This window comes from Suricata suricatta, chromosome 3 (assembly GCF_006229205.1).
Source record: "Suricata suricatta isolate VVHF042 chromosome 3, meerkat_22Aug2017_6uvM2_HiC, whole genome shotgun sequence".
Classification (NCBI taxonomy): Eukaryota; Metazoa; Chordata; class Mammalia; order Carnivora; family Herpestidae; genus Suricata; species Suricata suricatta.
The window spans coordinates 55,816,285-55,960,463 of NC_043702.1; the positions used below are offsets into that span (position 1 = coordinate 55,816,285).

Genomic DNA, 144,179 nt, shown 5'->3' on the forward strand with positions numbered 1-144,179 from the left:
TCAGCCCATCTTATGAGTTACTTTAGTTATTGGATCACATTCCTTAGGACTGGAAATCTGACTGGACTGGAAGTTCAGAGCTGACATGTAGGTTGTGGAGGAATTGGGAGTTATACATTGGGTCTCTTCGAGTTGCTGTGATAAAGAGAAAAGTACAAACTTGCTTAGTCGTTTTTGCCCAATACCTGGAGGTAGCCAGGAAATTCTCTCTTCAGCTGGAGAAGCAGTGAGCCCGTTGTGAGGCACACTAGACCAGCTCTTCCCCATACTCACCCAAATGAGGCCAGGAACGCCATCTTCCCTTCTGCCCTACACACCTATACTATTTAGATTTTAGAAGAAATGTGAGTGACAAATGCCTGCCAGCATGGCTTGGATAGTCTTTAGTTTCCACATGCACTATAAAATCATAAACCTTTGAAGGAATAAAAAAATAAAGGTCTAATCCATCATGAAATGTCTCTGAATACAGCTGAGCTATAAAGGGAATTAACGTTAAACAGTGCTGAGTATTGTTGTAGGACTCTTATAAAAGTTATAAAGTGGCTTTCCATGTCTATTACTCAAAAACAGATTATATTAACAAAAAGGAAATAATAAAAGCGGTAAATTAAACTGAAAAATAACTTTTATAGTTAACTTTGGTGTAGAAATTTTACCTTCTACTTTTTTAGACTTACATTATAATGAACATTTACTTAGGAGAAATATTTCTATAACATTATAGGAAAATAACCAATGGGAAATTGTAATTAAATGGATCATTCATTTGAGTATGAATCAAAATATAATTGCTTTTAAAGAACCAAATGGTGGATAAATCTTATTGTAGTAGAAGGACCATCATGTATAGAATGTTGAGCTCTAGATTAAATAATTATTAAAGTTCAATTTGAACTACAGAACCAGAGATACCTCAGGCCATTATAAAAAAGTCTTTTGTTTCCTTTTTTAAGAATACACTAAAAGTAGCATCTTAAGTTGCTAAGTCCTGTCTTTCTGGAATATAACCAATACCAGAATAGTATTGTTGCATAAATTTGCAGTCCTAATTGAACATTTTACTTTGGTATTAAACAGGGTATTATTTTAGTATTTAACTTCACCTCTGTTCTGTGTATTTTGGGGGTCTTTTGTTATTGTTCTGTGTATTTTTAACAGCAAAATTAAATACACTCTTTCTGATTTGTTTTGTTTTTAATCAGGCTCACTTGGGATGGCCTTTGGGAGACCATGATACTGGCTGGCCCTTGGTGCCCTTTGGCATCGCTTTTCATAAAATCAGGAGGCAAAATACTGAAATTATCAGTAAAGCAAACCGTTATTCTCCAGTTTTTAAAGTCTGTCACCAACACATGACCCAAAAGCAAGAACAGAATTTCTAGAGTCCATTAGTTTATGACTTCTGTGTCCTGTACATATTACTGACGTTTCTTGCCTAGACTCCACTTGCAGACACAGAAAAATGACTATATCATAAGAAAGAGCACGTCATTGACCAATGGCTAGAAATCGCAGAAGTATGTTTCTGTTGCCATCCTGGCCTATTGAGTGGCTCAGGTTCTGGAATCAGGTGTGCTTTCAATAATTGCTGGCATTATCCGTAGGTGAGTCCATTAAATGGAGCTCTCTCATTAACAGACATGAATGCTGGGGTCTGAAGTATGTTGAATACTTTTATTGATCAACTTGAAGAGAACATGTTAATACAGGAATTTCATCTGTCATGGAGTTGACTAATTGAATATAGGATGTGCTCTAATAGGATAGGAGCTTTATTTTCCTTCACCTTTTCCACAGGAGAATGAAGAGGTTTAAAAAGATCAACAAGAACATTTTTTCCCTTCTAGAACAGGCATGCTTTTAGCTAGTTGTCCTTAGCTGTTGCAAGTTTATTCTTTGTATTCACCAGTTTTATTTTCTATATTCCAGACGATTCATAGAGATTAGCCACAGTTTATTTAACAAAAGACACACACAAAACAATAGTGTTTTTGTTCTTTTTTTTTTTTTTTCAGAAAGAATTCACTTGCTTACTTTTCTTAAAAACATCTTTCCCATTTCATTGAGGCAGATTTGGAAGTCAAACCAGAAACTTCAGGCTCTACTACGATGGAAAGCACTTCGTTGGGGAGAAGCGCTTTGAGTCCATCCACGATCTGGTGACTGATGGATTGATTACTCTCTATATTGAAACCAAGGCAGCAGAATACATTGCCAAGATGACGATAAACCCAATTTATGAGCACATAGGATACACAACTTTAAACAGAGAGCCAGCATACCAAAAACATATGCCAGTCCTGAAAGAGACACATGATGAGAGAGATTCTACAGGCCAGGATGGGGTGTCAGAGAAAAGGGTAAGCTACCATGAAAGCACACTTTCTCTTCTTCTGTCTGGGGTCCGTATAAAAAAGCCATGATTGCCAGAAGAGATTGACTTCTCCACAGAGCTTTGAAAAAGATGTGCGTTTCCCTCCTGTGTGGTTTCTGTGGTGCTGATCTCTGGATATATCTGATTCTTGTTCAGTTATGTCAGGTGTATATTTGTGCTCCATATTCTTTCCTATTTTATCAATTTCATGGTTTTTAAAACTATGTTGAAATAAGTGTCCCCTCATAACAAACAGCCCAGGGCTTTGGGTCAAGAGCATGACTATGGTCAAGAAGAGAGAGCTATATTACATGAGAAATGGAAGGGGCCACATAATCTATCAAAACTACATTTTTATTCCCTTTATAAATAGTTCTGTTCTTTAGCAAAGTGATATATAGCCATACTTTAAAGTTCATAGAATTAAAATTCAGTCTGTCAATAACTCTTACTGTTTGGGGTATCAGTCAGTCTTGAGTAACAGGAGTGTTTGTCTCCTTAGGGACTCTTGAGGATTAATTGAATCCAAAAGATTTATCTTAATTACAAAAGACAAGTTAAGTTTTTCATTTGTCATATTTTAGTTGTAATATGTTTAAAGTTAACATCAGAAGTTTCAATTCCTTGGCATTACTGTTTACTTTGGAAAATGATCCCTGGCTGCCTCTTTATCCCTAAGAAAAAGAGTGAAAGAATTTCCTGATGTGTTACATTGTGTGTGGGGGATTTAGTTGGGAGAATTTTATGTATTCTAGTGGAATTGTGTTATTCACTCTTACACTTTTGAGACTTTGCAGGTGCCATATTAAAGAAATGGCAGTATTATATAGTGATTTGAGCTTGGATTGTGTCACCAAATAGATCTGTGCACAAATTCTCCCATTTTACCAGTTGTGTGAACTTACTTCATGTCACTGAATTTCTCTGTGCTTTGATGTTCTCAGTTGTAAAGTTATAATCAAGTTGTTGTGAGGATTGATGGAAGGAGATAGTATGTGCAAAATAATCCAACGGTGGTTGGCACATAGTAAGCACTCGTGAGTTTGGCAGTAATGTTACTGTAACAGCCATATTACCTCAAGGTGGTGTCCTAAAACACTTGCAGTTATCTTGAAGTATTTAGGCACAGAATGGAAATGTAAAATGTTCATTGTCTAGCCTAAATTGTAGTTCCTGGCAAATCTAACTCAAAGTAGCATTTTGCAGCTACAGAGAAACCAACATTTTAAATTACAGACTGTAGAGAATTTGTAGAAAAAGGTTTTTTTCATATATTCATGTTTGTTAGGGAACCCTAATCTTTTTTGGAAGTAACCAGAATTTAGAATCCTAATTGCTTGCTGTATTTAATATTGTTCTTTTCACTCTCTAATTCCCATTTTCTCACTTTTGGTTATTTTCTATTCATGGTATTTTTCAGTAATGCTTGTATTTACATATCTCTGATACTGAAAATACATTTTATGCAGATGTGATAGAATATTCTATGTCAACATGTATGACTGTGTTTAAAATGTGTCCATGTGAGTTTTTTAGAGTTGATCGGCCTAATGATAACCTTTGCTAACGTGTTCTGGATATACTTTTCAAAATTAAGAGACTTGATCTAACGACACTTAGCTATTTCCTACTGGGCTAGTCATTTAGCCTCATAGGGTCTTGGCTGTCCTTCCTACAAAGTGAAAATAGTATTCGCAGAGGAAAGAGACTGAGGTAGATGATGCCTGGGGGACCCTTGTAGCTCTTGGATTTGTGATTCCCCATGTATATTGGCAGCAGCACCTGTCACGTTGCCTGGGGTGTCTGCTGCCGATGCCCAATGATGGCCACGTGGGGTGAGGTGGCTGGCACTGGACACTATTTCTCTCCAGCGGTACATAGTTGAGGATCATTAAAAAAAATTTCTCTCTGCTTTAAACTGCATGCATCTTAAATCTAGTTGGCTTAAATCTACTCACTCAAAAATAGATTTATTTTATTTATAGGTGTCATCCAACAGGACAGGGATGATGACCTGTTCAAGAGCTTGAAACATTGATTCCCTGTCACAGTTGATGACATTTGTAAGTAAAGACAATCATGTTTAATTGATTTAAAATATCTCTTGACACAAGTATGATTTAATAAGTATTTTACTGGATCCTGAATAGCTAAAGTCCCTCTTGTCCGCAAGGGGCTTACTTTTCCTTCAGAGGCGAAAAGTGTTGATTTTGCAAGAGTTAGTGTGCTGTTGTGGAAAGGTTACTGGCATTGGAGTTACGAGCTAGGTTCCAGTTCTACTCCAGGAATTGAGTTCATGTGTCGCTATGGACAGATGGCTTCACTTCTCTGAGACTCTATTTCCCCGCCTTTAACAAAGAGGGCTTTGGACTAAATGATCCCCAAGATGTGGTTCTTGTTAATAGTCTGTGATCCTTCCCTTGAGGTGGTGTACAAGATAGAGAACACAGTACTAGAAACAGCGCTCAAGTCCGGTCTTGAAGGGCTAGATCTGTTTTTAGCTTATCTACCAACTAATTGCGTGACTTTGGGACGATCCCCCAGCCTGTCTGGACTTTAGATTCTTCATAGATAAGGGTTCTTCTCTAAAACAGTAATTTTACAAGATTTCAATAAATGCTTGCTGCAAAAAGGGCTCTGTGCTAAAATAGATTTGATGAAAAAAAATGTCTTTAACTTACCTATTTCTTTCTTATAGGCTTCTCAGTTTTGCTAATGACCTAATATATATTATGGCTCTCCAAGAGTGTTCCCAGACTTAAACCAAATCACCTCACCACTCTTCAGAAAATCATTCAGGAAAATAGTATTTCATGAAATCCACTTGGGGAAATTCTGAATCAGATATCTCTTAAGGTCTTTCCTTGTTCTAAAAGGGTGAGAATTCCATGCATATTCTTTTTTTTTTTTCAGGCCTTAAGGTGAGCATCTGAGCTTTGTAGCAGGTTTTCAGAAGCGTTTGATGGCCATAGGGTTCTTTGCCACAGGAAGTGAACCCTGAAGGTCCTTAGCTGTCCCTAGGAAATCGCGTGGCTTGTTGGGAGGGAGGAGATTTTTTTTCCCAAGTGACATCTATGTCATTTTGTCATTAACTCTTCAGTTGCTTCTCCAACTTAAGGATCAATCAGAAACTTAAATTTCTTTTCAAAAAATATTAAGAGAAATCTAATCATGAAGTGGTAGCCTGTTGAAAAGCCAGAGTTCCTTCTCTCCTAAAATGGCTTAACTGTAGTATCCACACTGGCCATGAGCCCAGCTTTTATTAGCTGCTTTTTCAAAATTTATCTTGGAACTGTATTTGAATACTTTCTTCTTCCAAGTAGTAAATATAATATGTTTGCTTCAACAGATATTGGACCAATGGCTGAAGGCAACAATTTTTATGATAATTTTTACTTATTAATAATGTAATTTTAAATTCTCCGAAGCCATGCTTTAAAAAATGTCTCATAACTGTTAATAATATAAACTGCCAAGTAAAATACTTTAATTTGCATTTCAGAAACTGTGCTATGAGTCAGAACTCCAAATCAAGCCAGAACCTCATTACTTTAGAATCTAGTCTTCTAAGCCCCAAACGTGTCTCACATGTAAGAGTGACCTGTGATGGCAAGGGGTGCCGAATCCATTTGTTGGTTTTATGAAACTTCACCAAGCCAAACACCTATACGTATCTGTGTGTATATATGTGTTTTTTCCTTCCACTGGAAGTTTGGAATGACTGCAATGCTTGGCATACTGTCATATTAATTTATTCTTAAGGAATTTCTTTTACATTTAAATTCCACTTTTTAAAGACTTCTTTGGGAATCACCAGATTGCATATGTATTGAAAAGCCTGTGAAAGTTGAAGTTGAAATGTAATCAAAGCCCTGCCAAAAATCTACTAGAACTACTGGACTTTTTTTGTACCACCATAAAATGACAGTAGTCTTTGTCCCTGGAAATGGCAAAAGGGGCCCAAGGAGTCTGGTCTGCTAATTGTCTTATTCTCCCACAAAGCAGCTCCTCTAAATGTTTTTACTTTGCATAAAAAATATGTCTGTAGCACATTATTTGTATCCTTATAATCTCCATGTAGAAATCAGGAAAGCCATACTTAAAATCAATCATTATAAAAGTAACGGTATCAGGGGTAGCATGAAGCAATCTACAGAAAACTGTTCTTTGATTTTGTACTTTCCCACCTTTTAAAGCCTGTCTTTTTCAGGGCGCCTGGGTGGCTCAGTTGGATAGGCATCTGACTTCAGCTCAGGTCATGATCTCACAGTTCATGGGTTTGACCCTGTGTCGGGCTCTGTGCTGACAACTCAGAGCCTGGATCCTGCTTTCAATTCTGTGTCTGTCTGTCTGTCTCTCTCTCTCTCTCTCTCTGTCTGTCTCTATCTCTCTATGCCCCTCTCCTGCTCATATTCTCTCTCTCAAAAATAAATATTAAAAAAAATTAAAGCCTATATTTTTCTTCTACTTCCTTATTCTTCCCCAAATTATGCTCCTTTTGTTCATGTCCTTCCTATCCATCCCTCTCTCCCCTAGTCAAATTTACGTGCTCACACTTCCATTGTGGTTTATTCAATCAAAGTTAGGATCATTTGTTCCAGAGGAGAACAGGCACTCGGAGAACTGCCAGATGTGTCCAGGGTCACCTATTTGTATGAAGAAGTCAATTTAGTCATTTATGAGAAAGATATAGTTGCCCTAGAGAACTTCTAATAGTGGGTTTATCACCTCTAAGTATCCTTCCTAAGAGTCAAGTAAAGTTAAAATCCTACATAGTCAATATATAGGTATATATTAGTCTGTGTGGTTTTGAGCAATCCCTAAATCTCCCTGGGTCTCAATTTGCCTCGGTCCCTAAAGTGAGGACTATGGATTCCATTATACTGGTGGCTATGAAAATTCATGAAATTTTGTAAAGTGGCCTTCCTCGTGTATGTAATGCGTTATAGACTTTGGGATCAATGTGATCATCAACCAGATGCCCATTCATGGGTCTGAGTACTGTTTCCCCAGTTTTGCTGGGAACAGCATGTTTAGGTTTCTCTTCAGGATCCATCTTTTCATTACTTGAAGTGCCCTCCTCGCTCACAGGATAACATCAAACCGCTCCAAATTGCTTCATCCAACAGTGGGGTTTCTCCTTCAGAACTACTATGATGCCTCTAATTGTGACTAATCAAGAACCATGTCTTTGCCCAATAATGTGCTAAGGATTTTTAAGGTCAAAATATCTTATTTTTCTGTGGTATTTGCATTTTAGTATTGACCAGTATTTTAACTCTACTTTCCCTGAATGTAAGGTAAGTCTTCTGCTTCTCTGCCTGTCGGTGAACTTTTATTGAAGGAGCATCTCTCAAATTTCCCCAAACTTCTGATTATTCTCTTGCCTGCAGCTAGGCAAACCCTCTCCTTCCTTTGCCTCCACATCTTCACACTTCACTTTCTAGATAGTCTTCTATGAGCTATCTATATACATAGGTTTGTGTTTTTACTCGAGTTATTTTGGAACATAAATAAGTAACGAGCACTGCAGAAATATCATCCCCATTTCTTTTGCAATTTCCATGAACACCAACTCCTCTCCTATGCAAATTAATTGCATTTAAGTCAACATTTATTGCATGCCTCCTGTTTGTAAGGAAACAGGCTGGACTCTGGAAGGGATAAAAGATATACCAGATAAAAACCCTGCCTTAGGTGTTAATGTTTTCATTGTTTCTACCTCAATTAATTAGCAGTTAGCAAGAGGCAACTTGCCTATGTCATCTGAGTCGTATTTCAGTTCAGTAAGTATTAAGTTGAGTTTACTCTGGTGTGAGTTTGCTTCTCTAATAGCCCAGCAGATCACAGAAAACACTTTTGTAGACAAGAACTGGTTTTTCAGAATCACGGATCAAAAATTAAGAGGACATTCTGGCATCCGACTCCAGTTTCAAGGCTTTAATCCCCGGTATTGTTTCACTTCTCATTCAGGCACCCTGGATTTTATATCAACGGTTGTTGACTAACCAAATGAACAAATTAGTATATTTTATGAATTCACCCAATTCTGAGAAAGAGAAGTATAGTAATTCAAGTTGATTAGATAATTTATATTCTTTTTCCTTTAAGCACTCAGAATCCTTAGGATGTCCCTGTGGGGCAGGGACGACCATTTCTTATTCCATAGATAAAGCAGCCGAGGTACAGAAAAATCATCTTTGTGACAGGAAATAGTTTGTGAATTGTGGTGGCTGGATGCGCCTCTGCAGGGTTTTGTGCAGAGAAGCCAAGATGGTAGAGAAGTGGCATCTCCCCAAACTCATAGTTGTATCAGTCAAGTGTTGGGACAGGGTAGACCCCACCAGAGAATCTCCTGATGATTGAAGAAAACTCAGATGGGGCCCAGGACATTTTTTCCGTGGATCTCATCTGTTCCTCCATCTTATCACCCACAGAAAGGATTAGTAATTAAAAGCCATTAGGGAAAACCAGATGGAAAGATGAAAACGGAAGTAAACATCAATTCCTCAGCTCCAAAAACCAGGCCAACAGAAGAGACCAAATTGTAATTTACCAAGCCAGCTGCAGTTTTGGAAGATCTCTATATGAGCCAATCAAACAAATAAAATAACTCTTAAATTACTGGCTTGAGGGTTGGGAAAGGAAGCTGTTAGAAATTCTTTCACAGTTGCTATTTCAGAATCTTCAGCATTTTGGTGAGGAAATCATCATTGGTGGCCTCTGCATTTAACTTTGTGAAACAGGAACCAGCTCTGGTAGCTTTAGGAGTAATAGCATTTTGGGGTACAAAGTGAGTTGAGACTATCAAGCAATAATCTGGCTTCCCCATGTTGCCCACAGAATTGTAAAATAAAACTTTCCAGTTTCAAGAAATCCTTTTTAAACATTTTTTTAATGTTTATTTATTTTTGAGAGAGAAAGAGAAAGGTACAGAGAGAGGGAGAGGTACAGAGAGAGAGAGGGAGATACAGAATCCGTCAGCACAGAACCCAGTGCGGGGCTGGAACCCACTAACTGTGAATTCATGACCTGAGCCGAAGTCGGACACGCAACCAACTAAGCACCCAGGTGTCCCTAGTTTCAATAAATCCTTACATTAGATCTCATCCTAAATGATTTGGATCTGTGATTTTCATCTTCGGCCTTTTGCTCCATCCTATTTCCCTTTATGATTAGAGTACTGTTTCTTTCCTAATATTTAGACCTCTCAGAGGCTGGTAAATCATGCCCTGAGCCTTTCTTTACCCAAGTTGTGAGACCTTAATTGTTCTAAATGGCCTCATAAGATAGTCATGAACTCTTCTTGGGTCTCCTTTGAGTTACTACACCCGGCCAAAAATGCTCAAACCTGGGCATTATATTGCAAAAATGTCTTTCAGTAAGAAATTCTAGACTATAATGGCAACTGGTCATGCCCTTGTTTATGTGACTCCTTTTAAGTGTACTGCTACATGATTTCATTGTTTTGGTCAGCAACTCTATTATCTCTGTTTCCTCACGTTCTAAAACCATCCAGTGAAAATTCACTAAATGCTGTAGGTTTGTTGATGACTTAACAACTTAAACATTGTTTTTGGTAGGTTTATTTCAGTTTTTGGAAACTTTTTAATTTTTGTTTTTATTTTTCAAATTTTAATTCCAAAATAGTGAACATACAGTGTTATGTTCATTTCAGGCGTACAGTATAGTGATTCAGTAACTGTGTACATCGCTCGGTGTACTCTCAGTCCCCATCAGCTGGTTCACCCACCCCACCACCCCCACCCTCCTCTCCCCTCCGGTAAACATCTGTTTATTCTATACAGTTAAAAGATAGTTTCTCTATAGGTTTTTTGTTTATCTGGGTTTTTTTCTTTGTTCATTTGTTTTTTTCATTCCACACATTAGTGAAATCATATGGTGTTTATCTTTCTCTGACTGACTTGTTTCATTTGCATTATGCCCCCTAACTCCATCCACATCATTGCAATTAGCAAGATTTCACTCTTTTTTATGGCTGAATAATATTCCTCTGTGTGTGTGTGTGTGTGTGTGTGTGTGTGTGTGTGTGTACGTACGTACGTACACACACACCACATTCTCTTTATCCTTTCCTTTATCAATGGACACTTGAGCTGCTTCCATAATTTGGCTCTTGTAAATAATGCTGCAGTGAACATAGGGGTGCATATATCTTTTTGAATTAGTATTTTTGTGTTCTTTGGGTAAATATACAGTAGTGTGACTACTGGCTCATAGAGTAATTGTATTTTTAACTTTTTGTGGAACTTCCACACTGTTTTTCACAGTGGCTGCAGCAGTGTGCATTCCTACCAACAGTGCATGAGAGTTATTTTTGATAATTTCTAGGTTACTCCAGTTTGTACTTATAGCATTGTTTTTAAAAAAAAAAAATGCATCTTTAGTGTAAAGTCTCTCTCCAAAAGCAGAAGCTTTTATGTGAACTACAGATTATATAGCACCATCTAAGAGACTGACACCTTTCTTTCTTTCACCCACTCAGCAGAAGGGGATCCCTATCATGGGTGTAGTTTGCTCAATAACTTTAGAATGACTTTGGGTTGCTGCTTAAGTTCATAGTGAGGAAAAAAAACTGTATAGTTCCCCTATCCCTTGAGAAAGTTCTGTTTTTCCTTGTAATGGGGAAACTCTGCAAATGAGCAAGCCCATCTCTCTCTATAGGCTCATCTTCCAAGAATTTTTTATAAGTCAACTTTATTGAAGTATAATTTATATACAGTAAAATCACACAGTTACGTGTATAGTTTGATGAGCTTTGACAAATACAAATGGCCTGTGTAACCACCACCACAGTCAAATACAGAACATCCCATTATTTCCAGGAAGTTCCTTCCCTTGGTGTCTCTTTGTAGCCAATTGCACTGCCATCCCTGGTCCTAGTGCAACCACTGATTCAGGCTCTATCAGGACAAGAACTTTTTTTTAAATGGTAATATAACAGGTGGCATTCTTTTTAATGTTTTAGTTTTCCACATGCATAGCACTTTTTACCTTCATTTTCTTCCTATTTGTTACTTTTTAAAAGTTTATTTATTGGAGAGAGCGAAAGAATCCCAAGCAGGCTCTGCCCTATCAGTGTGGAGCCCAGTGTGGGGCTTGATCCCATGAACTGTGAGATCATGACTTGAGCCAAAATCAGGAGTTGGATGCTTAACTGGCTAAGCTACCCAGGCACCCTTTACCTACCTTTCTTATCTTGATTTTAGATGTAAAATTTCTCAAGTGAGAACACAGTGAGAGAAGATTCTTAGGGAGGAAGATCTCTGCTCTGTTGGGATCTTGGCCCTGAGCAGAAGCACTCAGCCAGTTCTTTCACCACTGCCGTCTCTTGGCCATTCCTCTCCGGAATAGTCCCATGGCAGATGCTAGTCCCGGTACCAGTTGATGGCAAGTACAGTGTCCCTACCTCTCTGAATGGGAGTTGTACCACATGGTACCAACTATCACAATGAGAGAAACTACCATTTCTGCTTCCTCTTTGCAGTTTGCTCAGATGGGAAAAGGCATTCTTTGTGGCGGTAGCATGATTTCAGAATTCCCTGCAGAATTCCGCTGAAGCTTTTTCTTCACTTTTATTGAGCATTTATTTAGATGTCTCTCCCTATGATCCTTGAAAGCTTACAAGTACAACCGACTCAAGAATCCTGAAGACTGGAGTTCTGCTCTTCCCGTTCCCAGGTGAAGAGTGACCGTCTCCTGTCTGACAAGCTCCAGTGTGCGGACTGTGGGTTGGATAACCTTCCTGGAGAAGTGATTTTAAGTTTTCTCCTGTCTCCCTCAGATAAAACTCTGGGAATAAGAGTGAATGAGGGGAATGTTAATCAATGCAGAGCCTTGACTACACTCTAGCTTCTTAATAATTTGCATATGAATTTTAGTAATTGGTTTCAATGCAGTTTGACTAGAGTGGGCTCTCCCATGATCTAGAACTTTCTCTAAGCAAGCAGGTCTCAGGAGCTCAGCAACCTTGTGACCCTCTATTAGAACTCTGCATAGTTTGTTGGCCACCTTTTTGAGGTCTGCCACTTCTTAAGGCTGGGAGGACTGGGTATAGTGGCAGAGAGAGAAGAGCACTGGAGTGTGAATAGAAGTAGAGAAGAATTGTAGAAATGTTTGTACACTGACTAGTTTACCATGTTATGCCTGTGTATGTATATGTGGTATTTGTGAACAAGTCCTCAATCATGTGACCTGAGACTGTTCTTAAATTTAAAAAAGGAATCCTGTGTTGATATATATAATTAATGAATTTAAGAGAGTTTTCTTCCCTACTCTTAAGGAAATGCATGTTCTTTATAAAAATCTGAAATACAGGAACTAAAAAAGAGAGGATTATTCAGATTTCCTTCAAGCCTTCCTTTGCACAGATTATTTTAAATTTTTGTATTTTTATTGTATGAATAATCCTTGTGCATTTCCTACAAAAAGAAAAAATATTTAAAAACTAGCATTAAAATCACACCAAATCCCGCTATTGATGGATAACATAACCATCAATTTTCTGTTTATTCTTCTAGGGTGTGTGTGTGTGTGTGAGAGAGAGATAGTGAAAAGGAGAGAGAGAGAGAAAACATGTTTCTTCTATATAAACTACTTTGTAATTTGCTTTACTGTTAGGTTATGAAAAATCTTTCCAAGTGAATATATTTCTGCTCTATTGTTTTAAGTGTCTACATAATATTCCATTTTTTTTAATGTTTAGTTTTTAGAGAGAGAGAGAGAGAGAGAGGTAGAGAGCAAGTTGGGGAGGGACAAAGAAAGAGGGAGACAAAATCCCAAGCAGGCTGCATGCTGCCAGTGCAGAGTCCGACGTGAGATTTAAACTCACAAACCGCGAGACCATGACCTGAGCCGAAATCAAGAGTCGGACGCTCAACCGACTAAACCACCCAGGCGCCCCTCCGTAACATTCCATTGTGTTTATATACAGTAATTATTTAGCCAATCCCTTAATATATTTTTCATTCACTCATTTTATGAATTTTTCTTGAGTACAGCTCCTTTGGGCTTCTGTGTCCAATACCAATCAAGACAACTTTGGATCTTCTCATTAAGCTGATTTTCTGTCTTATACCCCAAGAATATTAAAAAGAAACTTGAAGATTATCCTCACGATTTAAATGATGATATGTTTGTTCAGAGAGGAATATTCTTTTTGCCAGGAAACTTTGTTGTTAAGTGATTGGTAACCAGTGGGTTTTTTTTTCTTGCATGCTATGTTTTTATAATAATAAATCTTCCTTAAGTAATCATTAGTCTTTATCTTTAAAATGGAGAAGACTTTCATGGGAGAGAAGCATATTTCTGTACTTGTTGAATATAGAGAGTTCTACCTTGGCTTCTTGTGTAATCACAGCCATGCTTGTCTACCCCTTAGAGTTACCTGGTTCTAAACTAATGAAGCATTTTGAGGGGAAGGGTTTCCCTAACTTAAATCTGTAGTGTGCATGGGAAGATGGGGAAGTGGGATTAGCTAAAACCATTATTTAAGTCACAAAGAACTATTTTGATATCTTGTGGACGTAACATTCTACTACCACTTATTTCAATGTGAAGAGTGAATTCCCTTCATCTCCTTATAGATCAAGCCCCCCAAAATGCCTTTGCTTAAGTAGTGAATGTGACAAATACTTTTATTTGAAAATCGTGTTTATTGTTACTGAGCGGGGGTGATTTTTTCATATATATTTTGAAATTCATAGTGATATATTATAAAGAAGTGTTTGTAATATTTCATTTTTGGGTTCATACAGAAGATATTCTAAATTTTTAAGCTACATTTATTTTCTAAGACAGAATTTAAATGGTAATGGATCTTTAGCATTTGATCTGGTATTAAGACTCATAAAAGAATTTCTGTAGCCATGAATGCTAGTGTTTGATCATAGCTTGGAGCAGTCCACAGCGCCTGGTTCAAATGTCCTCTTTATGCTGTTTCTTTATTTAATTTCTTATTTTTTGAGATTTGTTTTCCAGAAAGATCTACTTTTGTTCCTCAAACAAAAACTTTTCAAAGGGAGCTTTGATTATCATGTTATCTCCCATTTATCCAGACATTCTGACACATTCAAAACAACTTTTTTATTGGACATCCCCTTGGGACAGGGTATCTGTGTATCTTCTAACTTTAATGATGTCACTTTAAGCACATCATTAACTTCTTGAGGACTGAGTTGAAGAACTCGGCTTCAGCTTCAGAGATAATAGTCAAGTCCCTTCTAGCTGTCATGATTCACTACTCTTCTTAACCCTCAACAGATCTTTCAGACTTGAGATTCTGTACTTCTGAGAACTTACTATGTTAAGAAGACAAGCTGAAAACATGCACATTTCATATAGGTTTGACTCTGATCTAACTAGGACTGTAAGTCATTGAGCCAGTGACATAATTTCCTTTGGCCTCAGGGAATTGCAGGTCTGTTGTAGCTCCCCAGTAAATATGTCTAAGGGCTGTAAAACTAAAACTAATAATAAAAATAACTAATGTGTATTGAGGCTTTGTACGTCATAAAGTGTGCGGAGCGCTTCACCAGATTATCTGCTTTAGTCTTACAGCAATCCTTTTGAAGGGAGGTGTTTTAACAACATGGGTATCTGGGGATGATAGGTTTATGGGGAGTTATCAAGGGATTCTGGGGGCATGTTTTAACAGTGTGTGCTTTATTTTTAAGAATGAAAGCACAACCAGATCCTTCCACCAAATGTCCTTTGGTGTCATCATAGTGATGGAACTTTAGACGGTGTTCATATTTGAACTAAGTAGATCACTGTATTTTGAGTAATTGGATTACTCAAAGAGGAAGAAATTAGGGACACCTAGGTGCCTCAGTCGATTAAGCATCCAACTTTGGCTCAGGTCATGATCTTGCAGTTCGTGAGTTCAAGTCTCATGTCAGGCTCTGTGTTGACCACTTGGAGCCTAGAGCCTGCTTCATATTGGGTCTCCCTCTCTCTCTGCCCCTCCCCTGCTCATGCTGGCTCACTCACTCTCTCTCTCTCTCAAAAATAAATGAAAACATTAAAAAATATTTTTTTAAAACAGGAAGAAATTAAAACACCTCGGAACCTGCCAAAGGTAGTTGAAGCTCGGTTTAGATGGCGCTTCACCACTGAGGCATGTTATGCTAGAACTGTAGTACTTAGTTAGGTGCAGGTTTTGTTTTGTTTGTTTGATTGGTTAGTTGTTTTTAAAGAAACTCTTATCAATGGTAAAAGACTAAAAAGCTTCCAATTTACGGAATAAGAAACCTATAACTACTGAGTTTTTAAATATAAAAATGAAACAAAATATTCTTTATATTGTAGCTTACTTCTCTGATGGCTGCTTGTGTCAAATGCTACCCTCCTTTCTTTACCACAAAAATGTACAAATCCAAATAGTCTTGTTCCTTTCATAGAAACGACAACAAAAATAAGTAAGAAAGGATTTTATGCTTATGTGATAGTGTAAATTATACATAAATGTGCAAAGCTGTCACTTCAACATGTGAATTTTAAATCACAGTATACTTAATAGAATGAGAACTGTATAAATTTCTTTAGAGTTTTTATTATTGGTCTGTATTAAATGACTAACATAGCTCATTTATATATTAATTAAATATACTTGCAACTAAGGTTTATGAAAAACATATTGTATTTATTATATTTAAGAAAAGTCTGTACACTTACATTTTCAACAGTTGACTAAAAGTCACATTGACATCTTCAGGTTTTCATCATTTCAGTGTTCAAAGTACTTATTAGCATTTCCTTGTCAAAGTTGAAGCTTACCTAGCTCTTTGTAACTGACAAAAGACCTTTGAGTTGACAGTCACCTCCTAAATAAATAAGATTGTGAAGGCAGTTGAAGTGTTTTTCCAATCAGTACTGTAGAGACTGTATGTAAAACTTACTGTAGAGAGTTTATTATAATGTAGAAGCAAAAAAAAAAAAAAAAAGAAAGAAGGAAAAACAAACAAAACCCAAAACCCTCTCGTCTTTTTAACACAGTTTGACAATCTGTCATTTTCTGTCTTCTCTCAGAAGCACAGAAATCAGTAACAATGAATAAGGATTAGCATTTGTAACTATAAAAACAAAGATATTATTGCTAATGATAATGCTTTTGAGAAATAAAGTAATGAAGAAAGTGAAAAAAACTTTAATATAAAATAAACTTTAGGGAACTTCTAAAATATACAGTCATAAATCGTTTTTTTTTTAAGTTTTTATTTTTTTATTTGAGAGAGAATAAGCGGGGGAGGGGCAGAAAGAGAGAAGAGAACACAGGGTCCAAAGCAGGCTCTGTGCTAACAGCAGAGAGCCCGACATGGGGCTCAAACCCACGAACTGTGAGATCATGACCTGAACCAAAGTCAGATGCTCAACTGACCAAGCCACCCAGGTGCCCCAAAGTCATAAACAGTTTTTGTTTAAAAAGTCAAATTAGCCATGGGAATTTACCCCAAAACCCAAGAGCACACGTTACACACTGTACAGTAGCCAATTTGACAATAAATTATATTAAGAAATAACAATAAGTCGAATTAGATCAAAGTTCTCATCAATGAAACTTTACATACAATACAAATGGCCACAGAAATTTTATTCAGTAAATTCAGTGTGGAGCTCAGACACCTATTAATATATGTGTGTTTCTGTAGGAGAGTGAGAAAGAGAGCAACTGTGCATGCGTGGAGTGTATTTTGCATCATTTTGCACAGTACCGATTACAGCTAATGGATTAGATGAGTGGTTCTCAAACATTTTGGACTGAGGAACTCTTTACACTTTGAACATTGTCCAAACCCTAAAGAGTTTTTATTTATATGGATCATATCTATTGATATTTGCTATATTGGAAATTAAAACAGATTTTTCAAAATGCTGCTAATTCATTTTAAAAAATAAGCCCATTACATATTAATGGTGTTATTATTAAGGTAATCATATTTTGTTTAACAAACTTAAAGACTTTGGCATTTTTTGAAGAAGAAGAGTGGCATTTTTTGCATTTCTGTTAATCTCCTTAGTATCTTAATATTGGAGCGCCCGGGTGGCTCAGTCGATTAAGCATCTGACTTCGGCTCAGGTCATGATCTCCCAACTTATGAGTTCCAGCCCCGGGTCCAGCTCTGTGCTGACAGCTCAGAGCTTGGAGCCTGCTTTGGATGCTGTGTCTCCCCCTCTCTCTGTTCCTACCCCACTTGCACTCTGTCTGTCTCTCTCAAATACAGATGAACACTAAAACAAAAATTTTTTAAAAGTCTTAGTATTTAGGAAACATAAATGTTTCTGTGTTGAATCTGTGGTGATCTGTTATTTCAGTTGAAGCATATGAAGAGAATCTGAGCTCATATCAATAATATGCATTTGGAAAAGAAAGGAGTATTTAAATAGCCTTTTCAGATATTTGTGAATATTTGTTTTGATATCTCACCAAAACTAGATAAATGGTAATTTTTTAATTGAAGTATAGTTAGCATACAATAATATTCACTTTAAGTGTGCAACATAGTGCTTCAACATTTATGTACATTACAAAATGATCACTATGAGAAGTCTAGCCACCATCCGTCACTATTCAGTTAATGCTGTATTATTGACTTTATTCCCTATGTTTACTTTGACTTATTTTATAACTGGAAGTTTATATCACTTAATTTCCCTCACCTGTTTTGTCCATCTCTCCCACCATCCCCCACCCTGTGACAATCACCAGTTTGCTCTCTGTATTTATAAATCTGTTTCTATTTTTTGTGTACTTATTTTGTTTGTTTGTTTTAAGATTCCAGGTATAACTGAAATCATATGGTATTTGTCTCTCTCTGTCTGACTTATTTCATTTAGCATAATACTCTCTAGGCCCATGCATGTTGTTGCAAATAGCAGGATTTCATTCTTTTTTGTGGCTGAATAATACTCCATTGTGGGTGTATATTTTTAAGTGCCTCTGTGTGTGTACACATCTGAGTACATAGACATGTATATATATACACACACACATATATATGTATTTATACAGGTATAGATATAGATATATTGTACATAAATGTGTGTGTGTGTGTGTGTGTGTGTACCTAGATAAGTAGTAGTTTTGTAAAGGTTAACTTGCAGTGGTATTATTTGAACCTTCACAATAAGCATTTCTTATTCTATTACACTAAAATCCATTGTTCTGTTTTGAACTCTAAATGGATCTTTCTACTGTGTATACTTCTGTAGTATCATGCATTAGTCATTTGGGAAATACAGGTTCACTGAGTTATATAGGTCTTCTAAACATTGACACATTTCTTTATACAATATCAAAAAATCACATTTGTTAATATCATCTTTGACCTCATCAGAAAAGCCATTTAAGTGTTGGGAGGTGGTAATATGTTCAAGATGGCAGATACAAAATTTCCACACTTCTTATTTTCACTTGACAGTTTGAATTTTATCATTGACAGTTGTTTTCTTTAAGGTGGATGGTTCATTTTGTTCATTTTTGAGAAAATGCCAAGTCTACATAACTAATATTTATGTTAATCATTCTTCCAAGTGAAAAATGCATTCTGTGGAAAAAGCAGCTAGCTCAGTTTGCAACTCAAAACAATACTGTTCCTCAAGAAAACCATCCCTAAAAGAGACTCACCTATCCTTTACATCATTTTATGTGAAACGGACTCTTTATTTTTTGGAGAGCTTTTTAAAATGTGGAGGTGTAAAACTCTAAATGTAATCTACAGCAGAAACCACAGAAGAGACAGAGTTGGGGGGAGGAAAAGTCTAAATATGTGACCCACAATAACTAATTTAATATGCTATTGTTTATTAAAACCAGTACCGTTGGTATAAAATACTGCATTAAATGCTATTCATAGTATCTCAGAGAGTCAGTTCTTTTAAAAATGGAAACAACAAGAAAACATTATTCAACTGATGACATGGTTTGATATTTCTAACAGTGAAAAATGTAACAAAAGCATCCAAAGGCAAAAAATCTACAGCTGATCCCGCAGGAGGAGGTATTTTTAGGCAAGTTATTTTTTTAACATCATACTTCTTATTTTAATGTCTTCCTTATTAAGACATGCATTTGAAAATAGTTTTGTCGTACAGTTTTAGAGCAAGTTGTGGGTTTGAGTTATTGGGAAGAAAATAATCAAACTTTAAACTAGGTTTACTAATGGTAGATACTGTCCAAATTCCCTTTTCTTTCTACCATCATTACCAAAAGGTTTTATTAAGCCATAAATTTTCATCGCACTTTGCTCCATCCCTCCAATACTAGTCGTTTTGGTCCTGCATATAATTTAGACCACAGCACTCTGGCCGTCTTTAGAGTTGAGAACTGCAGTCTGGTTTATGTCCCGAGCATCCTTTATGTTTCAGCTGCACCTGTTCTCCTCACACAACCTGTGTTCTTCATGCAGTCTCATTCTTTAGTCAGCTATGTTGCTAAGATACCTGTGTTGTCACGAATTTCCTAACATGTTTTCAGTTCACATTTGCATACGTTTTGGCTGTCAAATGAGGAAACAGTATTTAAATTGCCCTTCTTTGCACCCCAGGCCAATAGTCCCTTTTTTTAAAGCACAAGATCTTTTAAGGAATGATCAGTAAAAGAAAGTAGCCTTATTTTTGGTATCAAATATATTCTGACAGCATCATTCAGACAGGCATCCATTTAAGGGTCTGAAGAATTCAGTGAGGCTTCCAAATGTGCCATGAACTTTGTGTGCTCATTCAACATTTCTTTCTTTATGGTCAGTCTTTCAGCATTTAGCACCTACTGTGTTCCAGGCACTGTTAGTGGTCAGACTGAGGGCCGATGATGGAAGTAGTTATCAGTACAATCACCCAGCACCCAGTCCCAGGGAGCTCTCTCCATGCCAGGTGCTGAGAATGCATGCTTCCACTCACTCCGTGCATTCCGCTGCGTGACCTCATCTCTTCCTCCCAACAAAGCTAAGGCGCTGTCGTCATTTCAGTTTTACACCGAAGAAACTGAAACTACCCCTAAGATCCCATAATGATAGTAAGTGGAGCTGAGACCTTTTACAGACAGTCTTTACCCAAGAGCCAAGCTTTTAACTTTTTAATTGTAGATAACACTGAATTTCAGTTAAAATTTGTTTTAACTCTTACTTTTGTATATATATTTTCTAATATTTATTTTGAGGGGGTTAGCAGGGAAAAGGGGGCAGAGAGAGAAGGAGAGACAGAGAATCGCAAGCAGGCTCCACACTGTTCGCAAGGAGCCCAACGTAGGGCTCGAACTCACAAACTGTGAGTTCGAAACCAAGAGCGGAAACCAAGAGTCGGATGCTTAACTGACTGAGCCACCCGGGCCCCTCTGTTTAACTTTTTTAGGCAGATAGAGGAGGAAGGTGTGTAAGTAGCAACTCCCTGCCTGCTGTTAACAATCAGAGGACTGTATGAGGTGGTCAGCAAACTGCCTTGTGGTTTGGATGTTAGAGGCCGCTGAAGGGACCTCAGGTTGGGAGAAGAAAGAGATCTGGGTGGAGAGCCATGCAGAAGTCAGTCACCTGAGAGATTCTCTCTTGAGAGGAGAAGAAGCTTGGAAGGAGGACAGCGACCGATCTCATGAGTGTGTTACTTTTCTTAGAAAATGTGGTTATCGGGATTAAAGCAGGATGGAATAACTCCATTACCCCTCCAGTACTTACCCCAATTATAATTGATTCATTAAATATATATTTATTTGTTTAATATCAGGTCCTTGTGAAAATAGCTAGGGCTCTATTCTCTGGTACTCACCAGTTTCACTAATGCCTAGAATATAGTATATATTCAAGAAAATATTTATTTATTTATATATTTTTAAGTAGGCTTCATGCCCAGCATAGAGCCCGACACAGGGCTTGACCTCACGACCCTGAAACGAAGACCTGAGGTGATACCAAGATCGGATGCTTAGCCAGCTGAGCCACCAGGCGCCCCTCAATAAAATTTTTTGAATGAAAACTATTTAGGAGAACTGTGTATTGTACAGATACACTTTGACAATTTCTGTATTTTCTTTTATTGAATTAGTGGGCTGTATGAAGTATTTATACTTTCTTGGGCCACGTGTATAAAACTCCAAATTCTTAGTTTTTTATACTATATTATAGTTTTAAAGATAAAATATATCTAATTATGTAATTCCTGCATTAGTCAGTTTGTGGAATCTCTGTGATAAGACCTAGTTAATTGTTTACCCATGAGATTGGAATGGCTTTCCACCTTGTAAATTATGTATGTCTGTTTGGTGAATTTTAATGGAAAGTTTAATTACCTCTTTCTAAAGACAGCTTAATTAGTTGCTCAGGAGACTGACTCCTCTGTCAATCCATTGGTTTGGAGGATACTTTTGTTGATTTATTTTTATTTAAGGAACACGAAAAGCCAATGCAAAAACAAGAATAAAAATAAAAAACAAAAAAAAGACAAGCTGCTCCATAACTCTTGGTGCAGGCTTGGTAGATATTTGACAAAGGTTCTGCATACACCTAATTAAAAGCAACAGATCATTTACTAACCGCCAACAAAATAATGAAGTAAGCGTTTAAATTGCCAGAAATTAATCACCAAGGCTGACCTTACTTCTCCGTAAACCATTTGTCAGGCTTAGAACTGAACTGGGGGTGGTCATGTTCACCTGTGCATATTTCTGCTTGCAGTTGGTTCTGGGTCTTTGTAACCGTGGCCTTTCCTAAGGTGACAGTCCGTCTCATCCATGTTAAGTGATCCTCTGCCCGGTCCCAGGGACGCAGAGCGGAGTAGGGAGAAAGGGAGTGTGAAGTCAGGAGTCCTGGGGCTCCATTGTGGCTCCTTTGCTTACCGATCACCTGCAAATACTTTAACGTCACAGAGTTTTCTTTCTGAAAAACAGGACTGTCAGAATGCCGTGCAGTAGTGTGTGTGGCAAAACCCTTTGTAGAATCTAAAGCTCTGTGTAAGTGCTCCTGAGCTGGGGGCAGTGTAAGAGCCTGACTTGGATTTTTTTTAACCAAAATATGCAGAAGAATACAGTAATGAAAGTTCCTGTAAAGTAAGACTAGAAGGGGATAGTTCGGCCCCAGTTACCTCACAGAGTACTTTGTGCCGTCACACGGCTGCAGAACCAGGCCCGCTGCTGGAAGGGCTCGCCCTCCGTCACCCGGGCCTGCTCTCCTGGAATGAGTGTGCGCTTCCTGCCACGAGGCAGAGTGTGCTGAACGTCCTCCTAGAACATCACTTTTACTCAGTAGTAATTGATTGAAAACATTTTTTATATTAAACATTTTTGTGTGGGCGCACTATGGGGGAGCTTAGAGAGCCACCCCTGGGTCCCTGCACATTGCTGGTTACTGTTGGTTGCTCTTGGGGACGCTTTGGTGGAAAAGGTGGTAAAGCTCTAGCCTAAGCTAGCTGGAGAGCCTTAAATAACATTTGACCTTATCAACTGAAGATCTTTGCTTAAATTATCTCCCATTATCCTATCCTTTGTAGAGGAGGAAAGCGGCGGGTGGATCCCTCCCAGTACAGTAAATGTCACTGGAAGATAGATGTTAAGTTACTGCTTTTAATCTTTTCTTCTTCCTGCGCACAGGAAGTTGATTGTAATCTGACTTTCTGTGTCTTATTGACTAATGTACAGATCATTTCTGGGCCTGGTGCAGATGCTTCAAATTACTCTTAAGATGTTGAAATGTGTGTGTGTGTGTGTATATATATATATATACACACGTATATATGTATATACATACATACATACATATATGTATATGAATCTATCTTTTATAAGTAAGGGGTAGTTAACGTTCTCTCTTAATTTCATTAGGATCTTTTGAACTAACACAACCTTCAGAAAATATACTATGGACACGATATAAAAAGTTGATTTTAGAAAGTGCCCAGATGCAGGCTATTTTTACTTTTTAACATAATTATCTTGATGTAAAACATGCCACACGACAGTGTCATTACAAGAAAACACAAGTTAGTGTCTAACAGTGCGGTTATAAATTATGCTCATGCTTATACTTCTTTTCAAAGTAATTGGTATGAAAGTTAAATTTTTTGCCTTCAGGCCACCATTGCCAATTTCAAACAATAGAAACAGGTTTTCAAAATAGGTATGCTTGAACTTCACAAATATACTTTATACCATGAGTCAACATTTATCTGTATTGAGGCTTAAAAAGACATTTTTCTTTTTATTTTAGGGACATCTCACAAGTTGGGAAGACAGGTGGTGGGGTAGGGGGAGAGAGAAAGAGAGAGAGAATCTTAAGCAGCCTCTACGCTCAGTACCAAGCCCAATGTGGGGCTTGGTCTCATGACCTTGGAATCATGACCTGAGCCAATATCAAGAGAGTCAGGTGCTAAACGGACTGAGCCATCTAGGCACCCAAAGGCTTAAAAACAATATTACAACAAATTACAATTAGAATATTTTAATCAAACTACACCTATAGGAAATATGCTTTTATAACTAAAGTTGAAATAAATTGGTAACAGGTTTTTGTTAAAATAAGCAAAACACACAGACTTCATCTCAGCCTAATCCATAGCAGTCACTGGAGGAATGAGAAAGCTAAAAATATCATGACCTACCTTTTATGATGACACACTGGCTTGCCTCTGTTAAATTGGTGATTGCAGAATGTTCACTGGACTGTACTAGCTTGTAATAACCTCACGTGGCAGTTTAAAATCTGAAAATGCTCCTAATAATATCAGTGTGAGTTGGTATTTTAGTTGTGTTTTCCAAATATATATTCTAACTAAAAGCTTTCCGAAAAAGTGATATGTCCAGGATTCCAGAGGTTTATAGTAGATATAAAACGCCTAATTGTTCATAAAGGGTTAGAGTCCCTCTAATTTCATCTCCTCTGTTACAGAACAATAATAGTATTTCTTTAAGTATAGCAGGTAATACATACCAAAAATATGAGTAAAACAAAAATCAAAATGTCAATGATACATTTCCTATTAGCCCCTCAGGTTTATTGAGGGGGAACATTTTCCCATGGGGGCCAATACCTGCTTTTGATTAGGAAGAACCAAGAAAGACTGTTGTTATGATCATTCCCATCCAACCAATCATTGGCAGTGGCTGAATATTGGAGAGTGTTAGACTAGAATGCTTCCTCGTGTAATTTTATGTATATTACACTTACATATTTCTTTGTAGTTCCATAACTAAGGACAGGAAACATCTTCCCATTTGTTTTGTCTTCCCAAAGCACCTATCATATAAGTTGTCATCAGTATATCGGTGCTGTAATCTAATATCCTTTAAGAACTTGTGCATAAAATATTCATAAAGTATGTTTTACATTATGGGGTATGTTTTTGTAGAATTGGTTGGAGAATATATTTATAAAGGAAAAAAAAAGAACTTGTAAATGAAAAAGTAAGACTGTCTTAGGAACTGATTTTAAAACTCACCCTTTATTTCTGAACAGAAATATGCAAAACCATCAAAAAAAGACACTGGCTCAGTTGGTTGAACATCTGACTCTTGATTTCGCCTCAGGTCATGATTCCACCTGGGGTTGTGGGATTGAGCCCTGTGTCTGGCTCAGCACTGAGTATAGAGCCTGCTTAAGATTCTCTCTGTTTCTCCCTCTGCTCGCTAGTTTACTGCCTCTTTTTCTCTCTCAAACAGAGAGACCTGGAAAAAGACTCAAAGAGGTAGAAGTTGCTTAGGTCCATCAAAGCACTGATTTGAAGCGGGGTGGGGGGGGGAGGCACTAGTTAGACATTTAGTGTTCCTGTGTCAGTTAGCAGGGCCATCTTAGTTGTAGAGGGTTCAACAAATGGCTTAACTCTCTGCATTCAGCACTCCGTTCATCTAACCCACTCCACTTGTTCTGATTTCTTTCTCATCAGCATCCTAATTATGTTTTGTTTCCAGTATAGGTATGTTACCAGAAAAGAGAATGTTGGTCACCTACTCTATGATAATTATATCTCATACTTACTATAGACTACTGTCATTCTGCTTTTATCTATCAGTTTTTTGAACCTGATATTTTAATATCCCTCTTGAGAAATATATATGTGATCACCTTGAGTTTCTGAGCCTATAAGACTAGGTACCAAACAAAAGCCTGTATTCAGCCAGGGCTGCCTTGTGGGGACTCATTGGAGATGGTTAACCTGGTGTTTCCCCATAGACACACACAGGTCTTTATCCCCTGTGTTCTGAGTGAGTATGAACCTTCTGTTTCCCTTTGGCTTTCTGTTACAAATATAGAGAACACCATGGAGCCCATTTAGTTGAGGACCTAGAAAGGTTCAGTGAGTTGGCTGGTATCAGTCAGAGCCGGGCTTGGAACCCGGGCTGTGCGCCTCTCCACCCCCTCTCGGGGCCCAGTGCTCTTCATGCAGAGTGAGAACACTCCCTCAGAACTGTTGCTTGGAACATTTGATCATTTCTGTTGTTTCCAAGGAATGCAAGGCTGCACTTTTTTTTGCTTGCATTATGTTTTCAAATGTCTTGTTTAAAATTACTGTATATGAGTCAGTCAGGGAGCCTGTTAGAGTGTACAGAGTTTGGGGATGTCAGTGTTAGTACAGTGTAATTTAAATTTATTAGACACTGAAATGAATGCATTGATGTGCTTTATTATCTGTTTAGCTGAATATTATGTTAATGCTAGAAGAGCTATGTAGTGAAGACTGAGGTAGGAATTACGATGTGCCTGATGCCAGCAGCATAAAAATTTAACACCCTAGAAGAATGTAAGAGTTTCCTGTGCAACGTAAAAAGTTATTTATCCCAACAGAACTTAAGAAATTTATAGAGTTCTGTATAGATGTCTTTACCGTTTGACCTAAAATGCATTTGAAAATTTTGATTAAGTGATGAATACAGTAGATACTGTACATTCAAATATAAGCAGTATGAAAATGCCTAGTGATCTGAAGAGTACTAGAATTTAAATGATACAGAAATTTATTTATATATAGCCTTTCAGAATTGCATGTTAACAATAGATGATATGGGAAGCAAGACATTCTAGAGGAAAGACACAGAATTTGAAGTCACATAGACCTGGTTCAAATCGTGTGCCCGTCACATTTTTAGTGACCCTGGGCAAGGTACTTAACCTTTCAAAGCTTCTGTTCCATCATATCCAAGTAAGAATTATATACCCTATTAATTGGGTTTTTTTTCATGTTTACTTATTTTGGGAGAGAAAGCATGTGTGTGCAGGGGAGGGACAGAGAGAGATGGAGAGAGAGAGGATCTTAAGCAGGTTCCACACCCACCATGGAACCCGACATGGGGCTTGATCTCACGACCCCGAGATCATGACCTGAGCTGAAATCATGAGTCAGATGCTCAACCAACTGAGCCACCCACATGCCCCTACCTCATTGATTGTTTTAACAACTACATCACCATGTAAACGATTTCCTAGTGTAGTGCCATGCAGTTGTCAGTGAGTAAATGTAAGGTGACATTGTTGCTAAGAACCTCGGCATATATTCCACTCGTGTCTCTAATGGAGAGAAATTAGATTATGAGTTATAATTCAGGAGAAAGGTATGAATAATCTGTGTATCTAGGGTGAGCTTTGCTTGGATCCATCAGTCTTCCTGATATAACTTGATATTGGAAGTTTTAGGAAAGCTGCTTTTGTTTTGTTTTTTATTGTAGTTACAATGTGATAGTTTCAGGTACACAACATAGTGATTCTACAGGTCTTTACATCGTGCTGTACTCAACACAGGTGTGGCTACTGTCCATCACCGTGCAACTGTGTAACACCACCACTGATTATATTCCCTCTGCTGTGCCTTTCATCCCTGGATGTAGTCCTTCCGTAACTGGACGCCTGTATCTCCTACTTCCTTCACAGTTCTCTGTATTTATGGTCTGTTTTTGCTTTTGTTTGTTTTGTTTTGTTTTTTAGATTCTACATGTAAGGGAAATCATTTTACCTGACTCATTTTACCTAGTATAATACCTTCTAGGTCCATTCATGTTGTTGCAAATGGCAAGATCTCATTCTTCTTTATGGCTGAGTAATCCTTCTGTGTGTGTGTGTGTGTGTGTGTGTGTGAGTGTGAGAGAGAGAGAGAGAGAGAGAGAGACAGAGAGAGAGAGAGAGAGAGAGAGAGACATCTTTGTCCATTCATCTATGGCTGACATTTGGGTTGCTTCCACATCTTGGGTATTGTAAATAATTCTACAGTAAATATAGGGGTGCATGTGTCTTTTTAAATTAGATGTTTTCATCTTTGGGGGTAAATACCCAGTAGTGGAATTTCTGGATCATATGGTATTTATATTTTTAACTTTTTGAGGAACCTTCATACTGTTTCTCAGGGGGGCTACACCAGTTTACATTGCCACCAACAGAGCATGAAGATTCCTTTTCCTCCACATCCTCACCAACATTTGTTATTTCTTTTCTTTTTGATTCTAGTCATTCTGACAGATGCAAGGTGGTATCTCATTATGGTTTTAATTTGCATTTCCCTTATGATTAGTGATATTGAACCTCTTTTCATGTGTCTATCTTCTTTGCAAAAATGTCTATTTAGGTCCTCTACCCATTTTTAATCAGATTATTTGGCTTTTGGCTGTTGAGTTGTATCCGTTCTTTGTATATTTTAGATGCTAACCCGTCATTGGGTGTGTCAGTTGCCAATATCTTCTCCCATTCAGTACGTTGCGTTTTTATTGTTTTTAAAATTTTTTTATGTTTTTTATATATTTTTGAGAGACAGAGAGAGATCGCGTGAGCAGGAGAGGGTCAGAGAGAGAGGGAGATACAGAATCTGAAGCAGGCTGCAGGCTCTGAGCTAGCTGCCAGCACAGAACCTGATGCGGGGCTCCAACCCACAAACTGTGAGATCATGACCTGAGCTGAAGCCTGACGCTTAACCGACTGAGCCACCCAGGCGCCCCACCTTTTCATTGTTAATGGTTTCCTTTGCTGTGCAATGGCTTTTTATTTTGGTATAGTCCCAGTAGTTTATTTTTGTTTTTGTTTACCTTGTCTGAGGAGACATATCTATAAAAACATTGTTAATGTGGATGTCAAAGAGATTATTGCCTATGTTTTAGGAGTTTTGTGGTTTCAGACCTCACATTTAAACATTTATTTATGTATTTTGACGGGGCGCCTGGGTGGCTCAGTCGGCTAAGCCTCCGACTTCGGCTCAGGTCAGATGTCAAGATGTCACGTTTGTGGGTTCGAGCCCCACATCAGGCTCTGTGCTGACAGCTCAGAGCCTGGAGCCTGCTTCTGGTTCTGTATCTACTCTCTCTGCCCCTCCCGGACCCTCATGCTCTGTCTCTCGCTGTATCAAAAATAAATAAAACATTAAAAAATTTTAAATAAATAAACATTTATTTATTTTGAGAGAGTGTGTGCACGCATGTGAGCTGGGGAGGAGCAGAGAAAGAGAGAGAGAGAGAGAGAGAGAGAGAGAGAGAGAAGCCCAAGCAGGCTCCATGCTGCCAGCGTAGAAGCATAGAGCCAGACATGGGGGCTCAAACTCATGAACCATGAAATCAAGACCTGAGCCAAAATCAAGAGTCAGACACTTAACTGACTGAGTCACTCAGGTGCCCCGAGATCTCATATTTAGATCTTTAATCCATTTTGAGTTTACTTTTGTGTGTGGTGTGAGAAAGGGGTCCAGTTTCATTCTTTTACATGTGGCTGTCCAGTTTTCCCAGCACCATTTATTGAAGAGACTGTTTTTTCACCAGTGTATATTCTTGTCTCCTTTGTCATAGATTAATGGACGATTTAATCATGGGTTTATTTCCAGGCTCTCCATTCTGTTCCGCTGATTTGTGTGTCTGTGTCTGTTTTTGTGCCAGTCCTGTACTCTCTTGATCGCTACAGATTTGTAATATACCTTGGGATCTAGGACTGTAATATTGCAGCGTTGTTCTTTCACAACATTGCTTTGGCTATTCGGGGTCGTTTGCAGTTCCATACAGATTATAGGACTGTTTGTTCTAGTTCTGAGAAAAATGCTGTTGGTATTTTGATAGGGATTGAACTGAATCTGTAGATTGCTTTGGGAACATGGATATTTTAACAATATTCTTCCAGTTCGTGAGCACGGAATAGTGTTCCATTGTATCGTCCTCAGTTTCTTTCATCAGTGTTCTATAGTTTGCAGAGTGTAGGTCTTTCACCTCCTTGGTTAAGTTTCTTCCTAATTATTTTATTCCTTTTGGTACGATTGTAAATGGTATTGTTTTCTTAATTTCTCTTTCTGCTACTTAGTTGTTGGTATATGGAAGGAAACAACTGATTTCTGTATATTGATTTTGTATCATGTGACTTTACAGAATTTTTTTATTACTTCTGATAGCTTTTTGGTGGAGTCTTTAGGGTTTTCTGTGTATAGTATCATGTCATCTGCAAATAGTGAGTTTAACTTCATCTTTATCAATTGGATGCCTTTTATTTCTTTTCCTTGCCTGCTGTGGCTAGGACTTCCACTTCAGTGTTGAATAAAAGGGGAAAGAGTGGATATCCTTGTCTTGTTCTTGATCTTAGGAGACCTCAGTTTTTCACCATTGAGTATAATGTTAGCTGTGAGTTTTATATCCTTTATTATGTGTAGAGATATGTTCCTCTAAACCGATTTTGTTGAGGTTTTTATCATGAGTAGATGTTGTACTCTGTCAGATGCTTTTTCTACATCTGTTAAGATGACCATATTTTTATCCTTCATTTTGTAAGCATGATGTATCATGCTGATTGATTTGTGAATATATAACTATCCTCACATCCCTAGAATAAATCCCAATTGATTGTGGTGACTGATCCTTTTAATGTATTGTATAATGTGGTTTGCTAATATTTTGTTGAGGACTCTTGCTTTCACGTTCAGGGATATTTTATATTGGGGATATTGGCCTATTTTGTGTGTGTGTGTGTGTGTGTGTGTGTGTGTGTGTGTGTGTTGCTTTTATCAGGTTTTGATATCAGAGTAATGCTGGCCTCATAGAATGTATCTGGAAACATTCCTCTCTCTTTTGTTTTTTGGAATAGTTTATGGAGAGTAGATGCTAGTTCTTCTTTAAATGTTTGGTAGAATTTACCCACGAATCCATCTGATCCTGGACTTTTGTTTGTTGGGAGCTTTTTGATTACTTGTTCTCTTTTCATTACTAGTAAACGGTGTGTTCCGATTTTCTATTTTTGCATGATTCAGTTTTGTTTGTATGTTTCTAGGAATTTATTTCTTCTAGGTTGTCCCAACTGGTTGGTATATAATTTTTCATAGTATCCTTTTAGAATCCTTTGTATTTCTGTGATGTTCTTTGTTACCTCTCCTCTTTCATTTCTAATTTTACTTATTTGGGTCTTCTCCTTTTTATTCTTGATGAATCTGCGTAAAGGTTTATCAGTTTTGTTTATCTTTTCAAAGAACCAGCTCTTCCTTTCACTGATCTTTTTTGTTGTGTTTTAGGCTCTATTTCATTTATTTCTACTCTGATCCTCATTATTGCCTTCCTTCTATTAACTGTGGGCTTTGTTCTTTCTTTTTCTACTTCCTTTAGGTATAAGATTAGATTTTTATATTGGAATTTTTTCTTGTTTCTTAAGGTAGGACTGTAACAGAATAAATTTCCCTCTTTGAACTGCTTTCACTGTGTCCCAAAGATTTTGGATCATTGTGTTTTATTTTCATTTGTTTCCATGTATTTTGTATTTCTTCACTGACCTGTTGTTCTTTAAGTAACATGTTGTTTAGCCTCCACATTTTTATGGGATTTTCAGTTTTTTTACTTGTAAGTGATTTGTAGTTTCACAGCTTTATAGTCAGAAAAGATGCATGATATGATTTCAGTCTTCTTCAATTTACTGAGACTTGTTTTTATAGCCTGACATATGATCTGTTTTGGAGAATGTGCCATGTGCACTTGGAAAGAATATTATTCTATTGTTTTTGGATAGAATGTTCTGTGTATATCTGTTAAGTCTCTGTGGTCTAATGTGTTCTTCAAATATGCTATTTCCTTTTTGATTTTATACCTGGATGATCTATCCATTGAGATAACTAGGGTGTTAAAGTCCTGTACTATTATTGTACCGTAGTCAATTTCCCCCTTTATGTCTGTTAATATTTGCTTTATGTATTTAGGTGCTCCAATGTTGGGTGCATAGATGTTTACAATTGTTATATCCTCTTGTTGGATTGATCTCTTTATCATTAGTTAAAGCCCTTCTTTGTCTTGCTACAGTCTTTATTTTAAAGTATCCTTTGTCTGAATTTTGCTACTTTAGCTTTATTTTTTCACTTTTGTTTGCATGATATTTTTCCTTCACTTTCAGTCTGTATGTGTGTTTGGGTCTGAAGTGAGTCTTTTATAGGCAGCCTATAGATGAGGCTTGTTTGTTTGTTTGTTTTTTATCTCACCACCCTGTGTCTTTAAAAAATTATTTTTAATGTTTATTCATTTTTGAGAGACAGACAGAGACAAAGCACATGTGGGGGAGAGAGAAAGAGAGACACAGAATCTGAAGCCAGCTCCAGGCTCTGAGCTGTCAGCACAGAAGTCGACAGGGGGCTTGAACTCACGAACCGCAAAACCTGATCTGAAGTTAGACACTTAACCAACTGAGCCACCTAGGTGCCCCCACCCTGTGTCTTTTAATTGGAGCATTTAGACCATTTACATTTAAAGTATTAATAGCTAAATATACATTTTCCTCTCAGTCATTGCTTTCTGGTTGTTTTTGTAGCTCTTCTTGCTTTTTTCTTCTCCCCTTGCTCTCTTTCCTTTTGATTAATGCTTGTCTTTACTGTTATTCTCACCTTTCTTTTTCTTATTTTTTGCGTAGCTATGACAGGTTTGGGGTTTGGGGTTACCGTAAGGTTCATGTTTAACTTCCTCAGTATATATTAGTTTATATTAAGTTGATAGTCTTTAAGTTTAAGCACAACACATTCTTTAAAACTTCTATTCTTTCTCTGCCACATTATATGTATATCTATTCCTATTTTACATCTTCTCATTTATACTTTTTTTATAATTATCTCCTTTTCTTTTCTACTTTAAGAACTTCCCTTAACATTTCTTGTAAGGCCAATTTAGTGGTGATAAGCTCCTTTAACTTTTGTTTGTGTGAGAAACTCTGTCACTCTCCTTCTGTTGTGAATGATAATCTTGCTGGGTGGAATATAAGGGTTGTAGCCTTTTTTTTTTCAGTTCTTTGAATATATCATGCCACCCCCTTCTGCCTTACACAGTTTCACCTGAAAAACCATATGATAGCTTTATGGTGTTCTCTTATATGTAACTATTTACTTCTCTCTTACTGCTTTTAAAATTCTCTCTTTCCCTGTCTTCTTTAACATTTAAATTATTATTTGTCATGGTGTGGACTTCCTTGGATTCATCTTATCTGGAATTGTCTTTGCTTCTTGAACCTGGATGTCTGTGTCCTTCCCCGGGTTAGGGAAGTTTCCAGTTATCATTTTCAGTTATCCAGTTATCCAGTTTTCTGCCCCTTTCTCTCTTCCTTCTGGGACCTCTGTAATGTGAATGTTTGTTCAGTTAATGTTGTCTAAGAGATCCCTTAATCTATCCTCATTTTTAAAATTCTCTTTTTCTTTTTACGATTCAGCTTGTGTGCTTTCACTGTTCCAGATTGCTGATCTGTTCATCTGCTAACCTGCTGGTGATTTCCTCTAGTGTATTTTTCATTTCAGTTATTGTATTCTTCAACTCTGATTGGTTCTTTTTAATATTTTCTTTCTCTTGTTGAAGTTCTCACTGAGTTCTTCTACCCTTTTCTTCTCATTTTGCTGGACTTGTTTCTGTAAATTAGGTAGAACACCTACTTCTAAACTCATAGGAATGGTTTTGTGTATGGTCACCCCCTGTGTATACTGTGTGTGCCTGTGACGGGCTGGCTGGAGCTCCAATGGGGTTGGGGGTCCCAGGGTACTGCATACCGGTGGGATGGCTAGAACTGAAGAGGGCATGGGTGGGGGCAGTCCCAGAGCTGTCAGTACAGAGAGCTACCTGACAGGACAGCTGAAGCTGAAGTGGGTGTAAGCCAGGGGGTCCTGGGGCTCCCTGCACAGAGGACACCCTGGTATGACACCTTATGTTGAAGTGAGCATAGGCCAGGACTCTTCTGGGGCTCTTTGTGCGAAGGGTACCCTAGCAGGACAGCTCAAGCTGAAGTGGGTGCAGTTGGGGGTGTCCTGGGGTGCTCAGTACTAAGGGCACGCTGGCAGGGCAGTTAAAGCTAAAGGAGGCGGGAGCCAGCAGGTGCCAGAGGGTTCTGCACTGGGATTGCTTGAGCAGGTCATCCGGAGCTGACGTGGTGCCGGCATGGTGCACTCCAGGGTGCCTTATGCTTGTGTCGCCTTGGTAAGACAGCTGCAGCTGCAGTGAATGCTGACCAGGGCTGTCCTGGTGTACCCCAGGTTGGACCCTGAGCGCGCAGTGTGGGCTGTGTGAGATGTGGCAAGTCAGCTGCACTCCTGTCTGTGCTGCAAGGTGGAGGGGGAATGTAAACGGTGGCATTCGCCAGCCCCTGCTACTCCGAGAGGTCCGTCAGCTCCCCTGCCATTTAGCGGAGTCCTGGGGCTAGATCTTTGCCACTGTAGTTGTGTTTTCTTAAACTCCAACCTGCTCACAGTCCCTAGTACTGTCCCTTCCCCTGCAGTTCACAGCTTCAGAAGTAGTGGTTTCCAGCGTTTCTGTCTGTCTGTCTTGCCATTCTCTATGTGGTCTTTGTTGTGCAGAAGCTGGTCGGTCAGTCCTCCATCCTTCAGGAGGAATCACTCTATATAAGTGTAGATGTGGCATGTCCGTGGATGAAGATATACGTGTAGCTGTGGCATGTCCATGGATGAGGTGCCTTCAGGGTCTTCCTGTGTCACCCTCCTGGACCCCCAAAATCAAAGCTGTGTTCTTAGTATCTGAATGTTACCATTTTATAGAAATTATAGAATTTTGCTAAACCTGAACCAGGTTTACCAAATAGTTAATCCAGTTCCTTTTCACCTCTCCAAGCCTCTGGGCCATGCCAGCTAGAACATTCCTTTAGGGTGCCTTTCTGATGGAATGCTGACTTGACTTAGTTAACTAGAACATTGTGTTCACGGGTCTGTGGTATCATGATGATGTTACAGAGGAGGTGGCTGGCTGTGTGAGGTCCCTCCAGTTTCTTAGAGAACATTCTTTTTTTTAAAGGTCAACTATTATTTTTAATGTTTTTTATTTTTGTTTTTGAGAGACAGAGAGAGACAGTGCAAGCAGGGGAGGGTCAGAGAGAGGGAGACACAGAATCCAAAGCAGGCTCCAGGCTCTGAGTTAGCTGCCAGCACAGAGCTCAACATGGGGCTCGAACCCACAAACCATGAGTTCATCACCTAAGCCGAAGCCAGACGCTTGACCGACTGAGCCACCCAGGCGCTCCTAGAGAACATTCTTTTTCCCCCTCATCCCTCCAGCTTTCTTTTTTTCCATAATATTTTATTGTCAAATTGTTTTCCATACAACACCCAGTGCTCTTCCCCACAAGTGCCCTCCACCATCACCACCACCTCTTTTCCCCCTCCCCCTTTCCCTTCAACCCTCAGTTCATTTTCAGCATTCAATAGTCTCTCAAGTTTTGCATCCCTCTCTCTCCCCAACTCTCTTTCCCTCTTCCCCTCCCCCTGGTCCTCCGTTAGGTTTCTCCTGTTCGACCTATGAGTGCAAACATATGGTTTCTGTCCTTCTCCGCTTGGCTTATTTCACTTAGCATGACACCCTCGAGGTTCATCCACTTTCCTACAAATGGCCATATGTCATTCTTTCTCATTGCCATGTAGTACTCCATCGTGTATATATACCACATTCTTAATGAGTTCTGATGTTCAGTAATTACAGATACATTCCTTGGCATAAGTCTTGGTCCCATATTAAAAACTAAGTGTTTGTGGAAAAAGAAGTATAATCCGTCATTTGTACCTTAGTGCGAATAAGTTAATAAGACTCTTCCCTGTAAGCAGGTTTTGAGGTGGGAAGGTGGAGAGAACAAGGCAGGCTCAGAGTTTGAGCCTGGGGGTTGAGATCGCCAAGACAGGATAAGAAAGGATTGCAGAACGCTGATGCTTACGATGGATCCTTGAAGCATCTGGTTACAGTTAGACCTAAAGTTCACAGTGCTTAGGTCAGTGGCCTTGGCCCTCTTATGTGTGTGTCAGAGTCCCAGTGAACTAACCCTGATCTTGGAAATAAAAGTCCCTAGATACAGAGAAAGGAGGGAAGCTTCTATTTATTGATTACTGCCTGTACCAGGAATAATGCAAAACACTTCCCATATATTATTTCACATAATTCTATAATATAAGCACTTTTAATCAGTTTTACACATGAAGAAACAAAGACTCAAAGAAATAATTTGACCAGGATATGCCACAGCCAGGAAATCTAGAGCCCCTAGATTCTCTTGTACTACACTTGGTGAAAACGAGGGGCTAGTTTAGCACAAATACCATATTATTACTAGACAGACAACAGTGTAGTGGGTGAGTGGAGGAAATTTATTTGAATAATAGCAAATATGTTCCCTTCCACGTTCACCTATTTCCCACTTCTGTTCTTTTTCCTCACAGCTGCCTCCTGCTACCCACACACCCCCTTCTCCGTGTTACGGGCAGAGGTAGAAACAGAGAGGGTGTGGGATCTGCCTGTTGTGTGTCTTTTTCCAGGCTAGTGTCCCTCATTCAGGTGAACGTACAAAAGTGGTATCAGTGTCCAGGATGACCAGAGTTAGGTCTAAGGCAGGCCAAAGAGTCGCAGTCAAAATGAAAAGCTAAATACTGCCGCTGTTTCCAGCAAGAATGGCCTTGTGGGAAACGTGCCCTCCCAGTTTAGATCCCCACCCAGTTAAGCCACTTTATGGAACCAGAATGTGAGGGGGCTGTGTCCCTAACACCTTGGATTTATCTCCTCCTCTTACAAGCTAGCAGAAAGAGCTTCCAGCCTTTGGAGACATAACAAACTTTTGATTTCCTGACTATGACTGTGAGTATTTCCTTATCTATAAAATATTCATTATATAACCTACCCCTGGGATTGTTGTGAACAGTAAATAGGACAGTATGAAATATGAAGCAGTGTTCCCGACTTCTTTTCCAAATGCTGCTAATCTTTTCCTTTTACACTTTCCACTCTGCTTCCCCCCCATTCCTGCTCCCTCAGCTAATATGCATTTATATCCATTTTAAAAGACAGGATTGGGGGTGCCTGGGTGGCTCAGCTGGATAAGTGTCCGACTTTTGATTTTAGTCATTATCCCGGGGTCACGGGGTTGAGCCCTGCCTTAGGCTTCATGCTATGGGTGGAGCCTGCTTGAGATTCTCTCTTCTCCCTCTCCCTCTTTCAAAAAAAGAAAAAGAAAAAAGATTAGGACTAGAAATTGGGAGATTTGATAAAGACCATAATCCATACGAAGGGTCAGGAGTTTCCAGGCATGTCTGTATGGTATAAACCAAAAGTTGACTGATCTACCAACTCTTTGAGGACTAGAACCTGTGTCTCATATGACACAGCATAATCTGTGGCTAATATTTGGCAGGACACCCCTATAATACCAACATTTAATGAGTCCTAACTAGCTGCAGACAGTCTTTTCCTCTTTTCTGTCCTCTCTTTTAAACTGCCCAGTTTCGGTATGTAAATGAGGCAAGCAAGGCGCTAAGCAAGTCTCCCAAGGTCAGGATTCAAACTTTGGTGTTTCTGATTTCAAATTCTTTTTTTTTTCTCCCCTAATACACTGCTTCAAATAGCTGCCTTCGTTTGTTTTTGGTTTTGTTTTTTTAACCAAGTATTTGATAGACCTTTATTTGTACAAGCTACTGTGCTAAATTCAGGGTTTATACTAAGATGTAGAAGACCCAGTCTATATGAACGCACAGGAACTGTGGTAGGAGGTAGAATGTGATACATTGTGTAATTGAGGACCCAGCGAAGGGCCCTGAGGTTCATGGAGGGTAAAATCACATCTAATTGGTGATCATCACAGGCTCCATGAAGGAGGGGTGTCCAGATGGCGCCTTGCAGGTTGCATTGCCTATTGCGTGTACTGTGCAGTGAACTTGAGATCTGGGCATCTTAGCTGCTATTACTTTTTCTTACCATCCATTGTTACTCATTACTTATTCTTACCGTCTACTGCTGCTCTTTGAAATCGAAAGGAGAAAGTAACTGGAGAAACCACCTTGAAGAGAGTCCGCGAGGAAAACAACTACCCTCAGACTTCAAAACCTCCTCTCACTTTCTCATTTGGGTGGATGGATGTAACATAATGTTTAAGAGCCCACCTCTTACCTGTCAACTACTGGAGGCCTCAGTTCTTCCAGCTGTGAAGTGAGGATGCATCATAGGCATCTTCTGTGGATTTAATGGGATTCTATATGTAAAGTGCTTAGCTTTGCTAGGTGCCCAGAACACAGATACTTACTGATGAGTAAGTATCTCATTGAGAGCAAAATTAATGGAGAAGTTGCTTGATAGCAAGTTATGGAAGGCATCTTAGTGACCAGATCCCTAGCCCTTTGAGGGTAGCTAAGAACTTCATCCTGAGCTGTTGTTTTCTATCTCCTTATTGCCCTGGGTAGCTGCCCAAATTGCAGTTAATCCAGTATGTCTCAATGAAATACAAAAATTATTCAGGAAGAACAGTATGACTGTGCAGAGGCCGCAAGGAGACTTCGCCTGTCAATGACCAAATGCTCACTTCTGCCCAGCCAAGAGTTTTCTTTACCATTAGTCTTTTTATGCTGTGGTTGAACTCTAGTTACTATAGCTGAAGGACTGGGGATGGTCTATAATCAAGAACCTTGATCAGAAATACTCAGGGAAGTTAAAAAAAAAAAAAACTACTTTCGGTTACATGGGTGATTATTTTCTTTAACTTAGTAATGTAAACATGAAGTGTTAAAACACTGTAGAGAAAAAAAATACTGTTAAATTTACTTTGAAATCTGTTTTTCTAGTGTCTCCTGAGAGTCAGATAAACTTCGTCTTACATTGTACATGACTAAAGAGTTGGTTGGTGTTTATATTTTTAGTTATCACATGACAAACTAGGTCTAAGCTGAATTAGGTTAGGCAAGGAAAATTCTTTACATTGTATTTTCTTTTAGAACAGCATTTTTTTGATCTTATATTAATCACATAAGGATATAAATTTGTGGAAATGAAACATCTATAGGTATAAATATTAACTTCTGCCTTTTATTTACCTAGAAAAAATTTTTAAACTTTTTTTCTTTAAGTATATATATATATTTTTAGTAATGTCTGCACCTAACATGGGGCTCAAACTCACAGCCCTGAGAACAAGAGTCACATGCTCTTCCAACTGAGCCAGCCAGATGCCCTAGAATTTTTTTTTAGGAGTAAGACATTTAAAAAAAATTTTATTTATTTATTTATTTTGAGAGAGAGAGAGGGAAGGACAGAATCCCAAGCAGGCTCCATGCTGTCAGCGCATGGAGCCTGTCATGGAGCTCGATCTCACAAACTGAGATCATGATCTGAACCAAAATCAAGAGTCCAGATGCTTAATTAACTGACTGAGCCACCCAGGTGCCCCAAGAGTACGACATTTTTAAAGAAGGAACTATGGAGTCAAGTAAATTAAAAAAAAAAATTTGGGTATGTTTAGAAAATTGGTCATTCAATATTTCTAATCTCTAGCATGGTTTAATGACAACTTCATGCCCTAATTAAACCAGAATCCACATTGGGCATATGCCCTGTATAGATTATGAAATCTGAGATAAATGTGCTAAGCAAATGGACTGAATGCATTTAAATATGGTTTGTGATTCTTTAAGTACTGTGTAACAATTTGAATCATAACGGGTTAAACTTCATTACTGTAATGTGAGGAAACAAACGGGAGATGTCTAGGGAACCAGAATGGGAACATTTGGGCTTCTTATATCAGCTTTGCAAAATGTATAGGTATTGCTCTTAAGTGGAGCTGGGTTTGAGTCCCTTACCCAGCACCCCTCCCACTGCATATCAGCAAACAAGCATCCCAGGGTCCTAGAAGCACAGTCACATCTGGGACCTGTGTACGTGAGAAATTATTCCCAGCTGTCTCCCGCTATGGTCTGGTCTCAAGCTCTGTGAATTAAGAATGTTGAGACTAATAATTAAAATAAAGATTGGATCCATTTAAGTATAGTTTCACAACAGAACTCCTCCTTGTGGGGACCTTGCAGGGAGACTAACCCAACCACTCCAGGGTGTTACCAGAGTTCTGTGCATGCTCTTTGTTCTACATGAAAAGAATATGCTATCTAGTTAAACTCCTTTTCTTTTTCATCGAAATACTTACCAGCTTTTGCCCATCTTGAATAAAATTGGGTTTTGTTAACTAACTTCAGTCCATATGCACAAAGGAGGATATAGATTAACCTTTCGTAATTTGCCAGGCAGGAATGGTAAATTTTTGGGGGGCTGTATGTCAGTCTTCCTTTGCTTTTAATAGGTAAACGAAATATTCCATTTTGTGATCACGCATGACTCATTCATTGCTCATTGTCTTCCCACTGATTTTTTTTCCTGCCTTGAGCCAGCAAGAAAACCTTACATGAGAGGAGGGAGGAAAAGAGACAGAGTTGAGGAATATAATACTTAAATACTGTTGCTTGATTTTCATTGGTTATCTCCTTTCTTACGGTGGCCAGTCTGATTCAGCCTTCCTTGTCAAATCCCTTCCGTCCCCACCCTCCCTGCTAGGGGCTTCACAGGGTGTCTGTTGCTAGAAGCTGACTACAGGCAGTATGTAGGCATCTTTCATTCAGAATGGACAGCAATATAGTGAATAGAGGAGGAAGCTTTTAGAAATGTATCATTTGTCAAAACTGCATGGCTTTTAAAAAGGGATAGAGAGATGCTGAATGTTTTGTATGTTAGCATCGACTCTTTATTTCTGTTCAGACTCTTAAGTTTTCAGAAGCTTAAATATAGAGCCCTTTAAAAAAAAAAGAGGGGGGAAGAAAGAAGAATTTTTCTGGTTAGTCGACCTCTTTTTAAGAAGTGCTTCATCATCCTCCTCCACCTCTCCGCGATGTTTCTCTGCAGCTCTCTGTAGATTAGGGTTCTGTGCTGGCTGGCAGAATGCTCATTTGTTAGCTGAATAGAGTTCATCGACAGACCTAGATCAATATAGGTTTTATTTCTTTCCTGTGAATTCCAAAATGCCATCCAAAGAGTCTTGGTCGGGTAGGAAAACTAATAAAGCTGCAGTTCACAAATCAAAACAAGAGGGCCGTCAGCAAGATTTATTGATAGCAGCCTTGGGAATGAAACTGGGTTCTCAAAAGTCGTCTGTGACAATCTGGCAACCTCTGAAACTCTTTGCTTATTCGCAGTTGACATCACTTGTTAGAAGAGCAACTCTGAAAGAAAACGAGCAAATTCCAAAATATGAAAAGGTTCACAATTTCAAGGTAAGAATATTTGTTTTTAACCTTTTCTTAGAAGAAAGGAAATGCACATTGCTTGATCTATGCACTATTAAAGGAATATCTTTTGATGTCTTTTTCAAACTACCATGACTGGGCTAAAATATTCTTGCTATTTAAGGAATGAAGATGTTTTAAGCATGATTTTATTTCAGGAATAGCTGACTAAAGCTAATCGAATCCAACTCCATTTTCTCGAATGCTGATTTAGTATTCTGTTTAATCAGTGTACACTCAGTGGTAAAGTCTTGACTGACATTTAAAAGGTCTCATTCAGTACTGATTTCGGCATTATTTTTATGATGCAAATCTGTCTAACTACCTTTGTCAGATACTTAGTGAGAGGATTAGATCTTATCTCCGTCCGGTTCTGGTGAAAAGCTTTGGCTAGAAGAGGCATGTGTTGTTGCATCTGGATGGAGCAGATGGTCTGCATTTCCCACGGTTTCTGTCTTTTCTCCTCTGTTAATGACTGACCATGACCAGAGGAGGTGGCTGCCATCACACCGTTCCTGCTCACACGGGCAGCTCCTCTTGACTGTCTGAATATTGCTTTCCCCTCGTGTGTGTTTTTAATTGTGTTAAAGTATTTTACTAACTATACTTGAATCATCTTTCGTCAAGCTGGTATGTATGTTGATTCAAGTTGCCTGCGTGTACAGCATGATGGCAGGCCTTGAACTTCCGGCGTTTGCAGCCTGGCTGAAGAAACCTAGCGTGAGGCTGTGCACGAGAACACCCAGGGACACTCCCCGGGTGGACACACCAGCAGTGCTACAGTAACTTCAAGTACTTACACAACTTTACGAAGAAGTTTTCGGTTTTCAGTTTAGACAGAATGTCAGTCGTTTTCATATCAGAGGGTATATGGTTTCAAAAGATGATAGGCTGAGAAACTCTGATCTACCATTTATTAATTTATCCAACATTTATTCAGCAGATATATTCATTCAGAATGTACCAGGCTCTGTAGTAGAAAATTGCATTTCAGATTCGTAATTCGTCCTGATTTTTAACACTAGCATTATTTTATTCCACTGCTAAATACCAAGCCCCCAGTATGCTTCACTTTTTTAGTGAGGAATAGATTCTTATGATCTTCAGATCATTTGTTGAAGATAAAGGGTAAAGTCTAAAATGTTTGGGCTGTATAAAGATTGCTAATCTTTCAAGGTAAACCCAATACCATTTTCTTCTCCCTCTTTAAACAGTTTATTTGGGAACTTAACTAGTATCTTTGATGTTGAAAGAAATTGAGACCATTCAGTATGTGAATCTAGTCTCAAGTACATTTTCCATGTATGAACCTAAATAGCACATGCAAGTTACTAGGCCTCGGCCTCTTCTTGCATGACAAACTGGTCTTAAAGGGTTTTGATGAAGAGAATGACCTCAGGTAAATTCTTTTGCAGATGTAAAGTTGTATGCATGTTAGGTAAAAATAGCCGTTGAAGTCCCTAGGCAAGAAACTATGCATTCTGTTCAGAAATGGCTGAGACTTTAAAATGTGTCTCCAAAGATGCCCCCTCTGGTGTATTCAGCAGGAACAGACTGACCTATGAAGCCATTTTAGTGCTAAGTCAAGTTCATTGATTAAAAGCAAATAGTAAATCTATTCAGGGATTTGCATAAACAAGCACATTCTCTATTTGGTTGTATCTTCCAATAATTTCTCAATTTTAATTTAACACATGGCTTTAATGAGCAAATTTTGAGCAGCCAAAAAGTGCTGGCTCTGGGACCAACTGTGCCCCTTAGACTTGTTACCCAGACTGTTCTCTAAAGATACTTCTGTTTTGGGGGGGGTGCGGGGGGAAGGCACATTAAAAAGAAGTCTGCTTCTTTCACCAGAGCTGAAAAATTAAAATCAAGTGGGCTGACTTTTTTGTAAAAAAACAAAAACTATGTTCAGGAAAGAGCTCATATTAGTGAAGCTGTGTTACATATTTTTTATAGTTGCTAATAAGGTCAGAAGTCTCACAATTTGATTACTCTTTGTTTTTTAAAAAATGTTTCTGTGGAATGGCTTTATAAAAAGGAGAAAAGAAAGGTGGGAGGGGTAGTTGTACTTGACTTCTGAGAGCATCCCCGAAAGAATTCAGACCCTGTTGGCAGGAGCACTTCTCTCCCACACAAATGTTCGCTTAGAAGGTCAGTGCTTGTGATGGGTAAGTATACGGCGTTCAGACATTTACGATGAGAAGAACTCTGAACATTTATACGGTGATAATCGTCCACACGGCCTTGCCGTTGACGGTTTTCTGTGTTGGTGAAAGTGCATTCTGCTAACCACAGCCCACTCTCCAGAGCCTCATTTCAATGTGCTTTTCTTTTTTGCTTCTTGAACTGCCTTGTTATATAACCTCGCTCTGTGGCGTTGAACAGCTGCCAAATCTCATTTCAGAAGGTGACGCCAAGAATGCCTTCTACCTTTGGTGAGAGCACTCACCAAGGTGAGAGGCCAGAAAAATCAACCGGGCCCAACTCCAGACAGGTGTTGTGGTTTTTTGTTTTTTTTTAGTTTGTTTCTTTTTGTGTTTTTCCCTATTAAAACAACAAAGCAGGAAGGCTTCCCATTTACTGTTATGTAACGTGGCCTTTTAAATTTTTTCTATTGTTATTTATAAGGATTTGATAAAGAATCACCAGTAACATAGCTGTCCCTCTTAGAGAGGTCGCCATTTAAAAAATAAGTCTACCACATCCTTCAAACTGATTCCTCTATAATTTGTCCACATTGAGGGAAAATCATTTTAACCCTTTCCTGGGTAAACCTCTCATTTTAAGAACTGCCCCTCTCCTCACACAAGAGAGAGTCAGAGAGAGAAAACGAACAAGTGTTAATTTCTCGAGCAAACTTAAAACCAAAAACTAAACCAAACATTCTCTGACATCAGAAGTAAAACCCAGGCACTTCACCAGCAGTGATTGCAACCTTACATCCTGCATCTGAGGCTCTCCGGAGACCATGATACCTGAGACCCAGCCCTGGCCCTCTGGAGCTGGCTTATCATTTGTAGGACCTTGGGCACCCGCCTTATCCTTAAGCCACGCCGCTTCTAATTCAGAAAAATTGAATTTCTGGTATGCGTTGGGCACATGGTAGCTACTGTTTTTGTTATTACAACTGACCCCTATGGATATTTTTTCTAAGCCTTTTTCTTGCCCAGGTACAGAGGTCACGATACAGTTAAGAACGCCGGCATGACTGTGGGGCTAACGAAAGCTCTTCATTCTTCGCTCCCAGGCAGAGTTAGATGTTATGTAAGAGCAGTTGCATTATCATGCACCACAGAGTACAGTGAAATCCTCTGTGGGTCTCTTCCTCCCTCCGGATTTAACTATTTGGGGCTTCATTTGGTATAATTCAAATAGCTCTCTAAAATAAAACTCCCATGTAATGAAAACAAGCACAGAAACCTGGCTACTTAGGCAAATGAAATAATTAAAAGAACATTAAGAATTACAGTGAGAGGACACTTTAAAAATAGGAATTTAGTCCTTTTTTTCAAGGTAGCCTTGAAACGGCAACTGGTTCGCTTTGGAGTCTCAGATAACTTGCCTTCTGCATAGAAATGAAAGATGTGACATGTTAATGATTTACCATTGCCGGGATAATATGCAAGCAATGAATCCTGAAATGTGAATTGATACTATAATTAATAAGAGTATAGCATGTACCTTATACTATTTAATAAAATCACTGATTCAAGACCTCCCGGGTTCAAAGCAGTAATAGGGAAGCTGCCAATCCTGGTGAACAGACTAGATGTTCTGCTGTTTGACAAACTGAAGGATTGAAATGGCCAGCTCTCCTGCTCTCCTGGGAGTGGTCTCTCCTTCCCTCTGAAGGACACACACAGGTCCAAGCCCTGTGGTCTTCATTTGATACCCATTTGGGAATACATGCAAAATGAACCAGCAAATAAAAATAGAGTTAGTATGAAACATGGAATTAAACTGCACAGTGTAGGGGTGCCTGGGTGGCTCAGTCGGTTAAGCATCCGACTTCAGCTTAGATCATGATCTCACTGTTCGTGGGTTCGAGCCCCGCGTCGGGCTCTGTGCTGACAGCTAGCTCAGAGCCTGGGGCCTGTCTTTGGATTCTGTGTCTCCCTCTCTCTCTGACCCTCCCCTGCTCACACGGTCTCTCTCTCTCTCTCTCAAAAATAAAAATAAGCATTAAAAAATAAATAAATAAACTGCACGATGTAGTTCTTTTATAGCTCTTGAAATTCTCTTTGGGTGCCTGGCTCACTCAGACCGTGGAACTTGTGACTCTTGATCTCGGGGTTGTGAGTTCAAGCCCCACGTTGGGTGTAGAGATTACTTAAAAATAAAAACAAATGTTTAAAATTCTCTTAAATTATATCAAGAAACATTAAATTTGTTAATATAATTACTTTGTTTTCCACTATTAAAACTTTATTAAGGCTCCTAGGAGGACATTTTAATATGTTGATTTTTAAAAAGAATTAAAATAACCTATATATGAAGGAATATATTTTTTTAAGTGTTTATTTCTTTATTTTGAGAGGGAGAGAGAGAATCCCAAGTAGACTCCACAGTGTCAGGGCAGAGCCTGTCTTGGGGCTCCACCCCTCAACCCCGAGATCATGACCTGAACTGAGATCAAGAGTCGGATCCTAACCGGAGCCACCCTAGCACCCCACGGATGGATTTTTTTTAAAACCTGTTACATTAATAGTCAGTGAACTACATGGTCAAGAACTATGGCTGTCGTTGTATTCTCCCCTCCAGCGCCACCGCCACCACTTCTTCACTCCCCTCCACTCCTCCTCCTCCTGTCCTTCCCCTCCAGAAACATCTGCTGAATGACTAACCGAGCACATCGTGTAGCAGGAGGGACCCTTGTGGTGGTGGCGATTGTTGTTATGTTGAAATCACTTCTCATGCCACAGGAAACTTCAACATAAAAATAGGTTCTTCTAATGATTTTAAGGCCTATATTCTTACAATCTTTTAGTCAAATTCATGTGAGTTTTTTTAATGCAATAAAACTCACAATATCATGTTGTCTTCTATTTGGAGAATCTGTGTTCACATTTTAAGTGCTCAGAAATTTGAATACCATTTTGAATTATAAAAGCCTTATTATAAAAGAAATTAAATGCAATGTGATTCATGGAAAAGGCAGCCTGGAATGTCTCCTTATTAAACATCATTGCTCCACCTGTAGGTATGACATGGAGTGTCTGACATTTTCGTATATGTGCTGCCGAAGCAAGCACATGACAAACATTTTAAAGGAATACATGTTTTCCTCCAGATAGAAGATTGGATTGAATTACGTATATATATATATTTCTAGGTTATACAAATATATTTATATGTATCTGTAAACACACACAGGCAAAATTCCCAGTCCTTAATGTGGGTCACTTGCAAGAGTAGATAAAAATAACCAAGCTCACTGCAGAGTGAGGGTTCTGTCTCCCTAGGGCAGTCATGGAGGGAAAGTGGGAAACCGGACGAGACCATCGGTTTCAGTTACTGTTTGGTATATACTTATCAGATGCTGCAGAAGCCAGAAATAACATACTACTCTGCTCCTTATTTCTGTCCCTGATGGTGGTGAGGACCGCAGAGACTCCTGTATTTCCAGGCTTCTGCATCGCCCCTCAGCACGGTAACCCCCTCGGCCTCAGCCCCGTCTTTCTTTCTCCCAGTTTGTAATGGTGTCTAAGGAGCGGATTATGTTATGATGGCCTCAAGCACAAAGCCAGAGCCTAAGGTCATTGGGAAGGTTACTGACTGCCATTAAATAATCCAAAAAGAAACATTTCACAAGTTTTGCACGTGGTTGCTTATACTTCTTCATAATCATTTTATGAGGCTAGGGTATTTAAAATGTTATATTTCACCTTTTATGTGCTGGAAGAGTTAATATTGCTGAAATATCCATACTACCCAAAGTGATCTTCAGAGCCAATGCAATTCCTATCATAATCCCAAGGGCATTCTTTACAGAAATAGAAAAAAATCCTAAGATTCACATGGAACCACAAAAGATCAAAGCAATATTGAGAAAGAACAAAGCTGGAGGAATCAGTACTTTCTGATTTCAAAATATATTACAAAGCTACAGTAATCAAAACAGTATGGTACTGGCATAAAAACAGACATACAGGGGGGCCTGGGTGGTTCAGTCAGTTAAGTGTCCAACTTCAACTCAGGTCATGATCACGCAGTTCATGGGTTCAAGCCCCGCGTCGGGCTCTGTGCTGACAGCTAGCTCAGAGCCTGGAGCCTGTCTTCAGCTTCTGTGTGTCTTCCTCTCTCTCTCTCTCTCTCGGTCTCTCAAAAAAAAAAAAAAAAAAAAAAAAAAAAGGTCTTACAGACCAATGAAATAAAGCAGAAAGCCCTGAAATAAATCCATGTGTCTTCAGTCAACTGATCTTCTACAAGGGTGTCAAGTACACTAAGTAAGGATAGGATAGTCTCTTCAATAAGTTATGTTGGAAAAACTGGATGTCTATATGCAAAAAAGAAAAAATTGCTCCCTTATTTCACACCATATACAACAGACAACTCAAAGTGGATTAAAGACTTAAGACTTAGAACCATAAAACTACTAGTAGAAAATGTGGGGGGAAAAAGCTTCTTGACATTGGTGTGGGCAGTGATTTTTTGGATAGGACACTAAAAGCACAGGCAACAAAACTAAAACTAGACAAATGGGATTGTATTAAACTAAAGCTTCTGCAGAGCAAAGGAAATAATGCGGTGAAAATGCACCTATGGAATGGGAGAAAATATTTGCAAATCATATATCTGATAAGAGATTAGTATCCAAAATATATAAGGAACTCCTACAACTCAATAGCAAAAAGCAAGCCTATTTATGGGGCGCCTGGGTGGCTCAGTCAGTTGAGCGTCTGGCTTCACCTCAGGCCATGATCTCACGGTTTGTGGGTTCAAGCCCCGCATCGGGCTCTGTGCTGACAGCTAGCTCAGAGCCTGGAGCCTGCTTCAGATTCTGTACTTCCCTCTCTCTCTGGCCCTCTCCTGCTTGTGCTGTCTCTCTCTGTCTCTCAAAAATAAATAAAAAACATTAAAAAAAAAAAAGCAAGCCTATTTAAAAACAGGCACAGGACCCGAATAGTTATTTCTCAAAAGGTGCACAAATGGCCAACAGGTATGTGGAAGGATGCTCAACATCATGAACCATCAGGGAGATGCAAATCAAAACCACAGTGAGATGTCACCTCACACCTGTTAGAGTGGCTGTTATCAAAAAGACAAAGGATGGCCAGTGTTGGTGAGGATGTGGAGAACCTTGTACATGGTTTATGAATGTAAATTGGTGTAGCCATTATGAAAAACAGTATGTCCAACTTCACTTTAAGCATCTTGAGAGAGAGCCTGGCTCTCTCCCAAAACCAGTTCTGATCCTTATTACTAACCAATATCCTAATGTAAGATCCTCCAACAAACTACATCTAACACTGTACTGATTATTTCAGGGTGTTTGTCCATCTTAACTGAATTAACGTTTTAGAAATTTGGTATCTCTATGTAAGTCAAAACCCCAATGAGATGAGCTATCACCTCACACTGGTCAGAATGGCTAGAATCAGTAAGACAAAACACAACAAGTATTGGTGAGGACGTGGACAAAAAGGACCCTCCTGCACTGGAGGTGGCATGTAAACTGTTGCAACCACTTTGGTAAGAAGTATGGCATTTCCTCAAAAGATTAAAAACAGAACTATCATACAATAAAGTATATCTACTTCTAGGTGTTTATCCCAAGAAAATGAAAACACTAATTCAGAAAGGCATATTCACCCCTAAGTTCACTGCAGCATTATTTATAATAGCAAAGATACAGAAGCAGCCTCAATGTGTATCGGTAGATGAATGGCTAAAGAAGATGTGGAGTGGTGTGCGCATGTGTGTGTGTGTACATGCGTGTGTGTGTGTGTGTGTGTGTGTGTAAAATAAAATATTAGCCATAAAAAAATGAAATCTTGCCATTGGCAACAACCTGGATGGATCTAGAGGTTAATTAATGAATTAATTATTATGCTAAGTCAGTCATAGAAAGTCTGTCAGGCAGAGAAACACATACTTTATGATTTCGTTATATGTGGAATCTCAAATCAAAACAGCACTTTTTCATGGCACCTGGGAAGCAGTGGCTGCTTCAGGGTGAAGCTGAACATCTCTTTCCCAGTAACCAGCTCCTGGAAACTCATTGAAATAGATGACAAACACACACTTCATGCATTTTATGAGAAGCAAACGACCATGGAAGTTGCTTCTGATGCTCTGGGTGAACATTGGAAGGGTCACATGATCCAGAGCAGTGGTGGCAACGACAAACAAGACTTCCCCGTGAAGCAGGGTGTCGTGATCCGTGGCCATATCTGCCTGCTGCTGAGGAAGGGCATGCCTGCTACAGACCACGGAGGACTGGAGAAAGTGCCAGTCTGCTGGGGGTTGCCTTGTGGATGTCCATCTCCGTGTTCTCAACTTGATCATTGTTAAAGACAGACAGAGAAAGATATTCCCGGACTCACTGATACTACTGTGCCTCATCACCGGGGGACCAAAATGGGTAGCAGAGTCGACAGGCTCCTCGGTCTCCCTAAAGAAGAGGATGTCCACCAGTGTGTGGTGAGAAAACCCTCAACAAAGAAGGTAAGAAACCTAGGACCCGAGCACCCAGGATTCAGCACTGTTACTCCACGTGCCCTCCAACGCAAACGCTGACCTACTGCCCTGAAGTCTGAAGAAACAGCAGGCTAAACAAACAAGGAAAAGGCTGCAGAATATGCTAAACTCTTGGTCAAGAAAATGAAGGAAGCCAAGGAAAAATGCCAGGAATAAATTTCCAAGAGACAGAGGCTGTCCTGAGAGCTTGTACTTCTACATCTGAGACTCATCAAAAATGAGATTTTCTAAAATTAACAAATAAGATCAGACATCAAAAAAATAAATAAGTCAAAACAAATGAACAAACAACTGAAACAAATGTTTAGATACAGAGAATAAACTAATGATTGCTATAGGATAGAGGAGTGGGGAGATGAACAAAATAGATAAAGGTAGATAAAAGGTGTGGCTTTCCAGCTATAAAATAAATAAGACACGGGTATGAAGGGTGCAGCATAGGAAATCTTGCCAATAATATTGTCACAATTTTATATAGTGGTAGGTGGCAACTAGACTTACTGTGGTGACCATTGTGTAATATATACAAATATCGAATCACTAGGTTATATACCTAAAACTAATACAACATTGTATGCCAGTTATTTTTCAATGGAAAAAATGGCATTCTAAAATTTATCTCAAAGTAGAGAATCAGCCCAGAATGTGACTCTCATTGCAATAACAATAAAAAGATGTAAACCCATAGGAAGAACAGACAATGATGATGGTGATGATGATGATGATGATGATGTCACCTCTGCCAAAATTCTGTTCTCTTAATACTTTCTGTCTCCACATAATAATCTTACTTTCAAGGATCAGTTTTCCCCACGTTTGAGTCACATTGGTACGTTACAGGCAACTCTTTGCAGTCACTTGTACCATACTTCTCCCCTTCCAGAGTTAACAGGATTGAGTCTTAATTGTATTCTGCTTATTTTATTTTTTTAATGTTTATTTATATATGAAGGAGAGAGACGGAGTGTGAGTGGGTAGGGACAGAGAGAGAGGGAGACACAGAATCCAAAGCAGACTCCAGGCTCCAAGCTGTCAGCACGGAGCCCGACACGAGGCTCGAACCCTCAAACCATGAGATCATGACCTGAGCCAAAATCGGACACCCAGCTGAGCCACCCAGGCGCCCCTATTCTGCTTATTTTATAATCCAGTAGGATACAGATGTAATATTTTATGTCTCTAATTTTTAAACCTTGTTTAACTGATAAATTATACTGTCATTCTTCATCTTTGTGACCTCCTCTGTCAACATTCCTCAGAGGAAAGTCTTCCTTAGGAGCGAGGCTACGTGGCCTTAGTAAGATGTCCAAGCGTATGTCTGAAGAACGCATGTGTCATGACATCTTACTGACTATATTGTCAAGTTCCCTGTATCGCGGTACACGGACTGTCGTCATTAGGCAGCATTCAGTGTTTTTAGGCAATAGGACATAATACAAAAATATCCCTGCTTTCGTCAAAGAGACCAAAGGACAGAGAGAAAAGATACATGTAAAAGTGGAATAGAAGTCTAGGAGAGATTATTTTAAGTGAAGAGAGTACATGAAAATATTGATTTTTCTTTCTTAAATATTTTATTAGTACTACTAGTATCGGAGAAACGACTACAGGTTATTTTTCTAACAAACATCATGCCAGTAGTATTTTGTTTGGTTTTTAGGTTTCTTAACCCCTCTTCTCAAATTATCTTAAGATTCTTCTGGGTGCAAAGTAGGAAAGCTAGAAAGCAAAGGGGAAATAACCGAGTGGTCTTACACTGAAACATCATCAACTGCTCATTTTAAAAATCTTATGTTCTTTGAGGAGGAAAAATAGAGCTGGGTGAATTTTTTTTAAGTATTATGCAGACATAAAAATTAACACAAAAAATATATTTATTTTTTGGTCATGGGTTTCCAAGGATTCTTGTCATATTAGGTGATATCCTGCAGTCTGCTGTGCTAGAAATGACATGTTTTGGCTAGTTGTGCACATGGATTTGCCCAAATCAGGCTAAAATGTTATGTTCACTCCTTTCTCTTTTCTAGAACTCCCTGTTTAGAGCCACACCCAGTCCGCTCCGTGTGGCTCTGCCGGACAAACTTGCGCGGTGCCCCCGTAGAGAAAAGGTCCACCGCTAGGAAGCAGGAGAGTTTGTTTTGATGGTTGCTGGTACAGCTCATTACTCCACAATTATGGTCTTTTTAAAAATCTATTCAGAAGCCATGATTGCTATTTACCATTTGATGGAACAACCATTGGGGACTTTCTGTTGCAAGTGTCAGAAAACGCAGCTCCCGCGTGTTAAGGCAAAAAGGGGATTCACTGGTTCAGATGGTGGGAAAGGTCTGGCGGTGGTCGGGATCGGCTGACTGAGGGGCTTGAGATGGCGCCGGAGTCCTGCCTCCCAGCCCCGTAATCATCTGCAGCCTTCCTCTTGTGACGCGATGGCCTGCAGAGGCTCCAGCTCTAAGTATTGTCAGACTCTGGTCAGCTCACAACGAGACTGAACAGAAAAGTCTGGATCTGGCAGACATTTGCCCGAGTATCTTGTATGCCGAGCTCTGAACCAGTAACTCTAGGCAGGAGAGTAGAATGTGTTGATTGGCTTAGATCGAAGTCACGTACTCTCCTGGAGCTGAGGTCAGTTCATACTATTCATACGGGTTGAGAACTGTTATGCAAAGAGAAGACATTTATTCTGTGCCGCTAAAAAAAAAAAAATAAGAAACGGCCTCATCAACACTAAATTACAAAATGCGGTCACTAGTTCTACGACCCTAGTATACAACCTGCTGAATACAACAGTGTCAGTGTAACTAACGCTTTGCTGGGAGAGACATATTCCTAGAGCGTGATGACAGAAGAATCCTGAGGGAGTTTAGCCTCTATAAGGGACATTGAGAATTACTGATAAAGTTAATTTTGCAGGTATAGAAACTGAAGCCCAGAGAAGTCCCAGGTTCAAGCTCATAGGAAGGATCAGTTTTAGAACTAAGCGTACAACCTGAACTTCCACTTTGGGCCGTGATGGAGGAACTGGATTTACCATCCCACCGTAAACAACTAACAGACCAGGAAAAACATCGAAGACGACAGTCAGATATTGAGTAGAGGTACAGTACTGTGACACCTGACAAAAGGAACACAATATGAGAACACAGTAAGGGTATTCTCATTTATTGCTTGGAAGCAGTTTCTTGCCCACAGCACATGGAGGGAGAATCTGAAGAGCGCCCAGTGGTCCAGCTGAGTTGAAGACATAGAGATTGGAGTTTGGTTAGGCAAAAGAGCAGCTGAAATCTTTGGGGCACTGTACCTGGAGGGACAGAGCTCTGGGGATCCGCATTGGGGTACTGATTTACACGTGTGAAAGGAGAATATTTTAAAAAAGAAACAAAACAAACAAGAAGCAATAGGCTGAACAGTTACTAAAATTCACTCAGGGCTGCGAAGAGTTTTGCCATACAGTGGGAGTAGAAAAACGTGATAATACATGAGATACTGTCTAAAAGTCCTCAAAGCATCACCATCTTAGTAGCATGACTAAATTAGCAGTAGACTAGAGACCGCAGTGAGGAAAGAAAGTGAAGCTATTTAAAATAATACAAGTGGAATCCCTAAAATTAAAAATATATTTTAAATGGGGGCACCTGGCTGGTTCAGTCAATGAAGCATGTGACTCTTGATATCAGGGTTGATATCAGGGTTGAGAGTTCAAGCCCCCACATTGGGTGTAGAAATTACTTATATATATATGTGACATAAAATATATTATTTATATATATATTATGTACATATATATGCATAAAAATACATTAGATAGAATTAATGCCATATTAGGCATCAAAGAAGAAAAAATTAGTGAACGAGAATCCATAGCAGTAGAAAATATCCAATAATGAAGGGACAGAAAGAATTTTTTTATATAAGAAAGAGTACTCTTTTTAAGTTTATTTATTGAGAGAGAGAGAGAGAGTAGGGGAGGGGCAGAGAGAGAGGGAAGGAATCCCAAACACTCTCCACACTGTCACTGCGGAGTCCCATGCAGGGCTCGAACTCATGAACCATGAGACCATGACCTGAGCAGACGCTGGACACTTAACCACTGAGCCACCCAGGTGCTCCCAGAAAAAATTAAAAAAAAAAAAAAATTAACATATCATCAGTGACCATATCACATCTAACTTCAAAGTATAATTGGAATCAGTAGGAACAGTGGTGAAGGGGCCAGGGAACAGTACAATTACTTGAAGATATAATGATCAAACTTTTTGTACTTTTGATGAAAACCCAAGAAGTACAAGTGAACTACAAATAGAAAAAATATATATGAAGAAGACCCCATGGCACATCATAATCAAATTGCTAAAAAACAGTGCTAAAGAGAAAATCGTATGAGCTGCTGGAGAGGAGAAAAACTAGGTTGAGTGGTACCCGACCTCAGCTTGTTCATCCCTCCCATGTGAGATCAAAATGTGTAGGGGAGGGGAATCTCTGGGGTCTAGAAATTAAACATGTATTCAGTTTCTCTCGAATTTTATTTTCACATTCCAGCTTCATAATGTGTTTATAATTTTATGGCTTTATAGGATCTTAAATGTATACACTCATACAGAGAAATACAAAGTACATTTTTTTTAAAAAAAAGAGAAATGACTTTTACACTGTTGATTAACACCTTTAAAAGTCATTTCAGTGTAAGGAAATATGTCAACAGAAGAAACAAATTATTTTCCTTTGTCACCGGTACTCTTACCTATTTTACAAAGTTTTTAAAAGGCAGAAGGGGAGATGGGGAGGAAAATACATTTTACATATAGATAAAAAATTAATGACAACAGAGTTCTCCTCAGAAACCATGCAAAACCCTTCATCTTCAAAGTCTTCAACAACTAAAAAAAATATACAGGCTTTTATATCCAACAAAAAATACCTTTTAAAAATGAAGACAAAATAAAGATACTTGTTTTTTTTAAACAAAGAAAAGCTGAGTAAATTCATCATGGGGAAACCTATACCGCAGTAATATTAAAGGAAGTTCTTCAGACAAAAAGGAAAATAATACCAGATGGAAGTTGAGATCAATACAAAAAAATAAAGAATGCCAAAAATGGTGAACATGTGGGCAAGTGTAAAAGATGTTTTCTTCTTTCAGGGTCTTTAAGATAATTGATTAAAGCAAAAGGAAAAATAGTCACATTACGTAGTTCATACAAGTGAACGACAACACTCGCATAATGTACATTCAGGTGAGGAGAGTGGAACATAAGATGCAGACTTTAAACAAAATCATATTTATAGTTTCCTTGAATGGAAATGACCCAAAGACTCCACTACAAGGCAGATACGGTCAGATTGGATAAAAAAGCAAAATCCAACTGTATGCTATCGACAGAGACCCACTTACGTATAAAGACCCAGAAGGGTCAAAAGAAAAAGATGACCAGGCAGACAGTAATTCAAAGAAAATTAGAGTGGCAATATTTATATTGAATATAGTGGTTTTCAGAACAAAGAATATTGGGAGTAGAGAGGGTAAAATTCATCAAGAGGACATAATTTAAAATTTATATTCACCTGATAACAGATTCAAAATACATCAACAACTAAAAAGTGAGATAGACAAATCCACAATTGTAGATTGTGGACTTCTCAATGGTAGAAACCTCTTTCTCAATGATAAAATATAGAATAGAAAATTAATAATGAGATAGAAGGCTTGAAAAACAGTATCAATTTGGCCTAATTGATATTTTTACACATATCTACTCAGCAACAGAATGCATATACTATTCAAATGAACATGAAAGATTCACCAAGATAGACAATATTCTGCCCCATAAAACAGGTGTCAATAAATGTAAATGGATTAAAATCACACAAAGCATATCCTTTTGCCACAACAGAATTAAATTCAAAATAACAGATACCTGAAAAACTTCCCACATATTTAGAAATTAAACACCTCATTGATAAATAACTCATGAGTTAATAAATCAAAAGAGACATTAGAAAAATATAGCAAATCAAAATTTGTGGAATATAGCTAAAATAGTGCTTATGGTGAAATCTATACCACTCAATGCTTACTTTAGGAAACAAAGTCTTAATGAATTAAGCTTTTACCTAAAACTAGAAAAAGACCCAATTAAACCAACTAATAGAAGGAAAGAAATATTACCGGTAAGAGCAGTAATCAATGAAATAGAAGAAAAACAATGAAGAAAATTTCAATCTCTTTCACTAGAGTTTTAAAAGGGATTTAACTATAATTTAATAATTTTTGTGCATTTTATTCTACCCTTTTTCCTGGTGTATTATAGGAATACTTCCATTCATAATATATGTTAACAGTAAACTTCAGTTGACAGTCTTAACAACTAAGCCAAAGAGAAGTTGAAACTTGGTTACGTGGAAGAATCTTGGCTTCAAGGAATTGTGGATCATAAGATAATGTGGATTGCTCTGAGGCTTCTTTGTCTCTTGGTATATGGTTTACCGATCTATAGTGTGTGTAGAGAGATTATCTGTCACTCAGCTATGGATTGTAAGTGATTTTTATTGTACAACCAGTGCTTTTATTTTCCTATCATACCTTCATAATATATTAACACTTCAGGAGATTGATTTTTTGAAGTATTGATTCACTGTGTTGATTTTTACTACTGATATTTGAATGCAAACCTATTCATCCACGTGATGAAACTCAACTTTGAAAGTGAAGTGTTTTAGGTTATGGCATTTGACAGTTTTAAACTTTAACCATCATTCAGTTTAGAGGTAAAGTTCATTAAAGCTCCTATGGAAAAAAAAAAAAAAGGAAAAAAATTGCTTCTAAAACTTAAAGAGAAAAGTCTACATTAAAATCACAGGTTTTCTAATACTTTAAACACTCATTTTGAAACAAAGTTTTAAAATTACTGGTTATATTTATTTTTATGTTATTATACAGTCTATACCTTCTAACCTAATAAAAGTAAATAAATAAATGGAATGCCTTGACAGCTTGGATGTCTCTACTGCCTGATTCCTAGGTTTCAAATTGATGGCTCTGTGTAAGGAGCCACTTTGGCAGCTAAGAACAGAACACAGATACAAGACATGCATGTAATGCTCTAGCATTAATATGGTTGTGTGTGATTCTAAGTAAGTTCCCTTGTCCACATCACAATTAACTCAGCTGTGGTTTTAGAGGTATTTCCCCCTCACAGAGATAGTGTTTATTTGGGAGGTGGGGAAGAGACTGGTGGATCATTAAGGAAGCCATAAAGAAATCTAAATCTCCTGGAGAAGGCCTGCATAGAATTGGGGGGAAATAGATTATATGAGTTGAATTGATAAGAATCTGTTACTATTTTGGGGTGCCTAGGTGGCTCAGTAAATTAAGCATCTGACTTCAGCTCAGGTCATGTTCTAACAGTTTGTGAGTTTGAGCTCTGCACTGGGCTCTGTGCTGACAGCTCGGAGCCGGGAACCTGCTTCAGATTCTGTGTCTCCCTCTCTTTCTGCCTCATGCCTGCTTGCCCTCTCTCAAAAATGAATAAACATTAAAAAAAGAAATTGTTATTGTTCTGTACATTTAAGGTGCCATTTTATACACCAATCAATAAAAACCATTTTTATTTTATAATATTTTACATGAGGAAGAAACTCCTATTATAACATTATTATATTGCCCTACTTGAAAAGTGAGAGCAGATTACTGTAGTCTAACAGTATAGTACTGTTTTTCCTACTCTTATCATGTTCAAGGAACATCACTTATTTGTGGTCTGGCCAATGTATGCCTAGCAGACTTGTCTCTCCCTCAGTTTTGAACAGTGTTTTTTCACTCTTGAAACATTAGGTCACTGATTTGCTGTCATTTGTCATCCTCTCCAAAATGACGTTTCTGACGGTGTTAAGTGTTGTGCGGTTAGGTGTATGCCGCTCAGTCAGCTAGCTGCAGAAGCCGTTAGCACGCGCGCCCCTTCCCCAGCGTCCAGTGTCCCCGTGCAGTGTCCCCGTCCTGACTGCCCTCCTTCCACCATGCCTGCTGTGGCACACTGCCCTACACATCCATCCCATCAGGACGAGAATAACACGCATGGCCATCATGAGGTCAGTCCCCAGACCTCACTGTTACAGACCTGCCCTTGAGAAGTTGAGGCCACGAGTAGCTCTGACTAGATTTCATTAGGTGATAAGGTGTTGCCTTGATCCTACAGATACTCCTGTTTCACGTGCCTGCTCCCCCGTGTTGTTCTGCAGGGAACCCCTAGACAACTTTATAGATTTGTTGCTAATGATCATGGCCCACGTTACGCATTCTCTGCTTATGACTCAACAATATAAATCAAATACTTCAACCAAAGGGGCAAAATTAGGACTAAAATTCTAAATTTCAATCATTTTAGATCAAAATTAAGACATCTTGGGGAGACTAAAATTGGTTGCTTCAAAGAGTATGTTCTGGTTGCCCTGAAGATAAAAATGGGGAAGGGGCAGGGGGAGTAAAAGCCTTTCCTGCCCAGCTGCCTGTCTACCTACGTTGCTTTTCGTTTTGATTTTGATCATCTGTTCTCTCCTTTCATCAGCCAGTACAGGCTGCACAGCTGACTCACCAGAGCCTCCCCAAATGTCAGCCCCCTTCCCCCAAAGCAAAATTTCATTTCCCCAAATGTCTTTATCGCCTCCAATGGTTTACATTTGCAGCAGGCTTTGCAGGCACAGTCCTCGACTATTTGCGCTCAGGCTTATTTCTAGAGGGAGTGTTAGGATTTGGAAGGGGTGATGAAGGTAGGCTGAAATTTTCTTTCTCTTCCCATAGCATAGGTTTCTTTTCCTCTCTTTCCATTACTGACCTTCAAACTGGATGCGAGTGTCAGAAACCTGACCAGAACACGTGCCGGATTTCTTACAGAAGCTGGGGTTTGGGCAGTGTAACAGGAGGCCCAGGGGAGAATAACTTCAGTCTTTACCTAGGCCAGTGCCCAGGAACCACACGACCCTTGGCCTATGCTGCGTGGGCCCCTCAGTAACCCACCCACCTCCCTTCCTGTCTGTCCTTTTCAGCCTGGTCCTGACCTGTGCCTTCTCTGTGACAGACTTTTGGGATCTGTTAACTAACTGGTCTTTCATCTGTTTCTAAATGATGTCAGTGATGTTAACATAAAGGGAGTTGTTCACAGGTGAAAAGCAATATCAGATGTCATGGCAATAAAGTTGTGGTTTTTTCAGTTGCAGAAGAGAAAAGGGCCTTAAAACTAGTTGCAGTGCCCTTTGTTCATGAAGTATAATTCATGCCGTGTACCCTGTCACTTTCATTTGTCAAGATGTACCGGAGGTTTAGAGGTGGCCTAGAAAAAAATCTGTGGCCAATTTACAAGGTTGTTTTTCTCCGGACCATCCTTGACCTCCTTGATCATGTTATACGCTGCGGCTGATTGCTCTCTTGGGTCATTTTACCAAAACAGCCTCCCCAAAGGAACCTTTTTCTTTTCTTTTGTTTTTTAAATTAATAAGTGGTATGTTCAAATACCTCTAAGAAAGAAATAGTGCTGGTCAGTTTCCCACCTTATAAAGCCAGTGTGTGTTATTAAGGTCACAGAATAAACAGTAGAAACAGATTGCAAGAAACACTAAATGAAGATGAGTGGATGTCATAGAATAAAGTAAGATGCTGCTAATACCTCATTTAAGACCACGTCCATCAGACTCAACTGTAAGAAACAGACAGGAAACCGTAAGTTTGTGTTTTTCTTATAAAAGGCTTTTCAGGGGCCCCTGGGTGGCTCAGTTGCTTTAAGCATCCGACTCTTGGTTTCAGCTCAGGTCATGTTCTCATGGTTTGTGAAATTTAGCCCCATGTCCTGGCTTAGGTGCGCGAGCTCGCTCGCTCCCTCTCTCTCTCTCTCAAAGGAAATAAGCTAAAAAAAAATAAAACATAAAATAAAAGCCCTTCAAAAGGAATATAGAACTTTGCTATCCAGTGCCAGCAAAGTTCTCGGTCAGGTTATTACCTTCGCAGCTAAGAATCAGTGAGCGGGAAAAGGCACGAGGGGGCAAGAAGGAGCCGACACAACAGCCTTGGAGAAGAAGAAGAAACAGAAAAACTAAAACAAACTTTTGAAAGTGTAAGAATCTGGAGCCATTTAGAATTAAAATCGTACGAAAATGTCACTGAATGATCATCTGCTAGTTGTTTCTATTGTGAAGATGTCAGTAATTCGGGTTCCCCAGATGCTGACCAGCTGCTGGTCCCTAAGCGGCATCTGCTATATCACTGGGCCTTCCCGGCGAGAGGTGCTTTCTGTCACAGTGAGGGCCTGTAGGCCGAACCCCAGAACCCCTTGAGAACTGCCCAGCCCTCTTTTCTCCCACATTCTGCCCCAGTGCTTTCTTAGTGTCCTAAGCAGGAAAAACAAAAATCCCCAAGGTGCAACTTTTGATCTTTTAATGATTATATTTTGAATGCCCTTTACATTCTGACTCAGTCATTTTTAAGGCATTAATCAGAACACAACCATATTTAGTAAACACAGTTGTCTGCAGGTGTCAGAGCCCTAGGGCCTTGCCTGCAGGGACATCCCGTTTCCATTGTGCTGGACGGAACAGCTCTTCCTTCATACCACTCGCTCTAAGTTGTGAAACTGGTGCAATTAAGATATTTTTTTTTCTTAAAGATAGGTTTAAAAATTATGATTTCAGTTAAGTATCACTGATTATGTAAAACTGCATGTAAAGCAAAACGTTTAGACAAACCACATTCACCCTTGTAAAACTATTTCTCACTTTTTCTTTAATGTGCTTGTCATTTACTGTGTGACACTAGTGTCCTCCAGGAAAGAAACTTGCTTCTCAGAACTTCTGGCTAATTCCAGTTCCTATCCTCCCTTCCACCAAACTCATTTGCTCAGTAACTGAACTTCTGTCCTAACGCAAACACTATAGGCTGTGATCTCCCTTAGCCTTCTGGCCGCCAGGCCCCATCTCCCCTTCACGGCCCTCCCTCCGCTACCCTCCTTACCCTTTCCCAGCTCCACAAATGGGAAAAATAATTTTCCTCTTATTCAAAGCTAATTCCTCTGCCCTGGATCCTACTTCCATCTGACATGTTCAAGAACCATACTCCATGAGTTACCTCCTCTTTTCCAGAAGTCTTCAATCTGCCATTGCCCTCCCCCTCTCATTTCCAAACCTGCTCTGCTTTTGTTTCCCTCTGTTAATGCCCTCTCCCCCTCCCCTGTGCCTCTGATTCACTTGGTTACCAAGGCCTGTTGATTCCGCCTCCCACATAAGTCCTTTACCCCTTTCTCCATTACCGCTGCCTGGGTTCCAGCTCACACCATCTGTTTCTGGTCTACGGCCTTACGCAGCCTCCCACCTGATTTCTGCCAGCCTTGCCATCTCACTGTGTCACTCACCTTCAGAACCTTCAGGGGCCCTGCATCGCTGACTGGGCAAAGTATGAATCTGTAGGCATGGAAGAGCCTCTGTCTGCCTCTCTGGACTCCTGCCATGCAGTCACACACACCCCCTCCTCCGTACCCAGGCCAAACTTCCTTATAATTCTCTAAACATCCCATTGTTTGGTTCAAGCAGGGTGCCTTTGATTTCCTTGGAACACCTTGCATTTCTTTAAATTTATTTTTTTTTTGTTTATTTTTGAGAGAGATAGCACAAGTGAGAGAGGACAGAGAGAGAGAGACAGACAGACAGACAGAATCTGAAGCAGGCTCCAGGCTCCCAGCTGTCAGCTCAGAGCCCGACTTGGGACTTGAACCCATGACCCATGAACCACGAGATCATGACCTGAGCTGAAGGTGGACACTTAACCGACGGAGCCACCCAGGAGCCCCCGGAACACCTTTCCTGACGCACCTCCTCCAACACGCACACCCCAGTCCTGCCCTGCAGGTCACCCAGCATGTGAAGCCTAAGCAGTGTCCCTTCCCCAGCTCCCCCTCGCACTTTCTCTGGAGCATTTTCATGCTGGGAAACCTCTGGTGGAGGTGGGAGAAACCTCTAGTGAATTCCTTGAGCCAATATCCTTTTTATCTTTGTATATGTCATCACTTTATAAATGTTCATGAATGAATAAAAATGACTGTTTTGATGGCCTCTAAGGGGAATAAAGACAAAAAGGCTGCAATGTTCAGTTTTTACAGATGCAGTCCTTTGTCGTGGAGTCCTAGAAGTCACAAAACAAAATTTAAGAAGTACGACTTTTAGATATAAATATTCAAAAGGGAGTCCAGTGCAACGCTGTTACACAAATAGAAGTTTAGGAAGCCTCTGGTGCTTCGGTGTTCTTTCTAGAACCATTTCCTGGAGAGCTGTATAAGCCACCTTCCAGGAGGTGCAAACAAAAAGAACACACCACCACCAGCCCCACATGGCCCAGGATGCCTTTGTAAAACACCATCCAAGAAGGAAATGTCTAAATAATAATTTCCTAAAGATTGCTTTCTGAGACATACATGTGGTCCTTCAGAGAGCCAGCCTGCTCGGACGGTTCAAACCCTGCCTTCAGTAGGTCTAATATGAAGAATGTCCCAGGATTTTCCAGATACCACTCTCACTGCTGCTTTTGCGAAGGCGAGGAAGAGAATTGGTTCCGCCATAACCTCTCAATGTTCCGTGCTGTTTGCCATGAGCCTGATTTCAAGTTATTTCCCACCTTCTACTGTTTCGCTCTCCCAAATAGAACTTTAAGATCCCGTATCGTGAGTTGACTGGCATGTACAGGACTGGGACTTACTCTCTCTTCTAGTCCATTTTTATTAACCTTACCAGGGTCAAGTGACACTGAGTAGCCGAAATCTGGGAATATCTAGCCAGCTGGCATCCCAAAGACTTTCCCTAAAACTAATGTCGTGATTCTCTAGCTATTTCATCATTATGTAACTTTTTAAATACAAATCAATGCTGTTTCACTTCTTCCCCTCAAATCTTGCAAAGCAAGATTGCATCTCTTATCCAGTTTTATTCACTCGGAGGAACACAGACGAACACAAAGACCTCATAGACCATCTGAATGTTGATCTTGGGCTCTGCTTCAGAAACTCTAGGAAATGCTTTCAGTTTACAGGCACTGAGCATCATTAATAATCCAGAAGCAACCGTGCCTGCATTCCTGATGCTTTTCCATAAAACACATAGAAGAGATTATGGCCTGCTTTTCAAAATCAACATGTTTTGTGCTCAGGCTCACTTGGCAGTGACCGGAGTCACAGGCACATACCTCCTTGGAAGGAACCCAAACCAGGTTTCCATGACAGCCTTATTGGCTATTTTGGCCAGTATGAGTATTCTGAATTCTGATATACCTTTTCTCACCGATTCTAACAATTGGGTTTTTTTCCATTTTAACATTTCTGGAATTGGGATTTATCTTATAATCAATGCTTTGCCATAATTTACTTGGCTTGGTTTTCCTAAATGGAATATATGCGTGTTACATTCATTATAAGTCCTGTATTCAGTAGCATCTTAAATGTGAAGAAATGTTATATATATATTATTTTAAAAGTCATTTACCTGGTTTCTAAGACCTATCTGATACATAAGTAGAACAGTAGCAAAAATGACAATCTTGGTGGTGAATTTCATTATTTGCAATAGGTCTTTATTTATGTTGAAGCCAATTCAGCACACTTTGTGATTTTCACTCTCATGTTACTGCCTTCTGCAGGAGGAAATAAATCCTACAGGTAAGACACGACCTCAAGTAAATGTACCTTGATACACACATCAGTGACTTTCTTTTTCACTCTCCTTCGTTCTTTTATTTCTTGGGAGCATTTTCAGCCAATATTTGCTCAGAAATCTTAGTGTTATTGATCATATTCTAATTAATGTTATTTTATTCTGGGGTTTGGAGTCCTTGTTTCTCTCTGCTACCAATACTTTTTCCTCTACAGTAAGCTAGAATGGCTTCACTGATACATGAAAGTCTAGAGGTACCCTAGCATCTGAATCCTTTCTTTGGAGATTCCTTTCTTAGGGATAAAGGAATCATGCAGCAAAACGTTTTTGTGGCTGCAGTGTTACGTGTCTAATTACTGTACTCAGGGTTTCTGATGAACTGTAGCTTCTGCAGTTTCTAAAATATGTTTATTCCCTTAACTAACACAGTAAATATCAAATCATTTTGAACATAAATCGGCCCTTTTGTGATGATTCAGTATCACCTTCACCATCTGTGGCCCTGACTGTGGTCACAGACGACAGAAGGTGTGGGTCATCTGACAGAATCCTTACGGGACCCAGACGCTCTGCATTGTTCCTTATCCTGCTTCACGCCATAGCACTCGAAAAACGCCAGGATTTGTATGACACATAGATGAGGCTGCTTACGGCTGAAGGGGACCAGTTGGAAAACCACTTCTATTGTGGTTTTCCACAATACCAATAGAAGTGGTTTTCCAAAGTAAATCGCAGAATATTGGTTTGATTTAATCACCATTTCTAAAACAAAGAGGAAATCGAGCTCTGAAAGAAATTTTAACTGATTGTAGGTTCTGCTCAAGGGTTTTCTACATGTAACCATAACGCGCCTCTTCAGGACTAACTATGGCTTGTATTTTAGTGCTTTGATAGAAAACAGTCTCCTTGCCCACGTGTTTCCCCTCTGGCCACTTTGTCACACACTACTCTTTTTCAGGTCCATACATTCAGAGGGCCACACTGGTGCGAATACTGTGCCAATTTCATGTGGGGTCTCATCGCTCAGGGAGTGAAATGTGCCGGTAAGAGCTCTTCCTTTTTGCTTTATTGCGTCAGTTACAAAGTTAGAAGGAATAAGTTATAAGGAGATTCGCTGCTACATGGGCTGGATCCTGGTTTGCTTTTAACACACATGCAGTAGTCTAGATTCTCAGGCAGCTGCTTTAGAAATCGGCAGTTTATCTGCCTTTAACCTTCTTGTGCTTAATGGACAGCAGACTAGGGATCTAGTATTAGTCCATTAAGAAAAAAAAGTTGGCCTGTTCAAAAGGTCTGATAAAAGGAGATAAAAGTAAGGCAATTATATTTAACTCTTGCCTTTGATGCTACAGTAACTAAATTTATAAAATGATTTTTTTAAGCAGTGTACAGGGACCTATGATTGTTGCCTTGGAAACTGAATTTTAAGGATAACTTGTTAAGCTGGATTGTCCTTACTACATTTTTACAAAATCAAATTGAAGCTTTAAGAATCAGTGAATTTATCTTCAAAGATAGTTACCAAATTCTGAAAAACCACTTAGTCAGTAATATTTTGTTTGTGACATTCTGAAATTGTGAATATGCCCAATCCATTTTATAAAATATGACCATAGTATTTTTAGATATAAACTTAGAAACTTTGAAGATTGACACATAAAGAAATAACCAACTCTGGGATTTATTGAAACGCTTTATGAAAGTAAATTATCCACATCATGTGAAATTCATTTGTATAGAACAAACTATACCAAGAATTGGCCATTTATTCAGACTACTCTAAATTCTGACATAGGCTCAAAAATAAACATTTAAAAGACATTTCTTTCTGCCATTTAAATTGTAACACCAAAAAATACATGTTTTTTAGCATGAAGCTTAGCACTTAAAAGTGTATATTAAGAGACACTTCAAAATGGTAACTGTAGTAATTCTGTCAAGTTTATCACTGTAAAAGCCCACATTTCTTTTGTGGCATGATTTAAAAAATATTTAATTCCAGTGTAATAACATGCACGTGTGATGCTAGTTTCAGGTGTACGATACAGTGATTCAGCAGTTCTGTACATTGCTCGGTGCTCACCCCGATAAGTACACTAAGATCCTCTTACTCTGACATCTTCCCCAGAAGTCCCCTGTGGCCTGGTATTTAATGGAATATTTTTGTTGCCCCCATTAGGTGCAGAAATTTGTAGGGTCTGATTTTTCTTCTAAATTGCCTTTTTTAATAGCAAGGTACAATATGCATTGCACATTAACGTTCCAAGCCCTTCTCCTGTCAGTTACAATGCTGTCAGCATCACTAAGGCATACATCACTAGCCAGATCTGTTCAGGGACCCCCTGCCACACAGAGGGATAAGACTTCCTCGCGTGTTGCTCTGACCGATGCAGAGGTGTCCATCAAGGGGAGTCTCCGCTCAGGTCCCGTCTGACGCCATCATCCTAGAGGGATGACAACCCCATTTACAAGTCTCTGCCCAGAGAATAAATGAGGACAACCTTGTCATCCTTCCGATTGCTGGTTCCCAGGTCAGAGTAAGAAACCGTCATTAGGAAGGCTGTGGGTAAGCCTTTGAACTGGAGGGAGCATCCGCGGCGCTGCTAACGTAGTGTTAAACCACCTACGCTGTGGGTTTTCAAAGGTAAACAGAGAACTCTTTCCAGGGCATGAATCCCCAGCTCAAGGAATGCTGGTCTCAGAAATAAGCATGTTTTGCCTTTATGACCCAGACAGACTAGCCGAGACTTTGCAGCAGTTTCGTAAAACATGACTTTGTCTTGTTTGGTTTTTTGCTTAGAGAAGTGATGTGTATCATGTATGTTCTGAAATAGTGAAGCCTGTCGACGTAAGAATGCTGAGTTTGCTATGTTAGCAGAAAACTGGCACACATGATAATCTTTGTCAGTGTGCTACAATCCTAAATCATGTTTGAAAGAAACGTTTTAGAACCTTTAAGACAGTAATAATATGAAGGAAAAGGAAAGAGCAAAACATTGGTTCCCCCCTACTCCACTGCCTGCATTAATAGCCTCCACATCTTGTTGTACATAAAGGGCAGGAATTGAAAGGAAAGCCTTGAGGAGATTCTTCATTGTTATGTTATGTCTTCCCCTTAAAAGCATTATATTCTATGTGATTTGAACCATATTAATGTCTTATATGAGAACAACTCAACTCATATTTTTCAATGTGGAGGTTAGCATTTGAATCAGTTCTGTTTTCTGTGACAGCTAATTCTTAGATCTAAAGTGGCTCATCCTGACATTTGAGCCATCCACTTTAAAACAGAATACAAAGAATTAAGAATTTAAAGAGAGAGAATGGACTATGATAGGTTGAATAAAGGCTCCCTAAAGAAGTCCACTTCCTAATCCCTGGAACCTGTGAATATGTCACCTTTATTGGCAAAAGGGACTGTGTGGTTAGAGTTAAGGGTTTTGAGAGGGGGAGATGACCCCGGATTGTTGGGGTGGGCCTAGTATAATCACAGTCACAGCGGTCCTTGGAAGAGCGAGGCAGAGCCAGAGAAAAAGGGGCAGAAGCAGAGATCAGAAAAGAGCAGGTGCTGTGCCGCTGGCTCTGGAGATAGAGGAAGGTGGCCACGAGCCAAGGAAAGCCGACAGCTTCTAGAAACTGGAAAAGCAAGGAAAGAAAACATTCTCCCCTGGAGCGTCCAGAAGGACAGGCCTGCTAACACCCTGCTACCAGCCTAGTGAACCTCATTTTGGACTTCTGACCCCCAGAACTAGAACGTAAACTCCTATTGTTGTAAGCCACTGAGTTAGTTTGTGGAATAGGAAACTAATATGCAATAGGAATAGGAAACTAATATGCTAGCCACTAAACATTCAAGATATGACTCCCCAAGGAAAAGGGCAGGCCAACTCCCTGTCAGAAAAGAGATGTATTTATCTGCTTTTGATTCTTATGACAGCTCATTTTGTCCTGGTTTCTCTTTTTAAAACCCACCAAGGCAGAAGAACTTGTCAAGAAGTTTTAAGGGGGCATTTGCTAAAAGCATCAGTTTTGTATCCCACACCGCCCCCCCACCAGTTTGTTTAAACATCATGCGAATTGTTGGGTGGTGTTCCAGTCACCAGGTTGGCAGACTTACTGTAGAAATCAGACTGTACCCAGCTAATAACCGGCAAGCTGGCCCTTCAGAACTGAAAGCTCTAGGCTTACTGGTAAGCACGCTGCAGGCCAAGAGGACAAGTGAGGGCCAGTCAGTGCGGACATGGACTTTCCAACACCTGGCACCGAGATTCGATGTCCGGCATTAAATGTCCTCTTCAGCTACAACATCTCCCTCCCTCCAGCCTTCTTTGTGAGAGTAAAATAATGTTGTAGGGAAGAATGGAACTGCAGCTTGGGAGTGGTACTCCTTTTACTAAAATATTTATGAGCATCGTAGGTAGTTTTTAAAAGCAGAGTTCAAAGGATCATCATTCAGGCAGAATAGTTTCCCCCAACCATTTTTCCTTTATGAAATGTAAGCTTATAGCTTAAAATAATCTATTGTTATATAATCATTGAGATTGCCAAACACCCCTCCCACCAAGAAAATCACGATTATTCCAGCAGCATTCCTGAATTGTTTCCACGTTAGCCTTGCCAGAATAGTCTAAGAATTAAGCCAGATAATAATTATTGTAAATCACACATCAACTTAGTAGTGGTTATTAATTCAGATGACTCTGTTTTTCCAGTACATCATTAGCATTGCTGTCACCCCCAACAGGGAATGCCAGGCGCTCTCTCCTGGTAATAAAGTGCATTCACTGCTTAAAGTATACAAGCACTTAGCTTTTAGGCTGAAGAAAAGCAGTGGCAGTAATTTATATTAATTACTCCTATGATTGGCTGTACCTAAAAAGTTATGTCTGTCCTTAAAAGCCAGTGAGAAATTGATTAGACTTGCTCAGATTCACATAGCAATGTGTTCACAATATCCCAAAGAACAAAGTATTCTTCTTAATTTTGCTTATGACTATGACTTCTATTAGTCAGAGAAAGACAGAAATCATATGACTTCACTCATATGAGAAAGTTAAGATACAAAACAGATGAACATAAGGGAAGCAAAAATAATATAAAAACAGGGAGGGGGACAGAACATAAGAGACTCTTAAGTATAGAGAACAAACAGGGATTGCTGGAGGGGTTGTTGGAAGGGGGATGGGCTAAATGGGCAAGGGGCACTAAGGAATCTACTCTTGAAATCATTGTTGTACTATATGCTAATAACTTGGATGTAAATTAAAAATTAATTAAAAAATAAAATAATGACTTCTGATACCTGTTAGCATCAGATTTCCCACTTTTCTTAGATGAGGATTCAGGGAGAGGGGACAGCTAAGAGAGGTTTTAGAATAAAGCTTTTATTTGCAATTATTAAAAATATAAACACTCATTCAGTAAGGTCTAAACTCCCGATCATGGAGTTGTGAGTTCAAGCCCCACATTGGGTATAGAGAGTACTTAAAAAAATATTTTTAAAATAAATAATATGAACACTCACAGAATAGAATGAGCAATTATCTTTCCTTTCAAAACACACATTAACATTACCCCTTCATCGCATCAATATTATATAAATAATATCATTTATTTCAAAAGATAGATTTTTGTGCTTTCTAGATAGAAACCGTGTTATGTTTTTTAGAGAAACCAAGCCCCAGGAAATCTGAAATCTGAGAGTAGCTTAAAGTTAGCACTCTAAGGAATAGAAGCATTTATAAAGGACAGAACAAAATGTGATTTGAATCTTTTCATTTTTTCGTTCCTATGGTTTTAGTGTACGCTTATTAACTGGAAGGACTGGGAGGGGAAGTGTGCTTTAATTGTAACAGAAAAGTAACCCACTAAACCAGGAGATGCAACAAACAAAATGATCTTTATGGACTTTTGTTGTTGTTGTTTTAGTGTAGAGCTTCCTTGGGAGAAATGGAACTATATAGGAGTTATATGACATTAATAAATAAGTATGATAACCAAATAAAGTCTTAATGGCAAACTGAAATACTGATATACTGCCAGGTCCTGCAGCAGCGACTTCAGAGCACAGTCAGAGCTGGTAGACTGCACCAAGACTTAAGGTTATAAAGCGGCTTTATCTGCATGACTTTGCTCTGTCCTTTGGTCATCTGATGGACTTCATAACCAATCCTGCCCCAAATCTGGCCTTTGAAATTTATTTCTAAAATTGGGCAGAATATATTGACCCATAGTTTAATCTTATTCAAATGGAACAAAGAATTATCAATTTACAAAACATTTCCCTCTTCCTAAATTTCTAAATCTGAGCTCAATCCTCACTTTATGCACTTTGCACGGAGTCACAAATCATCTTAGGAACCTGATGTTTAAATAGTAGATAGCTCCAAATGTTCAAAGGAAAAAAGTTGGTATTAGTATCAGACCGTTAGTACCATTCACATTTTGATATTGTATAGCTGCATCAGAATTTTACTGTTTTGCTTTCTAGTGGTGTTCCATGTAGAGTTTATACATAGGGGAAGAATATGACACAAACAAGAATATAATGGGCACATTTTATCCCTACTTTTTAAAAGCCCTTGCCAATGACCTCACTGATTAAGTGGAATTTAAGAAACAAAACAAACAAGCAAAGGAAAAAAAAAAAAAGAGAGAAAGGAAAAACCAAGAAACAGACTCTTAACTATAGAGAACAAACTGATGGTTATAAGAAAGGAGAGGGGTGGGGGGATGGGTGTGCTTGTGGTGAGCACAGGGTGAGGTATGGACGTGTTGAATCACTATACTGTCCACCTGAAACTAATGCTACACTGTATGTTAAGTAACTAGAACTTAAATAAAACTACACTGATATTTAAAAAGTCCTTGCCAAATCATTTACATATATATGTAAATATATAACAGTACAATATAACAATGTCTTTTAAAAAGTATATACAACAAAAAATGGATAAAATAAACATTATTTGAATGAGAGGTTGAAAATAGCAGATTCATACAGTGCTGAAAACCATATCTCAGAATGCAGGACCTACTGCTGGTGAGAAGTGGCGTGCATCACTCGGCGGGCAGAGCACAGGCTGGGAGTCGGGAAGCCAAGGTTACATCTCAGTTCTAGGACTTTCTGGTTGGGTAATCTGAACAAGTTATTTAGACTCTTGGACCTTGATTGCCTTTGTCTGTAAAGACATCGGGATAGGTTGTTACCAAGAGCCCCTTTCCAACTGGGTCTGTCGCTTCTTCGTGCACTTAGAGTATGAGGCACGTCAACTTTCATATTAAAGTATGAAGCTTGGCTGACTTTTATACTTTTAAAATACTATGTAGGAGTTCTTCCGCTTCTGGACAAGATGAACAAATGTGTTTTGTTTTATTCCTCACAGTAATAATAACAAAAGACCCTGTACAGAGTACATATACTTCAACTATCAGAAGACTCTGGAAGTGGAGAAAAACAAGCAGGCCGACTCAAGGAACCCAGCAGCAAGTTGCCTGGGGGCCTTTGTTTTATTGTTGCCGTTGCTGTTTTTAATCTCCCATGTATCTAGAGAAGCCCACAACCCATAAATGCCAACAAGCGCAGACACGAAATAGTCCCAAGTAAAGCCTGCTCTTCCTAGCCAAAGCCCTGGGAAAAGGGCAGCCCAGCCAACCAGAGATCTTTGTGCCATCCCTGCCCTTCTCGAGCTGAACACCATGAAAAAGCCACAGAGCTGCTGTGGCAGCCGTAGTCGACGGGCAGAGCCCTGTTTTCACCCCACCCTGCAGTAACGAGGGGTATGCCTCTCTCCTGGCATCACCGCCTTGCAGGAAGAGAACGGTGCCCCTCCTGGCTCAGCCTATAGGTGAGACCTGGACTTTCATCCCCGCCCTGTAGTGAGAGCAGCGCCTGTCAGCCCCATCCTGTGGGTAGAGCCCTGTCTTCATCCTGACCTGCAGGAGTGAGGCCACTGAGACCATGATCAGAGCTCTGGTCTTCCACGCTTAGCCTGTGGTTCCATGCAGCATGGCGTTCCTGCTCAGCCAGGCTTCTGGGCAAACCCTGGCTTCCATCTCCACCCTGCAGTAACTAGGAGGTGACCCTGCCCCTCCCCAGAATGTGGAGGAAGTCCTGCCATTTGGGGACATACAAGAAGGGAAGGCAAAATAGCACTGCGATAGCATTACAAAGCCTTTGATAGTTGAACCGTGGCCTACAGAAATGAGCCAAGACGTGCATTCTAAATCTAACTAGGTTAACTATCAACTAAAACTGAAGCTTTCACTAGGAGCCAGAGTCTTGTAACTTCATACTAAGAACGAGGAAAATCTCAACTCAAATGAGAAAAGATAACAGATGCTGATATTGAGATGACTTAGATGTTGGAATTATCAGACAAGGAAATTAGCTACCATAATAATGCTCCAACACGCAATTATAAACCCTCTTGAAACAAATGAAAAATAGGAAATAGAAAATAAAGATAAAAAAATAACTACTGTAAATGGAAATTTTAGAACTGAACATTTTATTAACAATAAATTCACCAGATGGGCTCAATACCAGAATGGAAGAGGAAGAAAATGGTGAACTTGAAGATAGATCAATAGAAATTATCCAACTCAAACAAGAGAAAGAAAATAGATTTTAAGAAGTGAACTGAACCCCAGAGACCTGTAGCAGAATAGCAAAAGATTTAACATTTGCATTGTTGGAGTCCCAGAAGACAGTAAAGAGAGGCTGAAAAATTATTTGAAAAATTAGTGGTTGAAAACTCCCCAAATTTGGTTAAAGCTGAGAAAAATTAAGTACTTATTTGGAGACATTTTTATGTAAATGAGATGTATTCGAACTGTATAGATCAGGAAGCAGCTACAATGCTAGTCACCCAGGTCCTTTTCAGGACCTGGCATTCACATGTGACAGAACTGGCACAGAATTCAACTTAGCTTCTGACCTTAAGCTGATTATGACAATACCATGTAGCAAACCCTGGGACGCTACATAGGAAAGGCCTCTCAAAAGGTTTTAAAATAATGACCATAACAACACAGTCCTGGTAAACATTTCTAATCTACGCTGTATAAGAAAATCCACATACTGGGGCGCCTGGGTGGCTCAGTCGGTTGAGCATCCGACTTTGGCTCAGGTCATGATCTCATGGTTCATGGGTTTGAGCCCCACGTCGGGCTCTGTGCTGACTTCTAGCCCAGAGCCTGGAGCCTGCTCTGGATTCTGTGCCTCTTTCTCTCTCTGCCCCTCCCCTATTCACACTGTTTTTCAAAAATAAATAAAAATTTTTTTTTAAATTTAAAAAAGTACATATACTAATACAAGAGCCTTACGGGAACCTAATAGTGGATAATGATAGAGTGAATAATAAATATTATTCCTATTTTACATAACTGAGGCACAGGAAAGGTAACTCATGTGAAATAGATCGTAGATCTAAGTTATAGAAGTTATGTAAAATATTGCAGTGTTCAGGGGAAACGGTATTTAAGTGGACATTTTGCTACTCATTCACCTTATGATTGAGTCTGAAATCTTATCTGTATCTCATAGATATAAAAAGGAATTGGGGTTTGGGGTTATGTAGTCATTTGGACATTGTCTAACTATTACAGAACGTTGTTTGGTCATTTCCTCAGATCATATGTGTCAGACTCTTTGCTCTGGAAGCCTTTCTGTAGTCAAAGAGGCTGTTATTCTTTAGTGACCATAACATTCACGCACATGTTAAAAAGGGGGGGGGGATGGGCGGTGCCTGGTTAAGAAGCCAACTTCAGCTCAGGTCATGATCTGGCGGTTTGGGAGTTTGAGCCCCACGTTGGGCTCTGGGCTGACAGCTCAGAGCCTGGAGCCTGGAGCCTGCTTTGGATTCTGGGTCTCCCTCTCTCTCTGCCCCTCCCCTGATCACACTCTGTCTCTCAAAAATAAATAGATGTTAAAAAAAGAAATTTAAAAAAAACCATTCACGCGCATGTTGGTGCTGGCCACGCCATCTCCAGTTCTGTTCACTTACACACAGAAGTGCAGAGACTTAGTTTCCCTCCACATCGAGCCTGACTTCGCCAGGGGAGGTGGAAGCACGTTCCCTTAGTGACTCCCTTCAAGTCACCACCAGCCTCAAGTTCTCGCTGCAATTGGGCAGTCTCTGCATAGTTAATGAAGGAGCAATTTCATGTATGAGTTCTCAGCTAATGTTTCTTTCTGTTTATCGTTCCTGCCTTAATATAACAAGATTACAGCTTTACCGAGCCGTCATAACGATTATCACCAACATTTGTCTCACATGTTGTACTGTGCACAGCACCTTGAGTGCATTGGCTCATTAACAGTTTTGTGAGGTAAATGCTGTGCTCCCTTTTCTGCTAAAAGATCCAGCCAAACCGGGCTTGCCCGGTGACCACAGGCAGCAGCCATGACGCTGGAGGACTTTCAAATTGGTTTAAGACCTGGCTATAATTGCATCAGATTTTTAAGAGGTCAGCCTCAAGTTCTTCTGAAAAACATTAATGGGTTATGCTTTTAAAAACCTAAAGATGACATTTTTTTAGTTATTCAGCTCTAGTTTATCACTCTTCATTCTAATTTAGCAAAATGTTTGTATTCCTCTGTCCCTTCTAAAATTTCCCGGCTCTCTTCTTGTTGAAAATCAAAGGTCTCAAAATGTTCACTAGAAGATGTTTGAGTTCTGGCATCTTGGACATTACAACCTAGTAAAACTACAAAGCAGAGGACAAACTTCAGTAGAGGCAGCATGGTATCGGTGTTAAAACCATGGACCCTAGAATCATTCACAGGCTTAAATCTCAGCTCCACTGTGTACTAAATGCATGGCCTTCGATAAATTACAGAACACCTATGTGCTTGGTTTCATCTGGTTTATACAGTGAGAAGAATATGGTACCTATTTCATAGGGTTTTGTGAGCTGAATGGAAATAACGTAAAGCCGTGGAATAGTCCTCAGCATCAGTAAGCTGGTGCTAACAAATAATAGCTGTGGCTAATAAATTTATTATTTACAGGATTGTGACCAGATATGAATATGAGCAGCACAATTTTAAGAGGGCCCTGGGATACTCTTACTTTGGGAGGTCTGATTTCTCTTCATATCAAATGTTTTAAAATGGAATTCTGTATCCCACATCAGTATAATTTTTGTGTAACTCTAAAGAAATGGATAACTTTTAGTTGCCTAGCTGGCATAATATTACATTTTGGAGATATGTAAACACTTATTAATTTCATTTTGTTTGAACTGGATCTTTCCTGGGATCGTACAGCAAATAAATGATGAAGCACAAGCTAGAATTCTCATCTTCTGACTTAAAACCAAAATTTTCCAAGAGAAAAGATCGGAGGAATGTTTTTCCACTCTGCAGAAACTGTTGGAAGCTAGTCCCCTTCAAAGCCTAATTCAAGCTGGATGGTGGGAGTGTCTTCTGCTAAAATAAACACTCCAGAATGCTCAAAAGTCTGAAAACATTGATGAATTTTTCCTTTCTATATTCTGTTTTTAGATTGTGGTTTGAATGTTCATAAGCAATGTTCCAAGATGGTCCCAAACGACTGTAAGCCAGACTTGAAACATGTCAAGAAGGTGTACAGTTGTGACCTCACAACACTCGTGAAAGCCCATATCACGAAGCGGCCAATGGTGGTGGACATGTGCATCAAGGAAATTGAGTCCAGAGGTGAGGCGTTTCGGGCGCAGTTCAGCAGTCATGACTTCCCAATGAACACAAGTGCTAATGCCCTTCTGGGTACCTCGTTGCATAACCCAGTGGTCTTCTTCAGTAAGTTTAGGGGGGAATGATTTCAGATGTCAGATGATCTGAAAGTCTGAAATGACTTAATTTAACAAATAATTAACCAGCTTGATTTCAAGGTACAGCGAGCTAGTTATAGGAAATATGCTTCAATATTTTTAATGGGTGATGCTGCCTCTTGTCTAGATAAGTTGACATGGTAGATACCAATTCACTTTTTACATTTTTCTTAGGTCCAGAAGCAAAGGTGTAAATGCTCTATTAAAACCATCCCAGACCAAAAAACAGAACTGCATCATAATTATTCTTTCCTGTTTGGGAAAGACTGGTACAGGCCTATTATTGTAGTTTATCTTTGTCTTCTGTTATGTAAAAGAATTTATGGTATAATTGAGGTGATGAGTTATTTCCCTGGAGACTCAACATATCTAATTAAACAAAGTGATGAGCCAGATTACAAATATCCAGGCAACGGTAGGTCAGAGGTTAAGAACTGTGAGTGAAATGGTTTTATTTTAGGAGAAAATGGGAAGAGGTTTCTAAACCAGTATATTTAATCTTTCTTTCTGACACGTACTTCCCCAGCCTGAAGTCTGGGAAGAAGTTAAAGCTTGAAGAAGAAAAGACATCATTCCAAAGAAACAAATTGGCTCCCTCGCTCTGTTTTTACAGGTCTGAATTCTGAAGGACTGTATCGAGTATCAGGATTTAGTGACTTAATTGAAGATGTCAAGATGGCTTTTGACAGAGGTAAGACCTTCAGCATGGCCGTGCACTTAGGACAGCAAAGCTCTCTGCCAAGAAGGCACAGTTTCTTAATGTTACTCCCTTTGTTGTCTAAGTCATTGGTTATTATACCAAATAAAAAGGTAGCTTGTAATTTTACTTTATGAGTATATTAAATGGTTACATCTTAAGGTGAGGACAAAACATAAAATTTAACTATATTACCAGGGTCTGAGTATCCAAGGCTTGTCTGTTCATCAAAATATATACAGAGCAATTAAATTTGCCAGAAATCATGGAGGAAATAGGGTAGGGTGGTCGGGGGAATCTAAGTGCTTGCAGAGCTCAGACTTTCCAGTTTGGAGTTGGCCCAGCTGACTGCCTGCCGTCCGTGCACCCCATCACCATATTTCATGGAGTGGAGACCCAGTCTAATGACTTAGATCCCTTTCCCCCCCCAACCACAGAATCATTATTGATTTTAACAAATGCCATAAAGGAAAATATTAATAACTAAGGAACTTAACCTAGTCTGTTGGGGTTGGGTGGGTACTGGAGATCAGAAGAGGCTTTCCTTCCAGAGAAGAACAGAAGTTGGTTGCATAATGGATGAGTAGCAAAGAAATAGGATATGTAAAGACCCTGGCAACAGCAGAGATCATGCAGAGGTCCTGAGGCCTGTACTTGTCAAGTCCCTGAAAAGTGCTCTGGCTTAGGGTAGGAACTGAAAGGAGGGTGGACTAAGGCACAATGGATACGCTATTTTACTATAGAAAATCTTAGCTGAATGGCAGAAGGTTCTCAGATCAGCCTCCAAATTCAGTTTAACCCATCATGTAGCTAAACTATAAGATTGGTGACATTATTTTCCAAACCAAAAGTTGGACATGTACCCTATAATGATACAGAACATTTGAAATTTGGATTTCCATAGAAAATTAATAGGTAGTGTGAACAGGAACCATTGGCAGGAGAGAATACCAGCACTCTCTGTTTTCCTGAGTGAAAGTTTTGATAGAGGTGATATTGTCTTTATAATCCTTCTACCTTCCTTTGTGTTCTCTACTCCCCTCCTCCAGGTCTTTAGGCCTCCAGCACCCATACACTCCCCCCCAGTGGAGCAATCTACATTGCCTTTTCCTCCCAGAATGCATTCTACCCCAATTTGCATTGCCACTGTATGTGATTTCAGCACAAGTGTGAAAGACAGATACCGCTGCTCTAATTCACACTTGAGTGTGGATATCCGAGAGGCCATGGTATTTCACATTTAAAAGAGCCTTCTTTAAAGAAAAATAGACTTTGCTTAAGTAGTTTTAGGGTTCCAGTTTTAGGTTAACATTAGTTTTATGTTACAAAATTTCACAGAAAGTACAGAGATTTCCCATAAAACCTCTCCTCTCGTGGCCCCCCCATAGCTTCCCCTATTATTAACACCTTGCATTAATACAGTACATTTGTTACAATTGATGAACCCACATTGATACATTATTATTAACTAAAGTCAGTAGTTTAAAGTTCAGTCTTCATGTTGTACAGTTCTGTGGGTTTTGGCAAATGCATAATGTCATATAGCCATCATTACAGTGTCACACAGGACTTTCACAATCCTAAAAATCCTCTGTGCTTTACCTGTTCTTCCTTCCCTTTCTCCCCCGAACCCCCAACAACCACTGTTCTTTTTACAGACTCCAGTAGTTTTGGCTTCTCCAGAACGTCATAGAGTTGGAATCATAGAATATTAGCCTTTGTTGGCTGATTTCCTTTACTTAGCAAAACGCATCTGAAGTTCTCCATGCTTTTCATGGCTTAATAGCTCATTTCTTGTCATTGCTTAATAATACTTCTTTATCTGGATGTATCACAGTTTATTCACCTATTGAAGGACATCTGATTATACTTCCAAGTTTTTAGCAATTAGGAATGAATGTGGCTGTAAATATTTGTGTGCCCATTTTTATGTGGACACAAGTAGTTTCCATCTCTGGATAAATACCTAGGAAGGTGATGGCTAGATTATACGGCAAGAGTATGTTTAGCTTTGTAAGAACCTGCCTGTCCTCCAAAGGGGCTGTACCGTTCTGCATTCCCACCAGCAGCAATATCGAGTCCCCGTGGCCCCCATCATCTCTGGCACTTGTCAGTGTTCTGGATCTTAGCCATTCTAATATCTGTGTAGGGCAGAGGCTGCTTTTTAATGGGTAGCACTTGTTCTTAAGCCAAATGGAATAAAAGAAGCCTAGTAGAAGATCTAGCTCAGAATTGACACTAATTAAATCTTCTGTAGATGAACGTTCAGGATATTTTAACCAGTTGCTAAATGCAGGAGAGTAAAAGGCCCAGCAGCCCTAAAATACGCCTCTATATGATAACTTCTTGTGATTTCAACACTCTAAAGTTTTGTTTCGTTTTACTTTTGTTCTTCTCACTGTGTGCCTATGCCTAGGGCTCTGACAACATCCAAACGTCATGTGTCAGGAGCCTGGGGTGAGTCAGAGGTGGCCTTTCGTAAGTTAGGAGTGCCTCTGTTGTTATTCTTCACATTCTCTAGGTTTATTTAAAAAGGAAGGAACGCAAGCCCACAGTACTCCTCTAGGAGTTCTCGAGTACTCATGGAATTTACAAATACTGCCGTTGACCTCAGCCCTCTCCTACTGCCCGCTCCTAATTAAACCTGGAAAACTAACTTCAGAAAATTCAGAAAAACAGATTCTGCTTTTCACAGAAAATTGATCATTTGTACATATTAGCACACTGAATTTGACATTAAAAACTGCCACCTTGCTAACCTTTAAAAACTGTAGTACAAAATATGTTATTGAAACAGTGTGGTGCATCCGGATAGTTACTCCTATTTTCTTTTTTAACATCCTTCAAAGATGGCGAGAAAGCAGATATTTCTGTGAACATGTATGAAGATATCAACATTATCACAGGTGCGCTGAAACTGTACTTCAGGGATCTGCCAATTCCGCTCATCACGTACGACGCCTACCCGAAGTTCATAGAGTCCGCCAGTAAGTACGAAGGCGCGCACGCCCCCCATAACCTGACCTGCTGCCTCCTCGTGGTAATCACTTCTCCTGCTTTTCCTGCGAGTTTCCTGAATGCATATTAAATACCTCCCCCTCCTCTCCAGTGTCGGTTATATATGAGTTCTGCCACCAGAGCTTCTCAGAAATGTGCTAGCCCTCATTTTCCAAACTCAAGCCTTATACCAATGCTCCTTAGCTACAGACCGACACTTCTGCAGAATAAAAATGAATAACTAGGAAAATAAAATTGAAAAACAGGACCAAGCTATTTTGTTATCAGATTCAACCAAGCATAAAAGTTACTCTGTCAGATCTCATAAAAGTTTCTAAATTCTTGCTTTCAATTTCTATACATATCCCGTGACAGACCATTAACAGTTTGTAAACTGGCACTAGTCTGTAGATCATACTTCAAGGAGCACCGTTTTAGATCAAGAAGTGATTTTGTAAGTTCTAGTTGAGATGCAAATGAGAAAAAGCACAGGCTCGTTTGCCAAATTTTATTTATGGTGCAAAAATCATACCTGTAATTCACACTTCCTTTTTTTAAAGAAAGGAATTTTTAACAGATTTTAAGTGTTGGCATTGCCATTTTTTAGAAAAGATAGGCTATTTCTGTCATTTTCTTTTCTCTCTTAAAAACCATATGCTGTCTTGATCTTTAAATAATAACATCACTTTCTTAGAACACTGATTTGCTTTTTGACTTTGAAATTCTGTCAAGTACAGATTTGCTTTGTTCTAATTTTTACTTTCCCCTTCAGCGCTTTTGTTGAGAATGTTTGTGGTTAGTTCCATGGAGGCCTGATTTCTTGTGGGCCGGCCCAGCTCTCATGTAGGAACAGCCATGGGAATTACACTGATTTTTACAAATTTCCATGTTAGGAGGCTGAAAGACTCTAGATCCTCTCTGTAGGAATTTAAGCCCTCTCATTTGAGGATGTATTCAGTGCCAATCATGAAAACTGTCTCAGGGACTTGTGGGTTCTTGTTTCGTGGGGCAGACATTTCCTCCCGAGAGAGAGAAGTCTGATTGCTACTACTGTGGAGAGCACTTGACATACACTTCTATCACCAAGGGCTGCTCAGTCCCCGGTTTGCTCTGATCCCCAGGACAGTGGTGCCTCAAGTGGACAGTGTTCCTGTCCCTGTGTCGCTTTGGAGTAAAATTAAAACTTGGTTTCTGTGCCTAAGCCAAGGGCACCCTATGAGCAGAAGACAAAGCAATAATTCACATGCAGGTTCTGAACTTTATACAACTGCTTTGTCTACTTAGAAGAAACATCCAAGCCTTCCTTACTGGGTTTTAAGGCCTTTTGCCCTCCAGACTCCCAAATTATTTTACCTTCTTTCCCCACTCCCCACCTCAGTTGCCTCTATTATTCTTCTAAACCTTTTGTTAGTGTTCTGAGGTTTGTGTCTGAAACAGCCCCCCTCTCGGACATCAGCAACCCCTCTGTTCTACCTTAGAGAGCTCTTCAAAGCACAGCAGAAGATAGAAACTTTCCCAAATCAAGGTAGAAATTCCTGCTTATAATGTCACCTATTTTGATGTGTGATTTCCATGATGCCAAAACCATGGCATAATACTTACACACAATATCAATGTTTATTGTGCATGTTTGATATTGATGTAATTGTTTACGGAACATCGTGTCCTTGTCCATTTCTCCTACCGCAGAGTCTGTTCCATTCTTTAGCCACATGGATACAGCCGTTCATTCTCTTATCTTTATAGGCAGATAAGGGAGATAAGAGAAGCTAAGATTTATAGAGCATATACCAGGTGCCAGGAATGTTACACACTTTATAGCCACACTATTTTATTTTATTGTAATCTCTACATCCAGCGTGGAGTTCAAACTCATGACCCTAAGATCAAGGGTCACATGCTTTTCCAACTGAGCCAGCCAGGTGCCCTGCCATGAAATAATTTTAGAAAGGAGATGTTATAGGGACCCCTTCGTGGCTCAGTCAGCTAAGCATCCGGCCCTTGATTTCGGCTCAGGTCATGATCTCGCAGTTCAGGAGTTCAAGCCCCACATAGGGCTCCTCACTAACAGCAGGGAGCATGCTTGGGATTCTCTCTCTTCTCTGCCCACTCCCCACTCACATGCATGCTCTCTTGCTCTCTCGCTCTTTCTCAAAATAAATAAACTTTTTAAAAAACAGAAAGGAGATGTTACAGGATATAAGTAAATTGTCAAAGGTCTTGTCACTAACGGAGGTGGCACTGGCATTCAAACCTACATCTATGTGACGTCACAGCCCACTGCCTGGCCCCCTGGTGGAAAGAAGAGCTGCCCAGAGAAGGCAGGAGGGCAGGAACTCCTCCCCAATGATAGACAGGCTTAGCTGACCCTTCCTGATGCATGTGCTCTTGAACTTTTCTGTCACTGGATCCCTTAGAAAACTTGGGCCCTGTTCTTTAGGTCTCCTGTTTCCCTGGCATTTATTAGCATCTCCTGCCAACAGAAACTCAGCGTTCATACTAAATAAAGCTTTCTCCTGCAAAAGCTGTGAGCTGCACTCCTGCAGCCTCCCTCCGACAGTCTGCAGCTGGGAAGCAGGAGGTGTGTGGCTACAGGAAATGAAAAAAGGATGCAACGGTGGTGGAAGCTGGGGACTCTCTTTTGTGTGTGTCTTTTTAAACATTTTTTTTCCTTTATAGTTTATTGTCAAGTTGGTTTCCATATAAAACCTAGTGCTCATTCCAACAAGTGTTCTTCATGCCCATCAGCCTCTCCCCCACCCCCATCAACCCTCAGTTTGTTCTCAGTATTTTAAGAGACTCTTATGGTCTGCCTCCCTCCATCTCCCCAACTATTTTCCCCCTTCCCCTCCCCCGTGGTCCTCTGTTAAGTGTCTCCTGTTAGACTTATGAGTGCAAACATATGGTATCTGTCCTTCTCTGCCTGACTGATTTCACTTAGCATAATACCCTCGAGGTCCATCCACGTTGCTGCTAATGGCCAGAGTTCATTTTTCTCATTGCCATGTAGTACTCCATTGTGTATATCTACCACATCTTGATCCACTCATCAGGTGATGGACATTTAGGCCCTTTCCATGATTTGGCTATTGTTGACAGTGCTGCTGTGAACACTGGGGTACATGTGTGGGGCCCCTCAGACTACCCGGAAGTCTTGGACTCCCTCGCCCTTTTTCCTCGCTGCCTCTTCCCTGCAGTGAAGACATCACTGCCCTACACACAGTCCAAGGTGTGGGGGTGGTGCCCCTCCCAGGCCGCACATGGACGCTTCCTGGCCACGAGGAAAGCGGCACTGCCGGGACTCAAGCCCTGGGAGGACTGCACGTGGAAAGCTTTCTCTGGCCGAGAACTCTGTGAGCTCTGTTCCCAGATCTTAGGAACTGCAACTTCGTCAGTATGAAATCTTGAGGGAGTCGGATGAACTCAGCAATAAAACCCAGGGTTCTTCGTTCTAGGCAACTCTAAGCATCCTGAAGAGAAGCCTGGACGAGAATGTGCCAAGTCTCCCCTCAGCTCCGTCTCTGACTGGCCCCTTCTGCTTAGCTGAGTCTTACTCTTCTTTGAGTTTCTCAACAGGGAACTGACAGAACACACCTTGAAAGAGCTTTTAACTAGATGTGATGCAGGTTCAGATGCTCAGTTCCTGCCCTCACAATGCCCACACTTCCAGATCCTTCCAAACCCTCCTCAGATGCCTTTTCTTCCTCTGCTCTGTTCTGCCGCCCAGCCCCCAGGTCCGCTTTCTCCTTGCTATCCCCGTCACCTGACGCCTGGCCCTTTTCCTGACTCTTCCTTCATGCTGGAAGGTCGTGTTCATGTCCTGTTGTCCCCACTAGACTAGCTCCATTACAAGGGAGTCTGTTGCTGTATTTTCCCATAGCGCCTGTGACGGTCCCTCACATCACAGGCGCTCAGTATTTGTTAAAATAATTTTATGTTAAGAACCATAGAATCTTAGACTTTTTAGAGGTTCTAAAGGGTCACATTAACTAGACTTCCCTCGACAACACATTCTTTTTTAAATAGTAGCAGCAAGCTCACCACTTCTCTCGGCAGATGGAACCGTCGTAAAACCCTCCTTGTGCACAACAGAGATCAGCCTGCTCTCCACGCCCCCCACCCTCACCCCACCCCCGCCGCCGCCACTGGCCATGGTCCTGACATCACCCTCTTCCCCATGCACGCCTTTCACATATTTGAAACAACGGATGGTTGTTCATCTCTAATTATGGTCCCCATTTGTGTGTCTGTCTCTTAAATTACTCTGTGGTCTTAGGGCAGAAGACTTGTGTTCTCTAAGAAAAAAATTATGGGTAATACTCCTTTAAGTAGAAAAAAAGACAAATGAATTCCAAGAGAAACGTCTGTCAATTTGATATCAGGATATTCAAATGCAGCTTATCTTATGTCCCCAGATTTATATCTCCAGGGTGGACCTCTCCCCAAGCACCGGATTAATCCACAGTCAGGATGATCATTGGATGTCTGAAAGATGCCTTAGATAGAGCCTGGGATCTTTCTCACAAGACCCCCTCCCGTCCAGAATCTTCATGGAGGCTCTACCATCCCAGCTGTCTAAGCCCAAAGCGTAGCTCATTCTTGATTCTTCTCTCACCTCCCTCGATAGGAAATCCTATGAACTCTCCCTTTAAAATAGACCCAGAATCCAGCAACTTCTCATTGCCTCACTGCCACCACCTGATCTAAGCTGGAGCCATTCCACACCTGGGTTTTTTAAATAGTTACCAGAATGGTCTGTTTTTACTCTTGCCTTTCCATAGTCTTTCCCACATGACAGAGGAGAGAGACTGAGCAGCGTCTGTCAGGTCATGCCACTGCCTCGTTCAGAACCTTCCGTTTTCTCTCAGTAAATGCTGGGTCCCTGGAATAGCCTCCAGCTCCAGACACAACCGAGAGCCCTGTTACCTTTCTGCCCCCGCTCCAGTCCATCCCCCTCTGGCTCCGTTCCCTACAGCCACAGTTGACTCCTCGATTTTCCTCAGACGTTACAAGTGTACTTGCCCCTCGGGGTCCTTGCACGGCTGTGCCTCTGCCGGGCACCCCTTGCCCTGGGTCCCCACGCGGTCACTCCTTCAGGCCCTCGGAGTCTTCACTCAAGACCATCCTTCTCGTGAGGTCTGTCATGTCCACCCCTTTTAAATCGTGTCTCCCAGCACTTGGAGTGTTCCTTACTGTTTTCCATGGCACTGTCCTCGTTCTCACAGAGCGTAAACTAGAAGATACGTGTTCATTGTTCACTATCAGTCACGCCGAGAGATTTGAAAGTAAGTGGTCCACGAATGGGGAATTTTGTTTGTTGCTAGCCCACCAATACGGTCCTTAATTTCACACCATCTCAAGATTCTCCCTACAAGGGTTAATTGTGAAAATTAAAAGGAAACTGTTCATCTTTTTTCAGTTTCCAAAACAGTATAGTTTCAAATTAGTTAATCCTAGGATTAAAAAAAAACTCTGTAATACTAATCGTTTTCTATAGTAAGTGGAATTTTCTTAATTCTAGAAATTAAATGAGTGAATTTTCTTATCTGATACAGTATTGCTGTTACGAATTGACCCCCTTTAAAGACTCAAAAGTTTCAAAGACCATGCATCAATTATTATGGTGAATACATTGGTTATTACTGAGAAAGGAATCAGGATAAGCCCTGGGCAGAAATTCTAAAATGTCTGAAGCATTTTTGAACTAAAAAGCTTCAGTCACTCTTCACATTCTGAAACTCATCAGATCCACACTGCCAATGCTAGGAACTTTTCACATTCATTTTATATCATTCTTTTTAATGTTTGTTTATTTTTGAGAGAGAGCATGCACAGGGGAGGGGCAGAGAGAGAGAGAGAGAGAGAGAGAGAGAGGGAGAGAGAAAATCCCAAGCAGGCTCCACACTAGCAGTGTGGAGCCCACTGCGCGGCTCAAACCCACAAACACCTGAGCCAAAGTCAGACGCTCAACCGAATGAGCCACCCAGGTGCCTCATATAAGTTTTAACCTGACTCCACTGCATTGCCATTGAGTCTTCTAAGTTAGAAAACTAGAATTCTTGGTCCTGTGTCTTGGACGATGCTATGGTCAGATGCGGCCCCCAGCATTTCCAGGCTGCTGTCCTGATTAAGACTCGGCAGTTTGGGGGTCCCCTTCCAGTTGCCTGCAACCCAACATTTCAAGGCACCCTGTCTTCCTGACATTTTAGCAGAAGCAGGAATGTGCTAGGGTACTCTTTTTGAGAGCACAGAATTACAAACCTATCTTTTGTTTCTGATTATGGAAATGATTAACTCAATGCAATCTGCAACCTCAAAGGAGGTGTGCTGGGTTTTTGGCCAACACAGCAGAACTAAAATGCCCAAATGAAGATTGTTCCCTTTAAAGTTTACACCTTTGGAAATGACACATTTACTTCAGGGACCCTGTTGTCACTCCAAACATTTGGAATTGCCTTAAGAGTCTGCATTTCATTTTCCGGAATGTCCTATGTAGTAGAATATTTTTGTACTTTGAGGGTAGATTTGACTTTTTTTATATAACAAAAAGTAAATTAAAATCAAGGAAATAGTTACTGGAGGATACATTTCTCGTGTAAAAGGAAAACAGGGTATCAATTAAGACCTTGGCAAAGGCTGCAAGGGGCAGTGGGGTGGCATAGCTTACATACTGTTGCTGAACAGGGTTTTTCAAAATATTTTGAACAAATTAGCATCCCTTAAAATGTCTGTAATGCTGTAAGATGACTTCATTTGAATGGGGTTTTTTAAAACTTTGTAAATATTTATTCATTTTTGAGAGACGGAAACAGGGTGTGAGCAGGGGAGAGGGAGACACAGAATCCGAAGCAGGCTCCAGGCTCTAAGCCCAATGCGGGGCTCAAACTCACAAATCACAAGATCACGACCTGAGCCGAAGTCGGATGCCAACCGACTGAGCCACCCAGGTGCCCCGAAATGCCTAAGTTTTTCATCTGTGTCCCTGTGCCTGAGTTCTTTATAGTCACACCCCATCTATCCAGTCTCCAAGTTCCACACTTACCAGATTCTAAAACACTTGAGTGGGTGCTGTCCTCAAAAGTCCCAGTAAATGGTGTTGCCACATTGAAACTAAGCCTCTTGGAAATCCAAGACTTGAGCCTTAAAAGTTTTCCAAGGCTGTGGGCAAGGATCTGTGAGAAAGCCTCCCTTACCAGTTTTAGAAGATCACCACAAAAATAGAATTCAGTGAACCATTTATACCAGTTGTCTGTTAAAGTTCTTCTCGTCGGTATTCAACTTGCCGTTGTAGAAATCATGGATCCCGATGAGCAGTTAGAAACCCTTCACGAGGCACTGAAACTCCTGCCGCCCGCTCACTGCGAGACCCTGCGCTACCTCATGGCGCATCTGAAGAGGCAAGTCACGGACTTACGCTTGTACTACACGCGAACGTTAACAGGCAGATTAGACTGAAGGTGAAAGAAAGGACAGATTAGTGACTGACTAGATAAAGGCACGAGTTGAGAAGGAATGCTAAAAATATTCTGCGCTACAGCGCCGAGTGCAGACTTGATTCTGACGCAAATGGACTTGCAGTCCCATATATGTTTGCAAATACGTTAGAAATACTAATGTTTAATATTCTGCCAACGACGTGCAGTGATCTTTGTGGAAAGAAAAGGTTGTAGCTGTAAGGGCATTAGCCTCAGCATAATGAAGAGCAAAGCGACTCGCTGAAGGGCTTACTTCCCTCACTGCTAGCTCTAAAATAGGCAGTCCCCACTTGGTGACAGGGTTTTAGATTATTGCATTAAGGTCGCCATCGCTAAAAACTGCTATAAAAAAGTGACGGAGTAAAATAAGGGGCAAAGGGAGGAAGAGAAGATAAAATATTTTGGTGACATGTGGTTTAATGTTGTAAATACACGGATGGTGATAGGACGTCATTGCTCTGCTCTGTCACTCACGGTCTCTAAGAGTTGAAGCAAACTGTTTTAAATTATATGACCAAGTTTTAGCGGTTTTGGAGTTTCAAAATATAAAACTAATTAGAAACAAAAAAGACAGAACTTGACATCTATTTTGTATGCCTCTCAGCATGAGTTACCCAGAAATGAATATTTAGCTGATGGTGCTTTTAACGTTTACATGTTTTCCCTCTTTGAAAGCACCATGAGCTGAAACTTTTAATATGCTTACAACTTCACTTGCAAATTCAAGTTTGCTTCATATATGGATGCAATGAAGGCCTTCACACTAAGGCAAAGGAACAGCTCTCAAATTACATACCTTCGCTGTAGCAGTGAGGAGAACGTGAGCGCCAATTCTCGCCGACAAGAGAATCTTTATACGGGGCCCTGAGCGTTCTCTAGGCAGCCAGCGTGGAAGGAGGGCTGATGGAATAGTCAAGGCAAGCCAGCCCCTTCTCCACTACTCGCCAACATAGCCCGGCAGCCAGCCATTGGCGGTGGCTGTAGAGAAATCTGCAGCTAGAACCGACTCCACACAGTCCAACACATGAACTTAGACTTGGGCTGCAGTGATCACCAGAATTTAACCTAATGATATAATTTGCTTTGAGGAAAGTCAGTACTTTGAAGTTAAGGAGCACAGAGAAATAAGCTAGCGGACGAGTTGCTGAGTGGACCTGGGTTTTGACTTAGCGCTCAGGCGCAGCACAGGACCGTGTGGCTTCCGTGACAACGTGCTCCTTTGCTTGTATTTTTCAGAGTGACCCTCCACGAAAAGGAGAATCTTATGAACGCAGAGAACCTCGGCATTGTTTTCGGCCCGACCCTCATGAGATCTCCAGAACTAGACGCGATGGCCGCGCTGAACGATATACGATACCAGAGACTGGTGGTGGAGCTGCTGATCAAAAACGAAGACATTTTATTTTAAATTTTAGTTTGCAGGGGGAAGAGAAAAAGAAATGTTTTACAGATGAAGGAATGTTTTATAGGAATTTAACTGGCTCTTATAGCTGAATTATTTCTCGGTTAGGCGTTACGGCAGATAGCCGGACTAAAATGAAGGAGCTTCCCATTGTTTTAGTAGCACCGCTCAGCTGTCCTTGTAAAACGGTGCACACACGCTCTCCAGTGCTAGTAACCCTGGGTGTTTATCACGTTAAGAGAAACTCGAGCTATTGCATGATTAGCCCCCTCTTTGGCAAGGGAACCCCACACAAAGGAGACAACAAGCCTGCACCCGCCTCTTCGTCCCGGGTAGTCTGTGGTTGTAATTCAGCATGTTTCACAGAGTAAATCTGTCGTGACTTCGCTTTCGGGTTCTATGTCATTGGTTTCTGACGCTTCTACACACATCGCACAAATGGATGGAACAGCACCTCTGGCTGCTGCATTGCCGCAGACCCTGACACTTGCCACCTTTTCTCAGATGCTTTATTTGTGGTTTCCTCAGTTCTTCTCTAACATAGTCCTTTCTTTCCAGCAAAAGCAAACTGTGTTTTCAGATTTGTTACTTCAGTAAATTATCCACCAATAAAAAAAGTACAACGCGGAGCATTTCCTGTTAAGTTATTATTGGTTTTTAGTTGCAATTTTGTGTTACCTGGCATGCATTTATTAATTTATTAAATTTGGTTTGTAGAAATAAAAAATAGTGATAGCTTACTTTCTCCCATGGTTGAAAATATCTGGGAAAATATATTTGGCCATCTGTTTAATACTGAGTAAGGTTTTGTGTTGAGTTCCTAAAATAATAATTTAAAACTGCTTAGAATTAAGGAGTACCTGGGTGACTCAGTCGGTTAATGGTCCGACTCTTGACTTCAGCTCAGGTCATGATCTCAAGGTTTGTAAGTTCCAGGCCCCCGTTGGGCTCTGCCCTGCTTGGGATTCTGTCTCCCTCCCTCTCTCACTCTCTCTCTCAAAATAAATAAAAATAAACTTAAAAACTGCTTAGAATTAAAATACCCTTCATTGGATTTTTCTTCTTGCATACTTCGGCAGAAAGCTAGAACATTTTCTCAACTGTTTGGGGAGACGGGGGCGGGGGTGGGGGGGAGGCAGGACTTCCTTCTAGAACCATCAGAAGAAGGAAAGAAGACCAAAAAGAGTAACTTCCTAAACATTTGGTTTGTCGGAAATGCCAGTGTTAACATGAAGTCGAGCTGACCAGGCTGCCTGAGTGGAGTTCCAGACGGCAAGCCGGCCACTGGCAAAGGGCAGTCTGTGGACACCTAGATGCCTGGAAACCCGGACTGGGTCTGATTCTGTGCCAGCCACCCACTGCCTTTGAGCTAATGACTCTCCCTTCAGGATGTGTCCTTGTCTGTTCTAGGCGGCTTTAAAAAAGGGGGGGTGGTTGGCAAAAAAAAAAAAAAAAAAGGCTTAATTAGTTGAGCATCCAACTCAATTTCAGCTCAGGTCATGATCTCATAGTTGTTGAGTTCAAACCCCACCTTGGCTCTGCATGGGCTGTGCAGATCCTGCTTGGGATTCTCTCCCTCTCTCTCTCTGCCCCTCCCATGCTTGCTCATTCGCTCGTGCTCGCTCTCTCTCTCTCTCTCTCTCTCTCTCTCTCTCTCAAAATAAAGATTTAAAAATAAAAAGTAAAAATAAAAAGTAGAAGACACAGTTTTGGTTCTGCCACTTCAATCCTTGATACTTTTAAGACTGTCTCAAAAATAATGGTAACTGGCAGAAATGAGGAGTCTTCCCATATTTATGCCCCTGGACCACAGTACGAAGTTGGTAGTTTGCTTTAATGTATATGTTCAGAAAAGTGCAGTTGTTCAAGAGGTAGTCCCTCACAGCTGCCTTTTCAACCACAGACTCCCATGGAAAAATGCCATCACACTGAACATCGGATACGTTCAACGGTACAGAGACCTCTGTGTAACACAGAAGCTTTCTTAAAATGGAGGCCACTAAAAGGCACTCTAGACTTAAGTCAGTACTCTTGACTCACACAATACATTTGTCAGAGAAATCTGTTCCCATAAATCTGGCCCTCAGTTAGGTAAGGCTACTGATCGGCTCTGTGTCCGTGGTTCATGTTGACTTTGTACAAAGTCGTCTTAAAGAAGCAATTCAGTGGTAAAGAAATAGGCTTTATGAGAATATAGTCACCTGTGCTTTTCCTAAAAGGAACAGATAGGGTTGACTTTCAAGTAAGCACTTTGTTTTTCTTTTTGAGAGAAGATTTGTTTATTCTGATTGACTTAAAGTATTCCACCACGTTGCTCAGAAAGATCCAGGGAGCAGAAATATTTAACATTGCATTCCTTCAAGAGGTCTCACAAGTTTTAGAAGGCCACAGAATGATCTATATGTACTATGCTGTGTAACTCCCCTCTACCCTTTACAAGTGTAGAAGCGGGCTGCGCAGTGCTGTGGTAAGTACACTGCAGCCTTCTAACAGGACTGTGTGGGCGTTCGGGGTTAAGTGTGAATAGCACTGTGAGGTTCCAAGGCACATGATGAATCCACCCCATTTCAATTTTAGACCCAAAGCAGCATATTCTACATGGAGCTGAAGGCCACCTCCTCAGTGGGTGTGCAGGGGACGGGTATGCGCAAGGTCACCGATAGGCACGTATTAGGATTCGAGGTCTACCCGGGCACAGGCAATGCCCGATCACAGTAGATATTAAGAGGTTTAGATAAACTAAGGAGTCTTCAGACAAGGTCATTGTTTACCAGGTCTGTGAACAAGCACGGGTGGTAAGTTTTTGAGGACACGAATGTGCATTTCCTCCCCTCGGGACATGCAGGATCAGATTACAGCTACAACATCTGTGAGCCTTCCTGGCCTGCTGGGTGACACTCCTTCAAATAAGGAAACAATTCCTCTTTGCTTGAGGAGGAGCTTAGACTCAACAATTACCAGAATCTGTTATACACGTTTCTCTGCGACTAATGGGAGGCTTCTTACATCATGACCTTTTGTGATGCAAAGTTTCTATTTCCACCACTGGAGTGAAGGAGGAGCCAATAAACCTGTCTGTGGTCACCCACCAGTTTGGCAGGACCATAAATACTCTGCCCTGTATGTAAGATCCAGTTCTTCTCAGTTTTCTATATATAGTTTTCAAGACATTATTGAGAAATCAATTTCCCTTCTTTACATCTTCTGTTTTTTAATGCCAGTTACTTATACCAGCTGGCCAGAGGAAGTCCTTCTTCACTGAATTGATATTTAAAATGTTTCTAAGAACGGATGTTTATCAAAATGTTTCTGGTTACTTGATGAGCTCAAATGGAATGCCTCTGAGTAAAGTAGGTTCAGGGCTCCAACACTGTTCATTTTCAACAAAATATTTTAGAGTTTATAGCCCCAAAGCTGATTAAATGGAGTTACCAGTAATGCCTAAAGCACAAAAAGAGGGCGCCTGGGTGGCTCAGTCGATTGAGCATCTGACTCTTGATTTCAACTCAGGTCATGATCTCGGGGCCGTGTGATTGAGCCCTGCATCAGGCTCTGTGCTAAGTGTGGAGCCTACTTGGGATTCTCTCTCTACCCTTCTGCCCCTCTCCCCTGCTCACACTCTCTCTAAAATTTTTTTAAAAATGGCACCTGGGTGGCTCAGTTGGTTAAGCATCTGACTCTTAGTCTTGGCTCAGGTCACAATCTCATAGTTCATGTATTAGAGCCCCACATCAGGGTCCTTGCTGACAGCACGGAGCCTGCTTGAGATTCTCTCTCTCCTCTCTCCACCCCTCCCCTGCTCACTTTTTCTGTCTCTCTTTCAAAATAATATAATTTAATTTAAAGAGCAAAAAGATTTTATTTTTTAAAGCACATGGGAAAGGCAGGATACCCCAAACTCTTTGCCCAACTGTGTGTTTCACCCACTGGGGACTAACTTCTTATAAAACTCAACATCTTTATAACTTGATTTACCTGCAACCGTTTGGCATCCCTATTTGTGTGTTGGTGTTAAGTAAATGGCACTTCCCGGCCTGAGCTGAAGTAACTGTAACCTCAGTTGTCACACTTCACCGTCCCACTGAACGTCTGAGCGGTTCTGGCCCTCGATAGGCATGCCCCGTGGTGGAATGTGGGAGAAGCCAGGAGCACGACAGCACCGCAGAGATCTGGTTTTTACCTGCACTCCCTCTCCCAAGTGCAGCCCAGCCCCGCGTCTGCAAGTCCTCATCCCACCCCATCTCCTGCCTGCTCCAGGGACCGGCGCTGTGCTAGGCCTGGGAACAAGATCAGTGCCTGTTCTCAAGAACCCTAACGGGTCAGTGTGGCCTAGTCACACTGTGCCCTTTTTCTCACTGAGTATCTTATTTCCTGAGGGCCTCAGCACTAGCTGTCAGCAGAAAACCAAAACAAGACGGCACGGATGTATTTGCCTTGCTGGGTGGGGGAGCGTGAGTTCACAAGCCACACTCTTACAATCCCATGGATACTTTCACGTTGACTATAAACATTCATTTGACAAACAGGAAAAGGAACTATGAAGATGACCTTGTACGTACCCAGTATGAGCTTTTTGGAAGCATCAAGAGCATAAGGTCTTAGCTGCCTCCCTGTAGACAGATGTGTGACCTGGAACAGGACGACAGAACACGAAGGAGCCCCATCATGTCCTCCACCGTGGTCCACTACCCCCTAACTCCCCACATCACTTGCCTCTAGGCGGCGCAGTGAGCAGTCCTTTGCGGCCAGGTGCACATATTTGGACCAGTTCTGTGCACAGTTGGCGCTCATTCTGGAACAAGCGATGGTCTCAACCTGACAGCTCAGAGTCTCACCATTTATTTAGGACAGACAGGGGCACCTGGTTGGCTCAGTTAGTTAAGTGTCTAACTTTGGCTCCGGTCATGATCTCACTGTCTGGGAGTTCGAGCCCAGTGTTGGGCTCTGTGCTGACAGCTCAGAGCCTGGATCCTGCTTAGGATTCTGTCTCTCCCTCTCTCTCCCTCTCCCTCTCTCTGCCCCTCCCCTGCTCACCCTCTGTCTCTCAAAATTAAGTACACATTAAAAAATAAATATTTAAAACAGATGGACAGTCTTCATATTTAGCAAATAATAATGAAGGGAAAAAACGGAAATGTTGTTTTCCCTTGATCTGTATAGTCAAGGAATAGGTCATAACTAACACACATCCTATTTAAGACCAACTAGCAATTTTATGCATAAAGGTTATATTAATACTTTTATTATGGTTTCATTTGTTTCAACACATTCTTCTACCTTATTGAAGTCATTAGAACCTCTCAGCAAATGCTTAAAAAACCTTTAAAAATTTTTTTTAATGTTTATTTATTTATTTTTGAGAGAGAGATTAATAGAGTGTGAGCAGGGGAGGGTCATAGAGAGATGGAGACACAGAATCCTAAGCAGGCTCCAGGCCCTGAGATGTCTGCACAGAGCCTGACACAGGGCTCAAACTCACAAACCATGAGATCATGACCTGAGCTGAAGTCAGATGCCTAACCAACTGAGCCACCCAGGTGCCCCTTAAAATTTTTTTTAAAGTAAAATGATTTCACTAATCCTGCATCTCACACAAAGATCTCACATCAATTGACATTTCACATACTTGGAACCAAAAATCAGGGGCACCTGACAGCTTAGTTGGTAAAGCATGGGACTCAATCTCAGGGTCACGAGTTCAAGCCTCATGTTGGGTGTGGAACCTACTTAAAATAAAAAATATTGTTTTTAATCAAGGAAAAGCTAAGCTAAAAATTATGATTCATTCATCACGATATAGTATAAGGAAACCCTGATTTATGAGTCACATTGTTTCTCCACTGAAGAGAGATTTTAATAATCTTTCAGTTGTAACACATTTCACAATATAAATGTTTTCCTTTTTTTGTTTATTCCACCTGACAACATGCAGTGCCACGTCGCTGACCTAGTTTGTGGAGCTCTCCTGAACGCTGGGAAGCATTGGGGGTTTCACTGCTGTTCAGACACAGACACAGACACAATTATTACTGAAGGTAACAGCAAGTGAAGCTACAAATCCTGAAACAGTTTCTCCCACTTCTGAAACAACTACTTAGCTCCTCGTGTCACTGTCGTAACACAAAAAGCAGAGGAGGGAATGTTTTGAGATTAAAAGGACTCACTGCAGGAAACTGCCAAAAAGGCCCTTCTAGGGAGGGGTGCCAGGGTGAAGCAGCCGAATCTTGAGTTCAGCTCAAGTCATGATCCCAGGTTCATGTGTTCCTGCACTGGGCTCTTCACAGACAGGGCGGAGCCTGGTTGGGATTCTCTCTCCCTGCCCCTCCCCTACTCATGCTCGTTCTCTCTCTCTCTCTCTCTCTCTCTCTCTCTCTCTCTCTCTCTCTCTCAAAATAAATAAAAACAGTAAAAAGAAAAACACCTCCTAGAGGTAAAATGTTATAAACTAGGAATGTCTTAAAAACAAAAGTCTGGGGCACCTGAGTGGCTCAGTTAAGCGGCTGACTTCGGCTCAGGTCATGATCTCACAGTTTGTAAGTTCGAGCCCTGGGCTGACAGCTCAGAGCCTGGAGACTGCTTCTGATTCTGGGTCTCCCTCTCTCTCTGATCCTCCCCTGCTCATATTCTGTGTCTCTGTCTCTCGAAAATAAATAAATGTTAAAAAAATAAAATAGAAAATAAATTTAAAAAAATACAAAAATCTTTTAGTTTTCACTGTGTCCATCTTTGACCAGTAAGTTTCCTTTGATATGTCTACAGGCACGACTTGCGACTTGGGCACAAGCCAAGTCTTGTCCATGAAAAAAAAAAAAAAAAAAAAAATCACTGCCTGAGCTGATCATGTGAATGCCTTTTCCTAGGAGTGGACATTTTCCTAAACAGTTTTTATTTTTACCAAAGAAAATTCATAATATTGAGGAATAATATACTGTTTCTTTGTAAAAACTGTATCCAAACTATGTAAGAAAGGAGATGATTTAGGTATACAAAGATTAAGTTCAAGCACATTAGCTCTCTGTCCCCCGATTCTCGAACACCATGACATCAAAAATCAAAGTGTGGAGGGAGAAGGAGTAAAAATGTAGAGCTTTGGAATGCGTTCAAACTTAAGTAGTTATCATCTTAAAATAGGCTGTTAAAAATACAAGTTGTTTTATGTAAGCCTCTGGGTAACGACAAAGCAGAAAACTATAGCAGATACACAAAAGATGAGGATTAAAGAATCTAAGCACATATGAAGAAAGTCATCAGATCACACAGAGAGCAAAGGAAAGGAAGGGAGAAATTACAAACCAGTCAGAAAACAATGAACAGAATGACAGTAAGTACATACTATCAATAACTACTTTAGGGGCGCCTGGGTGATTCAGTTAAGCGGCTGATTCTTGATTTCGGCTCAGGCTCAGGTCATGATCTCAGATTCTTGAGTTTGAGCCCCACACTGGCAGTGCAGAACTCACTTGGGATTCCCATTCTCTCTCTCTCTCTCTGCCCCTACCCCGCTTGTACACAGTGTGCATGTGCTCTCTCCAAATAAACAAATTTAAATAATAATTCATTTCAGTTTAAATGGACTAAATGCTCCAATCAAAAGACACAGAATGGCTGAATGGATAAAAAAAACAAGACCCATCTCTATGCTACTTCCAAGAGACTGCCCTCAGACGTAAGGACACACACAGGCTGAAAATGAAGGGATGGAAAAAGATATCCTATGCAGATTAAGCACAAAGAAAGCTGGCGTAGCTATACTTACATGAAACAAAATAGACTTTAAAGCAGGCTGTGATAAGAGGCAAAGAAGGACATTACGTCATGATAAAGGGGTTAATCCAACAAAAGAATATAGCATTTGTAAATATTTACGCACCCACAAAGAAACACCTAAATGTACAAAGCAAACAACAACAAAGCTAGAGGGAGAAATAGCAATACAATAATAGAAGGGGACTTAATACCCCACTTTCACCAATGGATACATCATCAAGACTGAAAACAAATAAGGAAATATTGGCCCTAAATGACACGTAACCAGAGAGACTTAACAGATATAGAAAACATTCCACCTAAAAGCAACAGAATACACATTCTTCTCAAGCACATATGGAACCTTCTCCAGGCAAGATTATATGTGAGGCCGCAAAACAACTCTTAATAAAATTAAGATGACTGAAATCATATCAAGCGTCTTTCCTGACCACAATGGTATGAAGCTAGAAATGAATAAGAAAACTAGAAAATTCACAAATATGTAGTAGAGATTAAATAGCATGCTATTGAACAACCAACAGATCAATGAAGAAATCAAAAGAAAAAAAATAAGAAAATACCCCTGGACAAAGGAAAATGGAAATACAACTTACTAGAATCTATGGGATGCAGCAAGATTCTAGGAACTGACACTACTGATGAGCTTTAGGAGTAAATGTGGCTGTAGAGGTAAGGCTCCAGGCCCTCAGCCCAGTGCTGGCCAGCGGCTCTAACTCTACCTTGCTTTACCCAGTGCAACCGTTTTCAAACCTTAAGATTTTTCAGAATCACCTGGAGAACTTGATAAAGGCCCCCCTACAGTTTCTGAATTCAGAGGTCTGGGGAAGGCCCCAGCAAGCTCCCAGGTGATGCTGTTGCACCTGGTCCCAGGATCCCACTTTGGGAACCACTGGCTCGGGGTTTCTCGGCTGTGGCTGTCCAATACACTCACCTGAGGCCTACCTCGAGCCACTTAAAGCAAACGCTCTGGGGGCAGGGCCAGGGAAGACAGCTCCCCGGGTGAGTCCAAAGTGGCCCTGTGGTGCTAAATGAATTCAGCTTCGTTTTCCATGAGTGCGTTAAAATGTACCCCGGACTTGTTTTGACCCGGGATGGCAAGACACGCGGACGTGGAAAGGATCGTCAGGAAGGAGAAAGGTTACACTCACAGACCTCTGGAAACAGGAGATCTCACGCCATGCAGGGCCACCTGGGGACAGACCAGGGGCAGGCAGGGGGCAGGAAGGGAGAGGGCAGAGCATGGCCCAGAAACGTCATTGGGGTTCCCTCAGGAAGGAATGGGGCAGGCAGGGGAGGTTCCCTGGGTCAGTTTAGGATTGGATGGTTTGAATAATTTCGGCAGGCTCCGGACTATAGAGGGGTCCCTAGTTGTCCAGTACCTGGCCCTGGGCTGACATCAGCAGGATTTTGGCTTGGGCCTGTGAGAGTTTGATAAAGGAGGATGCTGGGAATTCGGGCTCTGGGTTGGTTGGTCTGTGTCTCACGAGTGCACCTGCAGGGGAGTCCTCTGCCCTGTGAGCTAGCTCCCCCTGAGAGGAGCAGTATCAGGGCCCCCAAAACCAGAACACCAACAGTACAGAAAACAAAATACAGTCAATGGTTGGCTCCCTCTGCTTCCCTTCAGAGTCTCACCTCCTACTTTATGATCTGTGTCCTCAACGCTTCCTTTCACTGTTCAAACTGTATTCTGGATTGCATAGCTTAACCTAAATTACATGTTAAGTAAGAAAAAGGAAATGGGTTCGAGCATGAACCATGCTGAATCCCTTCAAGCATTTCGATTCCTCGGACGGCACTTGGGGAGAAGAGCATCGCACAAAATGTAAGAAACGTAAATTGCCCTGAAGCCTCGGACAACCCTCATCAGCCTCACCCAGCAGAAGACCTGTCAGGCTGCCTCAGCCGCTTGTTCCAGGAGACCTTCGCCCCGGGGAAGCTGGGGTCGCTTGCTTCAGAGGTTCCCGCGCGTCAGTTTCCCTGAGACAAAGGGCTGCTCACCTGGGCAGACAGCTTGCTTATCAAACAAACAACAGTTTCCCCATCAAGACCCCTGACGAGATCCTTGCTGTGTTCTCCAGTCTTAGGCTGTCATATCCGCCCCCCATGAAAGGTTTTTACGTTTATTCATTTATATTGTGTGTGTGTGTGTGTGTGTGTGTGTGTGTGTGTGTGTGTGTGTGTGTGTGAGAGAGAGAGAGAGAGAGAGAGAGAGAGAGAGAGAGAGAGAGAGAGGGAGAGAACACAATGGGGGGGAGGGGCAGAGAGGAAGATACAAACTCCCAAACAGGCTCCACACTGTCAACCCAGAACCTGATGCGGGGCTCAAATTCACAAACTCTGAGATCATGCCCTGAGCCGAGATCAAGAGTTGGATGCTACCCACGAGCCCTGAAAGACAGGTCTTTTCTTTCTTTCTTTCTTTCTTTTTTTAAGGTTATTTCTTTTTGAGGTGGGGAGGGACAAAGAGAAAAGGAGAGAGAATCCCAAGCAGGCTCTGCGCTGTCAGCACAAATCCCAGTCCGGGGCTCAAACCCACAAACCATGAGATCACAACAGGAGCCAAAGCCAAGAGTCAGATGCTTAACCAACTGAGCCACCCAGGTGCCCCAAAGACACATCTTAACCACTGAGCCCAAACTACTTCAGACCCTACAAAATCCTGCTGACCCCCCAGTCTGAGAGCCTGCTACTGCCTTCAGTTCCAATTACCTTTAGTTTTAGGCAGATAAAAAAATATTGGGAAGCTCAACAGTTATTTCAAGAGCCAAGTGTTCTACTGAAGTCAAATAAGCTGGGAAATCCTATACACTAGTTCCACCTTTATGGCAACTGCAATCATGTGAGTATAATAGACTTTCTGAAAATTCTGCATTAAAAAAATAAAACTTTATGGGGCACCTGGGTGGCTTAGTCATTTATGTTCCTGACTTCAGCTCCAGTCTTGATCTCTTGGTTCATGAGTTCAAGCCCCCACGTCAGGCTTTCTGCTCTTAGCACAGAGCCTGCTTTGGATCCTCTGTCCCCTTCTCTCCCTACCCCTACCCTGCTATGCGCGCTCTCACTCTTTTGCTCTCAAGATAAATACACTTTAAGAAGTTTTAAATAAATAAAAAATAAAACTTGAGGACATGAAGCAAACGAGCAACTTAGACATAGGAGGCCTACTAACTCCTCTAAGAACATCTCCTCCCTGCCCTTAACGCCAGGTTTTAAAGCACTGATTTAGGCATGCGTGATTGGAGATAAACTAAGGAATACCAAGGATATAGAGCATATCCCTGACATCCTGAAGCGAACGGTGAGTCAGGGGGCACCCAGGCTTCCCCCTACTGCAGGTGTCCTCAGCCATCAGAGCCTCTGTGCTGGGCCAGCTGCCCTGTGGAAGGGACTTTCCACATTATACATGGGTTCCACATGATCAATGAAGGAAGGTTTATTGGAATCCACGAATGTGTGTAGAGGGCTGTCCACGGAGACACCTGCAAACGAGGTCTCCGTTCACACTGTCGGAGCAGGAGGAGCCAGGACGCTCGCCTGTCTTGGAGCCCCAAAGCCGCTCAAGCTGGTGACACCGAGCAGGTGACACCACCTAGCATTAGCCTCCATGACTGCCTGCCAGATAACAATCTCTGTTCCAGGTGGTGCCCAGGGGAGGCCAGAGGAAATCCCCATCTGGTCACTTCACAGCCTTCTGGGAGGTAGGAGGAGCCTAACTTCCCTGCTGTTTCCTCTCTGGAAACACCCCATGGATTTTCCCAGATCAGGGAGAAGGCACTCATAAATCATCAGAGAATTCCAGGATCCAGCACATGGTCTATGAAACAGGTGGCCAAAGAGGGTGCTTGGCCTCACAAAATCAAGGTTATTCAAATTACCCGTGAACATTTTGCCAGCATGCTGACATGTCCTCATTAAAAATTAATCACCATTAATATGAATTATAGTGATTAAGGGGAAATCTCTGAAGACAGGCTTGAATCTTTATGGCTCTAGCTGGGTGGAGCAAGATAACACAGAGCTGCTAAAGGGAAGCAGCTTCATCATCTAACTTGAAAAAGAAAGAGGGCTCCTGGGTGGCTCAGTCAGTTAAAAATCTGACTTCGGCTCATGCCATGATTTCACAGTTTGGGAGTTCAAGCCTCCGCATCAGGCTCTGCACTGGTGGTGTAGGGTGTGGAGCCTGGAGCCTGCTTGGGATTTTTTCCTCTTTCTCTCTCTCTCTCTCTCTCTCTCTCTCTCTCTCTCTCTCTCTCTCCCACTTGTGTATGTGCTCGTTTGCTCACGTGTGCATTTTCTCTCTCTCTCTCTCCAAACAAACTTAAAGGGAGAAACAAGACAGACATTCCCTAATCCCTAAAAATGCTTGGGCTAGAGTCTGGGCTCTTGGGGACACTGCTTCTCGCCCCACCCCTCACTGCCATGTTATATCCCCTGTATCACGGGGAGCTTCTCAGATCATGTGGCTGTCTTGTCTGCAGAGGGAAGGAAGCCAGACGTTTTCATCCCACGCCAGCTCTACTGACACAAACTTGGATTATCCCAAAGTTTTTTTCTTGCCTACACCCCCACAAACCACTATTCTTTCTTCTTTTTCCAATTTTATGAAGGGAGGGGGCAAAGAGTTCAGTGGAAGATCATTCTGAGGGGCAGCTGGGGATTTCTCACAAGGAATGAAGGCCAAATGGCCCTGCGTTGCTCTGCGGTTGGGTGTTGAGAAGCCTGGGGGACCGCCCAGCAGAGGACTGGCCCAGGCCAGCGTTAGCCTGAGATGTAGAGAAACTCAGCCAGTTGGGAAGCACACCCCCCTGCCCCCCCACTGGAAACCGGCTCAAAGGCAAGGCAAAGTGGTGAAGGATCACCATGTGATCCACTCACAACACGGAGCACTGCTGAGTTTCGTGTCTGTTTTCCTTGTACCAAAAGCCTGGCTCACTCAAATGTGATCCAAAGCGCAAACATACTAAATCAGTGTTTGTAGTGCCCACAGCTCTCTACAGTGTTGGGGGATGGGGGGGGAAGACTTCAGGCCTGGAATTTAAAAACAAAACCTTCTGATTATAAAAGCTGTATTACAAGAGAGAAGGAAATGTGGTCAGCCAGGGACTGAGGGGCCTGAAACATCAAAATTGCAGGCTTTCTTTTCTACCCAAACCCCCCCGCAAGGTTCTCCGTGTGGGTGGAGGGGAGGGTGACTGCAAGGGGAGAGCTTGGCCTCTCCTGGAGGGACACAGAACGTGGCTTTATCCCAGCTCAGCCATTCCAAAAATGCTACATAAAAATGGCACTGTGAATATACACTGAAAGAAGTACTTGTTCTGACGACCAAAGGGAAGATGTGGAAATGTGCAAGGGAATTAAGCGCTGAAGATCTGGTTGTTATCTTAGGACCTGCAGTTCTTAAAATTAACAAACGGCTGATTTTCCGGTCAGCAGCATGTAACTGTTTTGAATTTCATCCACTCACCCCAGCGCTCTGAACCAGAAGAGGCCACAGGGTGACGGCAGGCCCCTGGGACCCTTGCTGCCGCAGGTTAGACTGGTCTCTGGAATGTCCCTTACAGATGAGGACAGAGCCCTCAGCCAGCAATCCAGAGCGGGGCAAACTACCACCGGGGGTGGGATCATCCAGGTCCCATGTGTTTCTGATGGCTGAAGAGCTGAGGCTTACAAATGGGTGGGTGACCTGGCAGAGATGCGTGGTCACGGTGGAATCTAGTTGCCATGGGGATAGGAGGTTTTCTGCTCAAGCTGTTTGAGAGCAAATTTTCCATTGCGTATATGCAAATGTTTTGCAGGATCTTTTGTGTTTAAATCGCTTTCGTTTTCAAACAGCATCCATGGTGGGCTCCTACATTCCAAGAATTAGGAAAGGTAATTTTCCAGGGGGCCCGGTCCCTGGAGGGTGTCGGGGGGCTCAGCCTTTGTTTAGGAAGGAGGGTAGGTAGGAGAGCATGGGGCTCCTTTTCAGGATAATCAGCAAGGTCTGCCCAGTTATTTGGGCCCAAGAGTGGGAGGAGCTCAAGAGACAGGCCAAGGACAGCCTTTTCATCTCTTGCAATCTTCGCTGTGGAAGTTTTACCTTGTTTTCTACTTTCCCTGCTGTCCAGTAAATGACTCCATAGCCCTCACTCTCTCCTCTAGTCAACATGCAGGAAACTTTTTTTGAGCCACTTAGCCATTTGGACACCTAAAACAAAGTACCACAGACTGAGTGGCTTACACAGTGATTTCTCACACTTCAGGGGGCAGGGTGCCCAGGATCAAGGTGCCGGCAGATCTGGTAAGCACCTGCTTCCTGGTTTACAGACCACTGTCTTCTCTAGCCTCACAGGGAAGAGAGAAGCAGCAAGCTCTCTGGTCTCATCTTCTTAGAACACTAATCCCATTCAGAAAGTCTCCATTTCCATGACCTAATTATCTTCCTCAGGCCCTACCTTCCAAAACCATTACAGAGGGGGTTCAGATTTCAACACCTGAATCTGGGACACATTCAGGCCGTAATATCCCCCATGAACTCCTCTCTGGTAAAATGCACAGAAACATACAGAAAATGTATCACTCTAACCATTTTAGGCGCACAGCTCAGGGGTGCTCAGTATAGTCACAAGACTGTGCAACCATCGCCACCATTACCATGCTTTTTCCATCACGCCAAACAAACACTGTGTTTCATTAAACACCCTCATCCCTCCCCCACCCCATCCGGGGCAATCATCATTCTACTTTGTCTCCAGGAATCTGCCAATGCCAGGTACTTCAGAGAAGGGGAATCATGCGATATTTGTCATTTTGTGGCTGGCTTAGCTCATTTAGTGTAATGCTCTCGAGGTTCACGCATGTGGTAGCACATAGCAATACCTCATTCCTTTTTACAACTGGGGAATATTTGTTTTATGGACGTGCCACGTTTTATGTATCCACTCATCTGCCGATGGATACTTAGGTGGCTTCTACCACTGACTACTGTGAACAGTGGTGCCGTGAACATGTGTGTATACAGCTATGCGTTTGGGTCCCTATTTTCAGTTGTTTAGGCATATACCCAGAAGTGGAATTGTGGGACCATGTGGCAACTCTATATTTAACTTTTTGCTGCTTGCCACAGTGAGCCTTTGCAAACTTAAGATCAACGGGTTTCCTGGGGCAGGTGAGGATGGTTTCCCAAGGGAGTCTGGCAAGGAGCATCACTGTCTTTGTTTTTAATTCTCTCTCATATTCACTCACCTATTTTTCTCCAAGAGTTTCTGCAGGTCTTCTTAGTTCAATTCTCTTCTATTGACTGTTTAGACTTGAATATGTCTGAGGGCAGCAGATTGATGAGCTGTTGGTTGAATGATGATAGACTAGCAACTTTGGGGAGTGGGGGGCGGCTTTCTTCCTGGTCTTCCAAACCCTCTTGAGCCACCTTGTCCATCCCACACTACTTGGCTTCTACTGTTCACCCACAGGGACCTGGTCATGTGGCCCAGCAGGCAGGCATTTCCAGCCTCCTTGATATCCCATGGTCTCCTGCTGCCTTTCAGGACATCTTTTCCTTCATCTCAACACCCTCTCCAACTCCAAAGCCACGTCTGTCTCCACTCACCTTCCTACAGCTCCTTCTCCTAACGACCTCCCCAGCACTGGTGGCCTCTAGAGCCTGGTCTGGTGTTTTCATGGTCGTTTCCAGTGATTTCCAGCATACTTCCCACCCTGACTCTCACCAATATCTGGTATAAGACTAAGCTCATAGAACTTGGTAAATAAGAGCATATTGACTTATGACCCTAGTCAGAGACTTGGACAAAGATGATGCTTTAGGTCCCTGAAATCAAGGAAGACTATGGGTAACAGAAGAGGCCATTTCTAGACATGGAGGTCAGAACAGCTCTTTGCTACATTTTGCTTTTTGTCTTTTTAACACTTTTGTTGTGAAATACAACATACTCAAAGAAGCATGTAAGTGAACAGTTTAATAAATAATTATAAAGTCACCACCACCCAAGAGTCCCTTGTAATCTGGAACCCAGGCCAGTTCTGATCTGTCCCTTTCTCCCTGGGGCAACCCCATCCCGAATTTTATAAGAATTGTTTCCTTGATTTTTTGCTATTTTTACCACTTGTATACGCATCCCTAAAAAACATAGTTTTTGGTTTTTATTTTTGCACAAGTGAAGTAATGCCGCACATATTCTTCTAGGGTTTGTTTCGCTTGGCTTCGTGTTTGGGAGCTGTACCCATGTCCTTGCACCAAGCTGGAGTCGGTTCATCTGGATAGACTGTAACATTCCATTGTACAGCACAGCTCAATTTATTTAGAACATGTATGCTATAAACGTTGATGGACAGGGTGTTGTTTCCAGTTTGGGGCTATTGGAAAGAACACTCCTATGCACTTGCCTAGGAGCAGGACTGCTAGGTCATAGTGTCTGCAGATCTTCACCTCTACTAGAGGACGAACGCCAACCAGTTTCCCAAAGTCTCACTTTCACCCCAGATGAGAGAGAGTCTCTGCATCCCTGCTCTCCAACAACTAGAAAAATGCTCTGCAGATTTATATGCAAGGAGTGCCTGCCTATCTTATTCTACTGGAGCTAAAACCACTCAATAGACAGCCTTGACCTTAGCAACCTCCAAACCCGGGGACCCTTGGAGATGGTGCACCCAGTTTTGGGGTGTCAGGGGTAGAAGAGACACAGCGGCGCAAGAATAGGAATCCCAGGGGCGGGACGACGCAGGGACTTGTTGTTGTCACCCTGAAGCTGTGAACCACAGAGCCCCAGCCAGCCACAAACCCAGCCAGCCGGTCATAAAACATACATCAAAGGCTCAGGATGCCACTGCCTGTGGGTTTAAACACAGCCCAGGTGTCACTGCAAGCTCCCCCTTTGCTCCCCGCCGAGCGGTGCACCTGCCCGACCAGGGCTTCGACAGGCAGCCTCCGAGTGACCAGGGGAGCCAGGGCGGAAGGTCAGAATCTTGCTCAGCCTTAGCAGCTGGGAGGGCTTGCCTGAGCTCTGCTTTTGTATTTTGGGTTGGTTTTTTTTTAGTGTTTATTTATTTTGAGTGAGAGAGAGGGTGAGCGAGTGAGCATGTGCGCACACGAGTGAGGGAGCAGCAAAGGGGCAGAGAGAGACACAGAGACACAGAATCTGAAGCAAGTTCCAGGCTCTGAGCACAGAGCCAAACGTGGGGCTCGAACTCACAAACCACAAGGTCATGACCCGAGCCAAAGTCAGACACTTAACCAACTGAGCCACCCAGGTGCCCCGTCGCCTGAGCTCTATGACTGGGGATCACCCCAGGAATAAAGCAGAAATGCTGCACTACTCTTTTCAAAAAGCACCTCGTTATTACAAGTTTCAAACAATAGAGGTAAGTAGAAAAAAAAAAAATGAAACAAAGGCATGAAATCTCCTCAGCCAGAAAGAAGTATTACAAACATTTGGTCAACGTCACTCTAGATAGCTTTTCTGTACAGATGGGTGGGTGGGTGGGTGGACAGGTAGATGGATACATAAGTTATAACATGTAGGGTAGGATTTTTTTTCTAGAATTACACATATATGAAAATAGAAATTAGTTCTTTCTCTTTACAAACTAATATTTGCAGCCTTCTTCCTCCAACTGTAAGAGTAGAGATTCTCAATGCAGAAGCCTAGAAACTATAGATCATAAAGAAAAAAATCATCTGCATTCCACCACCAGATTACTATGAACATGTCTGAAGATGTGTATATACATGCAATGTAATAATATTTGTAATGTATTTATCAAAACAGCATAGCAAAACAAAATAAAAAGAACATAGCAATGCATTGCTTTCACTGCCCCTCCCCCCTCATCCCTACCCATAGCTCCTCTTTAGGTTTTCATACTGCCCAGTGGCCAAGGCCTCCCTGGCAACGCTGACCTCTGGGTCCTGGACTGGGAAAAGACCCTCTTATCCACTCAGGGCTCACTAATGACCAAATCTCACACTTCCCAATAAGGAGCCAAAGGGACTAAAGGACCAGCCCTCATTCGTCGGATGATCGGTGGCTGCATTTTGGTTTCTCCACTCAGTCACAAACAGAAGTATGCACATGAAGCAAAACCAAGCCACAGCTGACCTCTATTTATAGTGAGAAGCAGTGCAGCTCAATGCACAGAAAAGACCAATGGCAGCAATTCTCTAACCGTAACTAACACCATAACTAGGATTTTACCATTAGGGCCATAAACTGCATGAACTAAGCTCTCAGAGTGCAGACACAGCGGCTCAAAGGGACAGTCTCCAAAGCAAGCCTTGGTGACTGTCCACCCAGGCCAGGTGTGACAGCCTCTCGCATGGTTCCGAAAAAGCACAGGACAAACGTTGAGATAGAATATCTCATCTCCATAGCTATAAGGCCTTGAACCAAATTTTCAAACAAACCATTGAGGAAATGGGAACACTACAACTCTGCTTAACTGTCCTGTCACTGGAGCCAGACTGAGGCAGACCACGAAGTGAGCTGGCCCCTGTCACCCCTCACTTCACCTCCATGGCCAGCACGAAACCTGGGAGGCATCTTGTGCCTGTTTTCCAGACCTGGGCTCTTGTGAGAGGCTTTAACAGGCTATCTAGCTTCTTCCCGGTGCTACCAAGAGGTGGGGGCAAGAGGCCCGGTGTTGGTTACCCCAGTGCCCTGTCCATCACTCCTCACTCATTTCAATCTTCCAGTGCTCCTCGTTACCCAAGGGCTTCGTGTGACCCCTACACACGCAGCACCCACCCCTGCATGGCCTCTGTGCACCCCCTCACCAGGTTCAGTGTCTCCTGCTCCCATCCTTATAACTGCCCCATAGCCCATCCCTCAGTCATCCAGCCCTGCAGAGGGGACTGAGCCGTTTAGACATTACTGTGCTCAGGCAACACAACTGCATTTCACCTGGGCTCTTCCGAAAGCAAAGCCGTCCTCTAAAAATGTGGCCCCCGCCAGAGGCTGCATGCCCCGAGCCCAGTAGATGGGGCTCTGCTTCGGACATACTGGCTGCGGGGACCCTCGGATCAGCCCGCATTGGGGGCTACCTATTCCCTCCATGCCTGAGCCCATCCCTATTTCCAAGGAGTTGGGGACAAAGATGAAAGAGAGAGGGCCCCTCTCTGTGGGCACCCAGAGTAAACTTGCTGTGTTGAGCCCAGTCACAGCACCAGCTGGCGAGCGTGCCAGAACGTTCTCTATCCCCCATGCCACCTCCTCCTCTCACCTAAAATGGGAGGAGAGAGGGGGAGGAGATGCTTTCTTTTCCTCCTGTACTGAATTTATCCTAACTGCAGACCGGCTGCAGAGCTGGGGAGAAGATAAACAGAGAAGTCTAGTTATAACCTTTCAAAAATCTCCCTGTTGTCCTCCAGCCCACTCCGTTTTCCTCCTACCTTGTCGGAGGAGGAGCTCCGCCCGGCCTCCACGGCTCCGTGCTGCATCTGAAAGACGGTCTCCCTGGCCGGGGAAGTTCTCTGCTCTTTATGGGAGCTTCAGACCCCAGCTGAAGCTCTTTCACAGGCTGGGCCTGAGTCTGACAGGTGCTTGGCATCTTCTAAGCAGTTCTCACTTGGGCCTTGGCCACTTGGTTGACCCCTGCTTCCACCCTGCGCCCCCTGAAGCTATCTCCAGAGCAATGGCACATTTGATTTGCCTCATACCCGCTCTCTCCTCATGGAGGGTCTAAGGAGAAATATAAACCTGGCAACGGCCTAAGAGAGAAAGAAAAAAGAAGAGCCTGAGTATCCCCCAACTGGAATATCAAGCTTGGACCAAAGCCAACTGGGCAGAGGCAAGGAGAGGCAAACCAGTCAGGACACTGTCTCCTTTCACCTTCACTACAACCCATGGACGATAAGAGAGCAGTCTCTGTAGTTTCCCTTCTGGAAACTGGAAGAATCTGCACGAGAACTCAGGCATGTGGTTGATTAGCACCTCGCAGTAGGGCACCCCTGGGCTTGGGTGAGGTGCCAGGGCTGTGAGGAGGCAAGACCATGAAGGGACGCTGTGGGGAAGTCCTGTGTGTGCAGGGGCCCAAAGGTACGTGGCCAGGTCCAGCCACAGTGGTACTTGTAGGGGCTGCGATGTCCCCTGCAGGGGTTGACCAGTCCGCGTGGGACTTGGATGCGACAGAACCCTCACCCCTGTCTTCGCAGGCTCGCTCTCCAGCTTCTCTGTAATTCTGAGCCATCCCATTACCATTCAATGTACCCTTTGGTACGTTTCTGCTGCCTACAGGTGAGAGCTCTTGCTGATTCCCCAGGCCTCTGGGCTCTGATTCCAGAGACTTCCAAGCTACTACTTCTTTCTAAATGCTTTCAGAAGAGACCCATTCCACTACACAAACCGAGCACACCATTTATCAAATGAGAGGGAGAAAAGCCTCTAAATCAAGCACTATTCCCCCCACTCAACCAACCCCGGTAACCAGGCTTCCTCTACCCATGGGGCTTTTCCCCAACAGCTAAGCGTACCGAGGAGTAATGCGTTCTACAGGGAGCTGAGGACCCCTGAAACAATGCGAAGTGTGATCTCCTAAGAAGCCCCCATGCCAGCCTCCAGCACAGCTTCTGACTGGTTGATTCAAGCTCGGCTGCTTAAGTCACAAGTTATTTCTACATGGGATTCTTATTACTAAAAGCAAGGTGCCCAGAGTCGAGAGTTACAATCCAGTATTACAGTCTCCATTACCATGATTAGCAATCACCATAATCCCCATTATGGGAACAGTGAGAAAACTAGGCAAGCATTTCTTTTTGTATGAGCTCTTTCCCATTGGTATTTTTCTCTCTGCCCAGGCTTTTTGCACCTGCCTTGGCAATGTTAATTATTTACACCCGAGGCAGGGGTGGGCTAGAGTAATGCTCTGGTGCCTTGAAATGACTTGTTTGCTTTTACTCAGTAGAGTCAGAATGTATGATTCCTTAGCCCTCCGGAGAAGTTTCAAACAACAAGAAACAAAGAGTTTCTTAAATCCATCCAGAGACAGACTTGAATTAAGAGCTGTACTTGAATTAAGACCTGGGTGACTTCTTTTGGGTATCTCCAGCCTCAGAATAAAACTGTGGTACTCCTATACCCAGAGACCTTGAGCAGACAGAAGCCGGTCTCTGATGGCTAATCCCTGAAGGCTGTCACTCATCCAGAAGGCGAGGCTGTGAAATCAGTGGAATGTGCGGTCCCCAGGACCCCACCTTCCCAGCAACATCCAGATGGGCCAGCATTCCAGGGGGCTGATTAGCTGTAGAACGTGCCATTTCCTTGTTCCCAGGATTCATCTGAGTTAACTCTGCTGCTAATTGGGTTTGTACCTGGCAGTGGTGACATTGAAAAAAAGGTTTTGTAGTCAATTATGTTCTCCTGTCCTGTCAACGCTGAGGTGGTCTCTACCTTAATGAGCTGCCCCAGACAGAGGCACAAGAGGACATTATCGGCCCCGAGTACCTGCCTTTAGTGGCTTCTGTAGAACAAGAACTCGAAGCTCTATCTGGGCACCGCATGAGTCGGCTTTACTATACTTTCAAATTGCCTGTTTCCCATGGATCACATCTGAATGTGATCAGGTGCGTTTGAGCCACTTTAAAAAAAATCATCCCCGAGGAAATGAAATGGGCAAACGCCCTTCCTGCAGCCTAATGATCGAGCATTTGGCTTAACTGCACCAAAGCCAGAAAATGGACACTTAAAGTCCCCGCTGTCCCCGGAACACAGCCACATGGCATGCACCTGGAGGAAGAGCAATGGGATTCTTCCTGCAGGTTTTTTTTTCTGGTTCAGAACAAACCATTTTTCCAATGTTCTAACATCCTGAGTGTGGGTGGAAGCAATGCTTACTTAGTCTCATGGAAAAGATGGTGTATTTATAAAAGAATCATCCAGCTGACTGGGGTGATTGCAGGAAGGGCCAGTGGTCACTCGGAGAAAACAGCAAGGCCTTGGCTTTTTTTTTTCTTTTGCTTTGGGTCTTAATGGGTCAATTTCTGCCACTTTTTTAGAGACTGGGGATTTCCAAACCTCTGCCTGGAAGGCCTGGAGTCACTTCCAGTTCGCAGGGAAATGGAAAAGCAGGGAAAGCTCCACATTAATTGCTCAGAAATAGGCCACAAGGGCCTGGGAGTGGCCCCAAAGTAGGCCCTCTCCCGGGCAGGGACCTGCTGGTCGGCAGGGGGCCCCCAGGGGTGTGACCTACTGAGGAGATGGCTTCTGTCACAGGGGGTTTGTGGGAGTGGGCAGGGTGGGGGTCAGTCTGTGGGGGGGAGGGGATGCACACAGGGTGGGCGGCACCTGGTGTGGGCGATGCCCCTGGCCTGAGGTCGGCCTGCACTGGCGCTGGCCTCCAAGATCCCACGGAGGGGCCGTAACTGTGATACAATGTGGCCAAACCACTCCTGCTGTGGGAACTACAACTGCACATTTCCTGCCTTTCATCTTGCGTGTTTGGGAGGAATATGTCACAATAAGCAAACCACAGCCCCCGTCACTGGGGCAAGGGGCAAGGCTGTGGCTCTGGGCCTGCAGGGAGGGCTCTGAGGGGGCTGTGCCGAGCAGCCTGCCGGCCACAGCAGAGAAGGGCCTGTCCTACCGGCCACCATCTGCCCATGTCAGGCCAAGCGAGTCCTCTTGCTGGCCGGGGACAGAGACATTGCTCAGACAAGGTGCGTGGCCTGTGGGGGGACATATGCTGCAGTCGTCAGAGCCAGACTGCTAATTCCGGGTTCTTTCTCTGGGTGATGTTGGGAAAGCTTCGTGTCGGAATTTTATCATTAGCTGGAGAGCACTGGGCCCTCCCTTGATCTCCTGCCAGAGTGGATTCTTGGAGAAGAGCCTGGCTTTGAAAAGGCAACTTCAGAGAGCATAAAGGCACACCATGAACACACCAAGAATAATTCTGGGGTGAGGAAACGGAGTTTTAAAAATTAAACGTGAGCATTTATGCGCGCCAACAAGTTGTCCTCACCTCCGGTCCTTGCGGGTGGCCGGGAGCACAGCAAGGGTATGTACATGCCCCATTCTGATCTGGGTGGAAAGGTTACATATTAAAAGAGGAGAAAATGCAGGACATGATAAACACGAGATGGTCACGGGTCCTTGTAGAGCCAGCACACCTGGCTTGCGGATTTCTCCTCACTCCCAGTCTGCTTTGTCTCTGCAGATCCCACCCGCTTCCTGCCCCCCTCCCCATCTTCAGCCCCCACACCACCCTGCCCCAGGCAGTCAGGGTTTTGCAAAGGCATGGATTGTTTTCCTTGAGAAGAAGTCCATGGCAGTGATTCAGGCCACACTCCCAGGAACCTTCCTGGTATGTCCCCCTGGGGTCTCTGACAACAACCTCTCATTCCCCAAACCTGCTTCCCAGTTCTTCCTTAGAATTAACCCAGCCGGATTCCCTCGTTCTTTCTTAACTTAGTTCCTCTGAATCTTCCCTTGCCCTTCTTAAGCCATCTGGGAGGTGGCAGATGATCTCGCCCCATCTCAGGAATGAATTTCCATCTGCAAGGTATCAGTGCTCATGCATATAGTACAAGAGAAAGCTCTGGTTTAGGGCAAAAGTGACACATAAGCCCTGTGCAACTGGGGAGATGAAGGTGTTTGTCCCAGAGCCAGGACCCTGCAAACACACTCTTGAGGTGACAGTTCTAATAAATGCACAAGATCCTCCTAACCAACATGCTAATTAGCTGCCAGAATAGAAACGAATACAGAAGCACAATCCTCTAGATTTGCTAGTTATTCTTCTCTAGGAAACACAAGCCAAAGATGGGTCTCTGTGAAATTACATATGTGTGTGTGTATATCTATATATTTATATATATAATATATGTTTATATATTATATACTATGTATATAATGTTTATATATATTATATATATGTTTATTTTGAGAGAGAGAGAAAGAAAGCATGAGCGGTGAGGGGGGGCAGAGAGAGAGAAGGAGCAAGAGAATCCCAAGTAGGTTCTGCACTATCAGCGTAGAGCCTGACATGGGGCTCGATCTCACGAACGGAAACATGAGCTCATGACCTGAGCTGAGATTAAGAATCGGACACCCAGGTGCCCCTGGAAATCATATTTTTAGGAGGCAGAGCTTGAGGGACTGTCTGGAAAGGGTCAGCGCCTTCAAACCAATTCTGGATTAGGTAATCCAGAATTAACTGAATTAGACCGAGAACTGGCCTGGCTGGAAGCAGACTATTGCAGTCAGATCTGAAGTTGGGGACCCCCTGTGGTGTACTGCTTTCTACTCCAGATGTATCCCGAAAGCCCTCAGGGCAGGAGAAAGGAGGAAAAGCAGGTAATGGAACAGCTGTTGTGGGCCTGTTGACGCAGGCCCCTCCCCATCATCCCAGGACTTTGTGACATAGTGAGAGTCTCATGCTCAGAAAGGCGTTTCAGTGTCAGCAGGGCAAGGAAAAGCAGCTGCACGGGCTGTGACACCAGCGTCACGATGAAGCCGGAAAGTCCCTCCCTACCTCATGCTCTCTGAGCTCAGCACCAGCCAGAGCTGCCTTTATCTTTCTTGAAATGAAAACCAGGCAACATAAAGTTGACTCACACACAACTTGAAGTGCTTCTGAAAACAATTTTCCAGAAAAGTAGAAAAAAAGCAGTCTGTACAAAATTGGTGCATTTTATGGGCCCATTAAATGGAAACACAACTGGTTGTACTCTTCTGCCACTTGGCACAGATCAGGAAGGGGGAGGAGGGCACGGCCTCACGTCCAGGCAGGAGGCCGGCTATATGGAACAGTGTGGGATTCCCCGGCAGGACACGGGCCTCTGAAAAGCTTGGGCTCCGATTCTGCGGGAGGACTTCACGGGCGGGCTGTGTCTCCTGCACCGCGTAGTGATGCTTCTCAGAGCGCCGCTTCTCAAATGCGTCTGCTGGTGGCACTCTAATGGCAGAGGAGGACAAAGCCATCCCCAAAGGGCCTGGGAAGTGTTCAAAGGGACCATGACCAGCGCCTGTCCTATTTGAGGTCTTGTATCACGTGAATTTTGCATCTGTCTTTATTTCCACAGAAAAATCGGGCTTTCAGTTCTTCATTGGCTGGAGCCAGTCTGTAGGCCCGGGGGTGGGTCAGGACTCTTCCGTGCAGACAGGAACTGGAAGCCTGGACCGGGGTCAAGCACGGGAGCACTCTCGCCGGCCAGGACCGGACCTGAGCAAGGCTGTGTTGCCCACAGTCGCAGGCTGGTGAGGAGAAGGAGGTAGGCTGACGAGTCCTAGAGGGTGGTCTTCACTGAAGCTAGGGGCTCGGGCACCAGGGGTTGGGAGATGCCGTGACCGGGTCAGGGAGAGTCATGGGGACAGTTCTTGGAGGATGTCCTTGTGCCTCAGAGAGTACAGAGCAGGCTTTGCTGGGGTGGGAGGGAATTCGTAATGGCTCTGCCCAACTCAGCAGGCCCAGGTTTTCAGGATCTCACCTAACCGGATGGGTCCCGTCCCCTTGGATGAAAGGTTTCCTTTTGCTTCTTCCAATTCCCTGTAGAGTTCCTGTCCAAACACAGAGGACTTTGACAGGAGGTGGGAACAGCAGGCTTTGTGCTGCCTTACCTGGAGGCCCCATGGGTCATGTCCTGCCACTCTCCCAGGACAAATGTCATCATATTTTTTTCCCTCAGCATCACCAGTTGGCTTCTGACTGGAACTCTGACAGCTAAACAGACACACTTTCTGGTTTACAAGTTGTTATTCTATCACTGTAAGTATTCGTCAACATTTGTGTTTTAGTCATAACATAGCTAATACATAATTTTGTTTGCTTCACAGCAAATTAAATAAAGCATTGGCAGCACATTAAATAAATGGTTAAATTGCTTAGTTTTCTTTTTTTTTTCTCTCCAAGTCTTCAAGTAAAATTGAAGCTCCAGACAGATGCACCATCTCTGTCCAGGAGCTCCAGACACCCCTCAGGGCTGCCAATGTGCCCAGAGTTGTGATAAACTAAGCCAGTACCACCACCGCAATGAGTTGGCACAGAAGGAACACACAGATGTTGGCAGTTTAAATAGTACTGATCATGGCCACGTAATTGACTAATTCCTTAAAATTAGTACAATAGATAAAACGATGTTCGAATAAATCCAGTCTTGGCTAGCCAAGCTTTTCAAAGTCTAGCTAGATAACAATGAAGCTGACACAATTTTAACCTGTTGTAAGGCCTCTCTACCAAAAAGACAAGGTAAAATACCCTGAATAATCAAGCACATCTATACTTTTGGTCATGGGACCACAGAAAACTAAGTAATTCTGTCAGTTGTGCAGTAACACACAAGGCCCATCCCGCCAATCTGTCATTAGCTAAGTGTTTCCCAGACCAAATGACATAGCTCAAGAAATGAGCCCGTAGGGGTGCCTGGGTGGCTCAGTCAGTTGGGTGTCCGACTTCAGCTCAGGTCATAATCTCACAGTCTATGGGTTCAGGCCCCATGTCGGGTTCTGTGCTGACAGCTCAGAGCCTGGAGCCTGCTTCAGATCCTGTGTCTCCCTCTCTCTCTGCCCCTCCCCTGCTCATGCTCTGTCTCTCTCAAAAATAAACATATTAAAAAAAAAAAAGAATGAGACTGTAAACAAGATCACAGTTGGTAACCAAAGTTGGAGATTTAGCTTGCCTATCACAGGCTTTCTCTCACTAAAAAAAAAAGCCTCATACATTTATGACTTTATAGGTTTTTTGAACTAAATTAGAGCATGCTTGGATTCGGGTCATGTGCAGGACCCTCACGGGGTATTTCACTGACTTATCGGCAACCCTTCCTGACTTCTCTTTGATTTTTGCCAGATTTTTATCCTGCAGGATTCAGAAGGTTTTACTAGCTTTGGAAAAGACCAAGGGCTGACCCCACGATTAGCAGGAATGTTTGAGTCTTTGTTAGAAGCGTGCTATAATAGCTAGGGGACCCCTGATGGGGGAGGGGAGGTTTGACTGAAAAACTTCAACAGTGTTTTTGAATTTCTTGTATTGTCAGCTTTATGACATTCTGAGAGCATGACAGACTTCTCTTTGGCAATTTTTAAAGTGAAAGGATTACTGCTCATCATTTTCCTCTGTGTAATAAATATAGTAACTATCCAGCAAAACACAAGGTTTCATAGGCCACAGACATACAGTTACTGATGTGATTACATTTCTTGCACCTGTGCATTAAAGCCACTCAAAAATAATAGAAAAATTCCATTGTGAAAAATGCATGCAAGGTGAAAAATAATGTTTAAGTAACCTTTTTTTCCAAGGCAATTACAGCATTGAGGAAAATCACCAAAAACTAAAATTTAAAAATTTAAATTATCTGTGTCTCTGCTGAGATGGAGATTCTGAAATTCTGTAATATTAGTGCAGGTTTTTTTCTGAAGTGAGTTCTTTATTAATTTTATTTTTGATAATTCCTGTCACTGTATCAACAGTAGAACATTCTTAGTCCAAATTAAAACTAATTAAAAGTTATTTAGGGAACACAAGTGAATAACAATGTTTAACAGTTAGCACCTCTCAGAATAGAAACTCGAGCAGCTGACAAAATGGAACCTGAAAAACATTCATGGCTCTGACTCTCCCAGATGACAGCAGAAACTGGTTTGCTTATATAACCGATGTAAACCCAGGATCTAGCCTTGGCACCAGTTCCGACCTGCAGAAGAGTGTAACTGAAAGCAATTTGAATCTTTCTGTGTCTTGAGAAAATGCCCAGGTAGGAGTGCATTTTAAATATCCAGCAAACTCCTTAAAAATACTGCTTGCGCTTCTCTGTCTCCGACCAGCTCTCCCGCTGCGGTTTCCCCTCCTGCTCCAGAGACCCCGCCCAAGGCTTCTCTCCTACTCCCCTTCCTCGGCCTCAGCTCTTCATCCGTTGGGCAGCCTGGCTTCCCAGGCTTCTTTAGTTTTCCTTCTGACTGCCATCACCTAGTATCTGAGTGATTTGTATCCCAGCCATTTTTCTTGTGTCTGCCCTCAGGGACCACGAGAAGTGGCTGCAGAAGAATTTTGCCACCAAAGCATTTCCCGAGTCAGTCAAGTGCTTAGTCAAGTGGGTAGACCCTTGAGCGGCAGGGGCCAAGGCCTTGCTTTAGTTCCTGTGAACTCTGCTTCGTCACATAGCTACAGCTCACACTTGACCGTGACTCAGCTGTGTCATAACGTACCAGGCGACATATCCTGAAAGGACTCTCAGATATTTTTCCTTCTTATGCTTTATATATTTATAAAATCTTTCACTTAAGCTTTCCTTTTATTTTTCTGAGCTTTTCTTTTAGAAGCAGGGTACACATACATCCATATATTTTTTCTTTTTTCAAGTTTATTTATTTATTTTGAGGTGGGGGGTAGAAAGAGAATCCCAAGCAGGCTCTGTACTGTTAGTGCTGAGGTTTGAACACATGAGCCATGAGATCATAACCTGAGCTGAAATCAAGAGTCAGACGCTTAACCAACTGAGCCACCCAGGTGTCCCTATATATTTTTTTCTTTGAGGCTAAACTGCAGTTGCTCTAGATGTAGCAGGGGTGGGGAACAAGAAGCGCCTCCGTCGGGCACACATCACCCTCCCACCTTCTCCCCTCCTTCCCTTCTCCTGTGACCGCTTCTGAGCAGCTTCTTGAGGCACAGTCTGGACTCTGTACGGAAGGCGCAACATACTCACAACCAGAAACTGCAGACTCCTGTCCTGATAAGCTCTGCTACTCACGACCTAAGTGGGCTTGGCCACCATAACACAGCACCCACTCACTGGGTCTCTGAGAGTGAACTGGACCACAGTGGGGCTCAGCAAATGGTGATTTCCTCCCTACAGTCGGTCTGAGGGAACAGAGGAGAGAGTAAAGGTAGATAAGGGCCAATCCATACCTGCAACTGAGTAAAAGCACCAAGATGGGATGTACCCACAGGGAGGGGGCCGCCATCTGTATGATCTGTCCGAAGAAGCAATGATGATCAATGTGATCAAGAAACAACCATGATCACAGATCCAGCACAGCTGTGGGAAAGCATCAGCCTGTCTGCATGGCACCAAGCTGCGCTGGGGGGAAGAAAACAGAATTAGAAGAAACTGATTATTTCAGACAGACTGAGACAACAACAGAGACAGCTCAGTGGGTGTAAACTGGATAAAATCTCAAAGCCTGAGGGGCGCCCGGGTGGCTCATCGGATGAGTGTCCAACTCTTGATTTCAGCTCAGGTCATGATCCCAGAGTCGTGGGATTGAGCCCCAAGTTGGGCTCTGTACTGAGTGTAGGATTCTCTGTCTCTCTCCCTCTGCCCCTCTCCCCTACTTGCTCTCTCTAAAATAAAATAAAATTAAATAAATTAAATTTTAAAAAATCTCAGAGCCTGAAGAAGTCTGGAGTTTCAAATGAATTTCATTTGGCTCTTGAGCTGTCCAGTACAGACTCCCTTGGAAATGTAAACCCAGTAACATGGAAAAGCAGAGTTGGAAGCTAAGAACTGATCCCTCTTTCTTGACACGTCTGAGGGAACACCAGTGCTCCAGGGGTCCCTGAGAATGCATCTGAGCAGCCTGCCTCCCAGGAAAGAGCCTGTCATGCTGGCCTGCAGGGCATTTCCGGGTGGACAGTGTCCTGCCAGAGCCCAGAGACTAAGGGTTGTGCTCTAGCCCACAGAGCCGGCTACCTCTGGTGCTCTGCTCTCTTCAATGGCCTACTCTCGCCACCTGCTGGCCATTGGAGTAAGGCGCTCAGAGCTGGAAAAGATTTGTTTAGCTGAGGGGTGGCCAGGCTACTGAGAGCTGCACCAAAATATAGACACAGACTGAGCATTTTCTCCAAACAGGAGACCTTGGGAGGATCCATTACTATTTCATTAATCATACAGGAAGTTGGACTTTTATAAAAGGGATAACCTCACTCATGCATTATTTAGTCAATTACAAATACTTTTATAGCTATATACCAGGTACCCGGCAAGGCACTGGAGATGATTGGTAATCACACCTCATTCTCTGCCCCCCCTTAACATTATCCAGTGTGATCTTCTACCCTATTCGCTGAATTCGCCTTTCCATTCATTCACTCGTGAACCCTACTTTAATGGCAGGCTCTGGGGCAGAAGCTGGGGATACAGCCATGAGCAAAAACAGGTACTGTCCCCCATCACTGGTCTGCCATCCAGTGCAAGAGGCAGGCATTAATCACATAATCATTCAGATAAACGTAACAGTAGGGAAGGGGCATCCAAGAAAAACGTAACTGTGATAAAGTGTGGCCTAAATGACTTTGAATCATTCTAAAATGGAAATTTGGGCTATCTGATATGCATTAAAATTATTTAAAATGTTTTATTCTTAGACCCAGTACTTCCACTTTCAGGAGCTTATTTTAAGACAACAATCAGAAAAACAGGACTGATGTTTCCTTGCATGATTGTTTACAAAATGAAAAAGTGAAAATAAAAAAGGAAGCCATCCAAAGGACCAATGATAATGAGTTGGTTAAACAAATTATGGCACTCTCAAAAAGCAGAATATCCCAGAGCCATTAAAAATGCAAATGTAGGGGCACCTGGGTGGCTAGTCTCCTAAGTAACCTACTCTTTTTTTTTTTAGTGGTTTTTTTTTTTTTTGATACAGAGAGAGACAGAGCATGAGGGGGGTGGGTGGGCAGAGAGAGAAGGAGACACAGAATCCGAAACAGGCTCCAGGCTTTGAGCTAGCTGTCAGCACACAGCCTGATGCGGGGCTTGAACCCACGAACGTGAGATCTGACCTGAGCCGAAGTCGGAGGCTTAACTGACTGAGCCACCCAGGCGCCCCATTAAGTAACCTACTCTTGATTTCAGCTCAGGTCATGCTCTCACAGTCATCAGGCTCCACACTGGGCATGGAGCCTGCTTAAAATTCTCTCTCCCTCTGTTTCCTACACCCCATTCATGTGCATGTACTATATCTCTCTCTCTAAGAAAAAAAAAAGAAAATGTAGAGCCACACTATTTGACTAGGAACATATTTTACGATATACTTTGGAAGTTATAGAAAAGTATGGACAGTAAGTCTCATTTTTGAAAACATTTTATGGGTGTTTCCTTCCAGCTCCCCACTACATAACCAATTTATCTGATTGTTACTGTTGGGTCGTTATGATCATCATGCAAACATGCTGTTATTCTTCCCATCCAAAAAAAAAGGCACACAATGTAAAAATTTCTGTTGGCTCTATCCCCCCGCCACCTCATTTCTCTATTACCCTTTGCAACAAAGCTGCTCTGATTCCTCCCCTTGTAAACTTACTCCAACCAGGTTTGGTATGTGTCAAGGTCACCGGTGGCCTCCATATTGCTAAAACCATAGACATTTCTGCCCTACCATGGACTCCATAGACAGCATTTAACACAGCAGACCACTCCCTTCTCCTTGTAGGAGTTCTGCCCCGCCCCTGGGTCTCCTGCCTCATTGCTTCCGCCTTCTCAGGCTTGTCTGCATCCCTCCTCTTCCCAGCTCGTTAATGTTAGTTGTCTTCTCTTCCCTCCCCGTCCTCACTCCTTTGGCGGTATCCAGCCGTGGCTCTAAGCACCATCTGCCTTAGCCTCGACCTCTCCCCTGACTCCCTAGCTCATAAATCCAACTCTCCACTCAGCTCTTTCATGGAGCTGTCAAACAGCACGTCCATAGCAGAACTCACGACCCTCCTCCCCATTTAACCAGCTCCAGTCACAGCCTTCTTCAACCCACTTGTTGGCACCTTGGCACCTAAATCCTTCCTAATGCTCAAGCCAGACCCCTGCAAATCATCTGCAGCCACCATCCTCTCTGTCCTTTGCATCCAGATCCAGTCCTTCAGGAAATCCTGTTAGCCTTGTGTCACAATGTATTTCCCAAATCCAACGACTTCTCATCACCCTCACTGCAACTACTGTGGTCCTGTCTGCCACCACCTACCACCTAGGTCACTGCAGTAGCACCTCACTTGTCTCCCTACAGTCTCTTGCCACCACAGGAGCCAGAGTGGTCCTTTAAAAACGTATGTCACATCACATCACTCCTGGTCAAAACCCTGCAGAGGCTCCCCATCTTGCAGAGTAGAAGTTTACACGACATGCTGTGTCCCTTTTGTCCGGGCTGCTCTCTGACATCATCGCCCAGCCATCCCCCTGTCGCTCACTCTGCTCCAGCCTGGCTGGTTTCCTTGCTCCGTTGTGAGCTCACCAGTCCACTCCCCTTAGGGACTTCCGCAGATATCTGCGCCTCCTTCCAGTCTTTGCTCCAACGCCTCACCCTCACCGAAGCCTAGCATGTGTACACTGCAGTGCCTCTCCAGCCATCCTGGTTCCTTTCACCCTGCTCTGCCTTTTTTTTTTTTTTAATTCATTTATTTTTTTCATTTTATTTGTTTCAGAGAGAGAGAGAGAGAGAGAGAGAGAGAGAGAGAGAGAGAGGGAGAGACCACTCGAGCAGGGGGAGAAAGGCAGGGAAGAAAGAGAGAATCTTAAGCAGGCTCCACACTCAACATGGAGCCCAACTCAGGGCTTGATCCCACAACCCTGGGAGCATGATCTAAGCTGAAACCAAGAGTCAGATGCTCAATGGACTAAGTCACTCAGACACCCCTACCTTTCCTTTTTCCATAGCATTTTCACAATAAGATACTAAAATTATATTTTTAATTATATACACATTTTTTTATTGTTCATTTTCACTAACACGAATTCATTTTCCCTGAGGAACAGAAATCTTTGTTTTGTTTACTGATGGATCTCAAATACTTAAAACTGTGCTTTGTACAAAGCAATGACAAGAAAAAAATTTTTTTAATTTTTTTTATAAAGGAATCCCTCCACCCAATGTGGGGCTTGAACTCAAGACCCTGAGGTCCAGAGCTGCACAATCTACCGACAGAACCAGCCAGATGCCCCAGAAAAAATATTTTTTATAAATATATTTCACAAAGTATATGTATATCAAATCATATTGTATATTTTATTTGTCCATCATATCTCAATAAAGCTGAAAAAAAGCTTAACATTCTCCTAAAAGTAGTATTTCCTTAACAATAGTTAATCCATGAAAGCCTACAAATTAAAGAAGCTCTTGACTTTAAATAACATAAAGCAAAGATTTGGGATAGTGAAAAATGAGTGAATAAATAAATGAATGCATGGAAAGATAAACATAACAATGAACCCACAAACCATGAAAATTTCTAGGTAAAAGAACAGCAAGGCAAACATTTTTCTTTCTGTTCATTTGTCTTTAATTTTCCATAATGAATGTGAATTCCTTAAACAAACATTTTGGGAAAATAGGTTGACTACTGAGGATAATAGCAGTTCTAATAATTTTCCTTTTTTAGTCTACAGTTTCAACTGTTCATCTATAGAAAAGAATTGGTAAGATGGTAGAAATGCGGGAAAGGCACCCATTTTCATTCTGTGAGACACTGTGAAGCCCCTGCCCAGATGGTGGGAGAAATTCCGTCTTGATTTGAGTTCGCCCAGAAGCAGACCCTGTAAGGGGCTTATGTGAGAGGTGCCGCGTGAACGAAGTGCGGCAGAGAGGAGAAGGAAGCCAATAAACAGAGGGCTGTCAAGCCATTTCTACCACGGGCAGAAACTCATTCCCATGGAGGAACTCTGAGTCACAGAATAGAGGGTGCCTCAGTTACCCCATCTGAAGGGTGAGGAAGCTGGGGTATTTGTCACCCAAGGCAGCTGAGGGCTGTTTCTGGGGCCATGAACTCTCTTGCACTCCCAGCTTTCCCACGCATCCCCCGAGCCAGAAAACAAATCCCTCAGGCGGGTATGGACAGTAGGCAAAGCGTTCGGAGTAGAGGTGAGGGACAATAGGGTTTGGGGCAGGGGAGGCGGCACCGAGAGGGTCTGCTACAGTGCCTTGATTAGAATCTGACTTTCCTCTCTGGGAGGAGCTCCTGGTCTATTGCTCTCTGTGGCTCCTCGCTGTGCCCCTGCCAGGTTCTCACCTGTCCGTTCACCTCCGTGGCCGCATCTGAAGTGGGCAGTGGGGAGTTTTTGTAGTCTGAGTTCAAAAACTCTTTGGTAATACAATTCCTTCTTAGTAAGCAACTTAGTTCAACTTCAACTTAGTAAGCTTCTGAAATACAGTAAAACCTTGGATTGCAAGTAACTTGTTCTGCGCATGTTCCACAAGACGAGCAAACATTTCTAATAAATTTTAACTTGATAAACAAGCAAGCAATGTCTGCAATATGAGTAGTATGTGATACCGAATGTCACCCAATCACAACTGAGTCAATGGTTCTCTCTCTCTCTCTCTCTCTCTCTCTCTGCGGGATTGTGGGTGATCCTCTCCCATGCTCAGATGCTCAGTCTCAGGCCACAGTGTTTGGCAGAAATCAGTGATTTTTCAGAACATTGGAAGGTGCCCACAACTAACACTTGTGTATTTTTTTGTTTTTTTGGTCACTTCAAAGTACCTATGGACTGTCCTTTGCTTTTCCGCATAAAAGTAAGCTTAGGAATGCTTTGCTTCATTCTAGGTCAGGCTGCCGGCAGGTATAGACCCTTTCCTTGGGTGCCTTATTGCCAGTTACATTAAATAGAGTATACGACAAGTACAGTTTATTAATACTATGCTATAGTCAACATCTATGTGAGCATGCACAATGGACCCCATGCAGGAAAAGATTCCACTGAGCCAGTGGATAGCAGTGATTCCATTATAGTGAAAGTCGTCCTGCACAATAAGTCTCCTCTCTCGTGTCTCCCTCCTACCAGCCACGAAGGTTTTCAAAGGTAAGTGCAAGTTAACTTGTTTATTGTTCTTTATATTTTTTATTATTTTGTATGATATTATAGTATTGTAATCATTTTATGTGAATATTTTTGGGTTGTGTAATGAATCATCTGCATTTCCACTGTTTTGAATAGGGAAATCCACTTTGATATACAAGTGCTTTGGATTACAAGCATGTTTCTGCAATAAATTATGCTCACAAACCAAGGTTTTACTGTATTTGATTGCAGTCATTTTTATAAGCTAGTATGTGCACATAGGGTTCTTTACTAGACTTGACTCTCAAGTCTAATTTACATCTCTGCATCCTAACCCCCATATCTCTCTCCTTCCACTTAAAGGCAACCATCTTGCAGCTATCTGGAAAAGAACAGTCTTGAGTGTGAAGAAAGCATCCTTAAACGGCAGTGGTGTAACTATTTGTTTAATAAGAAGTCTTAATGAGCTTTTGTTGCTCAAAGCCTTTTTTTTCTATGTCATCTCTTGTATTGGGGGTTCAAAGCAGAAGACTCCAAATTTCTTATTCTATTCCCTTTCACTTGTGCTCTTGAAGCAGTCAATTCTTGCTTGAGCTTGACTCTTCTACTGACACACTAAGCAAGGCAAATCACCGATGTGCACTATCATTGGGTTTTCTAACCTCTTTTAGAGCCACAGGCTCAGTAGACATTTTGCTCACCAAGCAATTGAAGGCAACAGTTTTCTTAAATAATTTGCTATTATATAACATGGGTTTTCATGTTTTCAGCCTCCAATACCAATCTTCTTGCCTTCCTCTGCAGTGTTATATATTTTAGGGTTTATTCTTAACCACAAGACCTCCATGGAGGGGTGTAAATTTTATATTAATACTGATAACACTCGTTGCTGTATAAATAAACCCAAGAATTTCAATAGCTTAATTCAATGAAAGGTTTGTTCTTACTCATGAAATAGAGCTGAGTGATGGCCAGGTCAATGGGGTACTCTCCTACATGAAGTCATTCAAGGATGCAGGATATAAAAAGTAAAGTCATCTCCAACATGTGGTTTCCAAGGGGGTCATGTCCATTCTGGCGGGTCAGAAGGCTAAAGAGCACGAGGCTGAAGATGGTAGAAGAGGAGGAGCCTGAGTTCACCTCATCCCATGGATATAACTAGAGGAAACCCACACCAGTGTAAATAAATACTCGAAGACTGGCAGAACAGACTCCACTGCTAAACGGAGAGAAGAGGCCACGTTGAAGAGGATAGGAAGAGCAGAGATGTGTTGAGAGCCAAACGGACCCGGGAGACGATCCACAGGAAGCAAAGATGCTGCTGGTGTGGAGAGAGGAGAGAATCAGACTCTCACACCAGGCACCTCGGGCCGGGAACGGGGGAGACAAGTCCTTGTAACCTTTGACTTTGAAGGCCAAAGGGGCCTGGCTTTGTGAGTTTTTTACAATCAGTGCGACTTAACACCTGGAACTTTAAAAACCAGTGTGCTTCACTCTGGCAGAGCCAGAAATGTGATAGGAGACTGAGTCCCTGCCCTCAAAGAGGCAGCAAAACAAAGGGCCCTGAGGAGACACAGTGCAGGAGCAGCAGTTTGAAAATGCCCGGGGTACACGGGAGGGACACTGTGTGTAATCTGAGAGAACGTGCTGGAGGGGCAGGGAACTTTGGGAGGCTTTTCCAAGGACAAAAGAGCTGATGGGCACTGTTTCCCTCCACCACCCCCACCCTGCTCCCCTGCCCTCAAGCCTAAATACACAGACACCTGTGGTAACCAGCACCGTGCCAACACTTCTCACCTAGTTTGCTAATGGCACAGCCCTTCACCCCACACTCTCCCACAGACCTGCCCCTCCACTCCAGCCCGGGCACCTTCCCCAGGCAGCTGCAGCTCTCCGCCTACAGCAGACCAGTGCAAATCTTCTGGCATGGCACGGCTTGCCCTGGAGTTCTCCTGCAGACCTGCATCCTCCAGTGTGCCTGTGGCCAAAGCCCATCCAAAGCGGTGCCACAAGCCCAGCAGTGAGAAGGCAGCCACAGCAGGGGCCGGTGACACTGCAAAGTGACTCTTGCCCTGGGCAGATGGGACAATAACCACATACACCAGTCAGACTGCGACCCCATCAGTGGGCTGTGGGCAGACAGTTGTTCTGATTGCAGGCCCGTCCACCAACAAAAGCTTCTCAGGGGACAACACAAGGAGAGTTCCCTATGGTTTGGTGCTACTGCATCTCTGGCAGACAGCTGGTCTGATAACTCAAGTCCAAGGTGGCCCCAGACTGGCCCACTAGCAACACAGGAACCAAACCCTACCCACAACAGACAAAGACAGCCATTGCAGATGATTGCATTAAAGGCAAATACAGCTCAATCACAACAGGAGGGTGCACACAACACATATGCGGGAGCTCCTGATGTGCCAGATTCTGGGGAACAGGGGACACTGCACTGCAGGGCACCCCAGGACCTCTTCTGCATAAGGCCACTGCTTTCAAGAGCAGGAGATGCAGCTGAGTTTCCTAACACAGAGAAACAGATACAGAGAGTTGGACAAAATGAGGAAACAAGAATATGTCCCAAATGAAAGAACAGGACCAAATCACAGCAAAAGAGCTAAATGAAGTGGAGATAAGTACTATTGTTGATAGATGATTTTTAAAAAGATTTTATTTTTAAGTAATCTCTACACCCAACATGGAGCTTGAACAAAAATACCAAGAGTAACATGCTCTTCTGGCTGAGCCAGCCAGGAGACCTAGACAGATAATTTAAATTAATTGTCACAAAGATACTCACTAGACTTGGGAAAAGAGTGGAGGACCTCAGTGAAACCCCACAACAAAGAGATAGAAAACATAAAAACAAACCAATCAGAGATGAATAGCTCAATAATTGAAATTAAAAATAAGCTAGAGGAAAAAGCAGACTAGAGCAAACAGTAGAATGGCCTGACAACCTGGAGGACAGAGTAATGGAAAGCAAACTGGACAGGAAAGAGAAAAATGAATAATAAAAATAAAAATAGATTTAGGGAACTCAGTAACACCATCAAGCATAATAATATTCACTTATAGGCATCCCAGAAAGAGAAAAGAGAGAAAAGGGGGCAGAAAATTTATTTGAAGAAATAATAGCTAAAAAACTTTCCAAATCTGGGGAAGGAAACAGAAATCCAAAGCCGTGAGGCACAGAAAGCACCCAACAAAATCACTCCAAGGAGATCCACACCAAAACAAATACTAATTAAAATGGCAAAAAGTACTAATAGAGAATTTTAAAAGCAGTAAAAGAAATGAAAACAGTTACATAAGGGAAAACCCAATAATCCTACTGGCAATTTTTCAGCAGAAATTTTGGAGGCCATAAGGGAGTGGCAAGATATACTGAAAATACTAGCACAAAACAAAACAAATCAAAAACAAAAACACCACCAAAACACAAGAAACACAAAAACAAACAAACAAAAAACCTCTGTAGCCATTAATACTCTATCCTGCAAGGCTACCATTCACGAACAGAGGAAGAGATCAAGAATTTCCCAGATAAACAAAAGTTAAAGGAATTCATCATATCCACAAGAGAAAGGATAGGGATGGCTGGCTGTCTCAGTTGGTAGAGCATGTGACTCTTGATCTTGGGTCATAAATTCAAGCCCCATGTTGGGGGTAGAGATTATTTAAAAATGAAATCATAAAAAAAGAGAGAGAGAGAGAAAGGATTAAAACAGTATGATATACCAGCCCTACAAGAAATGTTAAAGAAGAATTTGTGAGTATAAAGGAAAGACCATCAGCAGGACAAAGTGGGAAACACAAAAGTAGTAAAATTAATTATATTTATAAAAATCAGTCACGGGATTCACAAAATAAAAGGATATAAAGTATGACACCATATACCTAAAACATGGTGGGGGGAGGAGTAAAAACATAGTGCTTTTAGAATGGGTTCAAACTTAAGCAACCATCAACTTAATATAGACTGCTACAAGCATAAGATGTTATATATAAACCAAATGGTAACAAAAAATAAACCTGTAATAGATATGCAAAAACTAAGATAAAGGAAACCAAGTATATCACTAGTTAAAGCCTGCAAACCATGAGAGAAAAGAGCAAGAGAGGAAAAGAACAGAGATCTATAAAAAACAATCATAAAACCAAGTAACACAATGGCAATAAGTCCATGCCTATCCATAATTACTTTGAAGGTAAATGTCCTAAATGCTCCAATCAAAAGATATAGGAAAGGATAAAAAAAAGCAAGACCCATCTATACGCTGTCTGAAAGAGATTCATTTCAGACCTAAAGATACATGCAGGTTGAAAGAAAAGGAGTGGAAAAGCATTTATCATACAAATAGGAGTGAAAAGGGAGCTGGGGTAGCAATACTCACATTGCACAAAATAGACTTTAAAACAAAGACTGTAACAAGGGACAAATGACGCTACATAATCATAAAAGGAACAATCCAATAAGAAGATATAATAATTGCAAATATGCACCCAACATAGGAATGCCCAGATACATAAAGTATGTGAAAACAAACATAAAGGAAGTAATTGACAGTAATACAATAATAGTACAGGACTTTAACCCACTTACATCAACGGACAGACAGATCATCCAGACAGAAAACTGATTTAACAACAACATGGTAGCTTTGAACCAGATGGATTTAACTGATATTTCAGAACATTCCTTCTTAAAACAGCAGGACACCCTCTTTTCAAGTGTGCATGGAATATTTTCCAGAATAGATCCTATCTCAGACCACAGAACTAGTGTCAACAAATTCAGAAAGATTGAAGTCATACCATACTATGAAATTAGAAATCAAGCATAGAAAAAATCTGCAAAGAACACAAATACATGGAGGTTAAATAACATGCTACTAAATGCTACTAAACAATAAATGGGTTAACCAAGAAATAAAAGAAGAATTCAAAAAATATGTGGAGACAAATAAAAATGAAACTACAACAGTTCAAAATCTTGGGGACTCGGTTAAAGCTTTTCTAAGAGAGAAACTTACAGCAAGAAAAACCTACCTCAAGAACCAAAAAAAAATCTCAAATAAACAATCTAAACTTACACCTAAAGTAGCTAGAGAAAGAAGAGCAAACAAAACCCCAAACCAGTAGAAGGAAAGAAATAATAAAGATTAGAGTAGAAATAAATGAAACAGAAATGAAGAAGAAGAAAAAGAAGGAGGAGGAGGGGGAGGAGAATGGGCAGAAGGAGGAAAGAAAGAAAGAAAAGATTGATGAAACCAGGAGCAGATTATTTGAAAAGATCAACAAAATTGATAAACCAGTAGACAGACTCATCAGAAAGGAAGGAAAGAAGGAAGGAAGGAAGGAAGGAAGGAAGGAAGGAAGGAAGGAAGGAAGGAAGGAAGAAACAAAAAGGAAGGAAAGAAAGAAAACTAGCTAGCTCAAATAAAATCAGAAATGAGAGAGAAATAATAACTAACACCAGAAAAATACAAAGAATTATGAGAAAATATTATGAAAAATTACATGCCAACAAACTGGACAACCTAGAGGAAATGGATAAGTTCCTAGAAACATAACCTGCCAACACTGAATCAGGAAGAACTAGAAAATTTGAACACACCAACTACTAGCAATGAAATTGTATTAGTAATCAAAACATTCCCAAGAAACAGAAGTCCAGGCCTAGATGGCTTCACAGGTGAATCTAACAAACACTTAAAAAGTTAATACCTATTTTTTCAAACTATTCCAAAAAATAGAAAAGAAAGGAAAGTTTCTAAAATCATTCTACGAGGCCAGCAGCACTCTGATAAATACACTACAAAAAAAAAAAAAAAAAGAGAGAGAGAGAGAGAGAGAGAACCATAGGCCAATATCACTGATGAACACAGATGCAAAAATACTCATAAAATATTAGCAAATCAAATCTAACCATACATTATAAAAATCATTCACCACAATCAAGTGGAATTTATTCCCAGCATACAAGTGTGGTTCAATATTTGCAAATCAATCAATGTGATTCATCACATCAACAAGAGAAACGATAGGGGGGCCTGGCTGGCTCAGTTGGTAGAAAATGTGACTCTTGATCTCAGGTCATAAGTTCAAGTCCCATGTTAAGTGTAGAGATTACTTAAAAATGAAATCTTAAAAAAAGAAAAAGAGAGAGAGAGAAAGGATTAAAATGATATGATCATTTCAATAGGCCAAAAAAAAAAAAGGATTTGATAAAGTACAATATCATTCCTAATAAAAATCCCTTAACAAAGTAGGTTTAGAGGGAACATACCTCAAGATAATAAAGGCCATTTATAAAAAACCCACAGTTAACATCAAACTCAATGGTGGAAAGCTAAGAGCTTTTCCCTAAGAACAAGAGAAGGATATCCAGTCTCACCATTTTTATTCAACATTGTATCAGAAGTCTTAGCCACAGTAATCAGATAAGAAAAAAAATAGAAGGCATCCAAATTGGTAAAGAAGAGGTACAACTTTTTCTATTTGCAGATGGCATGATATTATCTAAGGACTCCCCAAAAAAACTACTAGAACTGATAAAGAAATTCAGTAAGATCACAGGATACAAAACCAACAAACAGAAATCTGTTGATTGCCATACACTAATAATAAAATAGCAAAAAGAAAAATTAAGAAAACAATTACATTTACAATTCCACAAAAAATAATAAAATATCTAGAAATAAAATTAACCAAGGAGGTGAAAAATCTGTACTCTGAAAACTATAAAACCCTGATTAAAGAAACTGAAGTTGACACAAATGGAAAGATATCCCATGCTCACAGATTAGAACAAACATTGTTAAAGTGTCCATATTTCCCAAAAGTAATCTACCAAATCAATGCAATCCCTTTCAAAATACCAACAGCATTGTTCATAGAATAATAGTAAAATTTGTATGGAACCACAAAAGACCTCAAATAGCCAAAACAATCTTGAAAAAGAAGAACAAAACTGTAGGTATCACAATCCCAAGTATCGAGATACACTACAATGCTACAATAATCAAAACAGTAGTGGTACTGGCACAAAAGGAGACACATACAACAATAGAACAGAATAGAGAGCAGTAAACCCTTGATTATATCATCAATTAATCTTCAATGCAGGACGCAAGAATATGCAATGGGAAAAAGACACTCTTTTCAACAAATGGTGTTGGAAAAACTGGACAGCTCCATGCAAAAGAATGAAACTGGACCACTTTCTTACACCAGACACAAAAATAAACTCAAAATGGATTAAAGACCTAAATGGGAGACTTGAAACCACAAAAATCCTAGAAGAGAGCACAAGCAGTAATTTCTCTGACATCAACTATAGCAACATTCTTCTAGATATGTCTCCTGAAGCAGGTAAACAAAAGCAAAAATAAACTCTTGGGACTACATCAAAATAAAAAGTTTCTGTACAGGAAAGGGAACTATCAGCAAAAGTAAAAGACAACCCAATGAATGGGAGAAGATATTTGTAAATGACATATCCAATAGAGTTAGATCTAGAATATATAAAGAATTTATACAACTCAACACCAAGAAAACAAATAATCTAACCCAAAAATGGGCAGAAGACATGAACAGACATTTCTCCAAAGAAGACATACAGATGGCCAACACACACATGAACAGATGCTCAACATCACTCATCATCAGGGAAATGCAAATCAAAAGCACAATGAGATATTACCTCACACCTGTCAGAATGGCAAAAATCAAAAATACTGAAAAATAAGAGTTGGTGAGTATATGGAAAAAAGGAACCCTCTTGCTCTGTTGGTGGGAATGCAAACTGATGCAGCTACTGTGGAAAACAGTATGGAGTTTCCTCAAAAAGTTAAAATATAACTACCCTACAATCCATTAATTCCACAAAAGCACTAATTGAAAAATATATATGCACCCCTGTGTTAATTGCAGCATTATTTACAATGGCCAAATTATGGAAGCAGCCCAAGTGCCCATCGATTGATGAATGGATAAAGAAGATGTGGTATATTTAACAATGGAATATTACTCGGTCATTAAAAAGACTGAGATCTTGCCATTCGCAATAAAATGGATGGATCTAGAGGGCATAATGCTAAGTGAAGTTAGTTAGCCAGAGAAAGACAAATACCATATGATTTCATTTATATGTGAAATTTAAGAAGCAAAACAAGGCATCTGGCTGTCTCAGTCAGAAGAGCTTGTGACTCTTGATCTTGGGGTCATGGGTTTGAGCCCCGTGTTGGTGTTGAATTACTTAAATAAATTTAGGGGCTCCTGGGTGGCTCAGTCGGTTGAGCATCCAACTTGAGCTTAGCTCAGATCTTGATATCAGGGTCTTGAATTCAAACCCCAAGCTGGGCTCACACTAGGCCTGGAGTCTACCTAAAAACCAAAACAAAAAACCCCCAGAAACACATGGCTCTTTCTAGAGGCAAGAATTCGGTAGAAGGATATAGTTTCTGGCTAGGCAGTCACAATGCTATACTCTGGAAAGGAGAGAACCAAATTTTTAGTGGATAGGGAGCTGACCTCCCACAAATTAAACAGAAAAATATATATAAGTAATGGGAATTTGCAGTTCTCTCCTGTACCTTTGAAGCCCTTTCCCTAATTATTGGTTTTGACTCACCAGAATGGGTGGATATGTCAGGATGCTCTCCTTGGACTTGAGATGAGGGCCCTTCCTCACCTGATTCGATTTGGGGAAAGGGAAGAACAGGCAGGGTCTCTTTTTAAATAACTACTTTCTTCCCTGTTTTGATAAAAATACTTTTCAGACCGAGCAATCACTAACTGCTGGCTTTTAGTGTTGTTGTTTTTTAACAAGGAAATTGAAAAGCTGGATCACTGCTCTTTGCTTGCCTGCGTGAGAGCAGGCAGAGAATGGACGGAAGAGAGTAGGAGGCTGGAACGAATGCTTGTGCAGTGGGACCTTTGCTTCATTCAAATATCGCTTCACTCGAGTAACAGCATGTGGGAAGTGGGCAGTTTGCCCGCACAGTGCGACAGGTATTGCCTGATGCAGAGACAGAGGCTGGAGCAGCCACTCGGGGGGCAGGCGGGGGCAATAAAACCGGTTTTATGGAAGAAGCCATCTTTGTTAAAAACCAAACCTAACCAAACATGAAATTCTCCAACAGCAGATTCAGCACCGACCACACTCTCCTCACATTCGTTCAGCACAAAAGCCCCATGCACTCTCAGTCCAGAATGAGCCCCAGGAACTCAAACGGTCCTATGTGTAGAACGTGGACTTCTGTGATTGAGGATGATCAGTGTCTTGCACTAACAGCTGACAATCTACTCAGACATAGTGACCCTGATCAAACAATCCACATAGATGGGGGTCTGGTTTACACAAAAAGGAGGGGATTCCTCACCATTCGAAATAATTCATTCCCTACTAAAAATTATTTTAACCGAACCTGACTCATGGTGGATTTAAAATAAAGTGCAGTTCCTAGTCAACTGGTCAAGGGTACAGCAATTATGTGAAGTGAGGCACCCTATTATACTGTTAGGCTCTCAGCAACTCCCTGGGCTCCAAGGGCTCCGGGCAGCCCAGCTGTCACTGCCACAAACAGGTGGTGTAAAACAATAGCTCCACTGAACCGACGTGCTTTCCAAACCCTCTAACAAGCCAAGCTTCAGCCAGAGTTCCTATGAGCGGCACCACTCCACACCAGCGCCCACAGCCCATGGAGCCCTGGCCGCTCCTCCTGCTCCTGGGGCTCTGCTCAGGTAAGTGCCAGGGCTGAGGGGCTCTCCTGAGATGCGGAAGCCCCCAGGCCAGTACCTGGCTTCTCTGATGGGAATACAGAAGGGGAGGGCGTGGTCAGCCTGACTGTCAGAATACTCTGTCTGTTTCTCACTCTTGTTGGCTTGATTTGGTTTGTGGATAAAGATTCCTGATTTGTGTTATCCAAGTAAATGGGAGCTGTGTGCTCAAAGCCTACAAAGTAGACGTGCAGGTCTCTCCCTCCATCAGTGCCTGGCATCAGACTTGCCCATATGATCAAATTCAGTACCCTTACCATCCTCCTCCCGGAGCAGCTTTCATATTTGAACAACTGTAAGCACTTGGAGAGGTATCTTATAAGTATAGACAATTTGGTTAACAAGTCCTTTTACTGCTCTGGGAGAATTCTGATAATGAAGAGGATTGATTGGCAGCCACATGTGCTGGAGAGAGAAACCTAGTAATAATTATAACTAAACTCTTTCCGTAAGAGATTCAATATTTGGCCATTTTTTTTAACCTCTGAAGGTAAAAACAAAAAGTCCCTATGAGTGTATTTCTGCCTATTTTTTTACTAGGTTTGGGTTCAAATTGAAGTGATAAAACCTTGCACAGCCCTTGACCTGCATTCACCCCTGGAATGTGTCACAACACAGCAGCTGAAACGCTAGCCTTAATCCCAAACTTCCGGTAGGGGGAAGTAGGAGATGCCTGCTGATTGCTTCACATAAAAGCTTACCGGTGATATCATCCCAACTGAGAAATGAGACGGCTGACATTCTGTGATTTGTCTTCTCTAATATTGCTCTGACAAACATAGGCCTTCTGGGAAAAAAGGTTAATGTTTTTCAATAGCAGAGTTCAGGGAATTAGCCTAACCTCAGATAAATTACAGTCTGTGGAATTTGGACTTGATCCAACCCAAACTGGCCTGGTGGTGGTGGTGGTGGGGACGGTGACGCTGTGTGTGTGCACACGTGCGTGCATGTGTATATGCGCCTGCAAACTCCACACTCAGTGGAAATCCTCAAATGTGAAAATCCTTAGGTCACCTCTTAGGACACCGAAGGCCCCTGAAAATGCATGTTTACCTATCTAAAACAGCATGTGATATATATTTAGGTCAAAGCTAGAGTTTCCTGGCATCAATTCCCATAGGAGTTCAGAGAAATTTAGAGCTAGATGAAGCAAGTCCTACAACTTAAATTTGTTATTATAGGAAAACTGAGGCTGAAAGACATGAACTGACCTGCCTGAGGTCACTTAATTTATAAATGTTGGAATGTGATCAGTTGGAGACTCTATTTACTGTGGGCCTCATTAGAAAACACAGCCTGAAAGTGTCAAAGGTAGCAAAAGATACGGCACCAGGTTGAGATAAGAATTACATAAAGTAACTAGTAACATTTCAGAACTTTTGCCCAATCTATCGCACTGTTCCTCCATAAAAATGCAAATTGAAGGGTGCCTTGAGGGGGGCTCGGTCAGTTAAGGTGTGACGTCAGCTCAGGTCATGATCTCACAGTTTCTGGGTTTGAGCCCCGCATTGGTCTCTGTGCTGACAGCCTGGATTCTGTCGCCCTCTCTCTCTGTCTGTCCTCTGCTCTTGCTGTCTCTCTCAAAAATAAGTAAACACTAAAAAAATTTTAAGAAATGCAAATGGACCCAGTATAGTACAAAAAGAACACTTTGAAATTGTGGCTGGGTTCCCCTAGTTAGAATCAGTTCTTTGTGGCCAAAATTCTCATTCACATCAGGGACACAATGATCTCTGTTCGACTTGCATAGCACTTTTCATTACAACATTTTCCTCTCTTCCATCTCCAGAATCCCAAGTACTTCACTGCCACCTTTCTTACGAATTACTTTGCAGCTTGTTCCTAGCTTTTTGTGTAAATGACAAATTTACACAAATTTGATTTACCCAAATCAACCTTCCTGAGGGTAGAGAGACAAGATTCATATCTGATTCATCTCTGAATATCTCAAAACAATGCTTTACATACGGCAAGTGCTCAACAAATACTTAATGAATGAGTTAATGTTATCACCATCTGAATAAAGATTACCCATATGATTTTGCTGAAAAGATTTTTGATATTTATTTGTGTGTATGTTTATTAATTTATGCCCTGTCTTTTTAAGAAAGTATCTACTGTGATTCATTGATTCCATGAAGAACTGGTCCAATTATACAGATCACATTGGAGTTGGGAACAGAATCACAGAAATCTGACTTCAAGTCCTGTATGCTCTCTGTTACACTGACCTGCTTTGGGAAGAAAAAAAGAAACAAACAATGAACCCAATCTAAGAAATGGAGACCCCCTTATAAATTCCTTAGAAATGCGTTATTGAAGGAATAAAGTCTCTTATTTTTCGTGAGATTGAGAGAGGAAGCTGATGTCACTGGAGCGCTGATTGGCCTGTCTACCCCGTCCTTGCCTTCTCCCCGGTGGACCATAGAGTTGGCCTGCGTAGTTTTCCTGCTACGTAATGTAGACCATCTGCTCTATCTATTGCTTTCTAGTAAGTTCTTCCTGTCAAAGAGGAATAAACAGTCACTTAAAGCAGCCCAGCCAGTGCCAAAGAAACAGCTTCAAACTCTGTAGCCAAGGCACTCAGTGCCCTATGACAGTGCCCTACTCATGAGCCAGGAGGGGCCCAGGATACACAGGTGTGGAAGACAGATGATTGTTATGTCCTAGGTGCTCAATGGGGTGACAGCAAACTGGGTCTTTGGACAACGTGCTCCCTTGAAGGGTCCTCGAATGCATGTGGTTTGGGCAAGCTGGTTTGTGTAAGTGCTGCATGGATGGTTTGGGGTTCAGAAAATTTGGGATATTAGAAATGAGGTAGGCTAGGTCAGGGGCTCCATACATAGAATCCAGGAAGGTCATAATGAAGACTTTAATGAGCGACACTGAAAGCTTCAAACATCCAAATGGAAATGATTCATTTACCATTAGGGAGGTGGCAAAGAGCACAGACACTGGGGTCAGATCGCCTGCATCTATAATCCCACTTCCGACTAGCTGGGAACCATGAATACATGCTTCAACTGTCTGAATGTCCATTTTCTCACTTGTAAACTAGGGGTAAAGACTTATCTCATAGGATTATTATAAGGACTCAATGAGATAGTACAAATACAGGGCCTTCAATGACGCTCTACTGACAAAATACACATTTTTGTGGGGATGAAAGTGTTTCAATGTCATTGATTATTTCAAGCTGATCAAAAGTTCTGGATGAGAAATAGTGCTGGGGAGCATGGGTGCTGGGCTTAATCCTGGCTCCACCGTTTATGAAATCTGGACAACTCACTCAGCCTCTCTATGGTTCAATTTCCTCCTCTGTAAAGTGAAGACAAGAACAGTGCCTGCCTACCCCACCCAGTTATGAGAAATGGAAGAGTCAATATGTACAAAGCACATTGAAGAGTGTCTGCCACATAACAAATTAGATGTGTCAGTGATTATTTTTATTAATTAATAAAAATAGAAAAAGTAATACTTTATACTTAACAATTATTTGGTTGACAAACTTTTTCAAACCTGGGATTCAAGGAGAAAAATAATAACCTGTCTTGGAGGCAATAGGTTAGTTAACATTACTAGGGAAAAGGAAAGCATCTCAGTCATGCAATTTTTGAAGTCCTCGAGGCCCAGGGAGAAGGTATGTTGGCTTCAGGAATAACCTGCGGAAAGGGGAGATAGGGTGACATGGCTTAGGGCAAATGGATCGTGTGTCTGCTTCCTCTCCTAACCCTGAACTGGCAATCCCCACTCAACATAAGGCTTAAGTTACAAAGATCCTTCTTTATAAGGCACTTGCCAGAACTTGGAACGCTTTTTCTCATAGGAAGAATGGTGGGGGCATTTCGGCAGTTTTTAAGACAGCCCGCAGCACGCTCGTGACCTACGAGTTAGTGCCGGAGCGCAGTGCAGAGTGACAGGGCTCCTTCCAAGCCCTGCCCCAGCCGCAGGACCCTGGACAAGTCTTCCAGCCTCTCAGACCTCATGTGAAAATGACTATCCACCTGGCTCATCACAGGCTGGTGAAAACTGCAGAACACTGGCTATCAAAAGGCTGTGGGGTCCAAGACTGGCAGATACCATTGCTCATCACCCTGAGGGAAAACGCAGTAAAGATTCCTAGGAGTCACTTCAGCCCCAGACAGGAGGAGCTCCAAACCCAGGTCAGAAAAGCACATAGTGTTTACTTAGTGTTAACTCAACAGGACCATGTGCCCGCCAGCAGTAATTTTTTTAATTACAAGAAAATACACCTTACATAAAATTTGCCACAGAAAAGTACACAACACATAAAATTACCATTTTAAAGTGTATGACTTCGTGACAATAAGGACATTCCAGAACATTTTCATCATCCCACAAGGAAACCCTATACCCATTGGCAGTTATTCTCCCTTCTCCTGTCTCCTCAGCCCCTGCTAACCACTGGCTCTATGGATTTTGGATTTACCTCTTCTGAATATTTCATATAAATGGAATCATACAGTATGTGCCCCCTTGTGTCCAATTTCTCTCACTTTGCACACTTTTAGGGCTCATCCATGTTGTTGCATAAATCAACACTTCATTAATTTTTATGGGTGAATAATATTCCATGTATATGCCACAATTTGTTCATCCACTTATCCACTGATGGAATTCGGGAGGTCTCCATCTTTTGGCTATTACATATAGTGCTGCCGTGGACACTAGTGTACAAGGTTGTGTGTGGACAGTTCTCTGGGGGATATACCTAGGAGTGGAATCACTAGGTCATATGGTCACTCTGCACGCAACTTGTGTGAAGAACTGCCAAATGGTCAAACAGTGCCAAAACAGTGGCTGCACCGTGGCCCAATCTCACCAGTCCTCACCCTTTTCAGTTTTGTGAGTTCCGCCCGTCCCGGTGGGTATGAACTGGCATCAGTTTTCGGCTGAGATCGGAGGCCAGCCAACCTTAGATTTCATCACCCCATGAGTAGAGTCTGAAATACGAAGACTGGCTTTTGTGTGGACTTTTCTTCCTATGTGCGTGCAACAACAAACCTGATGCAGCCAGAGGCTGCACTGAGGAATGTCATCTGTTCAGAGTACAAGTGTCAGGATAATCTGGCACGTCCCACTGGGAAGGGACCGCACCAGCAGCTGTGAGTGGGAAAGAACTTAGGCTGATAAAAAGCTGCATTGGGAGCCCTTCGACAAGGGGCCTGCGTGCCTCCCATTAGCTGGTCATGCCTCAGTTACTCATGCGAGTGTTTGTAGAGGGTGGGGGCAGAATCTGACGGCGTGTCATTTGCTGTCTCAGCCGGCCTTGTCCTGGGCTCCGAACATGAGACCCGCCTGGTGGCGCAGCTGTTTGAAGATTACAACAGTGTGGTTCGGCCGGTGGAAGACCACCGCGAGGCTGTGGAGGTCACCGTGGGTCTGCAGCTGGTACAGCTCATCAATGTGGTGAGACGGCGGCACTCTGGCCCCCCCCATCCTGCGGCACCTTCCTTCTCCTCGCCTCCCTGCCCCTAAAGACGGCGTTTTATCTTCTTTCAGGATGAAGTAAATCAGATTGTGACAACCAATGTGCGACTGAAACAGGTATTCACCTAGATAATTGCATTGATGCTGTTGGTATTCACCCCGGAATTTAACCTGGGCTCAGAAGGAATCAATTTGGGTAACAAGGTTACATACCAACTTGGCGGAAGTAAACATTTTGGTGTGGTGAGATTATGGATCGTATTTGTGGGTATGTGTGAGTTTGTGTCTTACTTTGTGCTTTGTGTGTATTAGTTTGCGAGGCTACCTACCACAAAGTCAGAAGCTAGGTGGCTTAAACAACAAATTTATTCTCTTGCAGTTCTTGAGGCCAAAAGTCCAAAATCGCGGTATCAGCAGAACTGGCTCCTTCTAAGCGCTGTGAGGGAGAGTCTGCTCCAGGCCTGCCTCTTCTGCATGTAGTTGGCCACCATCATGTTCACATGGCATTCTTCTTGAATATGTTTGTCTTCACATGTCCCCTTCATTACAGACACCAGTCATGTTGGATTAGGGCCTCTCTGAATGACCTAATTCTAACCTAATTACCTCAAGAAAGACTATCTCCAAATGAAGTTATATTATGAGGTATTGGAAACTAGGACTTCAACATATGAATTCTGAGGGAGACCGTTCAATTCATAATATTGTGTCATCTGAATTTGCTGCATTGCGCATATATTACTTTTAGAATATAGGAAAAAATAGAACACTTTTAAAAAATGATGTTGCCTGCTACAATAAGGTCATTCTCCTTTCCTGGGGAGGGCAGGATGACATGGTAGATGTGCTACCACCCAGGGGCGTGACTTGCAGTACCTTTGTTTTCTCATCTGTAAAATGGGACCAATAATCACTTTTCCCTCATAGGACTCTTGTGAAGACTACAAGACGAATATGGGTAAAATGCCTGAAACAGTGTCTGCATATAGTCATTACTATAGTGGCATTTGCTATTATTGTTTACTAAAGTGAAAGCTGAATTCTGAATCAAGCGTCTTTTACTGGAGCACAATTCCTGTCCATATCTGAATCATCATACCCATCAAAACTCTTAGATTTTTAAAACATGTTCTTAGCTCTTTTTATTAGCAAAATGTTGTCTTCGTGTTTTAGCAATGGGTAGATTACAACCTAAAATGGAATCCAGAAGACTATGGCGGTGTGAAAAAAATTCACATTCCTTCGGAAAAGATCTGGCACCCAGACCTCGTTCTCTATAACAAGTAAGCAAAACAGACCGGCTGGGGAGGGCAGCATTCCTGGGGCAGGCGGAGCCCGAGCCGAGCAGAAGGGCCGCCCCTCTCGGTATGCTTCTCCCCGCTGTTCACATTAAATAACCCTTAAAAACTGAGAGCCAAGTTGACGTGCTAGGGGCGCCATGTGGTGTCTCATGTTATGAATAGAAACAATTATCAGAGCCAAATTGGATCCGGGCTGTGGGGTGGGGACATTTAATCCCTGAGAGCTCCTGAAGGGTGTATGGCAACTATCCAAGGAACCCAAATTCCTATAATTGAGTTACTTGGAATTAAATGTCCTTCCTACCAATAGGTCCGAACCTCCCGGGGATGTTATCCATCACATCGTCACTGTATCCCAAGGCGTCACGTGCTGCCGATGGCCTGGGATGCCTGCGTAGCCCATCCACCGGGCTCCGTGACAGACGGCACGTTGTGAAATTATAATGTGATTCAAGACACTCTGGTTTAATGACAGGTTCATTATCATATGCCCTTCATTTGTCAGGAAATGCTCATTTCAAAGAGCATCCTTCCCAGGCTGGAGCGTCCGCCATCGCCCGAGAGGATCTGCGGCCTGACATTCCATGGCATGTGTCATCGTGAGCAGGCCGTGCCTTCTCGAGACTGACCAGGGAGGGTGGCAGGGGTGTGTGAACGGAAATGACACCCTTAAGGCTGGCCCTCCTACTTTGATTTCCTACTACATATTTCCCAATTGCACCTGAGATTCAAGGTTGTGGCGAATTATCCAATCGTTTGGGTAACCTTTTTGGACAAATATGCTGATAGAACAGAGTGTCTTGTGTTAGTAAGTTTTTCTTTCAGCAAGAATTGAAGAGAAGCAATTAAAATCTGCTCCTTCTTTTGACAAACTGGCTCAGGAACACTCTAGTTCGGGGAGAACCCTGTTTTACTTGCTGATAGAGATAGATCTAGATGATCCTGTGTCCTTCTGTTCTTTGGGTCTCTTTTGGGAGGATCCAAAACTGCATGGTTTTCTGGATAGAGCCCTACCTCAAATCCCATGGAGAACTCAGAAGGAAGAAAATCTCCTAAGAATGAAGTAAGGCACAAATATATGCCATATGTCCCCGAAAGCCCACCAAGGCAGACCCCACCCACTAGTTCAACATCTATTCTAAATGCCTTTGACCAAGGCTGCAGAACACAGGCCATTCAGGTTCAAGTGGACTGCCCACTGAATAAGGCCTGCAAAAGTGGCTTGTTACTTTTAATATCCACCATATTGGAGTCCTGTAATGTGGAATTAGTGCCAACATTTGAAAATTTTAAAATATCACTTTAGGGGCATCTGGGTGGCTCGGTGGGTTAAGTATCTGACTTCTGCTCAGGTCATGATCTCATGGTTCATGAGTTTGAACCCCACATCGGGCTCTGGGCTGACAGCTCAGAGCCTGGAGCCTGCTTCAGATTCTGTGTCTCCCTCTCTCTCTGCCCCTTGCCCACTCATGCTCTGTCTCTCAAAACTAAATAAATGTTTAAAAAATTAAGAATAAATAAAAATTAAAAAAATAAAAACATCACATTAAACTCTGGAGTTTTAGTCCCTCTAGAAAAATCCAGCATTCAAAAATATGGAAGCACTGGATTAAAAATCTAGCCAGCTTCCGAGGAAAACCCCAAATATCTGGCAGCTTTGGGCCTTCACTCACACAGGGAAGCCACCGCAAAGCGGAGTGTCACCTTCCTTGGAGGAGAAAGGGCTTTGCCTCACCCTTCATGCCTCCCGGGCCTGCCTCGTTGTGGGGGCATGTGAGCTTGCAGCCCGCCCTGTCGAGTTCTAAACAGTTCTGAAACGGATACCAGAGTCCTTCTTAACCTGCCTGCCCCTGGACCTGTTTTTATTTTAAATTCCTGCGTTTTTTTCATAGTTAACTTTTAAGATATATTGGGGAAGGGATAGATGGAAATTAACATTACAACACTACTGAGGACTGGGAAGAAAAATAATCTGGTATACAGTGTTACCTATTACTTCCTTAAAACTAGATTCCTAGATTCTTCCCCAGATATTTTGATTTAGGGCTTCAGATGGTGCTCAGAAACCTATATTTTAAACAAGCACCCGAGTGGTTCTTATTCTCAGACAAATCTGGGAAACACTGCCATGGATAAAACGTGACACTGTCCCAATGAAAGCGTCTATAATTAGCACCTGAATAATTAACAGCTGTCTCCTGCTAACATCCCTGAGCAGAACCGAAGGCTCATCCGTCACTTGGAGTCATGTTCCTCTTTGATCCCAATTGTAGTGCAGATGGTGACTTTGCCATTGTCAAGTTCACCAAAGTGCTCCTGGACCACACTGGCCACATCACGTGGACACCTCCGGCCATCTTCAAAAGCTACTGTGAGATCATCGTCACCCACTTTCCCTTTGATGAACAGAACTGCAGCATGAAGCTGGGTACCTGGACCTATGACGGCTCTGTGGTGGTCATCAACCCGGTAGGTGCTGACCTTGTGTGATGCAGCTCGATTCCGGAAACACGAATTCAGGTGTCCAACCCTGCCCCTCCAGAATCACAGGCACTCATTTAAACTTTGTGGTCATCCACTTCAATGGTTCTCAGTATGGGGAAGGTTCTTGATATGTGCCCAGGAGAACCACCTGGGAGCTTACACAAATTCCTGTGCCCAGTCTCAGTCCTAGGAATTTTGGCTCAATCAGTCTGGGCAGTGGGACTAAGGGCCAATATGTTTTTCAGTGCCCAGGTGACTCGAACGTGTGTCAACATGGAGGGTCCCCATAGTCCAAACCCCCTTATTTTATAGGAAAGGACTCCATGGCCCAAACTGGAAGCGGCTGCCCTGGGTCCTGTCCTGGGTATATGAAAGCACCACAATCTGTTGCTTTATTACAGCTGATTTTGAAACCCACTCCTCCTCGGGGATGAGTCTGGGTTTTCAAAGTGTCATTGCATCTTCTCAGGAAAGCGACCAACCAGACCTAAGCAACTTCATGGAAAGCGGAGAGTGGGTGATCAAGGAGGCCCGGGGCTGGAAGCACAATGTGACCTATGCCTGCTGCCTCACCACCCCCTACCTGGACATCACCTACCACTTTGTCATGCAGCGCCTGCCCCTCTACTTCATCGTCAACGTCATCATTCCCTGCCTGCTCTTCTCCTTCCTAACTGGCCTGGTGTTCTACCTGCCCACAGACTCAGGTGGGTGCGGGGGCCACGGCTGCTGCCGCAGACAGAGCTCGTGCCGCTCTTTGGGGGAAAAATAGAAATAAGCACGGGCTAGTAAACAAGTACGGGCAGACAGGCCCAAATCATCATGGCTGGGAGGACGCACTTACTGACAGGCCATGTTCAGTAGTGAGTCGCTGGTGGGGGGAGCTCACAGCTTGAGCGGACTACGGAGCAGGCAGAGTTGACCCTGGCCCTGGAGGTGCACAGACACAGCTCAGTCTAGTCAAAGTGAATCACCATCAATGCTTACTTGCTGAACACCTACTATGTGCCTGGAGACGTGCTGGGTAAGGCTTGGTCACCCCTCATGCCACTTCCTCTATGAAGCCACTTGCTATATCCTGACTAAGCTGGGTCTTGCCTCTTCTTAAAAAATGTTTTTTTATGTTTATTTTTGAGAGAGAGACAGAGTATGAGTGGGGGAGGGGCAGAGAGAGAGAGAGGGAGACAGAATCTGAAGCAGGCTCCAGGCTCCGAGCTGTCAGCACAGAGCCTGACACGGGGCTCAAACCCACAGACTGTGAGATCATGACCTGAGCTGAAGGCAGACACTCAAACGACTGAGCCACCCAGGTGCCCCCCAAGTTTTGCCTCTTTTGCTCACTGCTTGCCACTTGAAAATAGCTTTTGCATGTCTGTTTTCAAGATGGCACTATCTTTTTACACAAGACCATACTTCCCACGTGGCAATTCTTTCTCACATATCAGCCCGGGCAACTTCCTTACTTCCTACTGAGTGACCACATCTGTGACATAATTTCAACATCAACAATCCTCAGAAAAGGGGAAGCGGGTACACAAGTGACTTCGAGAAGTCGCTGCTCATAAACAATTTAGGGCAGACAAGTAGGGACAAGGAAAGGTGGTACAGACAGTCCCCAAACTTATGACAGGGAACAGTTATATCAAAATTATACAAGCACACACACACATCTAAGCTCAACTTTCTAACAAGGAAAAAAATATTATGCATTCACTCATTTAACATAGATTTGTTGAACAATTGTTATGTGGCAGGGATACAGTAGAGAATAAGGCAGAATTTGCCCCACAGAAAGCACCTTGTTCTTACACTGTATTAATTTTTAAACAAGTGGTCACAAACACAGTTTGTTTCTGACTTTCTAACAAAGGAAGCTTAGTAAAGTGAAGAGAATACTAGTTAGGGCAATATGGAAACTCGTCAGAGTTTATTTAAATGTGAGATGGTTTATGCTTGGAAAGCAGAACAGTGAAAATCCTTGATAAATGTTACCTATTATTATTATTATTACTCAAGAAATTTGAGGGGCACCTGGGTGGCTCCGTCAGTTAAGTGTCCGACTTTGGCTCAGGTCATGATCTCACAGTTTGTGGGTTTGAGCCCCATGTCAGGCTCTGTGCTGACAGCTCGGAGCCTGGAGCCTGCTTCCGATTCTGTGTCTCCCTCTCTCTCTCTGCTCCTCCCCTGATCATACTGTCTCTCTCTGTCTCTCAAAAATTAATAAATGTTAAAAAAATTCTTTAATTGATGTAATTTGGTCGATATTTCATATTTACATTTTTCTTTCCTCTTTTTCACTTAAACAGTTACCCATCATTTTTTTTTAGTTTATTTATTTTGAGAGAGTATGAGCAGAGGAGAAGCGAGAGAGAGGGAGAGAGAGGATCCCAAGTAGGCTCAATGCCATCAGCTCACAAACTGTGAGATTATGACGGGAGACGAAATCAAGAGTCAAATGTTCAACTGACTGAGCCACCCAGGCGCTCCCTCTTTTTCGGTTTAAAGACTCTCCTACCCTCCTATCCACTAGGTAGACTTTTCCTCACTAGGTAGAATCGATCATTTCTTGTTCGCATCTGCTCCTAGCATCTGGGAGCACTCAGTATGGGGAAAAGTTCCGTACTGCAGAACAGGACAACAACACAAGAGTCTCCCAAGACAAACAGCAAGACCAGCCCCACGGAAAGTCCCTCCCCAAGGCTCTCTAACTGCATCTGATGTGGTCAGTCCCACAAAAATATTCCAGTGCCGTTCAGTCCCCGCCCTCCTTGTTTACCATATCAAGACTCGAACGGGAATTGTTCACCCTGACATTATAGGACCTGGTGAGAAGAAGTTGGGGCAGGGAAATCCCTGGTCCCGTAGTATGAAAGACAAAACCCGAAAAAACCCAATTGTCCTCGAAATGAATGTGAAAAGCTCACTGAGTGGTCTCGCAGCTCACTCCCACACTGAGAGGAGGAACATGCACTTCTGGGTTGCCCTCCATCTGCTGGGTCACGCAGAGGTCAGGCTGCAGCTCAGCTCTGTAAGGTTGCCGATGTTCTGCTGCAGACCGAAAAATTGCTGCCCGGGTCTAACTTGTCACTCAGCTTGTGTCCTTGA

At 41.9% G+C, this 144,179-nt stretch overlaps 2 protein-coding genes and 1 long non-coding RNA gene across 6 annotated transcripts in view; all 3 read left to right on the plus strand.

Annotated features, from left to right (window-relative positions):
- Positions 1–4,416: 4,416 nt before the first annotated feature.
- On the plus strand, positions 4,417–88,240 carry CHN1 (chimerin 1). 3 transcript variants are annotated; one of them, XM_029934361.1, is made up of 8 exons: positions 4,417–4,440; positions 40,757–40,834; positions 64,179–64,263; positions 74,730–74,903; positions 75,651–75,728; positions 78,584–78,721; positions 86,023–86,128; positions 87,443–88,240. In XM_029934361.1, the coding sequence occupies exons 1-8, from the start codon at positions 4,432–4,434 to the stop codon at positions 87,612–87,614; spliced, it is 840 nt and encodes a 279-aa protein (XP_029790221.1). In that variant the 5' UTR covers positions 4,417–4,431; the 3' UTR covers positions 87,615–88,240. The 3 variants fall into 3 exon arrangements, with proteins under 3 accessions (XP_029790221.1, XP_029790222.1, XP_029790220.1); XM_029934362.1 differs by lacking the exon at positions 4,417–4,440 and adding an exon at positions 40,086–40,163; XM_029934360.1 differs by lacking the exon at positions 4,417–4,440 and having other exon boundaries at positions 40,145–40,834.
- A 21,620-nt stretch (positions 88,241–109,860) lies between these two features.
- LOC115286467 lies at positions 109,861–122,487 on the plus strand. 2 transcript variants are annotated; one of them, XR_003906076.1, is made up of 4 exons: positions 109,861–110,019; positions 112,384–112,572; positions 112,854–113,066; positions 122,422–122,487. It is a non-coding gene; the product is annotated as an uncharacterized LOC115286467 (long non-coding RNA). The 2 variants fall into 2 exon arrangements; XR_003906077.1 differs by lacking the exon at positions 122,422–122,487 and adding an exon at positions 120,660–120,861.
- A 9,272-nt stretch (positions 122,488–131,759) lies between these two features.
- Positions 131,760–144,179, plus strand: part of CHRNA1 (cholinergic receptor nicotinic alpha 1 subunit) — a 15,280-nt gene continuing 2,860 nt past the window's right edge. Inside the window, exons 1-6 of the mRNA XM_029932975.1 lie at positions 131,760–131,802; positions 137,123–137,268; positions 137,362–137,406; positions 138,463–138,572; positions 140,864–141,059; positions 141,544–141,781. Of these exons, the coding sequence (XP_029788835.1) occupies positions 131,760–131,802; positions 137,123–137,268; positions 137,362–137,406; positions 138,463–138,572; positions 140,864–141,059; positions 141,544–141,781 (778 nt within the window). The remainder of the gene's footprint in view (positions 131,803–137,122; positions 137,269–137,361; positions 137,407–138,462; positions 138,573–140,863; positions 141,060–141,543; positions 141,782–144,179) is intronic.

What these genes read in the sequence shown, in the direction of transcription:
- CHN1 (XM_029934360.1), top strand. Translation starts at nt 40,583, where the DNA reads ATGCCATCCAAAGAGTCTTGGTCGGGTAGGAAAACTAATAAAGCTGCA. An exon ending in AAAAGGTTCACAATTTCAAG is followed by an intron (nt 40,835 to 64,178) that starts GTAAGAATATTT and finishes ACTCTTTTTCAG; the next exon opens with GTCCATACATTCAGAGGGCC. An exon ending in TCAGGGAGTGAAATGTGCCG is followed by an intron (nt 64,264 to 74,729) that starts GTAAGAGCTCTT and finishes TTCTGTTTTTAG; the next exon opens with ATTGTGGTTTGAATGTTCAT.